The sequence below is a fragment of the Erinaceus europaeus genome, chromosome 2 (assembly GCF_950295315.1).
Source record: "Erinaceus europaeus chromosome 2, mEriEur2.1, whole genome shotgun sequence".
In the NCBI taxonomy this organism is placed as follows: Eukaryota; Metazoa; Chordata; class Mammalia; order Eulipotyphla; family Erinaceidae; genus Erinaceus; species Erinaceus europaeus.
Window position 1 is genome coordinate 200744840 of NC_080163.1, and position 144179 is coordinate 200889018.

Here is a 144179-nt window from a genome sequence, read left to right on the forward strand (position 1 = left end):
TGCCCACTGTGAGGGACACAGACACACTCGTGTGGGACAAGGCTGCAGATCTACCCTGAGCACAGGTCCCAAACCACTGCTCTTCCTGCTCCTCTGTGCCAGTCACAGTCTGTGTCTCTGCCCCCTGTTGGGGGTGGGCAAGGGGAGACAGAGTGCTCCAGTGGTCAGCCCTGAGTGTCTGGGAGTCTGACTCCTGAAAATAAAGGTGTGACCTGCTGCTCAGAATATGAATTCGTCGCCAGAGAAATGAATGTCTTTGCATTTCTATCAGAAGCCCCCGTTGGGCAGGGAGCAGGGGCACAGTTACAATGGAGAAGCGAGAGAGAGGGAGCTCGCAGGAATCCTGTGAAGTGAGATCAGCCAGACAGAGAAGGAGGAATATGGGGTGATCTCACTCATGGACAGAAGTTGAGAAGTAAGAACAGAAGGGGAGACACAAAGCAGAATGTGGACTGGGTTTGGTGTACTGCACCAAAGGAAAGGACTCTGCAGGGGTGGGGGGCTTTCAGGTCCTGGTGGAGGATCTAGGCTGGGGGTGAATGTTTTGCAGAAAACAGAGAAATTTTACACATGTGCCAACAACTGTATTTACTGAAAACCAACAATCCCCTCCCATCGATAAATATATATACACTGAATCACTTAATACTCCTAGGGGTTGGGTGGTGGCTCACCGGGTTGAGCGCACACATTACAGTGCGCAAGGACCCAGGTTCAAGCCCTGGTCCCCACCTGTAGGGAGAAGGCTTCATGAGTGGTGAAGTAGGGCTGCAGGTGTCTCTCTGTCTCTCCCTCTCCCCTCTCAATTTCTCTCTGTCTCTATCCAATAATAATAATAAAAAACACTACATTACTAAATACTCCTTCTGTCTGTCCCTTTTGCCCACGGCACAAAGTGGGTATTTGTTTTTGCAGGTGAGAATTGATGTTGTCCAATTAAAGACCTCACTATTTGGACAGCAGCAGCAGCAACAATCTTCAGATGAAAAGTCTTTTTCTTTATCTATTTTGATGACTAAAATGAGGGAAGAGAAGGCAGGCAATCAAATGGGTAGTGCATTAGCTACTGTGAATACTCACTTTCTGCTTTTTTTTTTTTTTTCTCTTTTTCTTCTTCTTCTTTCCATTTCGAGCTGCAGGTAAATTGCATTTTCTGCCTCTCACGCCTGAATACAGGACTCTTATCTTGGGGTTCCCAGCACCTCAGAAGAAACATTTCAGGAAAATAACTGTTTTGGCGGTGCTGTCTCCTACTCCCATTCTAGTGAAGGGGGGGAAGGGAGGAGAGTGGGGAAGAAAAGAAATGAAGAGAATTAAACAACAACAGCAATGACAATAATTACATTTCTAGCCTAGGACTATCATCCATGGGGGGGACGGACTACCCTCGCTTGTAGCTAATCATAGGATGAGTGGTATCCTATTTCCTCACAGTTTCCTCTCTCAGTGAGATGAAAGGGCCACTGACAGTCGAATCAAAGCCACACTGCAGACATCGCAGCTAATTTATACGGTTAAAAAGTCTTCTGAGCAACGGGACACAAAAGACTTAATTTAAAGGAAAGAAGGGAGAGTTCCTCTTTCCCCCTTATTCTGTCATGCAAGGATGCACGTGACTTCATGTCTGTCCAGTAGACAGCATCTGTAGACACTGGTAGAAGAGGGGCTGTGGACAGATGAACCCACCAATGTGTCCTGGAGCCCTGATTCCCCAGAGCCCCGTCCCACTAGGGGAAGAGAGAGGCAGGCTGGGAGTATGGATCCACCTGTCAACACCCATGTTCAGCAGGGAAGCAATTACAGAAGCCAGAACTCCCACTTTCTGCTCCCCATAATGACGACCCCGAGTCCATACTCCCAGAGGGATAAACAATAGGAAAGCTATCGGGGAGGGGAAGGGATATGGAGTTCTGGTGGTGGGAATTGTGTGGAGTTGTACCCCTCTTATCCTATGGTTTTGTCAGTGTTTCCATTTTATAAATCAAAACAGAAAGAAAGAAAGAAAGAAAGAAAGAAAGAAAGAAAGAAAGAAAGGAAGGAAGGAAGGAAGGAAGGAAGGAAAGAAGGAAGGAAGAAAGAAAGAGAGAGGAATGGCACCACTGGAGCATCTTCCCTCCCCACCCCTGCTGTTTCCTCTCACCTCTCTCTTGGCCAAACCGGAAGGAAGCAGACAGAAGGAGACTTAACCCAGTTCAGCCTCCAACAGGCTCTGTGTGCACAACAGCCACCAGTTGTACTGCACACATCAGGGAGGAGCCAGTATATTGTTTATGTAGTGGGGGGGGATACAGTGGCCTGGGAGGTGGCCCAGGGGATAAAGCAGAGTCTCCAGCAAGAGGTCCTGAGCTTGATACTGGGCACTGCGTGTGCAGGGTGATGCTCTGCTTCTTTCCTTCTCTTTAATGAATAAATGATTTTCCTGAGTAAAGCAGAAGGGCCTGGCGGTGGCACGACCGGCAGGGCGCACACATCACTCACTGTGTGTGAGAACCTGGGTCCAAGCCCCCAACCAACACCTGCAGGGGGAAGCTTCATGAATGGTGAAGCAGGGCTGCAGGTGGCTTTCTCTCCCCCTCTGTATCTCCCCCCTTTCCTCTCATTTTCCTCTTGGTCTCTTTAAAAAATATCTTGGTGGCAAAAAAGAAGAAGTAAAAGAGGACGAGGAGGAGGAGGAGGAAGAAGAGGAATGGAAAAAAAAAGAAGTAAAGCAGAGAAAGAGATCATTAACTGTAAGATTTAAGCAAATACCCTATAAGGCAAACACCCTCTCATGGAAGCTATTTATTTTAATATTTATTTATTTATTCTCTTTTGTTGCCCTTGTTTTATTGTTGTTGTTATTATTGTTGTTATTGTTGTTGTTATTAATATTGTCATTGTTGGATAGGACACAGAGAAATGAAAGAGAGGAGGGGAAGCCAGAGAGAGGGAGAGAAAGACAGACACCTGCACACCTGCTTCACCACTTGTGAAGCGACTCCCCTGCAGGCGTGGAGCCGGGCTCGAACCAGGATCCTTATGCCGGTCCTTGTGCTTTGCACTACGTGCACTTAACCCGCTGTGCTACCGCCCAACTCCCGAAGCTATTTTTACATTACTGTTATTTATTGGATAGAGACACAGAGAAATTGAGAGGAGAAATAGAGAGGGGGAGAGAGACAGAGAGACCCCTGCAGCCCTGCTTTACCACTTGTGAAGCTTCCTGCTTGTAAGTGGGGATGGAGGCTTCGAACCCAGGTTCTTGTGCACTGTAATACATGACGCAAGCTGAAGCAAGTCCTGCACCAATTAGACCTACTATGCAGCTAAACGTTAGTTGGCTAGGTGGCAAAAGCAGACATTTCTTGAGGCATCAGCCCGCACTAAGGCTAGTGTCAGGAGTTGGGGAGCACAGGGAGGGACGTCCGCTGAGCTGGTATTCACACCCCCTTTGCTTCCAGCTCCAGCTACCTCCTTCTTGCACCAGCTCCCCCCCAGGCTGGGCTCTCTGCTCCTGTCTCCTAGGCCCCAGAAATCACACTGGTAAAGTGACAGGGAGCTGCTACCTGAAGGAACTGGTGGCCCTTTGGTAAAGGCCCCTCTGTAGGATGAATGGCTGGGGGGGGGGGAGGTGGCGTAGAGGGGTTTGCCGTGTGAGGTGGCACCCCACTCTCTGTGGGTTGGGAGGGTGCCTGAGGAAGCAGGACCTTGTGCATTCATAGTCTTGGGGGTTCACTATTCCTGGGCTGCATTGACTCAGGTAGAGAGAAACACACAGAGGCAGAGACAGCAGGAGAGACCCCCTCGTGCAGTGGTGAACCCATGAGAGCAGATGCCCGGAGGCCTGCTGGCCTCTGCGTCTCCTCCCTCCTCCTGTCTCTGCAGAGCAGCCCCTCAGGTGATAGCAGAGCGCCGAGTCCTCCCTTGGGTCACCCTGCCTGTCCCAGCAACCATTCCTCAGCCCACAGGCGGCCGCAGAGCTGTGCGGCTCCGTTTCACAAAGTGAACGAGCAGTCGGGAACTGGGGGAACGGCACCCAGGCTTGTGGTGGAGCTGGGTCTGGAGCCTGTAAGGATGCCACCCTAGAGCAGGACATGGGGGACCGTGTCTGAGTGTCTCACTCTGGCCTCGAGCACACGTGACCACTGCCCATCAGTGGGCGGCTGTCACTCCACACAGGTTGGCGATGAAGTGGTCCTCTCTCCACAGACCCACACAAGGCCCTGACTAGGGCTTCTGGGGACACTCTCTGGCCTCGGACAGTCTGTCCTGGTGTTGGTTGTCACTTTAAAGTTTAAGGCACAAGGGTAATGCACCCAGTTAAGCACCCAGTTAAGCATACATGTTACCATGTATAAGGACCCAGGTTTGAGTCCCTGTTCCCCACCTGCAGGGGCAAATGTCATGAGTGGTGAAGCTGGTCTTCAGGCCCCCTCTTTCCCTTTTCAACTTCTCTCTGTCCTGTCAAAGAAAAAAAAATGGCTGCCAGGAACAGTGCTTCCTCGTGCTGGCAATGAGCCCCAGAGAGGCAATAAATAAATAAAGTTTAAAGCACTGCTGACACTGGAATAGAAACACACACACACACACACACACAACACACACACGCAGGGGCAGAACTCAGAGCTCAGGAACGCGCCCGTACATGAGTGGACAATTAATTTGTAGCCAAGGGTCCAGGGGATAGATTGGAGACAGAGGAGTCTTTTCAGTAAACGATGTGGGGACACACACTGGCTTGCTACATGCAGAAGAATGACACCATCATCACACCCAGCTCAGAAGGGACCAGAGCTTTGGATGTTGGAGAGAAACTACACGTATCTTTCTATAGAAGAAAATTCAAGTTTTCAAAGGCAGAATATTACATACTGTGGCTTCAGAGGCTTGAGACCATGGGTAAGGAAAAGAAAAGCGAACTCAAAGAGCTTCTAAGCTTCTGCACAGCAGAAAGAACCATCAACAAAAACAGTGACACCCCATGGGACGGAAGATGATAGTGTCACATCACACATCGGACAAAAGGCTAATAACCGAGAGCGCTCATCAAACTCGGCAGCAGCAGCAGCAGCAGCAAACTGAACAGCCCCCATCAACACACAGGGAGAGGATCTGAACACTTGTCACCAGAGGTTTCAGATAAACAACAGACATATGGAGAAAAAGAAAAAAAAAATAGTGCTCAGTGTCACCGATTTTCAGAGAAATGCAAATCGAGACAGCACCTCACACCTGGAGGGATGTTGTACATCAAAATGAAAGCGTGAGACGATAGAATAGGAGCCTGTTCACACTGCTGGTGCAATGTTGAATAGCAGTCTCTTTGGGCAGAGCAATACGGCACCTCCTGTCCCTGTCCCTCCCCTCTGAGTCAGGTCACTAGGGAATCCTGCTGCTGGAGCCAGTGCTGGCCCAGGGGTAGCACCTGGGGTCCAACCCACACCCAACACCCCAAATGCATTCCATGCCTGCACTGGCATTCCAGGCCTCCAAGGGTCAGTGACACTCCCTTTGCCAAATCTCTTCTGCCCATTTGGACTGGGCCCAAACCCCATCTGTCCCCAGCACTGTCAGCTCTCAAGAGGTGACTGAAACCAAACTTGGGAAGTGGAGAGCTTCCTGCTAAACAAAAGTGTTACTTTTTGCTATTCAGGATTTGGGCTTCAGAGCCCTTTGATCTAATCGTGTTAGCAGATAAAGAATGAATATTTATTGTTTTTATGAGCATTGTTTTATATGAAACAAATTTGGGGGGGTGGGAAGGAATAAATATTTGGGACAGCAAACATTTAAATGTCATCAGTGAATTTACTTTCCTACCTTGATTTACAATGGCAGCATTTGGGTGGAGAGCTGGAAAAGAAAGGAACACCCTTTTGTTTTTGTTTTATTTAGAATGTCCAAAGTCTAAAGGAATGCTTTTATTGCAAGCACATAAAGTAATGAGAAAAAAAAACTGCAAGGATTTAAATACCATTAGAGATGCTTGACCTCAGGGTGTTAACCAAGCGAAGGGGGTTCTAGCAGTTTTCTTTTGAATCCCCCCCCCTCAAATACCTTCCCAACTTGGAATCTGTTACAAGGAAGATGCGTGTGTGTGTGTGTGTGTGTGTGTGTGCGCGCGCGCGCTCGCGCGTGTGTGTAAGGGGTGTAGTGGTATTAAAAAATGGGAAAAAGTCTTCAAAAATCCTGGAGCTGCAAGTAAATAGACCCAGGACCCCCTACACGCACTCCCCACCCCAGTGAGAATTGCCTGGTGGCTGGGAGCTTGGGGGCAGAAGGGACTGCAGGAGGGTTTAGCCCAGTGAGTCAGATGGTCCAACCAACACAGCCCTGCCCTTTGCCTGTGGAGAGCCAGCCTGTATAAGACTTGAAGTCTTAGGAGCCTAAACCCTAAACCCTAAAATCATATTTACAGCTGATGGGCTGTTGAACAGGGCCAGCCAGCGTCAGCTCGGCTAGGAGACGAACTCTGACTCGTAACTCAAGCTGTGGCAGGCATGCCGTCGGCTGCCATCAGGGGTGATCTGCAGTAGAGAACAGTCTGGTCTCTGAGGCTTTGCTACCCTCTACAGTGTAGGTCTGCAATTTTAAAACAGTGCCCAGGTTCAGAGGGTGGGAAGCCCCTGCTCCCTGTACCTGTGCCTGTGTGTCTGGGTTCAGATCTTTCCTTACCTTTGTTTGTTTCGCTCACTTGCCATCCTTCCCCCAGCAGAAGGGGTAGACATGGCAATGAGTGCCAAACCGGGGTGTGTCTGCCCTGGGCGCTCTGGGTCCTTTGGGCCGAGGGGCACACACTCTGGAGCAAGGAGGAAGGTGACATCAAAGAGCCTCTGTTTACTTTTCTGTTTCCAATGACTTTGTTTGGAAAAGAGTAAACACAATTACCTTAACAACTGAGCTGGGAGGCTTTGAGGGTTTAACAGGACATTGTTTTCCTAGGGGGTGGGGTTGGGGGTGGGGGTGAGGGGTCCCAGAGCATCTGGCAGGGGTGGGGAGCCCAACCAGGTGCCTCCACTGGTTTTCAGGTTCTTCTCAGAAATGTGTTTGCCTTCGATCAGGTTTCTTAGAAAATAGGGTGGTTCGTTTTTTCCTGATTTATACCTGGGAATAATTTTTAAGTGTCAGACTAAGTGCAATTAGTATTCACTATAAATCGGGGCCTCCAAAGTGCTGCCCCACATCTTCCCCTCTATTTCTGTCCTGAGCCCCTGTTCCTGCACTGGTTCTCTAGCCGCTGATGAATATACAGCCCTCAGACGATGCATGATGCATGCTAGTTGGAGTTTCTTCTTGCTTTAGCTGCCTGTGCTTGGGAGTTCTTTCTAGGCCATTCCCTATAGAGCGGCTCCAGCCTTTTTACCTGCGGCATAGGATTCCACCCTGTGGATGGCTATCCTAAGCGATGACTGGCTCATGGACTTGAAACCAGCTCGCCTATTCTCCTACGAAAACAGCGTTTTAGTTGGAAACATGCCAGGTTTACATGTTGACATAAGGAAGAGCAGTATCTTAAGATGGCCTGTTGTTGTTGTTGCCGTTGTTGTTTCAAGTCTTCTTCTTACTGTTCACTCCCAGCAAGGAGAGCGTCTCCTCGTTCTAATGAAGCGCGAGCAAGAGGGTAGGCAGGCTCCCCTAAGTCATTCAGTGAAAGCGGGATGATGTGTATTTCTAGCATTTGAAAATTATCTGCCTTCTTTTGTAAGAAGACCAACACAGGCATTGAGTTTGCATGTGTGCGACCACACAGGCAGCTTAAAACATTTGCTAGCTTAGCCTGTGTGACTCTCTCCTTGAATGAGGCTGGCAAGGAGACTCTGGCCTTTACCAGCACCTTCTCTCTCCTTTTATACTTAAATGTTAAGTTTTTAAGCCAAAAGTTTCAGTTTGCAATAGTTCCAGATTTACCAAAAATTTTCCAAAGATAACACGACATTCCTGTGTTCTCTTGCACTTGATCTTAGATGTCTTTTTAAATAACTATGGCCCTTTTGCCCAAGGTGAGAGGTTAACATTGGCATGGTAAGGTCCTACTTTTTTCTGTCCATGTCACTCCTGCTTTAGGCTCTTGCCCTAAGTAGCATTGCTTTTCAATTAGCTCAGAGAGGGAGGCCGACTCTGGGGTTAACCAGTGGACTCCTGCACAGCTGGAGGAAAACCCTCCTGACCACAGTCAGATCTTCTGATCATAGGTGCCCGCTGCCCTCCACGTGTTTTGCTGTGCTCTTGCAGCTGACTAACTCCGCTCCAGCACGCACGCGGAGCACACACACGAGCCAGCCTGGCTCACGCTTTTGCCGTGCCCGCTCCAGAGAACTGTTCGTAGGTTGTCCAGTGTCTTGAGGAAACCGTCATTGGCTACATCAACAACTGGCTTCTTTTATACACTACCCACAATTGAGTAATTCAAAGATAAGCAGTGTGGTCTGGTCTGGTCCAGTGGTGAAAAGCACGAGGTCTTAAAAGTCTGTGCTCAAGCCCAGCTCAGATCCTTACTCACTATGAGCTGCTTGATGTCAGTGAGCTCTAGTTTCCTTGCAGGTACTCCCAGCGACAATGTATGCTGAGTCCTTAGCAAGGACAGCATTTCCAATAATGGGTAGCTGGTTTGGGGAGATGGCATAGTTGTTCCGCAAAAGACTCTCCTGCCCGAGGCTCTGAAGGCCTAGGTTCAATCCTCAGCACCACCATCAGCCAGAGCTGAGCAGTGCTCTGGTCTCTCTTCTCTCTTCTGTCTCTCATAATAAGGGTGGCTTTGACACGCTGCCATCTCCCAGTCTGCTCTCCAATGAACTTCACATGTGATCCACCCCTGAAGACCACAGCAGGAGTTGAGCAAGGCTGTTCGGTATGAGAGGACAGGTCCAGGAGGAAGTCACCTAGGTACGTGAAGGACACTCCTGCTCCAGCCTCTCATCTGTCTGTGCACAGCTACTGGATTCTGGGCTCCGTGTGCTTTTTTTTTTTTTTTGGGGGGGGGCTACCAGGGGGATGTTGCTGGCCCACAGATGCACTGAAAGGTGAAAGGTGGGGCAGAAAGAAACTCCCAGGTTCAATTCCCAGCACCACCATCAGTCAGAGCTGAGCCATGCTCGGTCTCTGTCTCTTTCTCTCTCTGTGTGTGTCTTTCTCACTACAACAAAATTAATTAAATATATATTTTTTAAATTATAAAAAGAAACTCTGGTCTAGTTAAGGTTCTGGATGGAAAATTCTTTATGAGGAAAGAGAACCATAAATTATAAAGCTGTTCTCTAACAATGAGTCCTTAATAATGTCTGAAAAATATCTCACAGGTAAGACATAGTTTCCCTGAAACCCAGTCCACAGCAAAATAATCACCCAACCCAGTGATAAACATTCCAGAGTCTGTGGACAGACATACAGCTTTGTTTTCAGGGTCAGTCGAGAAGTGGAGAAGAAAAAGGCTGACTTTTCCCTCTCCTTAGTGGTGTTCTATGTTACAGAGGGCACTGCTTTGAATTTCTCTCACTTTTCTTTACTTCCTCAAGATCATCATCATCACAGTGTTCTGGAAAAGAAACAAGTCTGCTACAGACATTTCTCCTGCTTTCTGTTTTTTCCCTTCCAGGAAAACCAGGAACAGAAAAGCAGGTTGGGGGAGGTGGGGATGGGAGGAGAGCTGTTCAGATGAAGCCAAGGGTCCATGCAGGTTTGGCGTGCTCCACACAAAGATAAGGTGAACGCCCCTGGGTTCTACCAGCAATTGGCTGGGTGGATATAAATGCATTACAGCCTCCAGAATTCTTACTGGTTGGCTTACTTGCTTTTCTGTTGTTAAGCAAAAGGGGGGGGGGATACAAATAATCAAAGGTAATTAAAAATATATATATGTCAGTGGTCTGGATTCCACCTGCACAGTAGGCCCCAAGCCCCAAATGACCCCATACTTCTGTTGTGTTTTTTTCCTCGGCTGGAGGTGATCTGGGGATGCCACATAAAGAACTCGGGCATCTTGATCGGCTTGGTTTCTGAAAGCAGGCATCCGTCCATGCTGCTTAGAGTTCTAGATTGCTTGGCTTAATGTATATTTCATAGATGCGTGGTGTTATCAGTTCACTCTCTCGGCAGCTTGCGCAGACCCTGAAGCTCACGGTATCGCCCTTATCTGCTGGGGGTGGAGAGGGAGGGGATGCGAACAGGCTCTTTGATATGTGCCTCTGGGGGACGTGGAGGTGGATGTGAAGGCGGAATACTAGTCGGGCCTGCTTTGTGGATGGCGGCCGGGCAGGTCCGGCTCCCTGAGTGGATTCCTGACTGGATTCCGAGATACTGGAGTGGGGAGGGCCTCTGTCATCAACACACCCTCCCCAGCTCGCACTTCTCTGACTCCCAGGGAAGCTCCCACTGTCTCCCTAAACCCACAGAGAGAGCAGGGAGGTGGTGGGGCTGCACCCTGAGAACAGACCCCTGAGGGTGCGAGCACAGCCCACTTCCGGCCTCCTCCCAGTCCACTTCCGGCCTCCTCCTAGCCTACTTCCGGCCTCCTCCCAGCCCACTTCCGGCCTCCTCCCACACTTAGAAACGGGGCTCTGGCTGGGTCGGGAGAACCAAGGACCGAGCCCCTCATCTCTCTGTGTTGTCAGGCGTCTGCCTTGGGGTCAGCCTGTGGGAAGAAGCTTCTAGGAGGAAGATGGTTTCTGCAGAGATAACGAGTGAGATAAACTGTTCTTATCTCCTAAGGAGTTTATGTGGAAGCATCCATCACACACAGCCAAGAAAAATAACACCGAGCTCAAAAGCTAAAAAATTCCGTGACTCCCCTCTCCCTGAGATTCTTTCTCCTTTACAAGGCCCTTCCTCCACTATGAGATATGAGGACATTCCCAATGGATGGGACCGGTGATAGTGGCCAGAGGGGTCCCATAGAAGTCTAGGCCCTTTCAGCCACCAGGTTCCAGATGCCAGCATGATGCCGACCAGACTTCCCTGGGCAGACAACCCCACCAATGTGTCCTGTAGCTCCACTTCCCCAGAGCCCTGCCCCACTAGGGAAAGAGAGAGACAGGCTGGGAGTATGGATCCACCTGTCAACTCCCATGTTCAGTGGAGAAGCAATTACAGAAGCCAGACCTTCCACCTTCTGCATCCCACAATGACCTTGGGTCCATGCTCCCAGAGGGATAAAGAATAGGAAAGCTACCAGGGGAGGGGATGGGACACGGAGTTCTGGTGGTGGGAATTGTGTGGAGTTGTACCCCTCCTATCTTAAAGTTTTGTCAGTGCTTCCTTTTTATATATATATATACACAAAAAGAGAGAGCTGAAGATGGAAGAAGAAGGAGGAGGAGGAGGAGGAGGAGGAGGGGGAGGAGGAGGAGGAGGAGGAGGAGGAGGAGAAGGAGAAGTAGTCATTGTCTAGGCCTGTAGTATCTATGGAGGAAATCCAAGGACTCCCTTATCTAGGGCCCCAGGGGATGTGGTGGCCTGGTATTGACCAAAAAGGGCATCACGAAGTGAGCCAGTCTCTTGCCAGCTTTTGTAGTCCCGCCTTCGTCTGATGAGCTCAGACGTTTATATGTTATCTTATGGTTTTGTAAATCAACATTAAGTCACTAATGAAAAACTTTTAGATATTAAAAAAAGACCCCCAGGTTCAAAGGAACCCTCCTGCACTGCTGGTGGGAATGTCAGTGGGTCCAGCCCCTGTGGAGAGCAGTCTGGAGAACTCTCTGAAGGCTAGAAATGGACCTACCCTTTGACCCTGCAATTCCTCTCCTGGGGATAGATCCTAAGGAACCCAACACACCCATCCAAAAAGATCTGTGTACACATATGTTCTTAGCAGCACGATTTGTAATAGCCAAAACCTGGAAGCAACCCAGGTGTCCAACAACAGATACACAATGGAATACTACTCAGCTATTAAAATGATGATTTCACTGTTTTTAGCCCATCTTGGATGGAGCTTGAAGAAATCATATTAAGTGAACTAAGTCAAAAACAGAAGGATGAATATGGATGATCTCACTCTCAGGCAGAAGTTGAAAAACAAGATCAGAAGAGAAAACACAAGTAGAACCTGAACTGGAGTTGGTGTATTACACCAAAGTAAAAGACTCTGGAGGGTGTGTGTGTGTGTGTGTGTGTGTGTGTGTGTGTCTGTAGTACAGGTCCTGGAAAAGGATGACAGAGGACCTCGTGGGAGTTGTATTGCTGCATTAAATACAAACTATTGTATTTAATGTCCACTGTAAAACATTAATTGCCCAATAAAGAAATAAAAAATAAAAGACCATCAGGGTCACTGTGTGGGGCCTCACAGGGACCCCGGGAAGAGAGTACTCCACGTGGAGGGGTGAAGGCATCCCAGCCCTGGGGGGCGGTGTCAACTGCTTAGTGCAGAGGGGAAGGAGACAGCAGGGCCCTCAGCACACACTGGGATAAGTAGTGCAGCCTTTGTTCTCAAGGGAGTCACCTGACGCAGGAAATGAGCATGATTCTCTCTGCATTTGCCACAGACTTTCCGGCTACCCTGTTTGGGCAGGAGGCAACCAGAGGCCACAAGATTATGCGAGACTGCTCAGGCTGGAGGGTCTGAGCAGAAACCGAGCTCCATGCAATAGAGAGGGAGACGGAACACAGACTGGTCGAGAAGAACCTGCAGGGCAAGAGGATGAGTCGGGGAGTAGTGAGGTGGGCTCAGGTGGGCTGCGTGTCTTTCTGCCCATTGTTCTCCAGTTTTTCTTTTCTTTTCTTACATGGAGGGGATTCATGGCTTCCAGTAAATATAGTTGTTGGTCCATGTGTAAAAAATTCTCAGTATTCTGCAAACCATTTTCCCCTTCTCCCAGACTAGGTCCTTCTCCACCATCAGGCACCAGGATCTGAAACTCCCCCCACACTGAATCCTTTACTTTAGTGCAAGACACTAAACCCAGTTCAAGTTCTACTTTGCGTTTCCCCTTCTGTTCTTATTTCTCTACTTCTGTCCGTGAGTGAGATCATCCCATCTTCATCCTTCTCTTCCCGGCTGACCTCACTGAACAGGATTCCTTCAAGCTCCATCCAAGATGAGGTGAATTCATTATTTTTAATAGCTGAGTAGTACTCCACTGTGTATCTAGACCACAACTTGCTCAGCCACTCATCTGTTGTTGGTCACCTGGGTTGCTTCCAGGTTTTGGCTATTACAAATTGTGCTGCTATGAACACATCTTTTTGGATGGGTGTGTTGGGTTCCTTAGGATATATCCCCAGGAGAGGAATTGCAGGGTCCTAGGGCAGGTCCGCTTCTAGCCTGCTGAAGAGTTCTCTAGACTGCTCTCCACAGGGGCTGGGCCAGTTTTTTATTGTTGATTTGTTAATGAGGAGGGGGGCCTCAGAGCACTAATTTGTCACAGGAAGCACCAGGGATCAAAGCCCAGAGCCTCGCACACAAGTGCTGCCCTCTGGGTTATGTACATGAAGACAGTGGTGCATGTCCATGCTCCATCAGCTGTCCCAGAGTGAGCTCATGTGTGTCATCCACCAGGCCACTGGCCTCCTCGAAGACTCCTGAGACTTCCAAGGATAAGGGGTGCCCGCAGGCTCAGGCCCGACCCTAGATGCATCCTCTCTGCCTTCCCCACCTCGTCTCACAGCAGCTCCCCAGTGCTCCCTGCTCACCCAAGCTGTCCTCACTGCCTCCTCTGCTGTCACCTGCCCAGAGCCACTGCCACCACCAGCCTGCACTCTGGCTCCTGCCTGGATGCCTGTGGCGTTCCTCCTCACCGCCACGGATGACCGCCAGGCCCTCCGCTCCTCTCTCCCCGTGTGGGTGTCCATGGCCCTGTGACTTTGTGTCAGCTTGCCCTGCCCGCTGACCCTGGGCCCAGCCGAGCGACCTGGTGGGAGCTTGAGCTGAGCCCGGGCATGGAGGCTTTGGCTTCTGCGCCATCGGGCCACACGCCAGGCTGCTCCCAGTGTACCTTGGTCCTGAGTTCCGCTGGGGAGGTGTGTCACCTCCAGGACCGCAGCTGTCAGAGCGGCCGCGGGAAGGAGCACAGGGCAGGCCATACCGAGAACGGGCACGCTCAGCTCAGCATCACCACATCCCTCGGCTTCAGGCTGCTTCTCTAGACCGCCCTTTAGGGCCCCTCTGCCTCAGCACCCCACCTTCCCCCCGGGCTCCTTACTGTCCCACTTCACACAGTGCCTCCCAGAAACTGGCATCATATCAGAGGACCTCGCCCTCTGCATGGTCCCCAACTGCTCAGCCTTGTCTTTCTGGCTGACCTTAGATCCCCTGCAGACAGAGGTCAGGCCAGAACAGCTATCTAAGTCACAAGAGCCAGAGTGGAAGCAGCTTAATGCCCATCCACAGCCCTTTCCTCTCCTGGCTTTTCGTCACAGCCTCGCTGACGTGAAACAGATCTCACTTGTCCATTGCACAGTGGAATTCCGAGGGCCTCAAAAAAAGGGGGGGTCTGGTTCTGTTATTATTGCTGTAGCCTGGGATTCAACATGCCAGGCTTTTTCAGATAGAGAGAGGCGGCAGGAGAGAGGGAAAGACACCACAGCACCAAAGCTGCCTCCAGTGCTGTGGGGGGCTGGGCCGGAACCTGGCTTGAGCACATGGCAAAGCAGCACACCACCCAGATGACCTATCTTGCCTCCCTACCCCTCCAAAAAAGTTTCAGTGATTGCTTTTTTTTCTGTTTTTTTAAAAATATTTATTTATTATTTATTCCCTTTTGTTGCCCTTGTTGTTTTATTGTTGTATTACGATCGATGTCATTGTCGTTGGATAGGACAGACAGAAATGGAGAGAGGAGGGGAAGACAGAGAGGGGGAGAGAAAGACAGACACCTGCAGACCTGCTTCACCGCCTGTGAAGCGACTCCCCTGCAGGTGGGGAGCCGGGGCTCGAACCAGGATCCTTACGCCGGTCCTTGTGCTTTGTGCTACCTGTGCTTAACCCACTGAGCTACCACCCGACTCCCCAGCTTTTTTTTTTTTAAAGAAAAATAATAATGTGGAAAACTGCGAAATATTACGCATGTACAAACTATTATATTTTACTCTTGACTGAAAACCATTAATTCCCCGATAAGGAAATTAAAAAAAACACAATGAAACTCTGATGATGAACCCAATCTCTTTTGTAAACCATGCACCTTCAAAAAAAAAAAAAAACCTCATTTATTTTCCTTTATTTTTAGGGGCAATTCTCTCCTCTAAAGTAAAGGTGCTTGATAGTGCTCTGTGGTTAGACTTAGACCCAATAACCCTGGCGGCTTAGTAGAACAGCCTAAAGAGGCACTATAAATTCTTCTTAAAAAAAAAAGAGAGACAGAAATTGAGAAGGTAGGAGGAAAGAGGGAGAGAGACAGAGAGACACCTGCAGCCCTGCTTCACCACTTGTGAAGTGACCCCCCCTGCAGGTGGGGAGCTGGGGGCTTGAACCAGGATCTTTACACTGGTCCTTGTGCTTTGTACCCCCTCTTCCATTTTTATGTAAGGACTCTCGACACAGACAGTTTTGACCCAGAGTAGTCAAATGCCAGTTGGTGACTTCATCTGGTGCTCACCCAGGGGAACAGCTTTCCTGCAGATGTCACCATGAGATGCTACCACGTTTTTAGCTGGCATGCTCAGCCTCATTACCCAGGGAGGTCTCTAGATGTGTGAGCCCACCTACTCACTCCAGTTTATTTGTACCCCACCACCATTTGTGGTGCTTCTGTGTGTGTTCAGAGGAGCAGAATGGTGACAAATTTGTTGCTCTACATACCCCCCCCCCACCCCCAAGTTTGGACAAGCTCACAGTCTGCTTTCTGCTCCCATCCTGAACGCCATGTTTGTTGTGCTTGACTGCTCTGTGCTGCTGGGGACTTGGCTGTTTGAAGCAGCCCCCAGCACAGGGCAGAGAGGCTGCCTTCTGGGGTGTGTCTGACAGGGAAAAGAGGTGTTAGTTCTGCTTAGTTCTGACCTGAGCTAAGTGCTACTGGCTGTGCGTGGCTAGCGAATCCATACTGATCCATACGCTTCCTGTAAAACTCAGCTCACAAGCTGCCCTCTGAAAGTTGCTTGGAATCCAGTATTTAACAGTCTAGCAGAAGAGACAGCTCAGTGGTGGAGTAAAGACTTGCATGCCTGAGGCCCTGTCTTTGAGCAGTCCTCCCCACCCCTATCTCTCTCATACAAAATAGATAAATAAATCTTTTAAAGAGTGATTAAGGTTGGGGGAGATAGCATAGTGTTATGCAAACCAACGCTCAAGCCTGAGGTTCCCGAGTCCCAGGTTCAGTCCCCCGTACCACCATTAATCAGAGCTGAGCAGTGCTCTGGGGGGGGGGGGAGAGGATTAATAATAAAGACCCATTGAGAAAATTTCATTACTTATCAGTTTGTATTGAGAGGCACTGGACAATGATCCCAGGGAGGGAAAGATATTTTCCCCTGACTGGTGTTGTCACAGCTTCCTCAGTCATTCCAGGAAACTTTTTCTCTCTCTCTTTTTTTCTTTCCCAATTTACACTGTTTCTGCCACTTTTTATTATTGACTTAAAGTTGCTTTACCGTGGCTTGGGCAGTGGTGCACCGTGCGCAAGGACTCAGGCTCGAGCCCCCACTCTCCATGTGCAAGAGAGAAGCTTCCGAAGTGGTGAAGCAGGTGTCTCTCGTTCTCTTTCCCTCTGTCTTCCCCCATCCCTCTCAATTTCTTTCTATCCTAGCTAATTAAGTAGAAAGGAAAAAAGGCCACAGGGAGAGGTGTATTCGTCATGTAGACACTGGGCCCTCGCGATAACCCTGGTGGGAAAAAAACAAAATCCACAAACCCATTTGATTCCAGAAGCATGGCTTCACACTGACGTTCCTCTGGCCCTAAGAAGGGATTCCACAACCGGCAGAGTTTGAGAGTCTGCTTGTTTTGTGAACTTGCCTGCCTCAGTCTACATTCCACACAGAGGCCTGCGCCTCTTGTTTCACGTCGTGGCATTGCCTCCGGCATTACCATTCTGTCCCGGTGAAGCCATTCTCTTCTACTGAAGTGGGTGACGGTCACTCAGTACTTCTTTATCCGGCCCTCTGACCTGGGGCATTTATGCGGCTTCCCACATTCTGGCCATTGGGAGCATGGCAGCTAGGAACATAGCGGTGCAGACAGGCTTTCAACTTAGTGTTTTCCTGCCCTTGAGATAAACGCCTTGGAGTGTGATTGCAGCATAGTAAGTGACAGACTGCCGGGCTGGTGTAGTGGGCTCTGAGGCAGGCAGACAGGGCTTCAGAATAGTAAGTGGTTCCAGTTTTCTTTATTTTTTTTTATTCTGGGGGTTAATGGGTTACAGTAAATACAGTGGTTGGTCCATGTGTAAAATGTCTGATTTTTTTCTGCCAAACACTCTCACCCCTAGCCTAGGTCTTCCTCCACCATCAGCACCAGGACCTGAAAGCCCCCCCCACCCCCCACCAGAGCCATTTAGTTTGTGCAAGACACCAAACCCTGCCCAAGTTCTGCTTTGTGTTTCTCACTTCTGTTCTGATTTCTCCACTTCTGTCCGTGAGTGAGATCATCCCATCTTCATCCTTCTCTTTCTGGCTTCGCTTACTTCATATATGAGTCCTTCAAGCTCCATCTGAGATGAGGTGAAGAAGGTGACATCATCATTCTTCACAGCTGAGTAGTATTCCAAGTGCATGTAGACTTCGGCTCTCTCAGCCACTCGGCTGTTGTTGCCAATTGTTTTCAAAGGAATCTCCAGGTCGTTTCCACAGGGGTTACAGCAGTTTGCATTCCCATCCACAGAGCACATGGCTCATTTTCTCCAATCCTCACCCCTGCCCTTCCAAGCTTAGATGGAGGACATTCTCACCAGTGTGGATTTAACTGAATTTCTCTAACAATGGTGTGAAGGATTTTCTTTTTTGTTTATTGGTAGGTCATCTGTATGTCTTCCTTGGAAAGTTGTCTATTCAGAACGTTGGTCACTTTTCTTTCTTTTTTTGCTCTTGAGGTACATGATTCCTTTATATTTTTTTCTATATCAATTCCTTGTCAAATGTGCAATGTGAAAATATCTTTTCCCAGAAAGAAATGTATAAACATTTCTTCAATGTGTAGGGTTCCTTTTTCTCTTCTTCCTTCCTCTCTTTTTTAATTTGATATAGTCCCATCTGTTTATTCTTGCTTTAGTATCCCCTGCTCATAGGGCTGGGCTCCCAAACCCATCTTTGCCTGGGTCCTCAAGTGCTTCACTTATGTTCTACTCTGTGCACTTTATAGTTTGGGGATTAAATTCATTTTGAGTTAGTCTTGATGCACAGTGCTAGGTGGTGATCTAGTTTCATTTTTCTATGGTTGTCCAGTTTTCTCAATACCATTTTCCCCTTCATTTTTAAATTTGTCAGTAATAGTACGTTACAAGCTTGTAAGCTGACAGTGTACAGCTCCCCACCACACCTGCCACCAACGCTGTGTTCCCACCCTCCCACCTGCCAAAGGTCACCACCAGAACTCTCACAAGTCTTACAGCTCACTTGCTTCTGTTTCTTTTCTTTTCTTTCTTTCTTTTTTTTTGCAAGTCCATGTGTGTTTGCTAGATGCCACATATAAGTGAGACTCTCTGGTAGCTGTCTCTCATCTCTTCACTTATTTCACTAAGCATAATCACCTCCAGTTTTTGTCCAGAAGGACACAATATCATTTTTGTTTGCAGAGTAGTATTCAATGAGATATATATATCTATATATATTCTCGTAACTCCTTTACCCAAACATACATCTGTTGATGGGCATTGAGGCTGCTTCTGTTCTTTGGCGGTGCATGTGTCCACTGGGTAGATGACAGAGAGTGGTATAGCTGGGTCATGAGGCAATTCCACTTTTATTTGTTCAAGAACTCCCCACACAGTCTTCCAGACGGGCTGCACCAGCTTACCCGCCAGCATGCCAACGTGATTTCTGAAGAGGTTCTCTTTTTCCCCATTGTGTGGTTTTGGCCCCTTTGTCATGTATTAAGTGCCCATCTGTTCAGGGCTCTCTATTCTAATACACTGGTCTCTGTTTTTTTTGTTGTTGTTGTTGTTCTCGTGCTGTACTGTTTTAACTACTATTACTTTGTAGTATAGTCTGCAGTTAGGGCAAGTGGTACCTATGTTTCTTTGCCCCCTCTCCTCTCCTGTCAGAATTGCTTTGGCTATTCCGTGTGTGTGTGTGTGTGTGTGTGTGTGTGTCCGTGTGAGTGCTTCCCCACAAATTTTAGAATTGTTGGTTCAGTTCCCTTGAAAAATGTCATTGGGATTTTGCTATAAATTGCTCTAGGCAACAAATCATTTTAACAACATTTAGTCTTCCAGTTAGTGAACACAGGACACTTGGGAAGATTCATTTTAGTGACCAAAGAAGTCCCAAGTTCTACCATGTTCCCAGCGCTGCACTACACTGCACTGTCTCCTCACAGAACCTCTGTACACAGGCTGACCGTTGCTTCACAAAGATCCCCAGCACAGCAGGGACCTGGGTCCCAGCCACGTCTGTTTAAGCTCTGGGCCAGATCTTTCTGAGAGAGCAGTCGGCCTGACTGTTCATGTGAGCTGCCCTTCCTATGTGAAAAACATTGTCAGGAGGACAAGAATCCAGGCCACTCACCTGGGCTGAATCTGTCACATCCGTGCCTTCTTGACTCCTCAGAAGATGAGCAAGTGGAGAGAGTGTGAGACATAGTCACAAGTTCAAATCTGACCTATGGTTTGATCACTGTAAATAAGAAAGAGATGTTCACAGGGTTAGGGAGAAAGGCACAGATCAGAACCCCCCCCCCTTTTAAACAGTATATTAATTAATAGCAGATACAAAGACATGATTTTGTAACGATTCTACTTCACAAACTGGGAAGACACACCGAGTTTCACCGGCAACAGTAAGCTAGCAGTCGCCATGTCAAACAAATAAAGCGGCTCTTTCCGCCTGAGCTTTCAGGGTGGCGGTAATGACATGGATTCTGGCCACTCCTGTCCTCTCCCCTGCTCTGAGCTGATGAACCTGTTTAATGAGTCTCTGAGAGTGACCCAGGCTGACCTTGCTTCAAAGAGACCCATTGTCACTGTGCACTGACCTGGACTCTCACTGTGTTTTCACCACTGTGACGGCTCCACAGGTGCGTGAGGGAAGAGAGAGGGTCTACAGGCCTTAGGAGCACTCCTAAGATAGACGTCCCAGATTCCTTCCACCCTAAGTTCCCTGCTTTCATATGCTCTATTCCTGATTTATATTTCTTGTCTATTAAACACTTTGTCCTGCATTATATCTCACTGCATTTTAGCCACCAAGTTGCAGGTGCTACTATGATCCCATCCTGATTTCCTGTGTCCAGGAACCCCCCACCTCTCCAGAGCCCTGCCCCACTAGGAAAGACAGAAACAGGCTGGGGGTGTGGATCCACCTGCCAACACCCATGTGTTGTTAAAATTTGTAGGCTCTTGCCGGCCTGGCTTGCTTCACGGCGGGTAACAGAGACGCGGAGACAACGGCTGGGCAGGGAAGCTGTATTTCTTTATTGAGGAACAACGATTCATAAACTAAGACAAACTAATCACCAAACAGAACTCTGCTGTCTCTTTGCGGCGGCGCAAGCACTCTTTCCTTTTCTGTAACTCGGGAACTCTCTAAAACTCTGGCACACTGGAACTCTCTCTTACTCTGGAACTCAAGAACCCAGGAACTCTGTCTCTCTGGCCCTCTCTCTTACTCTGTAACCCTGAAACTCTCGAACTCAGGAACTCAAGAACTCTCAAACTCAGGAACTCCGGAACTCTGGCACTCTCCAACTCAGGAACCCTCTCCCGGGGTTCCTTTTGGCAGGGCCAAGCAGGACCGCGAAATTAATTGGACTGATCCAATTCTCTTGGCGGGGGGAGGGCTAGAACAAACCAATGTAAAGCATATGACACCCATGTCCAGTGGAGAAGCAAGTACAGAAGCCAGAACTCCCACCTTCTGTGCACACGCGCGCGCGCGCGCACACACACACACACACACACCAGAAACAGGGCCCAAAGCATTTGTCACCAGGAATCTTGCTTTTATTTATTTATTTATAATTTTTATTATCTTTATTTGTTGGATAGACAGCCAGAAATCAAGAGGGAAAGGGGAGAAAGAGAGGGAGAGAGAGACAGAGAGACACCCACAGCCCTGCTTCACCACTTGTGAACTTAGGAAGTAAAAGCAGGGCCACTGGAAAATAGGCAAAAAAAAAAAAAAAATCCCCCCAACATATATACAATCAGTCCATATCTATGAACTTGGGAGAGCTATTGCAGTTTCCAACGGAGGGAATGGGGACACAGAACTCTGTGGTGGGAACGGTGTGGAATTATATCCCTATTATCTTATAATTCTGTAAGTCAATATTAAATCACTAATAAAAATAAAGAAAACATAAGATTAAAAAATATATATAGAGAGAGGGTCTTTAAGGGTCGTGGGTCTCTCTCCCAGATGAGTCGGGTGACTCTGACCCTGGCGCTGATTCATGATTTCACAGTGACCTCTGGCAGAGCTGGCAGTGGCCATCGGTCGCCTGTACTGGGAAGCAGTGAACAGGGAGTGTCCAGTGCCCTGGCGGGCTCCAGCCTCACCTCCGGCCTCCACAGGGCTCTCGGAGGCAGACGTGGATCAAGCTACAAGTGCCGGCCGGCACAGAAAGGAAGCTAGTTCTTCAGTGGTGACATCAATGTCCCCTCCAAAATCAAATGCTCAGTAGAGTTTGCTGCAACGTTCTTTGCAATTGCCCTTGAAGTGGTTTTGGTAAGCGGGACAGAGGATGTTCTAACCACTCCAGTGCATGTGGACAACCATATTCTGAACTTGTTCTTTCACTGTGGCTTGCGCTCTCTCTTCACATGGAAGGTCATATATACTTATGTTTATACTGCTTTATCCTTAAGAAAACTTCTCTATTTTTTATATTATTTTATTGCTACCGGGGTTATCTTTGAGGCTTGATGCTGTACTCCCAGGAGCCATTTCCCCTTTCTTTTCCTTTCTTTTCTTTCTCCTCCTCCTCCTCCTCTCCCTCCTCCTCCTCCTTCTCTTTCATTTGATAAGACAAAGAGAAATTGAGATGGGAGGGGGAGACAGGGTAAGAAAGAATGAGAGGCATCTGCAGACCTGTTTCACTGCTAGTGAAGCATCCCCCCTGCAGGTGGGGAGCGGGTTCTTGAACCCAGATCTCTCAGCATGGCATTGTGTGTGCTCGACCCTGTGCATCACAACCAGGTCCCTAAAAATCTTTTTTGCAATGAGCATGTTTTTCTTTGGCAGGTGGTGGTGGTGGTGGCCTGCATATAAATAAGGGGAAATGGAGAAATGACGGCTGTTTCTCTTCATTTATTTATTTCTTATTAGTAATTTAATGTTGACTTATAAAATGATAAGACAACAGGGTTCTAATTCCACACAGTTCCCACCACCGGAGTTCTGTGTCCCCATTCCTTTTTTTGCAAACTGCAGTAGGTCTCCCAAGGCCACAGATCTGGGTTGACTATTATCTCTACAGCTATCTATCTATACTTACATATGTTTTTCTTCACATTTTTTCCCTATGGTCTTGCCTTCTCTGCTTTTTTACATTACAACCACACCAGATCCTCCGGATCCCCATAGAGATGGAGGTCGGAGCCCTCTGGTCATTCTTCCTGAACATTTCTCCTCGTCCAGGAGTACGGACCAGAATTCTTTTGGGGGCGTCTGCTGCTCCTCTCCCTGTGTGCACAAAAGGCTCCAGTGGCTGCCGTTACTCCAGGGTGTTGCGTCTGTGACAAGGGGCTCTGCTGTCATGAGGGACCCCACTCCAGGCTGGGGGGGGGGTGGCATTGTATGAGGTCCCAAGGAGACAAGGTGTGTGCACTGAGAGGTGCCTGCCTGGTCCTGCAGGAATGTCCTTGTTACAACTGCCTGTCAGCTCTGGGGCCTGGCTTCTTCCGACACCACCTGGGGGCATTCATCGGACTTCTCCAGGCCTCAATTTCCTTCTTTGTGAAATGAAAGCTGAGTCATAAATCTGTTCCCAAGTTTATCTCTCCCAAGTTTGGCCCAGTAAATAAGTTTTCTGTGATTGTGTGGTCATCGTGTGAGCATATTTGACTAAGAAGATGATCAAATAATGTCTGAAAATCCCTTTTCCTTTCTTTCTTCCCTTCCCTATCATTTCCCTCCCTCCTTTCCTTCATTCTTCTCTTTTTCTTTCTCCCTTTTTCTTCCTTCCTCCCTCCCTTCCTTCTTCCTTTCTTTTCTCTCCTCCCCCTCTCTGTCTCTCTTTCTCCCTCTCTCTCATTCTGCCACAAGCACTGAAGAAAGAACTCGCAGCCTCCTGGCTATCGATGGCTTATAGTCACTCAAAGTTGGTGGACTCCAGCTGGTCTCAACATGACGTTGGGTACCCCCCCCCCCCCGCCCCAAGTTGTGCCCGGCTTTCTGAAAAGAAGCAGCCATGCTTGCATATGCCGTCTGGTTTCACAGCCAGAAAACAGGCAGGAAAGGACTGTCAGGGAGGGCAGGGACCATGTGGGTGGGTTTCTGCACACTGGGTGGGGGGTGACCCCGTCTGCGGATAAAAAAGCGTCTGGTTGTTCTGCGGAAGGCAGCTCCCCCTCTGTCAGCTGGGACTGCCCTGCATCCGCCAAGTGAGCAGGAGGCTGTGGAATGTGCCTCCCCCAGCCCGCCTGGCTGCCCCTAATCCCACGTCTAAGTGGACAGTGTTCAGTTTCATCACTGGTTGTGTGTGTCGGGGCAGGCCGACACATGGGGCTGTGAGGTGGGCAGTGTGTGTGTGGGGGGGGGGGTGAGGGCGGTTCTGAGGCCAGAGGGCCAGGAAACAGAGGCCCCCTGCGTTTGCCTCTAAGGACGATTTTTTGGTTGTCAGAAATCTCTCTCAGGATTGGGAGGCAGCTCGGTGGGTACAGTGCACGCATTAGGTCTGTGGGGCCTCTGTGTGTCAGGGCCTGGGTCCCGTTCCCAGCACCACATGGCAGAGCGCTGCTGTGATGTCTCTGCTCTGTCTTCTTCCCTCTTTCTTCTCACTCGAATTCTCTCTCCCAGAGGGTAAAATGTTGGGCTGGGAGGATCATAGGCACATGTGAGGAGGCCCTTTGTTCTTTCCCTGAAACTGCCCTAAAGTGAATCTCTTGGTTCTTGCTTTGGGCATTTTTCCAGCGGGTCTGATCTCTGTCTGCATCTTGGTTCCCATCCAATGGGAGGTGGGTGGCAGTCCAGGGCCCACTCTGGCATCTGGGCCTTGGTCCCCATGTAGGGAGGAGGCCCTACTCCAGCCCAGCAGCCTGGCCATGAAGGGGTGGGGAGCTGGCTACATCCTCTTAGTGTGTGAACACAGATCACGGGCCTGGCCAGACACCAGCTCCAGAATCTGGCTCCATTTCTCAAGCTGCAGTTCTTTACTTTAAAATAACATTTTAAAAATATATATTTATTTATTTATTGGAGAAAGACAGCCAGAAATCAAGAGGGAAGGGGGAAATAGAGAAGGAGAGAGACAGAGAGACACCTGTAGCCCTGCTTCAACACTGGCAAAACTTCCCCTCTGCAGGTGGGGGCTGGGGGCTCAAATCCGGGTCCCTGTGCATTGTAACATGTGCGCTCAACCAAGTGAGCTACCACCCAGCACCTATTTATTTATTTATTTATTTATTTTTGCCTCCAGGGTTATCCCTCAGGCTTGGTATCTGCACTACGGATCCACTGCTCCTGCTGGCCATTTTTTTTTCTTTTCATTTTTGTTGTCATTGTTGTTATTGCTGTTGTTGGATAGGACAGAGAGAAGTGGAGAGAGGAGGGGAAGACAGAGAGGGGGAGAGAAAGACAGACACCTGCAGGCCTGCTTCACCACTTGTGAAGTGACTCCCCGGCAGGTGGGGAGTTGGGGGCCAGGGAAGAGAATCTGAAGAACTGATGCTGTTTGAGAGCGAGGTCTGAGTTCCACAAATAACTTTCTAGTCCTTCATTTCTCTTAAAAAAAAAAAGTGCCTAAGCTCAGCTCACAACCCACCATCCAGAGCTCGATGACGCCCCTGGGTTGCTGTACCCTTCTCATGCCAGAAAAGCCAAAATGCCTGGGGGCCCAGTAGGACAGGCATTGCTGAAACCAGACCGCTGCTGGGTACTGAGAAGAAGCCTCCTTCCACTGGAGCTGGTCTGTAATTAAGTTCATTTCTCTATGACCCGGCGCGTATTCTGTTGGGAAATACCGCATTCCCAAGCAGAATGATCAGTTTAAAATGGATGTGGTTTATTAACAATTAAAAGTGATAACACCAGCTGGAGAAGATTGAAGGTGAAATGTTGGGTTTCCTTTGATAGGTAGAATAATTACAAAGTGTGCTTTTGAAGTTCAAGGAGACAGCCTTAGGACACAACATTTTAAAAGTAAAAATTGGCTTGCACTCTCTTCGAGTGATTTATTTTGCACTAAGAAATGGGTGTGAGACATGATGTGATTTAAAATTTCATCCCTTGATGGAACTGCTGGAGGGTGACATAATATATATATATTTTTTTCTTCTCTTTTTTCTTCTCTCAACCTGCTCAGCCTATGAAGTTTCCTATCTAAAAGTTAATCTTTTGAAATTCCTTTGGAATTTAAGGAAACCTAATCTCCTGGTGTGTAAACAAAAGGGACTAAGTACATGATTTCTCTCTGATGCTCAGGAGCCTGGACAGGACAGCCGGCAGGGTCTGAGCCTTGCATGGCAAAGCAGACCCCACCATCCTTTGTTACCCGTTAAGCAGAGACCATCCCCTTTGCCTTAAACACGCTTTCTCTCACTCGCTAGAAGAAGGGTTGAAAGGAATGGAAATGAAGTGAGGAGGGGACGCAGAATGAAGAGGAAAGTTAAAAAGGAGCTGAGATCGAGGTAAAACAGGGGCTGTGTTATGAAGGGTGCAGCTTCTTGAGGGAGAGGTGAGTGGTTTAAATGATGGGTAGACAGCACAGACGCCCCACGCGTCTCTGCGAGAGCGTCCTTATCTCCACCAGGGACAGAACTGAATTTAGCTTTCTCAAAAGCTTTCCATAGTCTACTTACGTAGAGGGAAAAAAAAATGCTTGAAAACTTGTGTGTGTTATGGCAAACTAGTAAACGTTTAAACACTGCAGATGGGGGAGTCCAGTGGTAGCACAGAGGGTTAAGTGCAGGTGGCACAAAATGCAAAGACAGACCGGAGTAAGGATCCCGGTTCGAGCCCCCGGCTCCCCACCTGCGGTCCCTTCACAGGCGGTAAAGCAGGTCTGCAGGTGTCTGTCTTTCTCTCCCCCTCTCTGTCTTCCCCTCCCCTCTCCATTTCTCTCTGTCCTATCCAACAACGACAACATCAATACAACAACAACAATGACTACAGCAATAAAACAAGGGCAACAAAAGGGAATAAATAAACAAATATTAAAAAAAAAAACTAACTGCAGAAGGGGAGGACCAGGAGGTGCGTGCCTAGTTGAGCACACACATCACCACGTGTGAAGACCCAGGTTGGAGCCCCTGCTTCTCACCCACGGGGGGAACCGCTTCACTAGCTCTCTCTCCCTATCTCCCCCTCCACTCTAAATTTATCTCTGTTCTAGGAAATAAAATAGAAAGAAAAAGGGACAAAAAAGTCTTCTGGGAGTGGTGGTTTTATAGTGCCAGCACCGAGCCCCTGTAACAACCCTGGTGGCAAAACAGACAGACACTGGACAAGGGCAGCTGGGGAGGTGGTAGAATGGAGAGAATGAGCAGTTTGTAAGTATGAGGTCCCAAGTTTGATTCCCCAGAGGGCAAATGCCAGAGTTACAGCTATGGTTCTTGTTCAGAGTCCCCCCGCCCCACCCCCCTCTCATTAATACAAACAAATAGACTTAAAACTCCTGGGAAAGGAATCTGTCAATTTCCTTGGAGTAAATTCTGTGATGCTGGGAAGAGGGGAGCAGTGAGAGACCACGTGTGCAGATAACTCCCCAACAGCATAGACAACAGCCAAACAGGAGCAAAAAAAATAAACCCGCCAACCAACCAACCAGTTAAACAAAAGGAGGTGACAGACTCCTCGGAGCCCTTACTATCTTTCAATCTGATGTGACTGAAGATGTGTGTAGATTAACTTCTGTCTGTCTGTCTGTCTGTCTGTCTGTAAGCTAGGGCCTCAGCTTCTCACATGCTTGCCTTCACAGAGACTGAGGGGAGGCAGACAGGCAGAGCCACCACAGCACGTTAGGGCTCCCTGGCGTCACAGCACTTTTAGGCGGTGCCCGGAAATTCACGGCAAGGCACGCCCTCCACCTGGTAAGCCATCTTTTTTATTAATAAAGATGAGCGACTTTTAATAATAACCTTATTTATCCACTGTTTCCCACTTCCCTGAAAATTTATGTTGGGTCTCAAGATTGTTCTGAGCCGGATCCTGCTCAGAGCAGCTGACAGAGACACGGTGTGACACTTGAGGGAAGGGTTGGCAAGGTCCCTACCCATCCCAGTCATGGCTTGGAGAACACTTCTTGTAGGGCAGCTGTTTGAGGTGCTAACGCTCTACCCACTGAGCCACTTCCCAGGCCACCTGTAGGGTGGTTGTGGTGGGCAGGGACTTCCATTGTGTTTCACATGTGTGGACTCTGCTTTACTGCTGGCACCAGAGGAGTGACTGGCAGGCTGGCTTTCTTGGAATTGGTGTAGTTTGTAGAGATACCCAGGTCCCTGTGCATGGTAACATGTGCACTTAGCCAAGTGTGCCGCCAGCACAAACCCATCTCTTAGCTGGGCACCTGTGGGGTATCATGAAAGAAGGCACCGTTGTGCCTGGTTTCGGTCACTGAGAATAGGATGGAGATAGTTTCTCCTGGGCTGTCCCCCGCACTGCATGCAGCGTTCTGGCCCTGGCCCTGGAGCTAGTCTGCCAAGAAGCCCATGTGGAAGGTTCCACTGAACCCTATAGGCTGCTGAAGCCCCGTAATGTCGGGCACCAGGTTGGCTCCTGGGGCCATGGGGCCATGTAAGAGCAGCACAGGCCTCCTCGCAGAGCTGACTAGACCCGTGGCCCTTGGGGAAGTGACCCCCAGCCCTCAGCTGTTCCATGCGAAGCCCCATGCCTGGTGCAGGAGTCTCCTGGGGGCTCTGGATTACAGCAGCGAGGCCACAAGCTCAACAGTCACTCCAGGCCTGGGCAGAGGGAGGGAAGCATCAGGACACAGCGCACACTTCTTGCCAGAGAAGTGGATTGAAACCAGAAGAAAGAGAATCCTTTCACAGGGGGGTGGGCACTTTGGCAGAGAGCAGTTCCTCTGAGGCTGGTGGAAAGATGAGGCGGCTAATCTCCCTTTCCTGCCGCCAGCAGATCCCCCTGACGGCCAGAGAGATGTCCTTGACAGACAGCCTTGAGTGTGGGAAGACACAGAAAACCAAAGTCTCCACTCGCTCCCTGACTGTACGAGTCCACAGAGCAGGCCCGGGGTAGGGGGTGGTCCAACGGGTAGAAGGCTTGAACTGTGAGCATGAGGTCTTGAGTTTGACTCCCAGCATCGCATGTGCCTGAGTCTGAGTGATGCTCTGGTTCTTTCTCCCACACTCTCTCCTATTAATTAATAGATACATAAAATAAACATTTTTAAAGGTTCTATGGAGCCTCTCACTCTTCAGGATGAGCCAGTGAGCCAGAGAAGCCCCTCGAGGTTCCTGGGCAGTGCCATTTTGTAGAAGGGTAACTCTGGGCCAACTCACCTGGGCACTTGGTTGTGAGTAGGAAGGTGTCCTTCCCCTGGGACGGGTTAACTGGCAACGTGTCAGAGTGAGCCTCCAGGATCCTCGGGCAACAGGAAGAAAGAATGGGACGGGCTTCCTTTCTTCTCCCTCACACTTGACAACGATCCACAAGCCTGCCTCAGTCATGTCTCCTGCTCAGTGCATAGAAGAAGGGGAAACTGAGGCAGGCCAGCTCTCTGAACAGCAAAAAATCAAAGTCAAGTTGGGAAATCAAAAGCAGATATTTTTGTCTGAGTTGGACCTGGACACAGAAGTGAGAAGTGTTCCTTATGTTTCTTCTCATGTCTGGCCTGTGCCTCTCAGCCCCTTGCCCACGATGCCCCTGTTCTGCGGGCTCAGCCGTGCCCACTTCTCCAAAGGGCTCTGATCAGGCAGTGAGCAGGTGCGGTGCCTTTGGTGTTCGAGGCAGCAGGGCGTGACCGAGGCTTGTTGCCAAAGACGGTTTGGGGATGAGTGCTGACCTGCCCGACGGGCTGGAGTTTCTCCCCTGATCTCTACCCCTTCCCACCTGGATGCTGAAGTCTTGGCTGCTCTTTCATCAGAACAGCTTTAGAGTAGGGAGAGCACACTGGTGATTGGTATGAGCCAGGCCCATAACCGCCACTTTCTTCAAACCAAATCACACTCAACTGGAGAAACGCTGGTCCAAGGAATGGTCAGAGGTGGCCCAGACGGTGCAGGTTCAAATCCTGGATCTGACACTTACTAGCTGGATAATCTCTCACAGCCACTTGCTCTCACGGGACCCCAGTCTTCTCATCTACACGCTAGGCGTGCAAACTCCTAGAGCCTCCGTGAAGCGTGAGTCAACACTAGAGCCCTCAGAACAGCACATGGCATGTGCTAAGTGGCCACTGAAGCCGGCGGTTAGTGTCGCTGTGGCTCTTTCCCTGGCAGAGGTAAGGGGAGCGTGTTGGGAAGAGGAGACTGTCAGCACTGCCCGCCAGTCCCTCCACGGGTCCATCACCTGGGCAGGGGCTGAGGGGACAGAAGCAGACACCTCTCAGCCTCTTCACCACGAGCACTGCCTTACTGGGTCCTCCCCACCTTTGAACACCAGGCTTTGAACTGTTACCTCTGACTCCTAACACCTTTTCTTTAAGGAGACTTCTTAAGTTGACTCTTACCCTCAGGGAAATCTACTTGCCAAAAATTCCAACAGTCACTATGAGCGGAGATCCTGGGGTAAATTAGTATTGGATTTCTGGGCAAATTGCCCTAAATGCTAAATGTATACAAACGCACCTGGAAGGGACATTTTTTCTCATGCATCACAGATTCACAACCTACTTTTTTTTTTTTTTTACCAATATGAAGAAATATGCTAGTTTTTTTTCTCCCCCAAATGAAGTTCATGAAACAGAGCCAGCTCTGACAATGACATGAAGGCTGCTGGCAGAACAGCTGGCATTAAGCCTGTCCCCTCCCAGAGACGGGTCTTGTGCCCAGGACACTCAGCCCCTCAGGGCCCTGCAGAGAACAAGCAGGGAGGCAGAGTCCTGGGTTCAAGTTCTGGTCCTCTCACTTCTTAAAGGAGAGCTGGGGGGTCTGCAGTACATGTGTAACTTCTCAGGGAACCTCTGGAGGAAACACCACAAGTGACATTGTGGTGTCTCTCTCCCCACTGCTGAGTGTCACGCAGTGAACGCTGCAACTCCCTCCTGACTCCATGGATTCTTCTGCACTCTTGAGACACTTATTATGTAGCATGTCACTTTATAAACATTCTCCCAAACTACTGCCATTAGAAAATTATTTTTTTTTCTTTAAAAAACGAACTTTGGTGGTGGATGTGGTATGGAACTATACACTAATATCTTGCAGTCTTGTAACCTATTATTAACTACAAATTTAAAAAATTAAAACATTATTCTGCATAATCTACTATTTTTGTCTTGTCAGTCAATCATTTTTTTTATCTTTTGCTACTCAGCTTAGAAATTCAAAAGAAACGGATGCCACTGGTAAATGTTAAGGCCTTGAGACAGATGTTAATATTTTCTCTTTGAGTAACTTTTCACTTCATGTTATTAGAAAAGTCTCAAGTTGGGGGTCAGGCGGTGGCACAGCGGGTTAAGCGCAAGTGGTGCAAGGCGCAGGGACCGGCGTAAGGATCCCGGTTCGAGCCCCTGGCTCCCCACCTGCAGGGGAGTCGCTTCACAGGCGGTGAAGCAGGTCTGCAGGTGTCTATCTTTCTCTCCCCTTCTCTGTCTTCCCCTCCTCTCTCCATTTCTCTCTGTCCTATCCAACAACGGACAACATCAACAATGGTAATAATAATAACCACAAGGAGGCTACAACAACAAGGGCAACAAAAGGGGGAAAAAATGGCCTCCAGGAGCTGTGGATTCCTGGTGCAGGCACCGAGCCCAGCGATAACCCTGGGGGAAAAAAAAAAAGTAAAGTCTCAAGTCAAGCTTCTAGGCAGCAATAATAATTAAAAAGTACACAAATTTGCAAGGAAGCATCAGATAGGCTTGAACTTTTCACAGGCAAGCAGCTTTGTGCTAAGAGACGAGACTGCGATGCAAAAGGAGCATGGCCACAGAATCACACCCAGAACTCCAGTGAGCAGATGGGTACCAGAGAGAACCAACTCCCTCCACACCCCACAGAGCGCAGCTCAGGGACCCGCTCCAACCAAAGGGAAATGACAGAGAATAAGAAATCAAGGAAGAAGGCTGAGGTTTACAAGACAGACAGACAGATGGGTGAAAATAAAATCTGTAGTATCTAACCGATGCCAAAGATAATGGATTTTTTTTTTTTTTGCCTCCAGTGTTATTGCTGGGCTCCGTGCCTGCACTATGAATCCACTGTTCCTGGAGGCCATTTTTCCCATTTTATTACCCTTGTTGCACTTGTTGTAGTTATTACTGTTATTGTTGTCATAGCTGTTGTTGGACAGGACAGACAGAAATCAGGAGAGGAGGGGAAGACAGAGGGGGAGAGAAAGATAAACACCTGCAGACCTGTTTCACTGCTTGTGAAGCGACCTCCCTGCAGGTGGGGAGCCGGGGGCTCGAACCGGGATCCTTATGCTGGCCCTTATGCTTAACCCACTGTGCTACCGCCCAGCTCCCCCAAAGATAGGAATTTTAGTGCAAAATTTTAAGATTCTGCTTCCAGAAGAGACAGATGACAACCGTGGAAAGATGTGTAACAAATATGCCCATTTACTTTTTTTTTTTTTTAATTGACACCAGAGTTATTGCTGGGGCGTAGTGCTTGCATGGTGAATCCACTGCTCCTGACAGCCAATTCTTCTATTTATTTATTTATCTATTTATTTATTTCTGTACTTATTTATTATTAGGTAAGACAGAGAGAAATGGAGAGAATAGAGGTAGACAGACGGGGAGAGAGACAGGCAGACACCTGCCTGCAAAGCATCCCCCTGCAGGTGAGCAGGGACTCCAGCCTGGGTCTTTGTGCGCCGTAATGTGTCCACTGGACCGAGCGTGCCACCGCCCAGCCCTTGTCCATTTACTTCTAGGAAGCTTAAGTGTGGGCAGGAAAATCAAGATTCTGTTGCAGACGACAGCATGACTTTGACTTTGATGGTCAAAGCTAAGTGGAAGCTTAGTCCCACTAACCAGGCGAAAACCAGCAGAGAAGAAAGGAGGCCAAAAGCAAGCGGCCCAGAGGCAGTGCAGCTGAAGCCAGCAGGGAGAGGGTGTCGGTGGGCAGCAGGGCTCGAAGGTGTGCCTCTCTCCTCCCATAGCACTCAGCACACTGACAGACAGATGCTGCCAGCTGGATGAGGAAGCAGGGCCACTTTTTGCTGCCGGGCTAGCTTTGCCAGAGAGAGAGACGAGGGACTCGTGGCCGCGTGGTGATACAATTTTTTACTGATGCGGGCAACCCAGAGTCCGGTGTGAGTGCAGTCGATTAAGCCACGTGGACCGCAACGGCTGTCTCCCGCTCTGCACACCTGCCCTTCTCCAGGTCGGGTCGTGGGACAGAGAAGAGGGAGGAAGAGAGAGAAACTAGAAACAGAAGTGGGCTTTATAGGGTAAAACCAGAAGTGGCAAGTCCAGAACGGAGACGGCTAGGAAAAGGGGTGGAGAGAGGCAAAAAGGCATGCTGGGAAGGTGGAAGCGTCCTTAGCAACTGTTGTGCTGGTTTTAACTGGTTGGATTAATTAACAGCACCCTGAGGGGATAACGTGGTGGGGAGACCTTTAGTCGTTTTTAAGACAAAGCAGAAGATTGGTATGTGAATAAATAATACTCACATGGAAATATGGTGGTTTGTGGGTCCTGTCTAAGTCAACCACATCTGCACAATTTCCCAATAATTTGCTGTTCATAAGACACACATTGAAAGTCTACACTAAAGCATCATCTTAAAGAAGAGCCACGGAAAGATAAGTCAGATCAATGCATGCAAAAGGAATACGGCCAGATGAAACTTACAAGAATTCTTTCAAACTTAATTAGAAAGGTGTCAATACTCTATGAAGAACAACAAGAAACTTATAGTGGGAGGAAATTCTTACAGAAAGGTCCGTGACCTCTTCATAGTCAGTGAAATACAGATGGAGGCCACAGTGATACACTTTTCACATGGCCAACTGGCAGTGATTCAAAAATCGGCTACAATATCTAATAGCCATGATAAGGCGACAATAAAACTCAAGTAACTCTAGGTGGAGTGGATTGATAAAATATTTATTGGGGGTACAATTTGTTAGTATTTATTAAAATTTTTTTAAGTGGGACTCTTTCTAGCAATTTATCTTCTGAAAAACTCACACACATGCATTTATAAAAGACACTTAGTAGAGTGTTATTTACAGTAAAGAAGAAAGAAAAGCAGTGTATGCTCACTAGCAGAATTTAAACCTAAGCGTTTTCCTACAACAGAATACTGTGCAACTACTGGGACATGCCACGGTTTGGAATGATTTCCTTGACTCATTAGTGGAAAAGATAAGCAAGTTTCAGGGGCTAGGAGAGAGCTCACCTGGAAGGGTGCACACCTTTTCCACGCACAGGTTCCTGGGCTTGAGTTTGGGTATTACAGAGGAGCCCTCTGGACAACAATGGAGGAGTCCCAGGGATGGCAGAGCTTTGATTATGAAGCTTCCCCTCACAGGTGGGGAGCAGGGGCTTGAACCCAGGTCCTTGCACATGGTGACATGTGTGCTCAAGCAAGTGTGCCACCTCCCAGCCCACTGCAGTTTCTTTCTTAAAAGGCAGGAACTCTGAGGGGGGAAAGACTACGGTGACACTTCTTTTAGGTACTTCACAGTGACAATCAGCAGGCCAATCTTGCTGAACAACAGAAGGGGGACTTGGGCAGCTTCAGGGTGTAGCTCCCAGGGTCTGAGGACTGCAGAATGTTCACATTTCTGGGAACATTTTTGAACATGTGGCCAGGGCTTTTTTTTTTCTTTTTAGAGTTTAGAAGGGCCACCTGATTTTAAAGAGTAAAGGGGTTTGAGTATTTGACTAGAACAACAGAAAGCTCAGCAAAAGCAAAGTCATTGTCATTATGGTAGAGAAGAAGGCTTCAGAGTGAAGCTCTTATGCAACCTGCTCATTCCTTATTATCTGCTGGGTGTTTGTGGCTCCGTGTTCAGTTTCCGTGCGCTCTCATGCCCTCAGACTGTCTCAGCGCTGGCTTGCTTTGAGAGCCATGGTCAAGGCAGAGAGTGTATGCAAGTACAACCCAGAGTATCCTCTCCCGGTGGAGTATCAAGCAGAACCTCCATGCTAAAGTCTGTTCATCATATTCCCTGTTGGTGCTTGATTGTGTAGTGTAACACTCACACACACACACTCACTCACACACTCAAACACACACACACACACACACTCATACACACTCACACATACTCACACACACACACACACTCACACACACATACACACACTCACTCACACACTCATACACATACACACACTCACTCACACACTCACTTACACACTCACACACACTCTCACACTCACCCACACACTCACACACACTCTCACCCATTCACACACACACATAAACACACACTCACACACTCTCACCCACACTCACACACACATACACACACTCATTCACACACACGCATACACACACACACTCACTCACCAAGTGAGGAGAGATGAAGCAGCATGGTGGAATCTTGTTGCGTTTCAAAGACCAAAGCCTGCAGGGTATTGGTAAACACACAGCTAAACAGCCTCACAGTCCACAGCAATGTTTTCTGGTTTTGTCAGAATCAAAAGACACATCTTTACACTGGAACAAATCATTGTGGGAAATCTCTCTAGTGCTCCTGTGGTAACTAGAATTCCTCTCGGTGTGTGCGGGGTGTTGTGTCAGTCAGCAGTGGGGGGCAAGGGGCGAGGTGGACTCCCTCCAGTCCTAATTAGAGCTCCGAGGAGTGGTGAGGGAGCCGCCAAGGAAAGCTGTGCCACCACTCCAGTTTGCAGGGTTCCGGCTCTTAACTAGGCAGACACTTAGGGAAGTGTAAGAGGAAGAGATTCCTCCACAGTCAGTTCTTAATTACTCAAAAGCAAACTTAATGCAGTCTGTCTGCGCTCAGTCACCTCCGTGCTGTTGCAGTGGGAATGCAATGTGACCTCCAGCTCCGGCATTTTCTAGTGTTTCTAGCTCTTTCTTGCCTGGCTCTGAGACAGCCTCGTGGCTACAGCGAGCTCCTTCCCCTTACAGAGACACCCAAGAGAAGAGCGTTCTGGTTAATCACCTCCCCGAGACAAGCACCCTTCACACTCTGCAAACCATAACATTCCTGCCACTCTGCTTCAAAAACAACTCAGCCATAGCAATTGTTTATTTGCTTAGAGTGGCACAAAGACTCTCATTGTGCAGATAATCACAGCTGTCACCTAGCAAGGCAGGAGGCAAGGCCAGCCACAGGATCTTCCTTGGTTGTCTGAGGCCTGGGGAGCCCCACAGAGAGGACACACCTCAGTTTTCTGAAGGCTCAGTTGATCCTTATACTGTGAGTGAATGCCATTACACTAATTACAATGTGTTTGCCTTGTGAAGCTGGCAAGCAAGGGGTTAACTGATGGCACTAGGGCAGATATGTCAAGGCAGAAGTAATGATACCTCCTGTGAGAGGCTGCGGTACATGACTGTCAGCAGAATCCCTGTGAAAGTGAGTCACAGCACAGAACCAGCGACACGCAGAAGCCTACCAGAAACTCACGAGAGTTCAGTGTTGACACTCAACTCTATTCTCATCGTTAAAAGGGTGTGTGTGTGTGTTCCTATCCCCGACTGCCAGGGCCGGCTATTATAGATGTATTTTCTTTTTAAAAAATTTTTATATATATTTATTTATTTTCCATTTTTGTTGCTCTTGTTGTTTTATTGTTGTGTTATTATTGATGTCGTCGTTGTTGGACAGGACAAAGAGAAATGGAGAGAGGAGGGGAAGACAGAGAGGGGGAGAGAAAGGCAGACACCTGCAGACCTGGTTTATCACTTATGAAGCGACTCCCCTGCAGGTGGGGAGCCGGGGTTCGAACCGGGATCCTTATGCCGGTCCTTGTGCTTTGCGACACCTGCGCTTAACCCGCTGCGCTACTGCCCGACTCCCTATAGATGTATTTTCATGCCAGCTATCTTTGGAGTCAACTTTTATTCCTTATGTTTCCCGTCTTCACATAACGGGAGAGTTACACTGACTCATTGTTATTCCTGGGGACTGCTTTGATAAGTCAAGAGTATGGACTGCATGAACCATGATACCTGACAGAGACACAGCAGATACAAAATGGAGAAGTGGCACACTATACATCCTGACAGGTGCATGAAACAGCCCCGGTGGTTATCACACTCTAAAAAATATGAGTATTGGCGGTAGCGCAGTGAGTTAAGCGCATGTGGCGCAAAGCGTAAGGACAGGCCTAAGGATCCCATTTTGAGCCCCAGGCTCCCCACCTGCAGGGGAGTCGCTTCCCAGGCAGTGAAGCAGGTCTGCAGGTGTCTGTCTTTCCCTCCCCCTCTCTGTCTTCCCCTCCTCTCTCCATTTCTCTCTGTCCTAGCCAACAACAACATCAACAACAACAACCACAACAATAAATAAATAAATATTTTAAAAAATTTTTTTAAATATGAGTATTGGAGAGAAGAGGAAGAAGAGTCCACATGACTTGTAAGTTGCAATCCTGAAGTTTCTTCCTCTTTCATAAAAACAATAAAGATCTCCCCCCCCTTTTAAATGAACAATACACAACTGTGAGAATTGGGGGGGGGTATTTAATTCTTGTGAGAACTTTACCATAAAGGCCTGTTCTTTTTAAACCTTGGTTTCAAGTGAATTCTCTAGTATCCAGTGTTTTCCTTGGTGATCTGAGCTAAAGTACGGCTATCACAGCCCATGGCTGGGAGCCAGGTGGCTGAGGTATAAGTCAGGAGTGGGTGGCCAGGAAGTGGAGATCAGTGAGTACAGGCTTCTCCTGAGAAGTTGGCAGTGGAGACAGAAGAGAAGTGGTGAGGGCTGGAGGGGCAAGCGTATCAGGAGAAAGCTCGTTTAGGGCGGGGAGAGAGAGTTTAGCTCGCCTGTGGGCAAAGGTGGAAGGAAGGTCGAGTGGAGAGGGAGAAAGGGAAGAACCAAGAGAAGTTCCGACTGCTGCTGAGGCTCACGGAGGAGGACACAGGTAACACACAAGCACCGCGGTTATCTCTGTCTCTGGGGAGCAGGAATCCATCCTCTGCTGGGAAGGGAAGGGGAGAGAAGGGATGCCAGTTTCAAGATACCTTGAAGAAAAATGGGAGAAATTGCAAAAGCTATCCTCCCAGACCTCACTGGGCAAGGTGGGAGAGGAGTGGGGGGGGGCGATCTGAAAAAAAAAAGGGGGGGATTATTTTTTGTGTTTTCTCTTTGTTGAGCAGGCTGATGGCCACACAAGTCTCATGAGTGGGGAAACAATCGTCACGTTGTGTGCCTTTAGAATGAAGGGTACTGTATGGGAGTTGTCACTTCATGAATACACCACACACGGGACATATAGCGGAGGATCTTAAGCAGTGTGGGCACTCGCCGGGATGCCCTGGGGCTGGCCGCCTGAGCAGAAGGCCACACGGACAGCCATGCTGTTGAAGGTGGAGGGAGACCCGTTATGAAAATCCACCTTTTGTCCATTGTTGAGGTGAAATACAGTCTGACTGGGGGCAACCAGACGTGCTAACCAAACCAAGGTAGAGACAAAGGGGAGAACTAAAGGGTATTATTTTATCACGATAATTGGGCCACTGAGGGCAGGAAACGTAGTTAAAATTGGATTGTAAATCCAACCACAGTCTTAACTTTCTTTTTTTCTTTTTTCTTTTTTTTAACAGAGGCAGAGGAAAAATAAGAATGAAGGGGAGTATATAGAGGGATATGATAGATAGATAGGTAGATAGATAGACAGACAGACAGACAGACAGACAGGCAGGCAGGCAGGCAGGCAGGCAGGCGGGCCTGTGGTCTACTTCACTGCTTGTGAAACTTTCCCCCTACAAGTGAGGGACAATGGTCTGAAGGCAGGGTCTTTGTGAAAGGTGATGTCTGCGCTCTCCTGGCTGTGTCACCACTGGTCCCAAAGCCCACCACAGTCTCTGAGAGAGATTAAAAAGGTCCTGCTTATGAAGACTCAGCTTGCCAGCAGACCTACAGAAGTCGTGTATCTGAAATGTATGATGGAGCATACGCTTTGGAGACTTGAAGATGTCACTGACTTTAGGGAGTAGGTGATGTCCTCTCTCTCTCTCTCTCTCTCTCTCTGTGTGTGTGTGTGTGTGTGTGTGTGTGTGTGTACAGGCTTCACTGCTCTGGGTTAACTTTTTCAGCGAAAGAGAGAGAGGGAGAGGGAGAATGAGAGGGAGAGGGAGAGGAGAGAGAGAGGGAGAGGGACCACAGCACATGAGAGCACATGAGTTTCTCTCAGTGAGGTGGGTGGGGCTTGGGTTTGAAAGTGAGCCCTGATCATGGCTATGCGGGCACTCTCCCAGGTGAGCCTTATCTTGATGACCTGACTTAGATTCTATTTCAGTACTTTTGTCACTGAACTTGACTTTGCAATGTACCAAAACAGAGAGTGGCAAAATGACCCCATTCATTCTTTTTATTTATGTATCTTAATTTTTTTTTATTGCTACCAGGGTTATCACTGGGGCTCAGTGCTGGCACTATGAATCCATAGCTCCTGGTGGCCATTTTTTCCTTTATATAAGTTTTTTTATTTGTTCTATTTTATTTGACAGGACAGAGAGAAATTGAGAGGTGAGGGGAGATAAGGAACAGGAGAAAGATAAGACGCCTGCAGACCTCCTTCACCGTTGTGAGGCAGACGCCCTGCAAGTGTGAGCAGGGGCTCAAACCTAGACCCTCGCGCTCTGTACAATGTGTAATGTGTACTTAACTGGGTTTGCTACCTTCTGGCCCACTTTTTTTTTTTCTATTTTATTTGACAGGACAGAGAGAAATTGAGAAGGGAGGGGAGATAGAGAGGGAGACACCTGCAGACCTGCTTCACCACTAGTGAGGTGTTCCCCCTGCACGTGGGAAGTGGGGCTTGAACCCAGGTCCTTGTGCGTGGTGTGATGTGCACGTAACAGAGTGTGCCATTGCCTTCCCCCACTCATTCTTTATGCGTGGCCGACTACAATGCTAAGGGTGTACTAGACAACATGTCACTGCCCAAGTTGGCGTCTGCTGAAGGAGGGACTTGTCACTTCTTGAGCTGAGGGAAGGTTGAGGATGAAGCCTGTGTAGGGTAGAGGGAGGCATGAGGCAGCCGGCCGGGCACTGGGGACTTCTATCAACAGCTGCTCCCTGAGCACGGAGCTAGTCTGCTTTGCCGTGGATTTATTGCCATGGTGGTGTGAGTCTGGCTTTTTGTTGCTTGCTAGGGCCTCACCCAAGGGAATCAAGGTGACTGCCTCTCACACTGCATGCCTTCCTCGGCAGCTAGCCAAACACTCAACTCAAATTCTCAACTCTCAACTCTCACCCTGCCCTCCTGGGTGGATAGCTCAATTCTGGCTGTGGACAGTAGAGGTGTGGGAGATGAAAGCAGTGGACAGAAAGACTGTGGATGGCGGTGCTGGCAGGGTCTAGACGTCTCGTTCGACAACCTAAATTCTAGTTCCCGCTGGCAGTCGCCCAAGTGTCCCATGTCAGCAGGGCCATGGCTGCTAGTGGGCGGAGATGGCCTCGCTGCGCATGCATGAAGGCCTGACTCGGGGCCACCTCAGCAGATAGACATCATTTCCATTTCCAGCATTTTGTTAGCTGGCCTTCTAATATGCCATTACGGATTGTAGCCGGCAGGAGCTTTTTTGAGAATTAGAATTACTACTATTTATCAAGCGGTCTGTTTGACTCATGACGTGCTACTTGTAAACTTCAATTATTATGTTGTAGTGGACCCTTCTGTACGTGAAGCACATTCATCTGAGTTCAAGGAAAATCTATGTTGTTCACTGGGAATGATACGAGGTGGGGAAGACATGGCCCTATCCTTAGGGAATTTAAAGTTTAATGAGAAAGACAGACGTGCAGACTGAGAGAGGCCAGCCTGGACACGCCTGAGACTCACCTAGTATGGTGTACTTTGCCTACTGTCTGAGCACTGGCATGGATGCAGACACAGAATGAGGAGGAGACAGGCCAGGGGAGGCTGGTTCTCTCTCCTGGCAGCTTCTTCCTGCCTCGTCGGAGGTGAGTGGGAGGTGAGTGGGAGGTGAGCTCCCACGACCAGGACTAACGTCCCTGCTACCCTGCACCCAGACCTTTGCATGGAGCCTGACTTGAGAAGCACTTTGCGGAGCCACTCGGCACGGCGGGCACGTTCTCGGTTCACTCAGCTTCCTTCATCTACAGCATAGCCAAGTCTCTTGGCCACTGGCTGCCTTTCTGCAGTTTGGAGGAAGCAAGCAGGTTCCTATATCCTGCCTGAACATACACTGGGCATCGGGCCAAGCGGCGGCCAGGTGGACGGGCAGGCAGGAACCTGGAGAGCTTCTAACAAAGGTCAAGGCGAGGTGCGTGGCCTTGGGTCCAGCCAGGCGTGAGAAGCAAGGTGGAGAAGTCAAGGGTTTGGGCAGGCAGCCAAGGTGGCTGTGGGAATAGAGAATGCGTGCGGGAGTGAGGGGTGGAGAACGTAGGGGCGAGGACTAGGGAATTCAAGGCTCTAGTCCAGTCAAGTGCTTACTCCTGTGAGACTCAGACCCAGTTAAAAGGCCATGGGACATCAAGGGGACTCTTGGTGACCCTGGCTGAGAGTGGGATCCCTTTTCATTCTGACAGCGGGGCCTCGCTCGTGTGAACAGACGTTGTTCTCCATAAACAGGATTCTACTCAGTGAGTCCACAAGCAGTTATTTCCTGTTTCTGTGCACTAAACTGTTTTCTCACGTATTTTATTTTAAGCCTAACTCCATTCACCTGGTTGGATACACACTGTACACCTGCTGGTTTCCAGGAGCCCCTCTTCCACATGCATGCACAGCCCCAGAGAGAAAACATCTCCAAACCGTGGGCTGGAATCAGAAAACGGGGCTCAAGACGCTGACCCTCTGAGTTTTCCTTCATTTCTGGGGCTGAAAAGAGGCTCCCCCACAGGAACACTGAGTTCACGTAGCGCACGTGTGGGCTGGGCTGAGACTCATAGGAACCAGCCTTCCCTGATTTGAGTTCAGACCTTCCAACCTGCCCTCAGGTCCCCTGAGTGGGTTTCCCACTGTGCCTTGCTGGAGTAACATAGTCTGGCAGTACCCTTCTGCCTTAAGCAATGAAAACCATGGAAAACACTAGCGCTGCCTGTGAAATACCAGCACAAGGCACTGGGACCTGAGTGGAGGGAGAGAGCGAGCTGAGGGGGTGTGACAGCTTGTGGTGGGGGGACCCCAAGGCGGCTGGAAGCCACAGTGCAGCAGATCACAGAGGACAGGGCTGTACACAGAGAACACGCCCTGGAGAGAGGCAGACGGCGCCACTCAGCGATGTGTGGGAGGGAGATTCTGAGGCCAGGGAAAAGAGCCGGTGGGAAGCAGGACGTGCAATAACCCGGGAGCTCGCACAGCGCCAGACCACCTTCATCTTCTCGCCATATAAAGCGGAAAGACCTCTGGACATAGTCCTTTCAGCCAGTGCGCAGGAAGGCATTTCCGCAGTTGTCTGCTTGCGTCCTGCACTGAACCTGACTGTGGAGTAACCCAACAGAGATTGAAGTCTTGAAGGCATCAGTCAACCTGTTTCCAAGTAACTTAACTTTCCCAGAACCACGTTCAAGGATGATTAAGGAAACACAACAGAACTCATCACGTCGCATCACATCCCGAGATTCAGTGTCTGACGTCTGATGAACAGTGACTTAGGCAGACATTAGAGAAATGCAAACTCAAACTACCCTGAGATTCCTACTCACACTCATGAGAACAGCTTCCACCCACAAAGCAGGAAATGACAAAGGGGTTGGACAGGTTGCAAAATGCTGCAGCTCCTTTTGGAAGTCTGTCTGGAGAGTTCTTAAACAAATAGAAATGGAATTACCTTATGCTCCAGTAATACCACTTTGGGCATTCATCTAACAGACATTCAAACACTAATTTGAAGGAACATATTCACAACTGTATTATTCACAATAGCCAAAGAGTGGAAGCAGCCTAAACGCCCATCCACAGATGACTCGCTAAACAAGTTAAGGGAGGGGCCATGTGGTGGCACACCTGGGTAAGCGCACACATTACAGTGCACAAGGACCCAGGTTCAAGTCTCTGGTCCCCATCTGCAGGGGGAAGGCTTCACGAGTGGTGAAGCAGTGCTGCAGGTGTCTCTCTGTCTCTCCCCCTCTCTATCATATCCCTTCCTAATTTCTATCTCTAGCCAATAATAAATTAAAAAAAATTTTTTAAAAGTTCTGGGATATATATTCTCCCAATTTCTATCTCTAGCCAATAATAAATTAAAAAAAATATTTTAAAAAAGTTCTGGGATATATATTCCAAGGAATACTACTCTGCAAGGAAAAAATGCAATATTGTGTCCTTTTGGACAAAATGGATGGAACTGGAGGTGATTATGTTTATTAAAACAAATAAAGAGATGAAAGACAACTACTGGATGGCTTCACTCTTATGTGGAATCTAGAGATCTGATCCACATGAACTTAAAAAAAAAAGTCAAGCAAACTATTTCTAAGACTTGTGAGCACTCTGGTGGTTCTCTTCGGGAGATGGGAAGATAGGGATACAGAATTCCGGTGGTCGGTGTGATGTGGAATATACACTATAGTCTGACAATCTTACCACATACTACTAATAACAAATAAAAAATTAAAAAGTAAAGCTACACTGAGATTCCATCTCACACCTGGGAGAACAGCCTACATCCACAGAACAGGAAATGACAGGTGTTGCTGAAGTTGTGGGGAGAAAGGGACTCATACATGCTTCTGGTGGGAATGCTAACAGGTCCAGCCCCTTTGGAAGACGTTGTGGAGAGTGCTTAAACAAATACACACGGACTCACCTCAGGATCTAGCGATGTCACTCTGAGGCATCTGTTCAACAGACACTCAAACACTAGTCCTAAGGGACAGACGCGCACCTAGGATCGCAGCTGCATCATTCACAGTAGCCAGAGTGACCTGAATGCTCACCGACCGATGACCGGCTAAAGAAATGATGGGATATTTGCTCTATGCAGTACCTCTCTGCCACCGAAAAAGATGGATGTGTGTCCTTTTGGACAAAATGGATAGAACTGGAGGTGATTATACGTAGTGAGATGAGTAAAGGGCTGGGAGACAACTACTGGATGGTTTCATTCACATGTGAGATCTAGACATCTGATTTACATGAACTATCAGAACGGACAAACAACAGAAGTAAGTCATCTGTAAGACTGTAAAAACTCTGGCAGTTATGTTTGGGAGGTAGAAGGGTAGAGACACAGAACCTTGGTGGCAGGTGTGGTGTGGAACTATGCACTGTAATTTTACAACCGTGAAACCCAACATTAATTTAAAAAAAAATGGGCAAAAAAAAAAAGGACTAGGAAGGGCTGGGGAGAGAGTTCAGCCCATTAAAGCACCAATTTGCAAGCCTAAGGCCACAGAGACCTCAGGTTCAACCCCTTGTACTACCTTCTACCAAAGCTGAGCAGAGCTTTGATCTTTCTCCTTCCTGTCTCGTAGTAAATAATAATAATAAATTACTAAATAAACACATATTTTAAAAATGATTAGGCATGCAGCAAAATGAAACAGTATGTACTATAATGAGGGAAAAAAATCAATCAGTGTAAACAGGCTTAGAAATGACGTGGGCTGTAAGTTGGTAGATAAGGACATTAAAAGAGCTATTATAAATAGACACCCTACGTTCAAGAAACTGACGAAAAGTACGTAAGAAGAGGAGGCACAGAGGAGATTTAATGGACAGCCCCACATCAAATCATGAAAAGAGATGAAAAGTCAACATGTGGAATAAGAAATACACCGGGCGGCCCTAGAACTAGATCACTACTGAGAACAAGAACTCCACTGACAGAGCTCATGACTGGCATGCCCAATGCTCCCTGTTCAAGTACCAGCAGCCTGGATAGTGGGGCTACAAAAGACTATAAAAATGAATTCTAAAAAAGGAAAAAAGAGAAAAGGCCCCAGACAGAGAATCATTAAAAACCTGAAATCACTTTTCAATGTGATCCTACACTGCTGGAGATGTTAAACTCATAGCTAGAATGTTTCCAGAAAGAAAACTTTAGGCCCAACTTTGTACTTGAATATTCCTGAACACTTAAGGAAATCATCGTGCCAAGTTTGTATGCGCAGAGTGGTGATTACTTAAACACTGACACAGGAATCTCCCTACCATGTGACCTAACTGTGTCACTCCTAGGTAACTACCCAGGAAAAAGAAAAGCATTTTTCCACACAAGCACTTGTACACAAGTGTTCACAGCAACTGTGTTTATACAACAGGAAAACACTTCGTGGGTGGATATTAAAATTGCATCCTGGGGGCCGGGTGGTAGAGCAGTGAGTTAAGTGCACAAGGAGGGAAGCGCAAGGACTGACATAAGGATCCAGGTTCGAGCCCCACCTCCCCCCGCTGCAGGGGGGGGGTCGCTTCACAAGCAGTGAAGCATGTCTGCAGGTGTCTATCTTTCTCTCTCCTGCTCTCTGTCTTCCCCTTCTCTCTCCATTTCTTTTTGTCCTACCCAACAACAATAGCAATGACAATGATAATAATAATGACAACAACAAGGGCAACAAAATGGGATAAAAGAATTCCAGGAGCAGTGGATTCCTAGTGCAGGCACAGACAATGCTAACCAAACTATCTCTTGTACTTTGTGAGAAGTATGGTGGTTACGGGGTGGCTGGGGAGGGTCACAGAACTTGGGTGGACAGTGTGAACACACATACACACACCATGTGTGGCTGTGATATTATATCCTTGTAAAACAAGAGGAAAGAAATAAACTGTTTTCAGATATTTTCAGATCATAGAAGGCAATTCTCAGATAGAAACAGTACTGCTATACAGCCCAGCAGAAAGAGTCTTAAAGTCATTATCCTGAAAGAATACAATGTCAAGATCCCATTAACATAAAATTCTAGAAAATACAAGTCTACAGAGAAAGCAGAGCCATGGTTGGCAGGCTGAGGGTGGGGAAGGAGGAAGGATGGGTTTTCAAAGTTCGCAAGAAAACTTTTGAGGGTGACGGAGTTGCCTGTTAACTTACTGTGGGGATAGTTTCATATGCCAAAGTTCATCAAACTAACATCATCGGGGGTCGGGCGGTGGCGCAGTGGGTTAAGCGCATGTGGCGCAAAGCGCAGGGACCGGCGTAAGGATCCCGGTTCGAGCCCCCGGCTCCCCACCTGCAGGGGAGCCGCTTCCCAGGCGGTGAAGCAGGTCTGCAGGTGTCTATATTTCTCTCCCCTTCTCTGTCTTCCCCTCCTCTCTCCATTTCTCTCTGTCCTATCCAACAACGAATTGTGTCAACAAGGGCAATAATAATAACCACAACGAAGCTACAACAAGGGCAACAAAAGGGGGAAAAATGGCCTCCAGGAGCGGTGGATTCATGGTGCAGGCACCGAGCCCAGCAATAACCCTGGAGAAGGAAAAAAACAAACAAACAAAAAACTAACATCATCATCATCATCATCATCATCATCATCATTACCAGAGCACTGCTCAGCTCTGACCTATGGTGGTGCAGGGAACTGAACCTGGGACTTTGGAGTCTCTCTATCCAATAAATAAATTAAAAAAATACTTTTAAAACGTGTTCTTAACACAAATACTAAAGAAGCTATAGGAGACGCTGGCATTCAAAATCTTGAGTCCAGGCCTCATCTAGGCCTGAAAACAACGGCCTCAACTGCTGCAAACTCCTTGGGGGGCAATGTTGACACGGGCACCAATTCTTTACTTTAGATTTGATTCTGTTTAGGAGGAGAAAAAGTTCTCATTCTGTTCATGATGAACTACAGAGAAGAGCGGAGAGACGGTCTGCTGTACAACTTTCGATGGCCCTTGGAGAAAGCTTACGATGCTTGAAATGTACAATGCTTGAAATTTCGACAATGTTGGCCTTAGTCAGAATGACCAGAAACAGCTAGAAGGGAGGTGGCTGGTTAAGTTCACGTTATTAAGTTCATTTTATTTCCACCTGACAGGTTCTTGCACCTCAGAATGAAACAGTGTTTATTTATCGGTGTGCATGTGTCTATATGTGTGTGTACGCATGCACCAGGGCCTTGTACACGTATGATTCTTTTTTATTTCAGACAGACAGACAGATGGAGAGACACCACAGCACTGTTGCACAGCTATGCACAGCGATATGTGCACTGTACTTATCTTCCAACTGATACATATATTTTACTATTATTTTAAAATTTTTGTATTATCTTTATTTATTTATTGGATAGAGACAGCCAGAAACTGAGAGGGAAAGAGAAAGAGACAGCTGCAGCCCTGCTTCACCGCTCATGAAGCTTTCCCCCTGCAGGGGCTCGAACCTGGATCCTTGTGCATTGTAACGTGCGCTTAAGCAGGTACGCCACAACCCATCCCCTCACTCACCTATGTTTCAGGCAGAAAAAGGCAGAGACAAAGAGACAGGGGGAGGGTGAGGGGGAAGATGCCACAGCACCAAGGCTTTCTCTGGCGCAGTGGGGGCCAGACTTGAACCTGACTCGTGGACATGGCAAAGCAGGTGCCCTATCCAGATGAGCCACCTGGCTGGCCCTGAAACAGTGTTTGTAGCAGAAGAGATAAGCAGACAAGTCGAAACAGATGCACGGGACAGGCATCAGAACAGAAATCAGAGCAAAGGGGTCCCCAGGGGACTCTCAGCTGAGGAGCGCTTGTCTGGTCTTCTCCGAAGTTCTCCTCACTGGAAAGCTAACCTTCCCTTCCCTTCTCCGAGTCTCTCCATGTTGAGGTTTTGTGTCTTCCCCACCCCACCTTCTTTTTTTTATTATTTTATTTAATTTAATTTATTTTTTAAATTATCTTTATTTATTGGATAGAGACAGTCAGAAATTGAGAGGGTAGAGGAGACAGGGAGAGAGAGAGCAGCCCTGCTTCACCACTTGTAAAGCTTTCCTTCTGCAGGTGGGGACTGGGGGCTCGAACCCCACCCCACCTTCTTAACTGATGACCATCTCTCTCCAAGAGACCGTGGCTCCAAGGGGTCAGTTCATAAGAACCAGGACACCAGGAAGCACCAGGAGTGCTTCCCCAGAAAACTGTCTGACCCGCTGCAAGGACTGTCTCTGCCCAGCTACTTTTGGGAGCCCGCAAGATCTTCCTGTCAGAATAAATCTGTCCCCACTAAGGAGCCCTCCTTACTTGTCCTTCCTTTTGCTTGACTTCCACAGCACAGCAAGTGACCCAAGAGTCTTCTGTGTCTTTTCCAGAGTGAATGTGAGTACGCTGTCATTGGCTACGTGACTATGTATTCTTCCAAGTGGAAGTTTTGTGGAACTATAATTCCTAGAATAGTGTTTTATAAATAAAGTTGGGGGGGATATTTAAAAATAGAAAACATTTAAGAGTGTGAAACAAACATCCAGCTTTTGATGCCTCTCCCCATGCCAGGGAATAGAAAATAACATTTGAGCAAGAGCTTGGAGTTTAAGAAATGTAAATCAAGGGCAGAGGTAGACAGTATAATGGTTCAGCAAAGAGACTTTCATGCCTGAGGCTCCAGAGTCCCAGAATTAACCCCCCCCCCCACCAGCATAAAGCAGAGATGAGCAGTGCTCTGATAAAAATGAAAAAAAGAGGAGGCCAGGCAGCAGCACAGCAGGTTAAGTGCAAATGGCACGAAGCACAAGGACCGGCATAAGGATCTCAGTTCGAGGCCCCGGCTTCCCACCTGCAGAGGTTCACTTCATGGGCGAAGAAGCAGGTCTGCAGGTGTCTGTCTTTCTCTCTCCCTTCTGTCTTCCCCTTCATCTCTCCATTGCTTTCTGTCCTATCCAACAACAATGACAGCAATAACAACAACAATAATAACAACAACAATAGATAACAAGGGCAATAAAAGGGAAAAAATAGCCTCCAGGAACAGTGGATTCATAGTGCTGGCACTGAGCCCCAGTGATAACCCTGGAGGCAAAAAAAAAAGTCTTTATTTAAGCCATTTTTCTATAATATCTGCATTTACATTTAGTGTGTTAGTTAACCCTGGTACTGAGGCTAAAAAATACACTGGAATACTTCTATGTTGCAGGGTTTTTCATTCGAGTTAAGTGAGCAAAGTTTTCATGGTTCAGTGCAGGTGCACCTTCCTGCGTCCTGCGTCCTGCTATGTGGGGCCAGCCTTCTGCAGGCCCCACTCGACTCTCAGTTCCTCCAGACTTTCAGTGTTGGCGACTGCTCGTCTCCCACATAGTCCCCAGCGTCCCAGCATTCCACTGCCTCTCCTTGGGAGATCTCGTGATTTCTTCTTTTTTAAAAAATATCTGTTTTATTTTTGTAAGAGAGAGGCCAAAGAAGCTCAGGTCTGGCTTATGTGCTACCAGGGATTGAACCTGTACCACTGGCATGTAAGTCCTGTGTTCCACTGCTGAGCTGTCTCTCCAGCAGGGCTGTCATGAGATCTCATCATCTCTTTCTTCTGTTTTTAAGATTTCTTTATGAGAGAGAGAGAGAGAGAGAGAGAGAGAGAGGGGGGATATTAGAGAATCACCTCTGGCACATACAATGCCAGGGAATGGATGCAGGACCTCATGCTTGAGAGTCTCAGTGACAGGGTTAGCTAACACACTAGATGTAAATGCAGGTATTACAGAAAGATGGCTTAAACAGGACAGTCATTGACATTTCTTAAATTCCAAGCTCTCGCTCAAATGGTACGTTCCTTTACCCACTGGGCCACCTCCCAGGTCAACAGATCTCCTGATTTCTTAGTCTGTAATTCCAGCTCTGATCATCATGCGCTAAGATCTCATTCCATTTTGCCTCTTACTGTGTCTTACATGGTATCAGCAGCATCTCAGTCCCCACAGCATGAAGTGTGCCTTCACACCAACTGTGTTCTTCTACTACAACTCCCTACCTCACTATCACTGTCAGCTGCCCTCCTAATAAGAGGCACTCCTGCTGCCCCCACTTCCCAGTTATGTATCAGTCTACAGGCGGGAGTTTCTCAAGTGCGGTGTCCCTTCTGTTCCATACCCCTGGGCACCTGCATAATTCAAGTTCTAACTTTCTCTTTGCAGGGTGAATGACAAGATTCCCTGTCTCCATTATTTCCCAGCACAAGTCTCCCTGCTAGAAAACTCCTTCACAATGATTCTCAAATCTGCTTCCTAAGTTTTACTTTGCTTTTCTTAAAAACATTTTACTGGGAGTCGGGCGGTAGCACAGCGGGTTAAGCGCAGGCGGCAGGAAGCACAAGGGCCAGCTCAAGGATCCGGGTTCGAGCCCCTGGCTGCTCACCTGCAGGGGAGTCGTTTCACAGGTGGTGAAGCAGGTCTGCAGGTGTCTGTCTTTCTCTTCCCCACTCTGTCTTCCCCTCCTCTCTCCATTTCTCTCTGTCCTAACAATGACGACATCAATAACAACAATAATTTAAGTACAACAAGGGCAACAAAAAGGTAAAATAAAAAATTATTTATTAGCTGGGGGGGGGAGAATTAGAGTGCTACTCCGGCACAGGCAGCACTAGGGGGTCACTCAGGTCCAGTCCTCTACCTCTGAGCCATCTCCCTGGCTGCTGACCTCGGTTCTTGTCTCTTATCCCCCTCAGTCCTGAGACTGAGGCTAATACACTGGCCCAGGCCCACATCAGAGCCCTCCTTCCACCCATTTCCACTTCCCAGCTAATCTGTGGGCCAGGACTTGGGATAAGAAGCTCATTCAGCCAGAATAGTTTTCTCCAAGTTCCCTTCTGAAAAGCCTTGTGAAAACTCCGTGGATGCTAGCAGAACAGCAACCTTCTAGGATTTGCGCTCCATGAATCACTGTGCTTTCTGTGAAGGGTATTCCATTTTTCCAGGTTCCTGTCCCTTGGTGGCGAGGGATAGATACAACTGAACCAGTACACACAGCCAAGTAGACAAAGGGCTGTCTAAACCACAGTCTTTCCTTTTTTTTTTTTTTTTCTGAGTGTAAGCTACTTGTCTTGGTAGCTTTGGGCTAACAGTATGCAGAAAAGCTTTTTCTCCCTTGGTTTTGTTCAGACTCAGATCCTGGATTTCTGGACTAGTGAAGCCCTTAATTAAAGTGTTTAGGAGAATTAGCATGGCTTGACATTATGTATATCATCAGGTGAAGAAACCTCTCAACTCTCATTGGTATATTTAACCATAGCCAAGGAGAACATGGTTTGAAATGAAGGCCAGAAGCCATGTGGCTGATAATGAGAGCTGAGTGAGTTGCAGGCTGAGGGAATGGCAAAGCCCAGAGACAGAGCTTCCCTTAGCCCGTGCCCGCAGGCAGGGGCGCTCAGTCCCAGGCATCTGCGTTTCCCCCAAGCCCAGCCTGCTCTCTTCTGCTGTGCCCTCACCCTGTCTGGCTCCTTGTGGCCAGGTGAATACACTAGCAGGAATGTGTCTCTCGCCTCACAGTTCCGGAAGATGCTGTGGCAGTGGGTCTAATGGTCGGGGGCGGGCCACATGTCCATCCCCAAGTCAGCTGCGTGGACCAGAGGACCGGATGTTCTGGCAGGCCAGCTGAGGAGCGTTTGTGGATGGACCTGGGGTCAGTTCTGTGAGTCCTGCTGGGATGTGAGGAGAGAGGGACTGGTAAAGGCAGGAAAAAAAGGGAAATGGATGGCCCTGGACAGAAAAAAAAAAAAACAAGAAAGAAGGGTGCCTTAACTTCTACCGCCTCCCATAATCCAAAACATGGTGATGCAGTGATCTTTTTTTTTTTTCCTTAGATAGAAGGTGAAAGGCAGAACGGCGGACAGCAAGATAAAGAGGAGGAGGCACCACGTCACTGCTTCACTGGTCAAGAAGTCCTCCCTCTAGATGGTGCTCCCGTGTGATGACCAGAGGCGCTCTGCTGCGTGGCCCATCTTCTAGCTCCCTTAGTGCTGCTACCCAGGTTCTAGCCCCTGGGCCATAACTTAGCTTTTTTGTTTTTCTTTCCAGTTTATTTATTTATTAATTTATTAGTGATTTAGTAGTCATTTCCAGGACCCCAACAGGGGTATAGCTCCACACCACACCCACCACTAACGTTCTGTGCTCCCCCAACCTCTAGAGATAATCATATAGTTCTCCCAAAGGTCTTAAGAGACTGGCTGGCAACTCCTTTTTTCTTTTTTTTCCTTTTTTCTTTTTGCAAGGTCATATATTTCAATTCAAATCTAAATCCTCATAAAAAGATGATAATCCGTAAGTCAGTATATAAAATGAGTGTTGTTATCATTGATTTTTATATGTTTTACTCTTATAGATTGACATTTTGATTGCTCTTCTAGAAATCACATGTCATTGTGTCACTGGTTTGGATCAGAGATCACATGCTAGTTAAGTATATATCTGAGAATATGCACGCACACTGGGGTATAGTGTAGTGCCAACAATAAAAGGGTCTCAAGTATGGACAAATGAAGAAATCCTCTTCCTTTAAAGTTCAAGAGATGGGGAGAAGCGTGGATCTCTCTTGTTTTCTTGACAGACACATGTATCCTGTTTGACATCCTCCCAGTTCTACAGTATCTCCAGGCTAATAGTCCAGAGTATGTAGACTTTGCCTTTGGATGGGAGAACATGGAGCACAGCTGTCATGAAATAGCTGTATGGAGCTGATGGAAAAGGAAGGGAAGAGAGGTTTTTGTGGTGCTGAAATACTATTACCTGCTTGTTTTTTTTTTTTGCCTCCAGGGTTATTGCCGGAGCTCAGTGCCTGCACCATGAATGCACTGCTCCTGGAGGCCATTTTCCCTCCTTTTGTTAGTTGCCCTTGTTGTAGCCTTATTGTGGTCATTATTGTTGTTGTTGATGCCGTTTGTAGGACAGAGAGAAATGGAGAGAGGAGGGGAAGACTGAGGGGGAGAGAAAGACAGACACCTGCAGACCTGCTTCACTGCCTGTGAAGCGACTCCCCTGCAGGTGAGGAGCCGGGAGCTTGAACTGGGATCCTTACATCAGTCCTTCAGCTTTGTGCCACGTGCGCTTATCCCGCTGGCTAACGCCCGGCCCCCTACCTGCTTGTTTTAACCACATGTACTTATTTTGAGATATTTTTCCTTGATGGATATTTAATTTTCCCTGGTAAATTTTTCCTTCCTCTTCCTTTTCATTTGTCTTGCCTGTGAAGTTTTGATTAATATGTTAAAATGGATGTTGATTTTATGTTGCATACTGTGTCTGATATATGCTTGCTTTTGTGAACTTTGGTTGTTATTATTACTGCCAACACATTATTTAATAACAGGCTTTTTTTTTTTTTTTTTTGCTCTGAAAACTTACTGTTTTGGAATGGATCTGCTTATGAATAACTTAGCACTTTTAATTGACTCATGTTAGCTTTGCTTATGGCTGAGTTATCTGAGAAATTTGACCAAAGGGTGTATTTCTCTAGCTGTTTATATTTGAGGAGCTCAAGATGACGATATAAAGAGAAAGACTGGGGCCAGGTGGTGGCACACCCGGTTGAGCCCACATGTTGCAAGGTACAAGGACCTGGGTTCAAGCCCCCTGGTCCCCACCTGCAGGGGGAAAGCTTTACAAGTGGTGAAGCAGGGTTTCAGGTGTCTCTCTGTCTCTCTCACTTTCTATCTCCCCTTACTCTCTTGATTTCTGGCTGTTTCTATATAAATAAAGATAAAAGAAAAAAGAAAAGACGTAAGAGAGAAAGACTTTCATATCCCCTTTCACTACGATCCAACTATGATCAACAGGGAACTGTGACCTCCCAGGTAACCTTTTTTTTTTTTTTTTTTAAATCAATCTCTAGCCTGTGGTGGGCCCTTTCAGTGTGAACCAGTTACACAGAGACAAGGGCAGCCTTTCTTGTTTCAATTATATTGAATATTCACATTATTTATCCAATGAAGATTATGCAACACTTAAATTAAGGCTCCAGTCCATAAAAATACCTGCCGCGGATGCAAACCACGTAGGTGGGTAGGCATAAAGCATGCATTGAGAGGCTATGGGTCCACTACCCCCCGAGGAATGTTCTCACCCCACATGGAGTCTCTGGGTGGCGGGCAGGCCACAGCATCTGGAGCTGTGGAAGCTGGTGTGGCCTGAGCTCTCCACTGGCCGCACATCTGAGCGGCTTCAAGAGTACAAGCTCCCCCATAAAAGGTTCGGAATGAATTACACTAAGAAATTGGCTCCAGGCAGAGTTGTTTTGGAGAAGACAAGGTGAAGTTCTCAGGAGGTGAGCTAAATGAATCCCTTCTGTGGGCATCTGAAGGGGGGGCTAGAAACTGTTGGGGCATCCCCCCCCACCCCCACCCCCACCCCACACACTTGGGCAGAAATGCCACAGCTGTCAACTGGACAAGGGTTTGAAGACTCAGTTTCTTCACAAACAGCTTTATAACAGAAGGTGAACACTGATCTTATGAAGCAGTTGTAATCTCTTTCCTGGTACTTTGTTTTCAAAAGAATGTATTTCGCCCCGGCTCCTTGGGCTCTGGGGTCAGCTTGTACCCACTTATCAGAGCAGACTGGTAAAGTTTAAGGAATTCTGTGAAGTGGCTGCCAAACGTGGTCTGTATGAAGAATTAACTTCCTCCTGTGTAAGTCATATCAAAAGCAGCAATAACAAGTGGCCCAGCCTCCCCACTGTGACAGAGGCCACCACCACCCACATCTGCAGCACCTGAGGCGTGCGTGCTGTGCCGATGTGTCCAGCGTGCCTCTCTTCTCTTCACACCCTACGCCCCTGATGTCACACCGGAAATCAGCACAACAGGAAATCGGCTACAAGTCGGGGCCCGAGTGATTCTGCTGGTTCCCTCGACTCAGGAAAGTGACAGGAAAAGTGTTAATGGTGCATACTGACTCTAAGTGTGTTATGTCTTCAATTATGGCTGACTCCCCCCGCCAGATTGAAGCCATTCTTCAGTGTTCAAAATCTTCCATCAACAACAACAACAAAGGCTGCTCGCACTATTGGTGAACAAGTGCTCTTCTGACCTCTGCCTTTGTTGTATATTACTTCTTGACATCAATGGAAATATTAGCCAGCGTTCAGCTGGGATTATACTTGTTTAATATTTGCAGCCGTAGGTTGACTAGACACAAGCATCAGATAAAAGTCAAGGCCAGTGGATGAAACACAGTTTATATATACAGAGACCTGTGGATTCTACACATGACTCCTAGCTACACACTCTTCTCTCAGTAGAATAAATGTACCGGAAGTGTGTGCGAGTTTTGCACATACCTGAGTTTCCCTGGAGAGCTGACTGTTGAGATGGTGGCAGCTCCTCGATGCCCATGGTTAATGCCGGGTGGCTTCTTCCTGCTTGGGGTTTGTCATGTGTTTTCATGGAGCTGAACTCTCCTTGCTGCTAGGTGCTGCAGGAGAAACATGAGGAGGAACGACACTTGAACTTCCGGAGATGGCTCTCGACACACCGCAGACCCTGCCCTCCCAGACAGGCTACATTTTCACCAGAGGAGGAAAGGAAATGGGCAGTCTCTCTAGTCATCCATCCTCAGGCCCTAAATGTGAACCTGACCCATCAGAAATCTACATGTGAAAAAGCAAAACCCCAGGGCCACCCTGGACGGTCTCCTGAAACCGTGGGCCCCTACCTTGCTCCTCCTGACTGGTTTCCAGTCCTTTTGGTTTGATGACCCATAATACTTTCTTTCCTTCCATTGGTGAGTGATGTGTGTGTGGGGAGGGGGTCTCCTGATGCCACCAGCTCTAGACACAGCATGTGGCCTGGGCCACCCTGCCTCTCCCAACTCCGGCTCCAGAGGGAGGGGAGCTGCGGGTCTAACAGTGGGCAGTGGTGTGCGTGGCCTCCGTTGAGTCAGCAGCTGTGCAGAGGACTTTACACCCAGGCATAAAGGGAGGGAAAGGAGGGAAGTGGTGGTGGCTCCCTGGGAGTCGAGAGGCTGACTAGAAAGCACGTGGTGACTGCCAAGTATCAGAGTGGAATATGGGGAGTGGAGTGAAACTGCTTCGGCACTTCATACTTCCGGGGTACGTTCCGACACGCACAGACTTCACACACTGTGTCATTCTGAGGGCTGTATCATTCTAGTAACTCTGGTTCAAAGGAGGAAAATGTCCAGTCAGTGGGGGAAGATTTGGAGTCAGGAGACCTGATACAGATGGCCTTGAGCAGGTTATTTTACTTCTCTGGGGTCTGGTTGTTCTAGCAAATGATCTACAGTTTCCAGGAGTAAAGGTCCCTGCTGACTCCATCCTTCTCTGACTCTGCCTTTGTTTTACAATTGGAGTCAATGAAGCGCACGACTTTGGTCAAAAAGTCAAGGGCAGAGCTGAGCAGATTGGTCATATCAATTCTTTGAATCCCAGGCCCCAAATCCTTTATGGCAGTAGGCATAAATCATAAATAATTCCAGGCTACTACTCCCAGATTTCTTAGCAGGATCAGAGCACTGACATTCTTTGGCAGATGAAAAAAGAAATTCAGTTATCTGGAATGCAGAGAGAGAGAGAGAGAGAGAGAGAGAGAGGAGAGAATATTCTCTCTTGTAGAAAATCTTTCTGAAGGGCAGTAGCAATTTTCCTTGCTTTGGTAGGAACAGAGAACATAACAGCAATTCTCCCATTATCAACGGCTCTGTTCTGCTTCAGGATTAGGATTCTGAGCACCAACGGCCATTATGCATTAGGCCTGGCACACTCTGCCTGCAGGAAGTGGGAGAGACTGGCCTGGATGTAGTATCCCAGGTGCATACGGAGACATTTCTATCGGCTATAGCTGCGTTCTCTGTGAGTGACTGAAGGTTTAGATCTTTTTCAGCAAAACAGGGAGGCGAAATGCTTTAAGTATTTTTTGAGAGGTCATGTCCCATCCATTTCCCTGTCTGGGTTAATTAACACTCTGAGAGGTTTAAGAAATTAAGATGTGGTCCGGGAGGTGGCGCAGTGATAAGGCTTTGGACTCTCAGGCATGAGGTCCCGAGTTCGATTCCCAGCAGCACATGGGTCAGAGTGATGTCTGGTTCTTTCTCTCTCTTTTCTCATAAATAAAATAAAAATCTTAAAAAAAAAAAAAGAAATTAAGATACAGAAAACATTTGAACTACGTTCTGCGTATCAACAACTACAGTTGCTATTTAATAAGACAGCTGCTCATCACCAAACGTTTCCAGATTCTGAGAGTCAAGAAACATTATGCGACACACTGGCACTGTGTAGGGCCTCCCCTCTGACACAGCTACTTCCTCACTTGGGATCCTGGGGAGGCCCAGCTTTCTTCTCTTGTTGAAAGGCTTCTCTCTCTCCTCACTGTACAGTCTCATATGTAAGTGAGCCTGGGTGCTAAGGTTCTGGTGTGAGACACCAATCAAGACAGACAACAGATTGTGAAAGGGAGAGGAACACAGGAGTACACGTGGTCACAAAAAGCTTGTACTTAAGGTTTTAAAGAAAAATTTAAAAAAATTTTTTTACTATGTGCACTTAACCTGGTGTGCTACTGCCCAACTCCCTTTTTACTTTTTTATTAGTGATTTGATGTTGATTTACAAAATTATGAGATGCGGGTGTATAATTCCATGCCTTCCCCACCACCAGAGTTCTGTGCCCTCATTCCCTCCACTGGAAACTACAGTAGTTCTCCCAAGGTCACAGATATGGGCTAACTATTATTTCTATAACTATCTGTCTATATTTATATATATTTGCGCTTTTTTTTTTTAATATGGTTCTGCCTTCTCTTCCTTTCTAAGCCACACCTACACATACTGCTGCTTCTGAATGTCCTGCCTTTACTCCCTCTTCCCCCTCTAGGTCTTGAAGGAAGTGAAGACCAGAGCCCGCTGGTCATCTTCCCTTAGCATTTCTCCCCTTCTGGGTGTACAGATGAAAATTCTTCATGGGGTGTAGAAGGTGGGAGTTCTGTTTATTTTTATGAGCAAGAGAGAAAGGATGAGAGGGAGAGAACAAAGCACCAGAGTGATGGCATATGGCAGCCCCAGGGACTGAAGCTGGGAACCTCTGGGGTCCTGTACTCTCACATCTCACATGAATATATCTCCCCAGTTTTTCTTTTTCTTTCTTTCTTTCTTTCTTTCTTTCTTTTTTTTTTTTTTGTCATCACTCTATGGGTGGGAGGGTGTTGGTGGTTTATAATGCAGTTGTTGACAGATGGATCCACGTTCTCGGCTACCCGTGATAAGTGGCAGAAGGAAGGTGGGCCGGAGCATGGAGCCGCCGCTCTCCTGGGAGAGGGCAGTCACAGGGGGTCTTCCTCTGCTGGAGTCCAGGCTGTGTGGAGCACTCCGTCAGCTGTGCTGCTTTGACTCATGATCTTCCTGTTCATTGTCTCAGGGAACCAAAACACCTCTTCCGATCACAACACTGTCTCAACCAGGCGAAGTTTAGTGTCGGCAAATAGAATCACTTTCTTTCTCACTACGTGGGTACTGTGGCAGGAGAGCGTGATTTTATGTAGTGCCCAGAGTCAAATTCAGAGTCTTTTGTGTGCACGGCTGGTGCCTTACTGCTGAGTCACCTCTTGGGTCTGAAAATAAGTTTAAAACTTGAACTAGAGGCTGAAATAATTTTCTCGATGACCCTTGCTATTGACTTTATGTGTTCTCTTAGATACAAAATGGAGCTTACAATTTACATTTCCAGATAACCTGCCAACTAGCCAGCTAACAAGTCAACTGACTAGCCAATCAGTCAAACAACCAACCAACCAACTAACCCAAAGAAATCAGCCTCTCTCCCTTGCCTCCACTGTATTTGTCAAATGCAAAACACTGTATTTGTGCTGTTGCTATCTTGATATTTTATTTATTTTGTGCATTATTGGGTAGAGACAGAGAGAAATTCAGAGGGGGAGGGGGTGATAGAGAGGGAAAAAGAGAGAGAGACACCTGCAGCCCTGCTTCACCACTTGTGAAGCTTTCTCCCTGCAGGTGGGGACCAGGGGCTTGAACCTGAGCTCTTGTGCACTGTGCTGTGTGCGCTTAGCCAGGTGCGCCACTGCCTGGCCCTTGGATAGTTTCTGTGTGACTTGATCACTTCACCAATTATGCAGACAGGTTAGCACTCCTGCCTCTCCTTTAGCATTTGTATCAAGGATGCCTCTAACTCTGTCCTGTGGCTACACGTTACCAGTTCTTGCACTCTTTTTCAGTGGAGACGAGGCCAAACTTTATGGCTAAAAATGAAGATTTCCCCTCCCCCATCTTTCTTGCTTTTCCATTGCTTATATCCAGATCTGACAGTGTTTCTACAGGTGTTTGAGAGACCACTTTTATTGCTGCTTTTTTTTAAAGAGCAGTTCTGTCAAAGGACTGAGCCCTACATTTTTGCAAGATGGTAGTGGGTGTGTGTTTGTTGGCTCTGTGCTAGGTAAACAAGTCAACAGTCGTTGGTTAAGCCTTCCACCTTTCTTTTATTTCTACTGTGAAAAAGTCTAGGCCGAAATCTATCTGGCTATCGATATCATGAGTATTCTTGTGCAAAGGGTAATGGAATACAGAATGCCATACATGGGTTACCCCCGCTATGCATTAGTCTCTTTTATCTGTCTCTGACCAAAACAGATGTTGGCAGCCTTTCTCTTCCAGCTTTCTAAGACAGACTAAGACTATCAGTTCCGCTTTGGAAAGCTGTGGGCAGATGATTTAACTCTTTCAATAGACCCTTACCAGTTTTTCCCTTGGTTCCTTTTTTTTTTTTTTTTTTTTTTAAGACTACAAACAAAATTAGTGTGCAGCTCTACCCAACAATAAAGGAAAAATGGCAATATTAAAAATACATCAATACGACTCTGGAGGGGAGTGGATATCTCTTCAGGGACTTTAAAGGATTCTGACAATGAAAAGATGTCTTTGCTGGAGGAGGCAGCTGAATGCATTTCCGACTTGCAGCCAAAGTTCATTTACATGGGATTCCGAGAGAGCCACTTAAAAAAAAAAAAAATCAGGGGAAGGAAAGAGCATCTATCAGGGTGCAGCAGGATGCATTCTGCCAGGAGCCTGCTCTTTTCTGTAGAGGCTGACCGTCTAAGAAGCCATTGCCTCCACAAAGCTCTTGTAGCAGAGGTCTGGTGCAAAATGCAAATGAAAGGAATGTGAGGGACAGAGAACCTACAAGGGGGGAGGAGGATCAAAGGGTGAGAAAGAGGGGAATTATTAGGAAAAAAATGTTGCATGAACACAACATTCCAAGAATTTATCATGGAAGGAAACAGTCTCTCCTTAGATTCTGGGTTAAAAAAAAAAAAAAGACGTGTGAACTCTAAGTAAAGACACTAGACATTGTCCAAACCATGCAAAGGAAAGAGGGAAAGGAAATCAGTTCCCACTCTAGTTGCACTGAATTCGTCTCACCTAGTGCTTCACCCTGCCCTCAGAGGTGGTTCTTCTCTTCCTGCTTTCTCAAGAAGGTGCTGATGAGTCTTCTGCTGACTGCCCGGCCCTCTCTCTCCTTGCCGGAAGAACTGGGAGTACAGGAAGTCAGGAAGTAAAGAGCCTTTGGCTATTGCCCAAGCCCTGTCAACAAAGTCACCAAACAATAAGAATAATTAAAAGCACATTTAATCTCCATTTATCAGCAAATGGCATCTGGAAACTCACACTCTCTGTTTGGCAACAGCAGAAACCAAACTGGCCTGGAACTGGGTTGACCCCTCGCCACATACTACCCAAATTCATCGTGGGGTGGCCCAAAAGGTAGGCGCTGGGCTTGCTTGCCATTCTCATCCTCCAAACGTGAGACTAAGTGTTTATTAGCTACCCGAAAGGCTGTGCTCAGAACCTGGCAAAAGCTGCTCTCTTTCATTCTTAAAGGCCTCACCCCCAGGCCCAGCTGGGAGTGTTGTTCTGCATCTGGTCACGGTGAATGACCACACGGGGTGACCCTCTGTCCCACTCTCTGACACCCTCGCCCCAGAAACATGCGGGGCTGTTTTCCACCAAGACACCTGTCACCAGCAGGCACATGTGGAACCCAGGACACATCACAGAGAGGTATTTATTGACGTGTGAGGCATCTCCTGCTTGTGACAGGTGATGACCACATTTCAAATGATTGAAAACAAAAGGCCTCAGACAGGGACAAGAAATGTGAGAGGGAACTGTGGAAGGCAGTAGCTGTCTGACCTGCGCGGGTGGGCTATGAGGGATTATGGGCTCAAAGCTCCTGTGCCTCTTCCATAGCACATGGAAGTATGTTTCCTACTGGCAGGAGCTGTCTCCTTTGTACTTTTAAAATGTGGCTAGAAGGCAGGACACTAGAGACTTTTTCAGATGGGGGAGGCGGGATGGAGAGAGAGAGCAGGGCATCTTCTGGATTCTCAGGAATCCATGAAATATTTCTATGAGTGTGGAGGAGGCTGGATGAATCTGTAAGATGTGAGGCCACGACAACCTTTGAAAGTTAATGTCCTGTGGTGCTTCTGATTCTACACTGATGAACAGTCACTGCTTGCTCAGTACATGGAAACATGACGCATTTTATCCGGGACACTAATATGACCCAGGTCATTAGACTGACTGGAATGAGTGGTCTTAGGGATACTTGCGATATCTAAATGCTATCTTGGTTGGGAGACCAAGGGGTTGGCGGTGTGGGAGAAGTATCTGATGGGACAGTTGGAAAGAACAGAGGCAAATATATGTATCCAATGGAGGGTGTAATTAGTTGCAGGGATTGGATTTGGGCCCAAGTAGGATCAAGAGTTCTCCCTTGTCAACACAAAAACATCTGAGGAGCCATTGAGACCGGACCTGAGATTGAATGAGTAGGCACAGTGGCCAGGAGACGACTTGGAAGGAGAAAGCCCAGGGAGAAAGTCAGAGCACGTCCTGAGGGGAGAAGAAGAGCCTGGCAGGCCCCTGGAACAGAAGGGGGTGAAGAGCCCATGGGAGGAGGAGGATGGCACTCAGGACACTGCTCATGTGCGCCGCAGCAGGTCCCAAAGGACGAGTTTGGATTTTGTTCTAGGTATCTCGAGAATACACTGAAGACATTGAATACAGGGACCACATGCAATGATGAGCATTTTAAGAGTCCTGGAGAGACAACACAGGGGTTGATGCAGTAGGCGTTCATCCCCGAGGCTTGAAGTTCTCTGGATCAATCCCTGGTGTCACATCAGCCAGAGCTAAGAAGTGAACTGGTCGGAAAGAGTAATAAGAAAAAGGAAGTGAAGGGAAGGGAAGGGGGAAAGGAAAGGAAGGGAAGGGGAGAAGGGGAGAAGGGGAGAAGGGGAGAAGAGAAGGGAAGGGAAGGGGAGGGGAGGGGAGGGAAAGGAAGGGAAAGAAAGGGAAAGGAAGGGAAAGGAAGGGAAAGGAAGGGAAAGGAAGGGAAGGGAAGGGAAAGGAAGAGAAGGAGAAAAGAAAAGACACACCATAGTTGCTTCTGTGTGCTAGGGAATGGGAACAGAGAGACAAGATGAAAGTCACTCAGTGAGAAGATAGGGCTCAGAACAGGGCTGGTAAGAATGAGACTGGAACCAAGAGGCCTCCTGGAGGCCTTGAACACACAGGTGTGGAGGGCCATTTTCAAGGAGTTGAGGGTGAACCTCCCAGATGCATTCAGGCCAGGGTTGTTCTGAGATAACTACTGGACACACAAGAACAGAGGCTTGTTCTTGTAACTGGAGGCTGCTGGGTATGTTTGGAGCTTAGAGTAATGGCAAAAATATTTTAAAATATAGATGAGGACTTCCAAGGCAGAGTTTTGGTGACCTAGTCACAGAAAGTTGGCTCTCCCCAACCCTGTTGAAAAAATATTACAACAAAATAGTAAGTTCCATTAGAGGACAGCTGAGATTTCTGGTGAGGAAACATTACGACCTGCAGGCTGGTGATTGTGAGTGGAAAGACTCGAGCAGAGAGCCACACTGCACTGCTAGTGGGTGTCATATTCACAATCCTTTCAAGTCCACATGGTGGATTTGACGTACTCGCATGGAACCACTCAGCTTTTCAAAAAAAATAAAAGGAGCGCAGGACCGCAGTGTCGAGCTGAAGCAGCCACAGGCTCCTGAAGAAACCCCAGGGGCTAGTTTGGGGGAACCTGTGACATCAGGGAGGCCTATCAAACTCTAGGTGTTCCAACTACCATATCTCTGTGATATAATAGTGATTGGGGTCCAACTGCCCTGCAGGCAAGAAAAGTGATGTGGCTTCATAGCAGAGTTCCTACTTTCAGGAATCAGTCTGGGAGGAGAAGGAGGTCTGGGATCGCACCCTCTTCACCTGCAGACTAGAGCTCTAGGGGACATTGGGGGCCTTCAAACAATGCCATTTCTTTGCAGGTTCCCCCTCCCTCCACAACTGACATACGAAGCGGAGCCCAGCACCCCCTGTAGCTGACAAAAGAGACCGAAACAGATGGGTGAAACTAGGAAAGTTCTGGTTCTGCAAAGCCAAGATGAGGGCCAGAAATGTAATGATTCAAAACTAGAAGAGCAACCGGAGAAAAAAGTTAGAGAATAAATTGTCAGGCAATTTGGAGAAATACAAGGTTCTCAATTTAATATGGAGAAACAGACAGATAAATCTATGACTTCAAAGTTTCATGTGATAAGAAAATGGAAAACTTGAAAATAGAGTTACAGGGTATGTAAGACACTTTGAATGCATTTTAGTCTCAAATAGCAAATTAAAGAAGTCAACACACCCAGGCAGAACAGGGACAAGAAATGTTATCATCAAGAAATGAACATCAGAAACAGAAGACAAAATGGCCATACTCTTTGACTTCAAAATAGGAGAAAAAAAGGTTTAGAAAAAATGAGGCGGCCCCTCAAGATATTGAGGACTCCATTAGAAAAGCAAATAGCAGAGTTATAGGGGTCTCAGAAGGAGAGGAAGTAAAGAAGGGAACAGTGTGGTCTGGGAGGTGGCGCAGAGGATAAAGCGTTGGACTCTCAAGCATGAGGCTCTGAGTTCAATCCCTGGCAGCACATGTACCAGAGTGATATCTGGTTCTTTCTCTCTCCTCCTATCTTTCTCCTGAATAAATAAAATATATATATTTTTTTTAAAAGAAGGGAACAGAGACCATATTTAAAGAAGTAACAGCAGAAAATTTCCAAATCTGGGATGTAGTCAGGATATAGCTGCTAAGGAAGCAGAGAGAACATCAAATTCTTAAGCCTAAATAGACCTACACCAAGACATATCATTGTGAAGCTGTCAAGTCAAAGACAAAAAAAATAATAATAATTACAAGATGCCAGGGAAAAGAAGAAAGTGACTTGTAACAGTACCATAGAAAGACTTGTACCAGATTATTCTGCAGGAACCATGGAGGCCAGAGAGACTGGAGTGGTATACTCAACCTGCCTTGCAAAAGTTAGCCAAAAAAAAAAAAAAATGTCATAAAGAAAGAAACAAAGAACATTTAACTCTTAACACGTTGATACGCAGTAAAACAAACCCAGGAACACATGCCATGGAAACACAAGACAACTTTAAAGTACGAAAGAGGAGGAAGAAATGGATATAACATGTTCAAGCAAAGAATGGGGAGATAAGAACAGTTTTTTAGAAAAACTCTGTATTTACATATAAATTGTACATAGGATATTTTCATGTATAACAAACACATTTACACCCATACAATCCACTATGTCTTTTTAAGTGATGCCATTTTCTCTCTAGCACATTTTAATCTTAACATCTTTTTTGGTTCTCACTGTTATCATATAAAATACAATGAGGTTCTTTAATTTGGTATTTTTGCTCAAGGAATTTGTTGCCATAGCTTATATCTGTTAACAAATGACCTGCATTTCTCTGAAAGCCAACTTTTTGCTCATATGTAAAATGTGAAGGACTGAAAGACATGAGCTTGTTAAAGAAAATAATGTAGGCAAACTGTTGTTAAGACTTTGTAAAAACCATGTTGGTTATCGTGGGTGAGAGCCAGAGTGGGTAGAGGAGAGGGCTCAGAACTGTGGTGATGGATGTCCTGTGCAACCTGTATCTTTACAAACTTATGGTCTTATAAAGTATTATTAAATCACAAATTAAAAGTGGGGGTGAGGGGTGGGCCAGGCTCAAACCCAGGTTCTGCACATAGTAAAGTGGCAAGCTGTCTGAGTGAGTTTTTTTTTTTTGTCAGCCCAAGAAAACAGATTATGAACACACATGAAATTATTTTGGTTACTGTTTGACAGTTCTTTCCGTACCTCAGAAGAAAGATCGAACTTTCAAAACAGCTCATACAAAAATTTCCTTAAATGGAGGATGAAATCAGATCTCATTCCATAGACGTAGCCTCCAAAGAGATTGTATCAAATAAAGTCCCACTACGTTGATATTCTAATTCAGAATAGCAGGATTGCCAAGGTATCATTTTAAATAGGAAGACGACTTTTCTCATTTGCCATTTAGGCTGAGAACACATGTGTTGTCTCATCACTTCCACAAGCATCCTAGGCAAGAGCTTTAGACTCTTTCCTCACTCTGTCACTCTGCGTCCATTGCTCCCATTGAGATGGGAGTTCATCCTTCCCTGACTTTGTGTCTCCTCAGGCTAGTGAATTTTGATGATAATTTCACTGTATTCTGGTCCAGTAAGATCCTACTTTTCTTTTCTTTATTTATTTTTAATTTATATTTATTTATTTATTCCCTTTTGTTGTCCTTGTTTTATTGTTGTAGTTACTATTGATGTCATCATTGTTGGACAGGACACAGAGAAATGAGAGAGGAGGGGAAGACAGAAAGGGGGAGAGAATGATAGACACCTGCAGACCTGCTTCACCACCTGTGAAGCGACTCTCCTGCAGGTGGGGAGCCGGGGGGCTCAAAACAGGATCCTTATGCTGGTCCTTGCGCTTTGCGCCACCTGCACTTAACCCACTGTGCTACCGCCCGACTCCCAAGATCCTACTTTTCATACACACACACACACACACACACACACACACACACACACACAAATCTAGAGGGATCATAGAGAAAAAAAATACAGGAAGCTGGTATTTTTAGAAGAGGGTCACAAAATTGTCACTGCAGTTGTTTGCACAGGCACAGACTTATGCACGTGGCAGTTAATGACCTGCATTAAATAAGCACACACTGCACAAAGCCAGCCAGGCCTAATGTCTGGGGTCAAGAAACAACCTAATACACATGCATATCCAATCTCTCTCTCTCTCTCTCTCCCATATCCAATCTCAATCTCTCTCTCTCTCCTTCTCCTCTACCATTTCCTTCTCCTTCTCCTTTTTAAATTTAATTATTTATTTATTGGACAGAGACAGACATCAAGAGGGGAAGAGGAGATAGAAAAGGTGAAAGACAGAGAGACGCCTCCAACAGTTTTGCCACTCATGAAGCCTCCCCACCTGCAGGTGGGGGCCAGGGACTTGAACCCTGATCCTAGCACATTGTAATGTGTGCATTCAACTAAGTGTGCCAACACTGGGACTGCCTCTTTCTTTTTTTCTTTCATCTCTTTCTTTCTTTCTTTCTTTCTTTTTCTCCTTATTTATTTATTCTGCTGAGCCCTGGGCTTGCACATGTACAGTTTTCTGCTTGGGGGGCCTACTTTTTTCATTCAAATATATTTAGAGAGGGGAGAAAAGAGAGAGAGAGACAGGGAGAGAGAGAGAGAGAGAGAGGAGAGAGAGAATGACTGCACTGGAGCTTTCCCTGGAGCCATGACACCTCCCATGTGGCACTGGGACTCCCACCTGGGATGTTGCTTGGTAAGCCATGGCCACCCAGTGAGCTGTCCCTTGGCCCCAGACACTGCTGTCTTGTACTAAGGAGAGACCCTCCAGCGAGGGATTCATGTCAGCCCCTCAGATGCGGAAGGAGCAAGGGAGTAACCGCTTCTGTGTCTCATCCTCCAGGCATTAGAATCGTGCCTGGGACCTAGAGGGCTGGCCTAGGGGTGAGAGTGTGAGTGTGTGTGTGTGGGGGGGTGACCCTTACAGAACATCACAGTGTGTGGGAGTGGGAAGAAGGTTTGTCCTTGTGCGGGGCTAAGAAATGACAGGTGCAGGCAGTCCAGCCGAGTTGTTCTGTTTTTGGAACGAGCCAGTGGCAGACTCTCAGGGCTTCAGATGAGCACAGAAAAACACAGATCACTTGAGCCACTCGACTTGCGGGGACACGAAACACACTCTCCTCTAAGGCTCTGCCTGTCGACGATGTTCCCCACACCCTCCCGGCGCCTATCAGACAGAAGGAGCAGAAAACTCCACGTAAGTGGATTACTGCAGCATAACCAGAACCCCTTCCTTTTATGTAGAAAGAAATCCCAAATGATAATTAGAGCTGATTTCTAAGGTGAAAACCTCAGTCTGTTCACCTTCTAACCTTGAGCGAGTTTGCAAGTTAGGAGGCTGGTGGCTAGTTTTTAAAGAAACTGTTGTTTGAAAAAAAAATTTTTTTTTTAAAATAGAGACAGAGAAATCAAGAGGGGGAGGAGGAGATAAAAAGGGAGAGAGACAGAGAGACACCTGCAGACCTGTTCTGGCTGATGCGGTGCTGGGGACTGAACCAGCAGCCTCGGGATTGGTGAAGCAGGTATTGTTTCCTGAACAGCCGCCCAGGCCCCTCTCCAGGTGATTTTTCAATCTCTCTGTGGGTGCTGGCTTGCTCTTTCTACTTTTCCCTCCCTTCCTGCCAATGTCTTCCTCTTCACTTTAATGACTCAACACTGATGTTGAAGCTGAAGCCCCAAATGGAACTTCCTGCCCTTCCAATCACTGCCACCTCCGCCCCCACTCCACCCCCTGCTTGTGCACTCAGGCTGCCCCAGAATTCCCTGGCTCTCCTGGGAGTTGCATGGGACAACAGAACCACAGCCAACAAGCAGAGAGGTTTGCATGTCGGAAGGCACCCGGCTCAGACTCAATAATCTCTTGCCTGGTGTCAGTGCTTGGTAGGCCTGAAGCACTGTGGCTTCTCCACAGCAGTGAGGAGTCAGTTTCTCTTCCCCTCCCCTGGTGAACAGAAGGTGAAAGCTGACTTCCCCCTGCTGCCGGTGTTATCCATGCCTCCTGCCCACGACTGTGTGAAGACACTGAAAACATCAACGGCTTTCCTGGCGCGAGTGACGTGACCGTCCCGATCTCTTGAGCATCTCCTTCCCAGAGGGGGGAGGTGGAGCCAGGCCTGTCTCTGAGGAGGCTGCCACACGGGCTGGCACCCCTGACCTGGCACTCCTGAGCTGTGAGTCGAGCTCGCCACTCTCGCCTGCTTGGGTGTGACACTCCCCGTTCCAGAACTTTGCAAGTTAAAACGCTGGTTTCATCAGCCGGCTTGGTTGATGGCCTGGGGGGGAGGGGATGGCACTGTGGTCATCAGGGACCCACTTGACCCCTGGCTGCTGTGACAGGTCACAGGCCTCGGTGCTTAGAGCTACACACACGTGTGGTTTAAGTCCCTACTCAATTAAAGACAGGCCTTGTTAGCAGCCCTCACACGCATGCTCTGACCACTCTCAAGAGCCCCACAAAGCTCCCAGGGCAGGGTTTCAACAAGTCTCTCTGCGAGTGGCCCATGTCTAGATTCCTAACTGTCCTACACCTGTTCGTGCCTGTAAACCTTCCCAGAAGTGAAGCAGGCTGAACTGCCCACCATGTCCACTCTATTGCTATTTTAAGCAAATAAATAAATTCACAAGAAGCAATTCCCCAGGAAATAACATGGCCAGGGCCGAGAAAGCTAAAAGTGGGCGTGAGGTTGGGGTGAACATGTGCTCTAGAGTTTTCCCAGGACAGACCCAGTTTACCCTTCCTGACCCTAGTGTGATTGCTCAAAGCACCTCCTCTCGGCTAGGGCTAGGGAGCCGGTCCCGCTGGTAGGGCAGAGCACAGGTCTTGCACGGCTTACTGTGGGCAGGGGTGCCCTGGCCTCTCTCTGTCTTGTGTGAGAGCTGCCATTTCATGTGAAGGAAACCAAGGAACTCTTTTTAAATGAACTGCAAGTGGCCTCTTTGCTCTTGAAAGTCGTCCAAATGTGTGGACAGCCGTGGGATGGCCCAGGCCCCCTCAGCCACTGTGTGGTCTCCCTGACAGAGCCCGGCAGAGGGGGTGCCTCCCAGAGTGCTGCTGGGAAGAGCTGAATCTGCAAATGCCAGGCATCTCCAGGAGCTAAACACCCCCAGAGCCACATCTGCGGACCACTGCACAGCCCCCTGCAGAGGGGTCCTGGAGGCTTCCAGCCGGCAGGCTCCCACTTGGTGCAGAAAGCTTCGGCCGAGTCTGAGGTTGTCTCCTATCACCAAGAGGTGCTGACAGCAGAGCTCAGCCTGGCGGTTCCGGTTTCTGCCCCCAGGCTGGCTTGTTACCCCAGGGTGCCCCTTAGAGCAGTGAATATGTAACTTATTATGTGCCTGTCCGGAGAGGGAGAGACGTAAGGATCTAATTTTATTGACTGACAAGGACCCCAGAGCCTCTGGAAAGTTTGGCCTCTTCTTCCCCCTCCCCCTCCAGAGAGACTCTGCTGTCACACATGTTTCTGGACCGGGTGAATGAGACGGCCTGCCGGCCGTGTGTGCACACATGACAAACAGCCGGGGCCTGGACGGGCGCTCGGGCACCATTGCTGTGTGTAGAGCTGCTGAGGCCCAGTCAGCCTGCTTCGAGGAATGCCCTGCACGGCCAAGTTCTCTCCCCCGCCCCCTCGAGGAGGGAGAATGGTCACAGAAACCCAGAGACACTGTTTATCCCCCCATCCCTGCAAACAGGCCGGCCCCAAGGATAAAATTCCCAGTCTCCCTCAGCAACAAACTACGTTCTCCTCAACATTTGGCCTCAGCTGTGTGCACTGTCATTTAGCCGATCCCTGGATCTCTTCATTTTGATGAAGACAGAGCAAGGGTTTACAGTTACTGCAATACTAACAAAATGGCACCAGCAAACACACATATCTGAGCCTCACAAAAACTTACGTCTTTGCAGATGAGGTGACTGAGGCTGGCAGTCAACGCGTCTACACCGTTTGCTGCCCCACCTTCTTCCTCGACTGGGGATGTTCTCGGAGTGACCAGAGAACGGCCGTTTAGGAGACCTCTCGAGACAAGTCGAGTGATGCTCCACCTGTCTGCACCTGGCCCTCTGCTTGCCAGTAGCCATTCTTGTGCCAAGAACACTCACAGCTCTGAAGGCACAATCGATCTCAACTCCTTGACTTCTAAGAACCATTTCTCAAACGCTCAGTCATTCAGGTTGCTCTCCTTAGTCCTTTACAATGGGCTTGGCCCTGGTTCCTCCGACAACACCGCTCTAGCTTGACGGGCTGCAGGGAGAGGGGCTTGTTATGACTTGAGGATAAAGGAAGGAGAGAAACGGTCTCTGCCCAGAGTGACAGCCCACTTTCCCAGAGTGTAACGCAACAGAGTCCTTGATTCTGTTCTGAGCCAAAGACCAAGTAAGTCACTGAGCTGACGCAGCTGAGAGGCCCACAGTGACACTACAGTCCTAGCTAAGATTTTCCCGGTGTCCCTCAGAAAACCCTGCTGGAGGGCATCGAGAATACATGCACCGCAAGCAAACAAAGAGAAAAGAGAAGCCACGTCAAGCCTGTAGCCTGCTGCCACACTGTTTTGAAACCTTGCCTGCCTTTGGTAAATGTTGTAAGATAATTGATGGTTGTATTTTTTCTCCTTGTTTCTTGTGGTATTGTGGTCTTCCTCCTTAGAGGATAGTTCTCCTTTTAAGTGGGATCCAACAACCTTCCTCAAAGGTTGGAAGTCAAAACTGAGCCCAAAGTACTTTGAAATGATAGTTAATATCAGGTTGTCAGTGTTTGGGAATCTGAAGGTAGTGTTTGCAGTGGGAGGTTGCCAGCTAGGTTAGTTACACTATTTGATTCTGTGTCCACTCCTGCTCACTCACAAGGCATTGCAACAACCAGCACACAGAACTCATCGGTGGCTGCCCCAAAGTGTTTCCGCTGGGCAACATTCACTTTTGCTTCCTCGTGGTTTGTGAAGCACCATCTGGAACCCTCCACGTCACACCTTGTGTTTGGTCTGGGCATCGTGTGTGATGTAAACGTGGAAAAGCGACATCTTCCAGGGTCCGCAGCTGGAAGGGCCCCTCAAGCTGAGCTCAGCCATGTGTCCTGTAAATTGGGCTGCCGGTGATACCATGAGCTTCTAGCAGCTTCTTACCTATTTACACACCTGAGAAGAACTCTTGCTCACATAGGTAATCTGCTATCTCACGAATATTATTCAGGAAGACGAGCTTGAAGAAAGGAGGAATAAATGTAAAGGAAAAGCTTAGAGTAAGTACGTCTGCAGGCCAAGAGGAGAGAATTCCAAGGGGGAGTCCTGAATGGGTAACGTCTGAATGGGTAACGTCTGAATGGGAAGCAGCCATAAGGTATGTCTTGAGATGCAGGGGCTATGTTTCTCTTGGGACCATTGATGGTTCTAGATAGGTACCAGGGTCTTACTGCTCCTGCTCTGACTGCCTCTAAGCCTCAAAGTGTCTTGTTCACTTCTGACTCCTGACTCTGCCTTTTCTATCCCCACAATCCTCTGGTTCCTTCCCTTGCTCAGGGCCTGTCTCAGGCCACGTCTTCTGAGAACAGTGTCCCCCTATCACGCATTCCCAAGGGCATCTGGGCCATCTATCAGCTGCCTCACAGTCCCTCCACCTCCCTGGTCCCTGGCATGGTCTGGCCCAACACTGACTAGTCTGTGTAATAAGCTGGGTGTTGAACGGCCTTTGTGTCTACAGAATCATCAGTCTGGGGGAGGGCAAAGGCAAAACCAACTCAAGCAGGTCACAGATCAAAGCAAGTCTCCAATTTGCTGTGAGCTCTGCTCATAAATATCCTTCTAGGTTGACCTGATGACCAGCCTGGCCCGTCCGAAAAAGCCCACATTCTCTCATATTATAAATGACTGTCTAAATCACATAGGAACAACTGTGTGTGTTTTACATGACTTTCTTCTTCATTAGTCAAAGTTCTGACTACATTCATTTCTCTCAGCTGTGAATGCTGATAAAGTTGCAACATAATGAGGTTATATGCATTCCAAAACATGAGGTTTTGCCAAACTGTCCTCTGGAGATGCTGTATAATTGTCTTCCCATCATAAACCAGCAGACACGACTGCTTTAACTTTAGACATGTAAGCTGAATTTAAAAAGATACTACCTTTTGTTTTCATGTGCATTAAAAATCATGTTTATATTTCTAAAGAATGAGTAACATATAAAATTAGGAAGTGGTTCATGTGTGTCCTTTATTTTCCTTTCTGCCTTTCTTTCATCTTCTTTCCTCTCCTCTGCTGATGTATCAAGAGATCTTTTTACACGAAACAGTGCATACTGCAAAGTTTTATTCAAGTGTGTCTTCTGACTTTCCTTGTGGTGTTTCTCCCCATAGAAGTATTAAATTCTGAGACAGATTCAGCAGATTAATCCTTTCTTTTATAGTTTCTGGATTTTGTGCTTTCCTTAAAAATACCTTCTTCCCCAGGGAATTTCTTAAATCCACTTATTTTGAAATTCAGATGTCAAGTGCTAGAGAAAGATATTCTATATTTGCTCCTTCTCTGATTGGATGAGCAGAGCAAGCAGCTCGAGTAAACTTCAGTGAGCAGTGAAGGCCCTGTGTGGGCTCCCTGACGGGTGTTTCGCCTCCTTCACTCGCTCCTTTCCTGATCTGGTGGCTTGGTTGCTGTTCCACATCCCTGACCAAGCCCTCATGTGTCTGGGTGGCCTCTTGGTACCTATAAACTGGATGTATGGACCTCAGTCTGGTGAGATACTGTCTGTCAAGTGACTCATGAAGGGGTCTTCATGAGCTAGAGCAGCGCCTGGGACCGAGTCTGGGCCATGTGACCGCTCATTAGGACTACTTCCTCACAAAGGGAGGTTTCACCTGAGTGATTCCCATTCTGTGTCACTACTGCCTGAATGTCTGGAGGATTAAGTAGCCAGAGGGTCTGCAAACGTCTCCTGTCTTTCTGGGTTTCCACATACAGAATGAGCTCCCAGGAGCTGACTTAGCAAAAGTGCAAATTATCAAGAAGATGTCGTTTTAGCAGAGAAAAGGTTAACAAGATTTTTTTTTTAAAAAAAAGTTTATTGCCACCAGGCTTATCGCTGGAGTTCAGTGCTGGCACTGCGAATCCACTGCTCTTGGCATCCATTTTCTCTCTCCCCCCTTTTTTCTTCTTTCTATTTTACTTGATAGGACAGAAAGAAATTGAGAGCAGGGGGTGGTAGCGCAGCAGGTTAAGTGCAGGTGGCGCCAAGCGCAAGGACCAAGGATCCCGGTTCCAGCCCCCAGCTCCCCACCTGCAGGGGAGTCGCTTCACGGGTGGCGGAGCGGGTCTGCAGGTGTCTGTCTTTCTCTCCCCCTCTCTGTCTTCCCCTCCTCTCTCCATTTCTCTCTGTTCCATCTAACAACAACAATAACTACAACAACAATAAAAAGACAACAAAAGCAGCAAAAGGGAAAATAAATAAATAAAGAAAAGAAAAAAAGAGAAATTGAGAGCAGAGGAGAATTTAGAGAGGGAGAGAAAAAGAGAGACACCTACAGACCTGCTTCAACACTCATGAAACATCCCCCCTGTAGGTAGGGAGCGGGGGCTCAAACCTGGGTCCTTGTGCATGGTAATAGGTGTGCTCAACCAGGTGTGCCACTGCCCGCCCCGTCTAGACAGCTTTTGCAGGCCTGTCTATCTTATAAGATCCCTCTAGTAAGGACAGTTATTGTTTTTGTCTGCCCTGAGACTCTCTCCTTTTCTGAGAATGGCAAACGGATCTTCTCTTGGTGACTGTCGGTGCTCCAGGGAGCTGTCAGAGTTTGAGCCTGGCGCGGTCTGCACTCAGAATATGAAGAAGCCGGCTCTTGAATGCAGCTAGAGTTAGGGCTCTCACCCTCTGTCAATCAGTTCACAGCCATTAGAAATCTCAGACCGGGGCAGGTGTGTCTAGGCTGGTATAGCTCGCGACATTAGAATCCCTACCTCAGGGCTGGGTGGTGGCACATCTGCTTAAGTGCGCACACTACAGTGTACAAGGACTCAGCTTTGAACCCTTGCTCCCCACCTGCAGGGGGAAAGCGCCACAAGTGGTGGATCAGGGCTGCAGGTGTCTCTCTGTCTCTCTCCCTATCACCCCCTTCTCTCTCAACTTCTGGCTGTCTCTATTCAATAAGTAAGTAAATACAGATACTAAAATAAATTTTTTAAAGCATCTCTACCTCTCAGTGGTCCTAAATGATGTCCAAGGGCAACCCTTGTAGGAGCACACTCTCAGCTGCCTTCCTGCCCTCCAGGAACTCCCAGCTAAGACCATGCCTCTTCAGTCTTCTCTGGCCAAACACACATGCCTCAGCATCCCGCCTGACTCTTATTTTGTTCGCTGTGCTCTTTTGGATGCACACCAGTTTGACAACATCTTTAAAACGTGGCAACCTCATAGACCTGGCGTCGTCACAGGATTAAGCGGCGCTTAGAGGGAGGTTACAATCTTTTGTAACAAGACTGACTGCTCGAGGCATGTTCAGTGCAATGGGCTCGGCTTCCATTGCTGCTTCTACTTTGAGGTCCGCTTCTGTTATTTCACTCCTTTGGGGTCGATCTGTTCCCCCCTCAGGGTTCTCTCGTACACTGTTCCCTCCCGTCTCTGCTGCTCCCGCCAAGCTTCTCCTTACTCCAACAAATAGCCAGGCAAGAATGTAACTCACATTCAGTTGAAATCCACAATAAATGCTCAGTTCAATGTGCTACCTCTTCTTAAGAGTACATATCAGTAGTTTTTATTTCCATAGACCAAGTCTTGTTTAAGTTGAGTCAAAAAAGCTCCAGTTGTGGTGTTTTGGCTGTTGCTGAGCCTGGTTGGGAGGGGGCTTGGCTGGAATTGTATCATGTTCAGGCCCTTTCTCTGCTCGCAAGCTCTTTGCCAACCTGCAACCTGACTCAGTCATCCCCTCAGTGCTTGGTCTCGTACGAGCAGTCTCGGGGGTCGAGGGGCACAGTCCGCTGTAGGTTAACCTCTTAGTCTCAAAGAGACTAAAGTACCTCTTGTTCTCAGAGGAGGAAAGATTAGACAAAAAAAAACACCACCCCTGTCCCTCAAGCCCTGCCCCCCAAATTTGGAAGTTGAGTCCATCACCCCTGTGAAATACGTCTAGGGGATAGTGTGGTGCTGATGGTATGAGAGGAGGGCATGTGTCTTACATATCGCCAATCTCCCAAGAGCATGGGTTTTCACCATCTTAACCAGCAAGTCCAATTCCATGTATTTGGTCAATAATACCACCTGATAGTATCATTTGCATGATTAAAAGTAGCAGATCAGTGTCTTGTTTTCATTTCACATACACAGATTCCACTGGATTTTAACATTAGTTTCATGATGCTATCACTGTATGTGTGTGTATCGATGGTTGAGGTTATATTCCAAGGACCAACGCAATTTCCGACTCTCAAGAATTTTTACTTTTGCAGATGTTAATAAAAACAATATCACAAAGTTATTGAAAATGACTTCTCAAAATTTCAGTTCCTTAGCCTGTTTTGTGGAGTTTCTCTGTAAGGCCTGTTTATAGAGGAGAGTTTATGATAATGTGGGTCCATTTTGTACTCAGTCTTGGCATAATCATTTCTCAGACGCAGCAGAAAGACTTCTTTATAGCACGGCTTTTCCCTACGTCAGTGTGCCCTGGAAATGGACCACCGGGCCAGTGTTATAGTGCCGTCCTTGTGTACACTCACACTGGTTTCCTCAGGTAATGGTCGATTTTCACCAGGCTGCTTTGCCCAAAATTGAAAGCTGTTTTTTGTTTCTCTCCATTCGTTTTTGCGTTAAGAACCCTTTCCAAGTCACTGCCTCATCTCGCTCCAAGTCACCACCACTGGCTGTTGGAAGTCAAGGGTACTCTGTGGAGTAGGATACAATGGCAGGTCCCTCCGTCTCCTCTGTCCTTTAATCAACAGGTCCTTTCTCAGGGCACTGTTGGTGGTTTGATTCTTGGCAGTCACTCTCCTCAAAAACGTGTCTTAGGAGAGTAGGCAGTTCTCCCTGGTAGAATGAGCACCTTTCAGAGCCCTTTCTGTTTGTTTAGTTTCTTGATTATATGAAGTACATTAAAACCAGTCCAGGGCCCATTAACATAATTTTCATGCATGTTAGTTCTGGCCAAACACACTAGGCAGGAACTGGATGATGAATGAGATAAATAATTTTGATGGGGCAGAGAAATAAAATAAACATTTGCTATTTAAGAAAACAAACCCTGGCCAGAGGTGTGTCTGGGGCATCCATTTGTGTTGGGTGGCATTCTGAGGGTGGCCTCTTATCCGTAGAATATTCTAGAAAGAGCTACAGTGTAAAACCCCAAAAGGTCTAGGTACAGCTCTGAAATCCCATGTCCCGAGACCCTTAGTCCCTTACCCCTCGGTAAAGGTCTATCATCTGGGCCACGGACACCTGAGAGCCCTTCTCACCTCCTCTCTGGGGCTGCCTGCTCTCGTGCTGCCTCAAGAAGGAACAAGGGCAGGCAGATGGGAGTGGGATTTGAGTAGGTTCACACTGAGATTTGCTAACACCTCGGGGAAGGAATTGTTGGCAGTGAAGTGGATGTGGCAGGGCAGGGAGAAGGGTTTAATTTTGCTTAGTTAGCAGATTACAGACGGTTGGACAAGCAAGTTCTGCTCTAAGTGTCTATCAGAGTGAGTCGTGGAATCAGCTTCATGGGCTCTGGGCCAAAAGGAGAACCTTCCTTATAGCTGGGCCTGAAAAACACTCTTCAATATGCTTGTACGACCTGTGAGTAACCCCTAAATCATCAAGGCCAGAGAGGTCCCAATGAGACGAGGAGAGTTTCTTCAAAAATTAAACAAAGGAGAGTCGGGCGGTAGCACAGTGGGTTAAGCGCACATGGCGCAAAGTGCAAGGACCGGCATAAGGATCCCGGTTCGAGCCCCCGGCTCCCCACCTGCAGGGGAGTCGCTTCACAGGCGGTAAAGCAGGTCTGCAGGTGTCTGTCTTTCTCTCCCCCTCTCTGCCTTCCCCTCCTCTCTCCATTTCTCTCTGTCCTATCCAACAACGACAACATCAATAACAACAACAGTAATAACTACAACAACAATAAAAACAAGGGCAACAAAAAAGGAAATATGTCAATAATTTAAAATAAATTAAAAAAAAAACAAAAAAATTGAACAAAGATGAGTCCCTGGAAGTAAGATGGGCCTGGAGGCATGCCAGTCCAGTGCTCTAACAGGCTGGGTGTTATTAGCATTGAGAACTCTCCAGAGCAGAAATGCTTCCCAGGTGGGAAGAGGGCAATCCAACACACCTGGCCATGGCGAGATTACACTTACGATGTATATTTCAGACTTGCTTTTTACTCCCTCCCAGGACTGATCCACTAGGAACAGCCATGCAGTAGCTGAAGAAGGTAAGACTCACGAAGTCATTAGATGACTGGTGGATCTCGGATGTCCTTTCCTATCTCGCCATGGCAGTGTCCATGTGGTGCGAGCAGGCCAGACACCACAAGCGTGCCGACCGAGCGTCTGCTTTCCAGTACCTGATACAGCAGAAGGCAGGTGTCCACCACCCTCCCTGACTTCATCTGGGAATTCTCTGGTTTTTAAAATATTTTTTTATAATTTAAATTATAATACTGTGTGTGTTTATGTATTTTATAAAGGGGGAGGGTGAGAGGAAGAGAGAGAGAGAAGGAGAAGGCTTGGGGGAGTGCACTCCTCAGCTCTGGAAACAGAGATTTCTGGGGCTCCAGGCATGCAAGTCCTATGCTCTAACAGGCTGAGATATCTTCCCCCTCCCCTGGCGAGTTTTAGATGTAGAGACAAATGGAGAAGCTGGTGCAGAGACCACACACACTCCACAGCCCGTCTCCCCACACGCTAGCAACAGCAGCTGACCAGTGTCAGGATGGTACGTCCACACTCCTTTACCTCCAGTGCAGCTCCTGTCACAGAACAACTGCAGGACATCACACTCTGTCCAGCTGCCATGTTTCTTGGGCTCTTCTTGACTGTGACAGTTTCTCAGACTCTCCTCATGACGACGACGACAGTCTGGAGAAGGACTGGCCAGGAACTTAAGAGCAGTCACAGCCATTTCTGAACACACTACAAAACAACAGTGCAGAGAGTTCCGTGAAGTTTGAAAAACTGTACGAACCACAACTCTTCCTGAACGTTTAAAAACAAGCAAACCTAATATCGTATTCATTAAATGGCAACAGAAAATTATTGAGGTAAAATGCAATACAAAGTTATTATAAGACAAAAAGGGGATTGAGAGCAGAGGAAGTTCGGTAGGCAATAAAACATCCTAGAAGAATAGATAGACAGAAAAATACAAAGACTGTAACCTGCTATTTCCAAACAAGGTAATTGTGTTAAGAAAGTCACTCAAAACATTAGAGAACAACAAAATCACAATTTGAAAAACTTAAAAGTCAGGTAGCGGTGTCAAGGAGAGTTAAAATGAAAGAAAAAGTGAAGGCTAAATGATTTGGAATGCAAGAGGAGATAAATACAACAAAAGATAATCCTCTAGGGAGAACAGAAGGTAAAAAAGGGCCAAAAAAAGTTCAAGAAAGAAGTCAAAATGATTCATACTATGTGACAAAAATTAAATGCAGGCAGAGAAAATAGAACATACACAAGCACCTAAAGGAAATTTTTCCAGAATGAAACAAATACTAAAATTACAGAAAATGCCACTAAAATGGAAAAAGAAATTAAAGCAACATTTTTAAAAAGCACACTATAAGCCACAGAATACAGATCCAGAATGACCAGCACCAGGAACATTCTTGTAAAATGACTGAACTTTAAAGGCAGTAAATTCTAATTTTTTTGTTGTCTATTATAGACAAAGAAAACAAAGTTTGCCAGCAGACTTTAGCAACAGTGATAAAGTGGTAAAGATACTTAAAACGCTCAAGGAAAGAAAAGACATGTCAAGATTTTGTATATGTAGCAAAACTGATTTTCACGTGAAGGTCATGAAACACCTCGAATCAGCATGGAAGAACGTCACGAAAATAGGTGCAGGAGACCTGTGAAAATCTTACTGTTCCATAGAGATTTGTATGGTCTCTAGGCTGCGTTTGTGTCTCCTTCACAGTCCTTGCTTGGTAGACCTGTAAGAGCAACTGTCCTATCTTTAATGTTTTCTTTTTTGTTTTTATTTACTTTGTTTATTCATTCTGCCTATGGGGTTTTGTAGCAGGGTCATTCCACTGCTTCTATCAGACTGGGGTGTGTGTGTGTGTGTGTGTGTGTGTGTGTGTGTGTGTGTGTGTGTTTTGCCAGACCCTTCAATCTGTGAAAGAGAGAGAAGAGAGACCAGACACCAAAGCACTGCCCTACCACGTGTGACATGATGCTCCCTGACATGATGCTCCCATATGACGGCCAGGGGCTAGAACTGTTGACTTCATACCTGGCTAAGTGCATGACACACCAAGGCAGCCAGTGCCCCAGCCCCTAATGTTTTCTTCCCTAAATCAGATTTAAAATGCAGGGTCCTGCTGCAAGGTAGTGACAAACAACCTAAGTTGGGGGTGAGAATGTTTTGCAGAAATTGCAACTTGTGCCAACAACCTTAACTCCCCAATAAAGTGATGAAAAGGAATGTGTGATTCCCTACCCCAATGATAATGTGTGTGGATTTAAAGCCTCCCCGCTATGCTTTCACTTAGAACAGTTTCACAAAGCCGGGAGCCTGTGAAATGGGTCTGTCGCACCCGTGCCCACATGATCCTTCGTGACTCTCTTGTGGTGGTGACACCATCAGAACACCTGCCCCGGAGTCCCCCAGAAGAGCCGCTCACGGAGCTGCGGAGAGCTGAGGTTTCGCAGTTTAACGAGCTCTGCAGGTGCGAGCAACACTCAGGACAGAGCGGGAGAACTACTGCACTATAGCAAAGCTTTCTTTTCTGGTCGGTGCCCACACTGTTCCAGGAAACTAGAAAGGTGCACGGGCTTCAGAGAAAGAAGGCTTCCTTGCTCTGATAACTTCCAACTGTGGTCAGGGAGCCAGCAGACCTAACCTCAGTATCTCCACATCCGTCAAGCAGGTGAAAACTGACTTCTTCATATGTCTCTTAGGAATGGAAGGAGGCCCTGCGTGACCAAGTCTGGACTTAGGGAGTGAATCAACTCTGGTCTCTTCCCCAGGTCTCCCATGATCTGTGTTTTAACTTAGGCACAGGACAGCCCCCATGAGGAAAGTCATTCATCTCTCTCTCTCTCTCTCTCTCTCTCTCTACCTCTCTCTTTTTCTCTCCCCCCCTTTCTCCCCCTCTCCCTCCCTCCCTTCCCTGGGTCTCACCACTCTAGGCTGTCTTTCTTAGATACATACAGAGGGGCAGGGGAAGACACCCAGTACCAAAGCTTCCCCAAGTGTGCTGGCGGCCGGGTTTGAACCTTGATCGGGCACATAGCAGACCAGATGGTCTTTCCAGGTGGGATATACTATACTGCTGGTCCAAAGTTTCATATTTTTGATCTACTAAACAGTAGTGATATTTTTAATGGAGCATGCTCAATTTCAATGCTCCCTGAGCGCCTTTTACTTCATTCAGAGACAACGAGAGACAGAGAGTGGGGAGAAATACCACACTGGATGTTCCCCTGGTGCCGTGACACTCCCATGTGATGCTGGGGTTGAAACTGGCCCTCAAATATGGCCAGGCACACAGACTTCCTTGAGAGGGATCTCTGTGGGGACCGGGGGGTGGTGCACCAGGTTGAGCGCACATATCACCACGTGCAAGGCCTGGGCTGGAGCCTCCGCTTTCCCACCTGCAGTGGGGACGCTGCCTGAACTGTGAAGCATGTCTGCAGGTGTCTCTCTTTCACTATCCCTCTCTAGCTTCCACTCCCTTCTCAATTTCTCTCTGTCCTGTCAAGTAAAATAGAAGGGGGGGGGGAGAAAAATGGCTGCTGGGAGTGGTAGATTTCGTAGTGCTAGCACTGAGTCCTTGGTGGAAAAAATAGATAGATAGATAGATAGATAGATAGATAGATAGATAGACAGACAGACAGATAGGTAGATAGACAGATAGGCAGATAGATAGATAGATAGATAGATAGATAGATAGATAGATAGATAGATTAGATAGGTAGACAGATAGATAGACAGACAGACAGACAGACAGACAGATAGACAGACAGATAGATAGGCAGATACATAGATAGATAGGTATCTGCCCATGGAAACCTTATTTTTCAGATATTATGTGCTTTATGGCAGAGGCTGAGAATGGGAAAACATGATGCTGGAGATGGAACACAGAGTCTCACAGGCATGCTCTGTGCGCGACATTCTGAGCCACTTCCCCAGCAGCTATAGTCATGATCTTGGCATTGCATTTCCTCCTAATATTCTAGGACATTAGGACCAACAAGCCTCCTTGGGGAGTTTACAGATGATGGATGGGAACCGCCCTATTTGCTGGGAGCACGCTGAAAATGGAATTCACACCCATTTTGTCTCTGTGCAGTGTCACAAACTCAGGCAGCGACTTCTGTGGCTCGGCCTGACTGTGACGGAACGCTTCACGAACTTCAGGTCAGAAAGAGCCATTCCCCCTACTCTCTGATGAGTTACCACCACACACCACTTACCCTGTTAGCACCTGAACACACCAGGTCGTGTGTAACACTGAGTGCTCTGGGCATTTCAGAGCAGCAAACACTCCAGTGGGGGAGGTAACTCAATAGTGGAGCCCTTGCCTTGTGTGTGGGAAGCCCTGAGTTCAATCCCTGGTACCACAGGAAGCATCAAAGACAACATGAATCAGTGATCTACATACACCAGGCTGGCAGAGCAGTGCCTTGCCGTCTCTTTCCGTCTCTCTCTACTTTACTCTTTCATAAAAACCAATCAACCAACCACCACCACCATCACCACAAAACAAAACAAAACAAACAAACAAAAAAACCTCACTCTAAATAGTCAGCTCATCAAGGCAACTCTAAATTGTCTTCAGTCACCCAGAATAAATGCCTGTTTATGCTTCGGGGATGGTGAGATCACCAAGAACAAAGGGTTAAAGTGTGAGAGTGACCACATGTGACTCAAAGTTCACTTCCTGTCATGCAAATGCCAACCTCACCTCATTGTGAGTGTAGTTGGTTCTGAGCTGTTTCTAGAGGCAAAGGTTAGTCATTTCTGGGGAAAAGGAATTGGTGGACACCTACTAGGAGCCTAACTTCACTCCCTGATCATCATCTCAGAGCTGTCTGCTTTCCGTAAGGATGGAAATAATTTAGTTCCGGAGCCAAGTATAACATTCTTTTTTATTATTCCTTTGAAGTGAAATTTAATTCCTTGTGTATTTTTTTTTAAATACAGGACCTCAAAGAGGAAATCTCACATTAAGTGAAACATGAGCCAGTCAACCATTGACCATAATATGTCCAGATGATGGCTTGTGAATCTGGGCTGGAGGGAGACCCTGCCAGAAATCTGTGACATCACTGCTGACGCCCATGGCAGACAGACCTTTGTTGATAAGATGCAGAGAAGCACAAGAGAACTCTTGCTAGAAAGGGTTTGAGACATACTTCATTTGATTTGTTTATTGTCTTTACAAATTAAATTACAGTGCATACCAATGCTCAGTGTTGACACTGTTCCCCTCCCCCTCTCCCTATTCCTCCCCTCTCCCTCTCCCTTCCCCTCCCCTCCTCCTCTCCCTCCATCTCTATCTCCATCTCTATCTATCTCTATCTCATCACTGGGATATTTTGCACCAGAGTAATTCAACTGATCCTGGTGGACTCTCCTTTGTCCCTTTCAGTATCATATAGAGAGATACAGAGAGGAAGAGAGAGGCAGAGAGAGAAGGAGAGATGTTATAGCTCTTAAAGCATCCCCTGTGCATGATGCTCCAGGGTGGTACCAAGAACTTGAGCATGGGTCATTGCATGTGGCCAAAGTGTTTGTGCGACCAAGTGGACTTTCTCTTCCCACCCCTCCCACCTCTGTTTTGACCGGACTGCTGCTCAGCACAGCTGCTGGTGGTGCCAGGGCTGGAAGTAGGCCTTGGTGCATGCAAGCTCTGTGTGCCACTGAAGCGCTATCTCCCCGGTCCTAGATCAGCTTCTTATTCTACTACTCATAGCAAAGTTTTCTTTTCACAAGACCCGCATGTTATTACACCGGATTTCCTTGTTTTTTTTTTGGGGGGGAGGGACTTGGATCTATCAGAGGCACGATTTCTTCACTTGGACTACTTTTCCATTCAGACAGAGACAAAGAAAGAGGGAGACACACCTCAGCACCATAGTACCATAGGCTCTCCATGTGGTGCTGGGGCTTGAACCTGAGCCACATGCATCACAAGGCAGGTGTCCAGACCAGTGAGCTACGTCTGTGGCTTGTACATTCTTGAACGAGTCCAAGTGGTTTCACATGCATTTTACAGATGAAAACCAAATGCTGATAAAGTGACGACAACGCAGTGAATTTAGAGCTTGGGGAACAGGAGTGCATAAGCAGAATTCGCTATCACTCTCCCAAATGGAAGCTCTAAACCTCATCACTTCTTAGTGAAGTAAGGAAGAAATGAGGATAAATCCGGTGGCACCACTGAGCCTAAAACAGCCCACGAAATGTCCCGTCAGTGGTCAGGTGAGTTCCGACAGGACTGACTCCATAGCTGACTGGGATGTCAATCTGTGATTGATCTGGGAACCTCTGTGGGAGAGCTGTGGGAGAGCCAGCAGGCTAAGGACACCCCATTTCAGCAGGCATACAGGAGCCAGGTTGTCAAGGCATATACTCTGCTTCTTCCCACAGCCAACCAAACTTCCTTCCTCCATTCCTCCCTCCCTTCCTTCCTTTCTTCTTCCTTGCCACCAGGGTTGTCACTGGGGCTCAATGCCAGCACTACGAATCTGCTGTGCTTGGCGACCGTGTTTTCCTAATTTGTATTAGGCAGTACAGAGACAAATAGAGAGGATGAGGAGAGAGAGACATGAGAACCTCAGTCATGAAAGCCTTTTGCATAACCATTATGCTGTCTTCCCAGACTTATACAATTATACTCCTTTTTCTCTTTTGCCTCCAAGGTTATCTTTGGGGCTCAGTGCCTGCACTATTAATCTACTGCTCCTGGTGGCCATCTTTTTTTCATTGTTGTTGTTGTGCTGCTGTTGTTATTGTTATTGGGTAGGACAGAGAAATTGAGAGAGGAGGGGAAGACAGAGGGGGGAGAGAAAAATAGACACCTGCAGAGCTTGGGGCTTGAACCAGGATCCTTGTGCCAGTCCTTGCGCTTCGTACTATGTGCGTTTAACCTGCTGCGCTACTGCCAGGCCCCCTATACAGTTACTCTAACTAATTTCTCTTTGATCTCTGGGATCCAAAAGAGCACAACAGCCTTACTTTCTCATGACTAAAATAATGTGCTAAAAAGCAACGGCTGTGAGTATCATCCCCACAGGGCTCTGCCATCCCTCCTTCTCCACAGCGCATGACAAAATGAACTCCTAGCAGAGGACCTAGGCGGGCAGAGGGTCTCTTTCCTAGGCCAGCTGTTGGTCCCCAGGGTAAGTACTCTTGGTTTTCACACCCTCCATACACTTAGCAGAGGGACAGTGCTGACGACCTTAGACACGAAGCAGTTGGTTATCATTGATTTGTGCTCAAATATCTTCCAAATTTAAGTGTTTGGTAACATTTGTTGTTTGTTTTTTGCAGAGCCAGGTTTTTGTGCAAGCACAATTTCACCCCTCCTGGGAGCTTTCCTTCCTTCAGACAGAGACAGACACCCCAGAGCAGTGGGGTTCCCCCAGAGTCATGGTACTTCCCTAAGGGTGCTGGGATTGGAACCTGGGCCACACTCGAGCCAAGAGACACACCATACCCAGTCAACTCTTGGTTCTGGCTTTGATGGGATGGACCAAACTAAAGAAAAAGGCACAGGGGAGAAAAGACGTGGAAATACTTCTGGTTGCTGTTTGGAGGAAGCTTTACTGAGACCTACTTCTTTTAAAAGAGATGATGTGGGGGGTCCGGCGGTGGCGCAATGGGTTAAGCATGTGGCGCAAAGTGCAGGGACCGGCGTAAGGATCCCAGTTCGAGCCCCCGGCTCCCCACCTGCAGGGGAGTCGCTTCACAGGCGGTGAAGCAGGTCTGCAGGTGTCTATCTTTCTCTCCCCCTCTCTGTCTTCCCCTCCTCTCTCTATTTCTCTCTGTCCTATCCAACAACAAACAACATCAACAATGGCAATAATAATAACCACAACGAGGCTACAACAACAAGGGCAACAAAAGGGAGAAAAAATGGCCTCCAGGAGCGGTGGATTCATGGTGCAGGCACCAAAAAAAAAAAAAAAAAAAAAAAAAAAAAAAAAAAACCAGCAATAACCCTGGAGGGAAAAAAAAAAAAAGAGATGATCTGGAGGGGAAAAAAAAAATCCCTAATAAACAAGGATATGGAAAATCAGTTTTCTAAGGAAACACTGATGGAGCTGGAACTGTTTTAACTGTAAATGTAAGGATGGAAGGTCATTCAATTTTCATTTTCAGAGGTATGGTGGGCTATTACAAAGCCCTCTCAAGACGTCCAGTTATTCTGCCTTCACAAGGAAAATCTTTACGAGTGTAGACTAGACATACAACCTATCCCAAGTACTTTCAGGTGCTATCATTTCATTTCTCTTAAAAAGTTATAAAGTGGGGAGTTGGGTGGTAGTGCATCGGGTTAAGCACACATGGCGCGTAGTGCAAGGAACAGCCTAAGGATCCCGGTTCGAGCCCCCGGCTCCCCACCTGCAGGGGAGTCGCTTCACAGGCGGTGAAGCAGGTCTGCAGGTGTCTGTCTTTCTCTCCCCCCTCTGTCTTCCCCTCCTCTCTCCATTTCTCTCTGTCCTATCCAACAACAAGGACATCAATAACAACAACTATAACAATAAAACAAGAGCAACAAAAGGGAATAAATATTTTTTAAAAAGAATGAACGTTTATAAAAAAGTTATAAAGTGTAAATTTTAGGTATGATAATGGGATCATTTCATGATGGAACACACTGTGTGAAAGAAATCTGTATCCATTTATAGAACTGCTGGATTATTTCTATGAGCTAATAGTGATGCGTACTAATCCTCGCAAGTTAAATTTAGCTCCGCCACATTGAGAATGTAAACTGCTCACACTAATCTGCAGTTCATAATTTGTTCTCTCTTCTTTTGAAGTTCTTTATTGGCTGTGGCTCTGCCATAGGATCCCCACGGAACCCCATGCTAATGGGCATAAATTAGAGTGGTGCCAGCTTGTCTTACCTTTGTTAAATACATGCCAAGTGTTGCTCAATGCACCTTGACTTTCCATTTTATGACCGGCTGTAAAAACTGCTTAGACTCAGTGAATGGACGTGGCTTATTATGTCCAGAATCTTGAAAGTTCTGACAAAAGCCATATTTTTAACCTTCTAGTGTGATGGTTCAAGACATTTTCACATCTCTTGCTGTCCATCCTTTAATCTCTTTATTCCTCTTGTCTTTTCCCATTTTTCTTTCCAAAGAAAATGGGAAGAGAAATAAAATAATAATAATAATAAGCCAACTTTGCTCTTTCTATCCCTTCTGCATTCTAGTTAGGGGGGACTGATATGCTTAGGGATATGCATTACTCTCTGGCTTGATTTAACATGTCATGCTCCTCCTAGTCATTTTTCGTAGGGTGCATTGAGACTTGATTGTTCTTTAACCAGACATCACTGTGGTCTAAACTCAGAATCAATCCAGTGAAGACTTAATCATTTGGGGAGGGGTAGAGTGGTGGTGCACCTTGTTGAATGTATGTATTACCATGCACAAGGACCCATGTTCAAGCCCCTGGTGCCTATCTGAATGGGGAAAGCTTTGCAAGTGGTGAAGAAGTGCTGCAAGTCTCCCTCTCTCTCTCTCTCTCTCTCCTTTTCCTCTTGATTTCTGGCTGTCTCTATCCAATAAATAAAGATAATAAAAATTTTCTAACAGACTCAATCATTTGTATAGTTAGTTATCTTGCAGGAAACACTGCTGTAATTCCTAGTTTTTAATTTTACAGAGGTTATGTGGCTTTATTCCATGATGAAGTTTATAGTTAAGTAGCGCCCATGACATTTATGCACTTACACATGGGTGGAAAGAAAAGTGAAATAAGAGCTTAGAACACTGTATCTGAGGTACCCAAACAGATTTATAAAGAAAACAGATTTAGAAAAAGAGATACAAGCAGTACACTAAATTAGTCAAGGGAGAAGCAAATACCGTGAACTCATTTAGATTGAATAAAGGAAAATGTGAGAAAAGAGGAAGGAGAAAGAGACATGGGGGAGGGAGTCGGGTGGTAGTGCAGTGGGTTAAGCGCATGTGGTACAAAGCGAAAAGAGCCCAGTTCGAGCCCCCAGCTCCCCACCTGCAGGGGAGTCGCTTCACAGGCGGTGAAGCAGGTCTGCAAGTGTCTGTCTTTCTCTCCCCCTCTCTGCCTTCCAATCCTCTCTTCCAGTTCTCTCTGTCCTATCCAACAATGAAGACAGACAACAATAATAACTATGACAATAAAACAAGGGCAACAAAAAAGGAATAAATAAATAAATTTTAAAAAAGAGAGAAAGGTGGGGGAAAGGAAAATGATTTCTGCTGTTTTCAGCAAATACAACCTCTATAGGCTCTCAAAAGAGCTCAATGGAAAGTCTCCTAGGAAGTGCTTCATACTGACTCTTACTGAATGAGACTGACTAGGGGAAACCTTTAGAGTTTGGGGTGGTCGTGGGGGGTCCTTTGCCATTTCTGAAAACCAGGGACAGGTTTCTTGTGCCACACATTCAAAATTTCGGCTCTGGATGACCATGTGAGTCAGACTGATCTGGTTCAAACCTCCCTCCAGTGTGAGCCTAGTGCATCCTAACTAGGGACTCACTGTGTCCTCCCTTGTACGAGAGACATGAGACATGCACACAAAGTCATCCAGGAGTGCCAGCTATACCCTTTTAATGGGAGAGCATATGGAGAGCCAGCCCAGCCAGTGGATTCTCAACAGCAGTGCCCGTTGGTCACGCCCTGTGTTCTCTTGCATGCATCCTAAGCCTGAAGTGGCAGTATCCTTTATGTGCACTGCAAGAGACTGGCAGTCATCAAGTGGAGGAGAAAGGTAGCGTCTTCACACCTGTGTGAGGCCGGCCAAGCAGCAAAGAGGAAAGTGTATGTTTTCTCATTAAGGATAACAAGTCCAGCTGCTTCATGCTTCAGACAAAGCCAGGGGTCTTGAAGTCAGTGGAAGATGCTTTGTGTTGGGCACTAGGGCGTTAGCTTACAAGCACTCTATGCTGAAGAGTCTGGCAGCAGAAGACCACTGACTCTGTTCACTCTCAACTTGACCAACCCATTCTCAATGGCTCTATGAAAAGGAAAGGGAAGGAGGGAGGGGAGAGAGAAGACTAGCAATGTTATTTCCCTCAAGAGAGGACAAGGTGAAGGTGATTTTTGTAATTCAAGGAATGATAAAAAATAGTCTTACATAAACCAGAGGAAAAGCAAAAGTTACACCCTGACATTGTTGGACACCTGGGTTTCTTCCAGGTTTTGGCTATTAAAAATTGTGCTGCTATGAACACAGGTGTACACAGATATTTTTGGATAGGTATGCTTGGTTCCTTAGGATATATCCCCAGGAGAGGAATCGCTAAATCATAGGGCCGAGAAAAATGCCACACACACACACACACACACACACACACACACACACACACGGGAATACTACTCAGCTATTCAGAATGACAAGTTCACCTTCTTCATCTCTCTTGGATGGAGCTTGAAGGAATCACGTGAAGTGAGATAAGACAGAAAGAGAAGGATGAATATGGGATGAGCTCATCCATAAAGAGAAGTTGAGAAATAAGAATAGAAAGGAAAATACAAAGCAGAACTTGAATTGGGTATGGGGTACTGCACCAAAATAAAACACTCTGGAGGTCAGGGGGTGTCTTCAGGTCCTGGTGCATGATGGTAGAGGAGGAGGAGGACCTAGGCTAGGGGTGAGAGTGTTTTGCAGAAAGCTACGAAATTTTACACACCAACAACTGTATTTACTATAAAACATTAATCCCCCCAACAAGTGTGTGTGTGTGTGTGAGAGAGAGAGAGGTGGAGATGGAGATGGAGAGAGAGAAGGGGAGGGGAAGGGGAGAGGGAGAGGACCCTTACACTGGTACTTCCTTCTTGTGCATAGCACTCTTTGTTTCTGAAAATATAACGTGGAGATGTGGTTAGGGTTAGGGTTAGTCACTACAAATGAGACTGTAACTTTCTATGGTCAGGTGGTATGACAGATGATGGACAGGTCATGACCTCTTCACTCTAGGATTCTAAGAGCTCAGGTCAGTGTTGCCATGTAGTCACTGCTCAGTAAATGTTTGCTGACCGGACATGAATCGACAACAAAAACAACAGAAAGTTAAGTCATAGTAGTTAAGCCAAATAATGGAACTAAGGGGTGAATTTGAGTTAAGACTTTTTGGTTTTTTGATTTTCTCCTCTATATTTTTAATTAAAGCCTTAAACACCTCATCTATGTAATCTGATCATGCTTCTGAGCTAGTATCAAAGGCTCAGAGAAAACTTCAGAAATGTGATTGAAAAGGAAACAATAATAAATATACTTTTCTGATATTCAAGAGAAAATTGCATACAGATAATTCAGACATGCTCTCCCACTAATAAAATCTATGCTAACCTATTGATAGAAGAAATCACCCAGTGGGCAGAACATAGTTCTTTCATGGTCTAGTCCACTGGTACAATTCATTGCACCACATGTGCCAGAGCTGAGCCTTGGTTTTTCTCCCTCTCTCTCATAAAGAAAGTGTTTTAAAACATATTCATGTATACTTCCATATGCATAAAAATCCCCAGAAGAGCATATAATAAAACAACAGTTTCTGCTTGGAGGAAGAGGAAAGGAGACCAGGAAAAGGACTGAAGGAAGACTTTCCCTTCTGATTTATTTATTTTTAGAAATTAAATGATTATCATTTAAACGTTGGTGATAGCTCTTCTGGCCACCGTCTGTCATCTGGAGAAACCTTTCAGTGTGGGTTCTTTTCTATCCATTCTCACCCTTCACAGCACCCTGATCCGATCCCCATATCCAGATGGGGAGCCGTGACCAACTGGTTGGAGAGTGGTGAGAGCTTGTTAAAGTCAACTTGTGGAACACAGGGTGGTGTGTGTTCAGTGATTCTGGAATTGTTTTTATGCAGTACGCAATCACTAAATGCAAACAATTTGGAAGGCACAGAAAAGCTTATTTCTCTCTGGAAATGGAGACTACCTCAGGAGCCATGGTGTCACATTTATGGAGCGCTTTATAGTTTATAAAATCCTTTCACATGGACAGGGCCACTTATACCTGACAACAGGTCTAAGAGGTAGCTATTATATCCCCATTTAATAGATCAGGAAACTGAGGCTCAAAGAGTCACAGGAACTTGTCCAAGGTCACAAAGCTATTAAACAGAAGGGCCAAGACTTGCACCCAAGCACTTTGACTCAAGGCCTGTGGGTTTCCTCCACCCCCTGACTTTTGATAATCATAATAAAAAGAGAAAACTTATGTGATTAAAAAAAGAAAAGAAAAAGCCATAATCCCACGACTCCAACAACAACAAAAAAAAAACACTCTTAGATGTGCATATTGATTTCCAGCATTAGTCCGTATGTTTACAACTTTTATCAAGATGCAACCATAATAGATGTGTAAGCATGTATTCTGTTTTCCCCCACTTTGCACTTCTATCCTGCAGCATTTTCTGAGTTGCAACATAATTTTCACAATTAGCAAATTAATAGGATCATATTTCATCCAGAGCCTTCCTGCTGCTGTGGAAACATGGATTCATTCATTCATTCATTCATTCATTCATTCATTCACCCACTTGATAATGACTAAGCCCCTACCTTCTAGAAAGTCCCTTGCTCAACGCAGGAAACAGTGAAGGCACACACTGGAGGGACTCAGGAGCTTGATGTTGAGAAGATCACGGAGTTAGGGAAAGCTTCCTTGAAGAGGAAGATGCTGAGATATTTACACTGTCTGCATCCTTTAGCTACAAACAGACTAAAGAGCAGGAACCTCTCTCAGGCCTGGCTTCATGGTTCCTGGCCTGAATTTTTTGCGTTCCGAAACACAACACACACACACACACACACACACACACACACACACACACACACACACACGGCCTGGAAGGTGCCAGGATTCCCACATGACACCAGGGCTTTAAACTGGGCTGTGTATATGGCAAGGCAGGCACCTAACTAGATGAGCTATCTCTCCAGCCTAACATACCCTATCACTAATTCTGATAGAAAAACTAATTTTGTTAAAGGTACAGATGGAAAATGATGTTCCATTGCTGCTTTAATCTCCATTTCTTTGACTAGCAGTGATGCTAAAGTTTTTACCCTGGGCTTATTTATTAGTCATATTTCTTTTTGCTTGAATTGTCTTGCCTTGTTATCTGTTCATTGTGTTGAAGCTCATTTTATAATTTATTTTATTTTTCATACTGATGTCACTCAAAAATTGATTTGAGAAGACTTCTCATACTATCAAGACAAATAACCATTTTTTCATTTAAAACTAGAATGGGTTTTCTTAGCTCTGTTTTATTTTAATGACTGTAGTTTAGGTTTTTGTTCCCTAATGGAAAGTTGCCTTTGTGTAGGGAGACTGTGTCTCTTTTTATCTCAAATGTATGAAGCTATTACTTCACTTGAAATTTAATGATTTTTAGATTTGTTTTGCTTCCTTTTGTTTGCCTGTTTTAACTTTTAACAGCATTTGGAACTCATTTGGGTTTTGTGTCAAGTATAAACTTAAGTATTTCTCTCCTAATTCCAAATGATATAGTACAATACCATCTATCAAAATCTTTCAGATTTCAATAGCATATGCTATATTATTTTTTAGAGAAAATGTATGAGTGATTTAGTATTGATTTACAAAATTATGAGATAACAGCAGTGTAATTCCACACCATGCCCAACACCAGAGTTCTGTGTCCCCACTCCCTCCACTGGAAACTGCAGCGGGTCTCCCAAGGTCACAGATAGGGGTTGACTATTGTTTCTATAATTTTCAGTATATACTTGCCCATTTTCCTGTGGTCTTGCCTTCTCCTCCTTTCTAAGTCCCACCTACACCTGTTACTACTTCCAAATGTCTTTGCTGTTTTCCTCTTCTCTCACTCCCTCTTTTTCTAACAGTTGGAAAGCATATTAATAATGCTAAGACAAAATAAAGACAACAGTGAGATACCACTTCACTCCTGTCAGAATGTCAGACATCAGAAAAGGTAGCAGCAGCAAATGCTGGAGAGGGTGTGGGGTCAAAGGAACCCTCCTGCACTGCTGGTGGGAATGTCAACTGGTCCAACCCCTGTGGAGAGTAGTCTGGAGAACTCTCAGAAGATTAGAAGTGGACCTGCCCTATGATCCTGCAATTCCTCTCCTGGGGATAGATCCTAAGGAACCCAACACACCCATCCAAAAAGATCTGTGTACACCTGTGTTCTTAGTAGCACAATTTATAATAGCCAAAACCTGGAAGCAACCCAGGTGTCCAACAACAGATGAGTGGCTGAGCAAGTTGTGGTATATATATATATATATATATATATATATATATATATATATATATATATATATACACACAATGGAAGACTACTCAGCTATTAAAAAAACAAAACAAAACTGTGACTTCACTATTTTCAGCCGATCTTGGATGGACCTTGAAAAATTCATGTTAAGTGAAATAAGTCAGAAACAGAAGGATGAATATGGGATGATGTCACTCTCAGGGAGAAGTTGAAAAACAAGATCAGAAAACACAAGTAGAACCTGAACTGGAATTGGCATATTGCACCAAAGTAAAAGACTCTAGGGTGGGTGGGTTGGGGGAATACAGATCCAAGAAGGATGACAGAGGACCTAGTGGGGGTTGTATTGTTATATGGAAAACTGGGAAATGTTATGCATGAACAAACTACTGTATTTACTGTTGAATGTAGAACATTAATTCCCCAATAAAGAAATAAAAAAATAATAATGCTAAGACAAACTGATAGGACTGAACGTATTGGGGACCAGTCTTCTGTTAGAATAAGCAAACAGATTTGGACATTAATAGAAAGAAAGGATAAACAGGAATGTTTTCACTAGCAAACAGGACCTGAAGAGAGTCAAAGGCTTAAACAGAGCTGGAAAATGTCCCCTTCTTACTAGGTGCAATTGAACACGTCAATGAATTGTGAATGCTTTTCATTTAAAGTCATCCTGGGACGTTTACAAAGTCAATAGTTCTTTCTGTTGTCGTTTCTGCATTGATGTCTTTATGGAATCATCCCCCAAGGCCAGTTAGTTCAGATGAGATTTATTTTAACTGCAGAATATTAGAGAGCATCATGTTGGAATTCTGACTGGGACTGCATTCAAGACACATATATGTATCATACACACACACACACACACACACACACACACACATACACACACACACACACACATATATATATATATAAAGACATCTTTATATATCTAACTTTTCCATTTGGAAGCAGAAAGAGCCACTTCCAAACCAATAAAATTATCTCTCAGCACATGAATAATGTGTTTTTTTCTAAAGCTTTGGTAACTCAGAAGAAATTAATTAAACCTTGTAATTTGTTATATTGGTATACAGAAGTATTGTTCATTTTGAATATTTATCATGTGTAAGGAGAGACAGAAGATTGCTAATATAAGTAGCTTTTTAGTGAATGTCTTTGATTTTTCTAAGTATACGGTCACATACCCTTTGCAAATAACTATTGCAATCTCTTTTGGCTAGTAGTATCTGATTAAATACAATCTCACATTCAGGCTGCAGGGAAGTCTGCTGACAAATTCTATTCCTATTCAGGGATGGTTCAGGATAGGGGTTCAGAACCTGGCCCTCCCAGCTATGTTCTGCCCATTAGAAACACTGAGTCGATCATGTACTCCTGAGAGCTTCACTGAATTTGACTGCTTGGTTTCTAGGCACTGGACCAACCCTGTAATACTCTGAAACAGAATTACATTGAAAAAGTCATCTGGGAGGCATCACTTCAGGGAAGAGTTTCCAGATAAGGGAAACCCAGTGGGAATGGCTGAGGAGGAAGCAAGAACGTTCCTCTGAGCAATGGCTGTCGCTGAGCATAGAGACTATGCTCAGCAGATGGAGACCTGTCTCAAGTGGCCTCCCCCAGGGCTCTGTTCTGGCTCCTACGCTATTCAATATTTACATCAATGACCTCCCAGAAACCTCTTCAAGGAAGTCCATCTACGCCCATGACATCTGCTGTGCAACTCAGGCATCCAAGTTCGACATCCTCGAGGAAACACTCACGAAAGACATGTCTCTGATATCTGATGACTGTAAAAAATGGCGACTAATCCCTAGCACTGCAAAAACGGTATCATCTGTTTTCCATCTACACCATGCCTCGGCCTCGCGTGAGCTTAATGTGCAACTTAACGATATGAGAATCCGGCATGAAGCCCAGCCAGTCTATCTTGGCGTTACTCTCGATCGCACTCTGTCATTTCACGAACAGCTCATAAAAACTGCAGCAAAGGTGGGCGCGAGGAATCACATCATGGCAAGACCGGCCAGCTCCTCATGGGGCGCGAGCGCTCCCACACTGCGATCATCCTCTCTGGCATTATGCTATTCCACTGCAGAATACTGTGCCCCAGGATGGTTCCGTAGCCCCCAGGTCCACTTGGTCGATTCCAAATTATATTCCTCCATGAGGATCATTTCTGGAACCATCCGTTCTACCCCGGTTCCATGGCTGCCAGTTCTTAGCAACATCGCCCCGCCAGATATTCGTCGGGATGCGGCATCATCTAAGTTCATTTCCCACATCTACGCTCGACCGGACCTGCCAATATACGCGGATGTCTTCACCCACCCTGTCCAACGCTTGACGTCTCGTCACCCAATCTGGTCCCCTACGCCCACACTGAACTTCTCTGTTCCAGACTCTGGGAAACAGAGCTGGCAGTCTGGAAGAAGGGCAAACACTAGAAGAAAATAAGAAGAGACTTGGTGTAAACACACTCCGTGTTCCTTTTGCTATCCATGTGCCAGGACAGAGACCTAATTCTTCTGTTGGCACGGTTTGACAGAAGCCTGCTCACTGAATATGCTTGTTTAGACTGAAAAGGTCATAGTCACTGGGGTTGTACTGTTAATTTGTTTTTAATTTCAACATTCACTGACTTACTGGTGGAATTCTTATTTAATTTCTATTAGTTTGATGTCAAGAAATAACCATGATAAAAAGAAAAGACAGGGAGTCAGGTAGCAGTGCAGTGGGTTAAGCGCAGGTGACGCAAAGTGCAAGGAAGGATCGGCATAAGGATCCCGGTTCAAGCCCCCGGCTCCCCACCTGCAGGGGAGTCACTTCACAGGCGGTGAAGCAGGTCTGCAGGTGTCTCTCTTTCTCTCCCCCTCTCTGTCTTCCCCTCCTCTCTCCATTTCTCTCTGTCCTATCCAAAAACAATGACATCAATAACATTAATAACTACAACAATAAAACAACAAGGGCAACAAAAGGGAATAAATAAATATTTTTTAAAATATTAAAAAAATATTTTAAAAAGAAAAGAAAAGAGGGAGAGGGGACCTGATGATGGTACAGCTGGGTGAGTGCACACATCACAGTGCACAATGACCCTGGTTTGAGCAGCCGCTCCCCACCTGCAGGGGGGGAAGCTTCACAAGAAGTGAAGCAGGGCTGCAGGTGTCTCTATGCCTCTCCCATTCCCTATTTCCCACTCCTCTCTCATTTTTTCTCTGTCCTAGCCAATAAAATGAAACACATATTAAAAAGAAAGAAAGGGAGAAGGAAAGGAAGGAAGGAAGGAAGGAAGGAAGGAAGGAAGGAAGGAGAGAAAGGAGGGAGGGAGGGAGGAAGGAAGGAAGGAAGGAAAAAAGGAAGGAAGGAGAGAAAGGAGGGAGGGAAGGAGAGAAAGCAGGGAGGGAGGGAGGGAGGGAGGAAGGAAGGATGGATGGAAGGAAGGGAAGAGGGATCAACAGAAGAAGCTAGTGGGAGGAGAGGAAGAGATTTAAAGAACAGTGACTTATCACTATAAGTACCTTATCAACTATTGCAGTAATGTATCAAATTGTATAGACTAAAGATAGTATGTTTGCCAGTTAAAGTGTTAGTGTGTAAACTAGTTGTGCTTTGTGTGCTGCAGCTTAATTGCCTAAACTCTTTTTTTTTTTCCCGGACTTCCCATTAAATCAGGTACTCAAACTCCAGCCCTCTGTTTCACCCTTCATAAAATTGGGGCTGTCTGTGTGTGATAATATGACTTGCTTGAATAATTGCTGGGTAAAACTCATATATTAAAAATGTGAATGGTGAATTCACCTTCTTCCCCACGTCTCGGATGCAGCTGGAAGGAATCCTGTTCAGTGAGGTCAGCCAGGAAGAGAAGGATGAAGACGGGATGATCTCACTCATGGAGAGAAGTAGAGAAATAAGAACAGAAGGGGAACACTAAGCAGCACCTGGACTGGGTTTGGTGTATTGCACCAAAGTAAAGGACTCTGGGGTCAAGTGGGGAGGGTTCAGGTCCTGGACCATGATGGCAGAGGACCTAGTGGGGCAATGTTGTACTGTAATGTGGAAAACTGGGAAATGTTACACATGTACAAACTATTGTATTTACTGTTGACTGGATCCAAGAAAAAAAAATTTTTTTTTAATGTGAAGAACTTAGAAACTGTCTTTAGCACAGAGGAAACTGCCAAATCTTACTCCCATAATTTTTCCTAGCAAACAATAAACTTGAGATTAGCTCCCTTTTCAGAAATGTTCTGATGATCATCCCGCCCCAGCCTTCTCAAATTATACCTTCCTGAGCTGGCTATTGGGATGCCTTGTTAATCTAAAATTTAGGTTAAGCATTTCAGTGTTAGAATTCAAAGAACTGCATGCCTTGGGTTCTTTTTATATTTATGAGGCTTAATTCCAGTGTATGTTCCAGCTTGCACATTACATTCTTTGCTTGATTTATTGCTACGTGTAATAATACTATTTATAACACTTTTCATCCTGAGCTCTCTAAAGTTTTACATACCTCAGTTCATTCCCACTCACAGGCAAGGGGGTGGTAAATAGCAAAATCTTCCCCCCCCCTTTCTTTTTTCAAGCAGAAAACACTGAAGGCATGATGATGAGATGACGCCCAGCAAACTGGCGGTAGGTTGGCACTGTGGTGATGACGCTGACTCACTACTTAGGCTCTGCACTCCCAGCAAAGGGCTGGTGAGTAGGAAAGAACCCCTGAGGACAGGCAGACTTGAATTCAAATCTGACTTTACTGCAGAGTCTGCTCTCAGTTTTCACATTTTTTCTCTTAGAATTGAGAGTAGTGATTCTTTTTTTCACAAATAGTAGTCATTCTTTTTTTGTGACTTCCAATTAAATGTTTACTGATTTATACGTTGAAAATACTACATAAATTTTGAGAGTGCAGCTTAACACTTCTTGGCATATATAAGCCAAAGGGGGGACCGTCACCAAAGTCCTAAAGCCGGGGGATGATAGGTCTCTTTGTTTACTTTAGTCTTTGTTTTTATTTTTTCATTTTCATTTATTTTCCTTCTTTCTTTAGTATATTGGGGTTGGGGAATCAGCTACGATATATGCTCTTGGAATTTACCTTTTTCAGATCTTCACTCAAGCAAATACATTTTGAATTGATAGGTTTTGTTTTTGAGATAACCTTAGTTTATAAAACTGTGTTTCAGAGTACAATTTTCAGAAGCCAGAATGCCCACCTTCTGCACCCTAAGAGTTTTGGTCCAGACTCCCTGAGGGGGAGAAACGTAAGGGGAAGATGTCCAGAGGGCTCTAAACTCCAATTCTATCAGGACCCAGAGAGAGAAGAGGAACAAAGGAAGGACATTCGGAAGTAGTAGTAGTAGTAGTAGTAGGAGGAGGAGGAGGAGGAGGAGGAGGAGGAGGAGGAGGAGGAGGAGGAGGAGGAGGAGGAGGAGGAGGAGGTGTGGGTATGACTTAGAAAGGAAGAGAGGGCAAGACCACTGGGAAAATAAAAGGACAAATATTTATAAATATAGTTATAGAAATAACAGTCAGCCCGTATCTGTGACCTTGGGAGAACTACTGCGGTGCAACTGGAGTTTCCAGTGGAGGGAATGAGGACACAGAACTCTAGTGGTGGGAATGGTGTGAAATTGTACCACTATTTTGTGAATCATAAAAAAAAAAAAGATTGGGGGGGGGGGACTGGCCTGGCACAAAACTAGAAAGGCAGGGTTGCAATGGTAGGCCGTACCTGGTGGCCAGTGGGTGACAGACGCAGCATGATATGTGGCCCTGGGGTGTTGTGATCAGCGGTGCTGGGTTAGGCTACTTACATGATGCCAAGGCGGCTGCAGGTATGGCATAGAGCAGGAGGGAGTTGGGCTGGGTGGTGAGGAACAGACAGTGCTTCTGTTGCCTTTGATGTGTGAGAGTCTCTGTTTTCTCCCCACCTGGGTACTGGGACACTGTCCTGTATTACGGCTTGCAGACACCAGGCAGGTCTCGGTGCTGTGCTTTCTGTGAGTACTGTAGTGTTTTGGTGTTTTGAAGATGGACAAAAACAGAGTCTGCTATCTTGGCTCTGCCTCTGCAGATACACTTTTAGACATTTAAAAAAAAACTTTTTTTATTACTAATTTTTTACTTGATAGGGTGAAGAGAAATTGAAAGGGCGATGGGAGGATAGAGAGGGAGATAGAGGGAGAGATACCTGCAGCACTGCTTCATCATCCATGAAGCTTCCCCCCTTGCAGGTGAGGAGTGGGGTGGGGCTTGAACTTGGGTCCTTGAACTTGGTAATAAGTGCACTTAATTAGCTTTGCCACTGTCTAGCCCCTTGTACACTTAAAAAAAAAAAGGGAGTCGGGCTGTAGCGCAGCGGGTTAAGTGCAGGTGGTGCAAAGCACAAGGACTGGCATAAGGATCCCGGTTCGAACCCCGGCTCCCCACCTGCAGGGGAGTCACTTCACAGGCGGTGAAGCAGGTCTGCAGGTATCTATCTTTCTCTCCTCCTCTCTGTCTTCCCCTCCTCTCTCCATTTCTCTCTGTCCTATCCAACAACAACAACAACAACAATAATAACTACAACAATAAAACAACAAGGGCAACAAAAGGGAATAAATAAATAATAAAAAAATTTTTTTAAAAGGCCCTTTCTTAAATATTTGAGTCTAGACCTTTTTTGCAAAGTCCTAGTTGTTAGTTTACAACTTGAGCAAGGTGGCTTCAGTTGGAGTTATTTTCTTTAACCACCAATGCACTTTGGAGTGAGCAGGACTGCATGACTCAGTCTCATGTAGGAGGAGGAAGAGGAGGAGACGTGGAGATATTCACAGCATAGAATACTGTGGTTGGAGTTTCACAAGCTTCGGTCCACCGGAATCTGCTGGAGTGCTTGCTACAACACAGATGCCGAGGCCATCAATCCAGAGTTTCAATTTGAGTAAGTTTGACGTGGTGCCTGTGAGTTTGAACTATTGACAGTGCCCAAGTGGTGCTAAAGCTGTGGGACCTCTGATCAGGGCACAGTGTGACAGGTGACCACAAAATCTCTGGGCCTGAAAACAGCAGAGGGTAAGTTCTCACACCGCTTAGCCGCAATGAGTCAAATTGTGCTGTGTGAACAGTTACGTTCCCTTATAGCCAGTTTCCCCCAAGAAGATGCCAGTCTCTTGCAGGCCCCAGATACCTCTTCCATTTCTTATCTTTCCAGCATCAGTTAGGACTGGGCCTTTGCTCAAGGCCCAGAGAAGACGTGTTGAGCTGTACAGAGGAAGGTTTGCAACGGGAGTGCCTTGCTTCTCACTTCCTGCTGCTCTGAAATCTCTCTAGTCAGGTGGAAACCTGGGTCATGTGAACTCTCAGGTAGGGGTTTCAAAAATGGGACTGGGTCCATTCTTATTATAAATGGAAGACCTAAACATTCATGCATACAGCATATGTATCTGTATAGAGATACCCTCATCTGTTTCAGTTTCAAAGCAAAACCAAACACATCAAAGAGATTTCAGCCTCTAAGTGGAGGTTAAGAGCAAACTGTCTAGTCATGAGAACAGGGGGCTGCTGTCAGATAGTGACTTGGACTCCAAGCTGCCCAGTAGAAATAAAAGAAAGATGAGGGTGATTCTCTTCTCACCACTAGCCACCCCACTTCATCTGTTATGCTGCCGACTCCTTCCTCCCCCCTTCACTGGCCCCTAACTTCTAGTATTAGTCTTGCTCAAATTTCATTTTCTGGCTTTAAGAAGTTAACACTTTCTTTTCGCTCTTCTTTCAAAAGTAATTTTTTTGAAAGATTTCTTCATTTGAGAGAGAGAGAGAGGAGAAGAAGAAGGAGGAGGAGAGAAACTGGGGCACTACTTCTTCTTCTAGCGTTTGCCCTTCTTCCGTAGCCAGTCAACAGCGTCAGGTTGAGCCTGATGTCAAGTTTCGAGACCTCCTCTGAATCTGGAGAGGTGGCAGTCGTTGACTATGTGGGTCATAGTCTGTCTGGAGCCGCAGGGGCAGTTCGGGTCGTCTCTGGCTCCCCAGCGATGGAACATAGCGGCGCACCGGCCATGGCCTGTTCGATAGCGATGGAGGAGGGCCCGATCATAACGTGCTAGGTCAAAGCCGGGTTGACGCTTGCAGGGGTCTGTGATGAGGTGTTTGTTCTTTACCTCTGCTGACTGCCAACTCTGTTTCCAAGAGACTGGAACAGAGAAGTTCAGTGTAGGCGTAGGGGACCAGACTGGATGACGAGACGTCAAGCGTTGGACAGGGTGGGCGAAGATATCAGCGTATATTGGCAGGTCCGGTCGAGCGTAGACGTGGGAAATGAACTTAGATGATGCCGCATCCTGACGAATATCTGGCGGGGCGATGTTGCTAAGAACTGGCAACCATGGGACCGGGGTGGAACGGATGGTTCCAGAAATGATCCTCATGGAGGAATATAATTTGGAATCGACCAAGTGGACATGGGGGCTACGGAGCCATACTGGGGCACAGTATTCTGCAGTGGAATAGCATAATGCCAGAGATGATGATCATAGTGTGGAAGCGCTCGCGCCCCATGAGGAGCTGGCCAGTCTTGCAATGATGTTGTTCCTCGCGCCCACCTTTGCTGCAGTTTTTATGAGCTGTTCGTGAAATGACAGAGTGCGATCGAGAGTAACGCCAAGATAGACTGGCTGGGCTTCATGCCGGATTCTCATATCGTTAAGTTGCACATTAAGCTCACGCGAGGCCGAGGCATGGTGTAGATGGAAAACAGATGATACCGTTTTTGCAGTGCTAGGGATTAGTCGCCATTTTTTACAGTCATCAGATATCAGAGACATGTCTTTCGTGAGTGTTTTCTCAAGGATGTCGAACTTGGATGCCTGAGTTGCACAGCAGATGTCATCGGCGTAGATGAATTTCCTTGAAGAGGTTTCTGGGAGGTCATTGATGTAAATATTAAATAGCATAGGAGCCAGAACAGAGCACTGCTTAGCTCTTGTATAAGTGGTGCTGGGGACAGAGCCTGTGACCTCTGAGCTAGCTGTCAGACGTGCAAGCTGATACATACACACATACATGGCTCAACTACCTCCTTGGCTCAAAAAGTTTCTTTTCTGCATTTGTTTTAAGCCTTTTAATTTTTTTTTTCTGATCTGGAGTCTTGCACATGCATGATTTCACAATGCTAAGTCTTTTCTATGAGAGAGGGAGAGAGAGAGAGAGAGAGAGAGGAATCACAGTCTCAAAGTTCCCCTGTTCTGCAGCACCTCCTATGTGGTGCCAGGGCTCAAACCTAGGCTGAAGACAAGACATACTACCTGGTGAGCTCTCTCTCCCACCTTCTACAATATTTTTACTCTCCTTGGACTCCAGTCTGCCTCTAACTTTCCTTGGATTCTTTGTGATATACCTGTTTTCCACTGGCTTTGATCCTAAGCTTCCTCTCACAAAGCTGTGACCCCTGGCTTTCTCTCTAAAGAAGAATGAAAGTCTGAGTCTCCCGTGAAGATGGACCTCATATGTGACAGTATCTGATGGTCATGTGACAGGAAGTGCTGTCTATTCCTTCACGAGGGAAAAACTGGAATGAAGCAAGTGAGAAATCCTACAGGAATAAAGCTGGCGGCTAGCAGGTTTCTGCTCATGTGGAATAGTTTCTGATGCTGCTGGACTCTGCAGACAAGAGTGCTGGGGTAGAGAGTGGTATCTAGGGGCCGGGTGGTGGCGCACCTGGTTAAGCACACTCATCACCAAGCGCAAGGACGCAGGTTCTAGGCTCCTGCTCCCCACCTGCAGTGGGAAGGACCCATGAGTGGTGAAGCAGGTCTGCAAGTGTATATTTATTATCTCTTTATTACCCTTTCTTTCCCCTCTCAATTGCTCTCTGTCCTTTCAAAAGCAAAATTCTTAGAAAGAAAAGAGAAAAAAATGGCCACTGGGAGCAGTGTATTTGTAGTGCTGTACTGAGCCCCAGCGATAACCCTGGTGGGAGAGAGAGAGAGAGAGAAAGAGGGGAGGGGAGGGGAGGGCAGTGGGGAGAGGAATAGGGAGAGACTGAGGTGTCTACTGAGGTGGAGGTTGGGAAGACTGTTCATACCTGAACCACGTGTTGTCTATTCCTACATGTTACAGTACATCAACTATCAAGATTGTATCCTGGGCCCTTTAAGGGAATGACAGTCTAAGAAATGAGTTGTATGTGAGAATTTAGCCTCAAAAATAAGGAAGAAAGCCCAGCTTCTGGAATCGGGTAAGAAAGCATCTAGACATAGATTGACTAACTAGAATATTGAGCCTAATTCCCCCTGGGCCTGGGCTGGGGTTGAGGCTATAGTTTGAGTCTCCTGACTCAAGCTCTGTGAAGGAAAAAGATGCACTTGTGTGGAGCAGGTCATGTTCTCACTGACTTGACGTCTGCCAACTGGTGTCGCAGGTATTACAGATGCAAAGAAATCCCTCTAGGGTTCGCTCCAGCACTGACATGACCAGTGACTTTTCCTACTTCCCTGATCATTAGGAGAGATATAAACATCTGTTAATCCAACCAGCTCAGACTTGGATTTTATTTATTTATTTATTTAGTGATTGATTTACCAGTTGAGAGAAACTAAGTTCCAGTTCTGGTCCTGCTAGTCACTCATTGGTCTTGGACAAACCACTCATCTATTCATGGCCATGATTTTTCATCTTTAAAATAAAAGGCTTGGCTTGATCTCTACAGCCCCTTCATGCCCATAAAGTTTAATGAGCTTTGATTTCGCCTCTGAGTTCTGCCCAGTAAATTTCGTTCATTTGAATAATGTTCCTGACTAGACACTGGTCTGAGCACTAGGTCTACAAGACTGACCGCATGCACCCACCACCCTTTCCCAGGGAGCCCACAGTTTATTGAGAGAGAAATGTGTAACCACCCTGAGAGGAACATGGCACAGCAGCTAAAAGCAAAGGTCTAGAACCTCACAACTTTGCATTCCAACTCACTTTCTGTATTCACAACACAGGATACGTTTCTGAATCAATGATCCTAAATCAGAAGAAGTCAGTTCTCGGGCGAGGTATCTTTGCCTAGACTATGCTTTGACGCAATCATTGTTGAACCAGGTGCTACTTTTATGCAGCACTAGGGAGTGGACCCAGGGTCTCACGCGTGGGCTGTCGCCACTGCGGAGCAGTTCCACTGAACCAAGTTCTTTCCCTTTTTAAATCTGAGATAGAGAAGAGGAGAGAGGGGGGCTGGTGCCGGGGCACCTGGTTGAGCAAACATGTTACCATGTGCAAGACCCAGGTTCAAGCCCCTGGCCCCCACCTGCAGGGGGAAAGCTTTGAGAGTGGTGAAGCAGTGCTGTGGGCGTCTGTCTCTCTTCCTCTCTACCTCCTCCCATCCTCTCAATTCCTGGCTGTCTCTATTCCATAAATAAATAAAGATACTTTTTAAAAAAAAAGAGGAGAGAAGGAGAAGGACAGAGGAGAGACATGCAGGCTGCTTCCATGTTGTGCTGGGGCTAGAACCCAGGGCCTCATGTACAGCAAGGAGCACGCTCTACTGATTATCTGCAGCCCTGTTGAGCAAGTTGCAATTAGTCTTTTTCTTCTCCTTTCTCAAAGTTAGGTTCTACTTTTTCCCAAACAAAAGTATCCCACCAGGCTGCCCATTTTGCTTGACCATTCTCTTCCTGGAGGCCCTGGCCTTGTCTAAGGCCATTCCCTATGCCCCGGCTCCCATTTCCCGCCAGCTCCTTCCTGAGCCCTTCCCAATGGGTGATGTTTCCCACCACCAGACTGTAGTTACTTAGGTTCCTCAGTACTCCAGGTAGATTACGAACCTGGAGGCCGAGAACCTTGGCATTCCAATCCCAGAAACATCTGATTGTAGTTTAGTGCCTAGCTCAGTGTCACACATGGAGAGAGCAAACAAACAAAAATATTTCCATGGAAGAGTGGATTGTCCCACTATTCACTGTTGAATCCCTTCCCTCAAAGGTTTGGGTTCCCCAAAGATTTAAGGGAGATCACCTCTGCGTGGTCACTGCTATCTAAGTCCCTTCACAAACCATCCGACCTTTACGCCTTTGCCTTCTGAGAATGCCTAAAGGCCACTCACACATGGGTTGCAGCAGCCCCCCCCCCCCCAATCCTGGGTTTGCCTTCACATGCCCATGGCTTTATTACTCGGGCCCTACCTCTGCCTACTAGGCCCCTTTTCCTTATCTGACCAGCAAAGTCATTCTTCAAAGCCCAGATCACATATCCCTGGATGTCTGAGGCTTCTGTTCTACCAAGACAGAAGTAACTGCCCCCACATTTGGTGGCAGGTGTCTAGTAACTGCTCAGCAGCTAATTGTTGAACTTGAACTACTGCCTCTCAGCTCAGAGGGAAATCCACTTGTCGGCAGCTCAGATTTTCAGAGAGACTCCCTGAAGCAAAGGCCCTTCACTAAGGAAGCAGGGAGGGAGCAAATGCCTCGAAGCCTGGCTTCTCTGTGTGCAGTGCTCAGTGTACAAATGACTGAAAGAGGCAGGAAGGAAAGAAGGAGTGGAGGAAGGGAAGGAAGGAAAAGGGACAGAGGGAAGGAGAGAAAGAGAAAGTCGGAGGATGGAGAATTTGTAAGAGTAAGAAGAGCCAACTTATTCACAACTGTAATCTGAGCACAGTTCAAGTCATAGGCCCTTACTGTTCAAGTTTAGCATCAGAATGTCATAGACCAAGCTCATAATTCAGTTTATGGCTGATCTTCATAGTAATAAAAAAAATCTAGAAAGAAGCTTCCTGGCACCATTCACTGAAGACTTTTTCTTTTTTTATGCTGTCAAATGATTCATAGTTATCAAGGGTGAGTGTGCAGTGCCAGCTCTGTAGTGGTGGTGCTAACACTCACTGAGCACTTTCTGCATCCAAGAGTCCTGCTTTATATAAACAAGGCCTCTGAGGGAGATACAGATGGGTAATAAAGATGAAAGGAAGTGAGGTATACTAACGTGAGGACACCTTAATGACGGCCTTCCCGTCCTCTAGCAGGAGAATCAGTTGCCATGAAATAGTGGCAAGTTGCAAGGCAGAGGGGGCGTGGAGGTCAGGATGAAGCAGTAGATAGGACGAAGAAAGACATCCGAGTACTGAGAGCCTGTGCTGTGGAGATTTTGTGGAAAGGGCTGGTGTGTTGGTGAAGAAGCAGGGTGATAGGATACTGGGCATAGGTGTCCATGTGTCCATCTATAAGCAAGAGGAAACTATATATCTCAAAGTCAAAGTGCTGAATAGCTCTCCATGATTAGACCTAGCCCTAATAAGCCTGGGATTATTCGAAGGGCCTCGAGAAGGGCGTCAAAATCCTCTCGCTAGACTCAGACCTAATAAGCTTGGCAATCTAGTAGAAAGGTCTAAAGACCGCAGATCCCTTGGGAGTCGGGCGGTAGCGCAGCGGGTTAAGCGCACGTGGCACAAAGCGCAAGGACCCGCGGAAGGATCCCGGTTCAAGCCCCCGGCTCCCCACCTGCAGGGGAGTCGTTTCACAAGTGGTGAAGCAGGTCTGCAGGTATCTTTCTCTCCCCCCTCTGTCTCCCCCACCCTCAATTTCTCTCTCTCCTATCCAACAATGACGACATCAATAACAAGAACAATAGTAACTACAACAAGGGCAACAAAAGGGAATAAATAAATATTAAAAAAAAAGAAGGCAGATGACATAAACCTAGTACCAATTTGGGTACAACACATGCTGACATTCAATGCTTTAACAACTGGGAGAAAGTCTAAGCTCATCAGATAAAGGATTACAAAAGCTGGATAAGGGCAAGAGACTGGCTCACTTAATGATGGCCTTTTTGTTCACTACCAGACTATCCCACCATCTGGGGCTCTAGTTAGGGAATCCTGAAATTCCCACACGGATATGATGGGCCTAGACCTCTAACATATCCCTCTCTCCACAATTCCATCAAAAATGTCATCATGAGCCACTCCAGGAACTTGTCCTCCCTATAAGGCAGCAATGGTAGAGACTTCCCCATTCTCCTGCCACTCTGACATGAGCTTCCCAGAGAGTATTTTTAGTCCACTTCCACGTGTTTTGTTTTTTTCCTTCTTATGATGGTATGGGGGGGTTGAACCTGGGACTTTGGAGTCTCTGGCATGGAAGTCATTTCACAGAACCACTATGCTATCTCCCCCTCCCAGACCTTTTCTTCTTAATGCTTGTGCCCGGAGGTCTTCCTGGAGAAAGGCGCTCTCTGCTTTGATGACACACCTGTGTGCTATATTCACTACTGGGCCTCTTGGCTTGGTAGCTCTTCGATCTTCCTCTCTCAGCTAAACTTCTCTTTCTTTATGGCGTGTTTAAAGAATCTGTAGACCACAAATTTGCTTTGTCGTATTTTCAGTGTGCTTTGCTGTGTTGCTCAGAGCTCAGAGAGGTCCTCCCGTAAAGGCTGACTTGTCTCAGAACTGCCCCCACGTGACCAGCGCGCCAGCCAAGGACTCAGGGATGCTCCACCCAGGGCCTCAGGCTTTGGCTAATGCTTGGAAGTTCTTCATTATTTAACAAGAGACCCCACATTTTTATTCCTCACTGAGTCCTAGATGGTCCTGTCTCCACTGAAAAGACTAGATAAAAATACTTGGTAAAGTCAACTCCTGTCACCGCTCCATTAAAATTCTTCTTCTCCTCCTTTTTTTTTTTTTTTTTAAACTAACTTTATTTATTGGATAGAGACACCCAGAAATCGAGAGGGAAGGGGTGGGAGAACAAAGACATTTGCAGCCCTGCTTCAAAGCTTTTCCCCCTGCAGGTGGGGATTGAGGGCTTGAACCCAGGTCCTTGCACATTGTAACATGTGCATTCAATGGGTGCACCACCACCCGGCCTCTAAAACTCTCCCTGACCATTCTTAAAGTCGATGTGACTCCCCACGAGAGTGTCAAGAGCCTGTCTTGAGGGGCCTCTGCCACCAATGGAGCCAGGTGGAGCAGCTCTCCACCTCGGACACGCACTCCGACCTCCCTGCCCCAGGGCCTTTGCAATGGCTCTCTGCTCTCCTCGTTCCCTGACCCTAAGCTGGTCCTACTGCTTGTCCTTGAGTTGTCGGCCCAGTCCTGAGCTCCTCAGGCAAGCTTCCCTGAGTCAGCAGGCTGGAGCAAGCCACTGGAACATTCTCACAGTGCTCCATCAGCATTCACGGTGGCTGGCAAGTCGACCTTGGCCTCGTCATCGGAGGGATGGCTCCATTTCCATGTGAATCCACACTTGGCAGGGACCTTGTTTCCTTTGCTCACATGCAGAGGCTGAAGCCTGGCAGAGTGCTGGGATACTTAGCAGACATTCAAATAATTTCAATTTGCCTGTGGAAAAGCCTGGCTATGGGGATACTGGAAGTGGGGCAGAGAAGGGTGGACTGGAAGGAGATGGAGCAAAGCCCAGTGCCTTGCTCTGTTCTCCCAGACACAGCCCCACTGCCCCCGATCTCAAGCCAGTGCAGCTCCAAACGAGCCTGTAGAAAAGGGAGATGGTTGTCCTGGAGCTCTGCTTCCCCAGAGCCCTGCCCCACTAGGGAAAGAGAGAGGCAGGCTGGGAGTGTGGATCCACCTGTCAACGCCCAGGTTCAGCAGGGAAGCAATTACAGAAGCCAGACCTTCCACCTTCTGCACCCCACAATGACCCTGGGTCCATGCTCCCAGAGGGATAAAGAATAGGAAAGCTATCAGGGGAGGGGATGGGATACGGAGTCCTGGTGGTGGGAATTGTGCAAAGCTGTACCCCTCTTATCCTATGGTTCTGTCAATGTTTCCTTTTTATAAATAAAATATTTTTTAAAAAAAATAGAAAAGGGAGATGGTGAGTGAGCCAAGGTAACGCTTTGCATTTGATCCTCTGACAGCCAGCCTTGGGCTCTTAGTCATCAGAGGGAAAAGTGCTGTGAATTAGGCTGCTAATGAGCCCTGGCGCGTTCGGTTCTCAGTGCTGGCTGCTAAGTATTTTACTGCTTTGGGGATCCCCTTGTCTTTTCCCTTTTATTTAGTGGCACACTTTCCTCTGGTGTTTTTATTCCCTTTGAGAGAACCATGAAAGCACTGGGTTTTTTTTTTTTCCTCTCTGCTGAAGTTCGTTTTGTCACCCTTGCTTCCTTTATCTTTCCTTCTGCAGGCTGCCAAAAGCCAGGTGCTCTCCTTCAGTTTCTGCCCATGACTAGGTTCCCAGTCTTTTCCTATGAAGATCTTACTTGTGTCCTGGGCTCCCAAGAACATACCTAACATAAACATCCACCCTCGAGTCTTTCCACCCTCGGGTCTCTATTTTCATTGGCTCTACTCCTACTCTTTGGTCCCAGTTTACATTTTGTTCTGCTTTATATCTTACTGCCTTTCAGTCACCAATTCCAGATGCTACTGTGACGCCATCCTGACTTCCCCTGGGGAGACAACCTCAAATATGTGTCCTGGAGCCTCCCCTCCCCAGAGCCCTGCCCCACTAGGGAAAGACAGAGAGACAGGCTGGGGGTGTGGATCCATCTGCCAACACCCATGTCCAGCGGAGAAGCAATGACAGAAGCCAGAACTCCCACCTTCTGCTCCCCATAAAGAATGTTGGTCCATCCTCCCAGAGGGAAGAAATGTCAGGGGGAAAATGACCAGAGAGCTGTGAGCTCTAGTTCCACTGGGACCTAGCATTTTTGGGACCAGGGACCTTTGTTTTTATACCATTACTAAGAGGGAAGAGAATCTGGAGAATGCCTCAGGAAGTCAGGAGCTGTTTTCCTTTTCTGAGAGGGACACCTGAAGTCACAACAGGTGTAGGTATGGCTTAGAAAGGAATAAACAAGTAGATGAATGGTGCCAGAGGGTAACTGTACATCCATCTCCACAGCAGCACCATTTGTAGTCTCCAAGTTGTAGAACAACCCAACGCCTACTGATGGGTCATGAAGAGTATATGTCCGGTGGAATACTACTATGCTGGTAAGGAAGAAAATTCTGACGTATACTTTAATGGAAGAATCTTGAAGACATGGTGCTAACTGAGTAAGCCATCACAAGAAGATAAAGGTGGTATGATCCCACTTGTGTGAAGTCCTTAGAGTGGTCAGAGGCAAAGAGTGGTGGTTTCCAGGGGATGGGGGAAGGAAGAAATAGGAATTATTATTTAACTGGATACTGAGTTTACTTTAGGAACTGAAAATTGTTCTGGAGAGGAATAGTGATGGTGGTTGCACAGCAATGTGAATGCTCATAGTAGCACAATTTGCAATAGCCAAAACTTGGAAACAACACAGATGTCCAACAACAGATGACTGGTTAGGAAAATTGTAGTAAATATACACTGTGGAATACTACTAGGCAGTTAAAAATAATGAGGTCATCTCCTTTTTCTAGCCTTGGATGGAACTTGAAGACATCATGTTAAGTGAAATAAGCTACAAAGAGATGGACAAACACTGAATGATCTCACTTATAGGCAGGACTTAATAAATAGGGACATGACTACACTGTACACCACGAACCCCAAATAATAATGATTAAAGAAGAAAAAACAAGCAAATAAAAGACAACATTACAGGAACTAAGAAAGAAAAAATAAAATAAAATGAAAATGGGATCAATTCCTTTGGAAATGATTACTAAATCTGTGTTAATATTCAAGCATTTTTCAACTGATTCTACCAGGTAACCACAAAAAACATGTAGTTTAGGAAACCGAGATTGGTTAAAGCTAACCTCTCTTTACTTTACCATTTTTATTTTTAATAAACCCTTATATTTATTTACTTATTGGATAGAGACAGACATACATCTAGAGGGAAAGGAGAAACAGAGAGGGAGAGAGACAGAGACACCTGCAGCTCTCTTCACCACTTGCAAAGCTTTCCCTCCTTGGGAAGGACTGAGCGCCCAAACCCTGGCCCTTGGGCACCGTAACATGTGCGCTCAGTCAGGTGTGCCGCCACCCAACCTCCTCCTCCTCCAAGATATGTCATACAAGAGGAGTTGATGAGCAAATTCCCTACGAACTCAGGATTTTCAAAGACCTGAATAAATTGTTTCCTTTCCTTCCCTTCCCTTCCCTTCTTTTCCTTTCCTTCCTTCCTTCCTTCCTTCCTTCCTTCCTTCCTTCCTTCCTTCCTTCCTTCCTGTTGTACAGACATAGCCCTGGCAGTAAATAAATTTAAAAAAAGAAATAAAGAGATAATTATTTTAGGAATATGACTTAGTGGGTAAATGCTTGAGGTTCCTGACACTACACATGCTGGGTTGATAGACTGGCTGGGTCTCTCTCTCTCTAGAAAAGTAATTTCTAAACAAGTAAGAGCACCTCATGTTACACGAGAATCTGTGTGGTAAGCACAGTAAGCAGAGCTGAGCTATACAAAACAGTCTCTACTCAACTGTTTAGACCTGTAAAAATGTCAAGCTCAACCTGACTCATTTAAGTTTCTGTGGCATGGTGAATGAGAAAAATGCATTTAGGGAGCTGGGCTGTAGCTCAGTGGGTTAAGCGCACGTGGCGCAAAGCGCAAGGACCAGCATGAGGATCCCGGTTGGAGCCCCTGGCTCCCCACCTGCAGGGGAGTCGCTTCACAGGCGGTGAAGCAGGTCTGCAGGTGTCTGTCTTTCTCTCCCCCTCTCTGCCTTCCCCTCCTCTCTCCATTTCTCTCTGTCCTATCCAACAATGACGACATCAATAATAACTACAACAATAAAACAACAATGGCAACAAAAGGGAATAAATAAATATATAAAAAAGAAAAATGCATTTAAAATATAGTATTAATCTTGCAGATTTATTCCATCATTCAAAATGTAAATATTACAGAGGAGAGTTGTTTCTGTTTAGAAGCCTATACTTTATTTACTCTTTTAAAATTTTTATTGGGGGATAATTTTTTTTTACAGTCAACAGTAAAAAAAGTTGTTGGTACCTGTTTCTCAGTATAAGGTCTCCGTTTTCTGCCAAACACCCCCCCCCCCACCAGCCTAGGTCCTTCTTCACCATGAGACACTGTGACCTGAAAGGCCCCCAGCCCAGGGTCCTTTACTTTGGTGCAAGACACCAAACCCAGTCCAATTTCTGCTTTGTGTTTCCCCTTCTGCTCTTATTTCTCAACTCCTGTCCATGAGTGAGATTCTCCCATCTTCTTCTTTCTCTTTGATAAGCCTTGTATTTTAGAGTCTCCTTGAATAATCCCCAGACTTCATCTCAGTGTGGTGTGAAGCTTGATCACTTGCTTAAAGTGTTTTTGAGTCAATTCTCGTCAACCTTAATTTCTGAGAGTGTTTTCTGTCCTTGTCTACAGAATCTGTGAAGAATGTAGCATAAAATCTTAAGGTTTGTGGTCAGGGAGGTGGCACAGTGGATGGAGCGCTTGACTCTCAAGCGTGAGGTCCTGAGTTCCAAGCCCTGGCAGCACATGTATCAGAGTGATGTCTGGTTCTTTCTCTCTCTCCTCCTGTCTTTCTCATCAATAAATAAAAAATAAAATCTAAAAAATAAATACTTAAGGTTTGTTTATCTAGATATCTCACACATGCCTACTATTAGCGTGTGTCCAGCAAGCATTTGCTTTTAGCTGATGGGTGATGAACGGTGGATCCACTAGTGATTTCCATAACATGGGCTATCAGAAAGGCTGAGGCTGTTTGAAGAAAACTATAAAAATTAGGGTGCCTGTGAAAACTGCCTGGTGAACGGAAAGCATGTTAGATCTCTCTGCCTCTCTGCTTTTATCCAGAGCATCCCATTCTATTCTCTTATAGTTGCTTTAGTCTCGACTCACTCAGAAGGAAGGATTATACAAAAACACTTTAATCTCTCTCTTTATAGCCATCATCTTTAGCTGCTGAATATTTTTGTGACTTTGATAGAATTTTTTTTTTTGGTCTACTTCCTATGAACTTTGTCAAAATATCCTTCCTTGCCAATAGAAGCCCCTGGAGCAGTTCGCCAGACATTGCTTTGGGCTCAGGAGAACAGCTGACCTTGGTTAGAAACTGATTTACTACTTCCTATTTCTTTGACATCTCCCACTTCCCTCCCCACCTCCTTGCTCTAACAGTGACACGTAAAGCTAATGAGCACTGGTAATTAAGAGGGGCACTTCACGATGTGTGACTTGGGTACTGAGTGTCCTTGACCTCAACTTTACTAGGGAAGGGGATAACTGAGTAATTAGAAAATTTCCAATCGGAAGGTGAGGGTATCATTTCTGCCAGTACTTTGTGTGACTTTGGTGGGATCTCTTTACATCTCTAGATGTGACTTTGTCCACCAGCTCGAAAGGACTTACAGTAGTGTCTCATTAAGAGTTTCTCAGGCACCAAAGGAAAAGACTCTGGGGGTTGGGTGAGGGTTCAGGTCCTGGAACGTGATGGCAGAGGAGTGATTAGTGGGGGTTGTATTGTTACGTGGAAATGTTACGCATGTACAAACTATTGTATTTTACTGTCGACTGTAAACCATTAATCCCCCCAATAAAGAAATTAAAAGTTTCTCAGTATTCAGATAAAAGCAGCATTATGAAAACAACCAATTTTTAATTTTCGAACTACACAAACTAGAGGTTTTTTTTTTTTTACTGATTATAAAATCCAATGTGTTTTCTTTGGCTTGATATTATACTTTTACCGCCTTAAACCAATGAAGCTCGTGTAAATTAAATGAATTAAAATAGTAAGGAAAACTTAAACTACTTTACTTCTAATGTCTTATGCAGTACTCCATTTTATCTTCCGAAAAATTTACAGTTAAAAGTAGCCCTCTCTGCCCACTGGAGTGGATTCGTAGTGCCACCACCCAGTGAGCCCCAGCAATGACCTTGGTGGCAAAGACGAAGAGGAGAAGGAGGAGGACGAGGAGGTAGCAAGGGGAGTAACACCTCACTTATCACCAGCATCATCCCTCCTCCACCCTCCATCACTGGGTATGTCTGAAGGTATGCAGCTGTACTGTAAGTGCTTTTAAAAATGGGAGATGATGTGCCCTGGTCTACTTTCCCTTGAACTATATTACCACTTCATAACTCTGCCCATGTTCTTCCTCATCTATACCGAGTTCTCAAATGTATAATAAACATGGGGGAATAAAAATAAATAAGTAAATGAATAAAGCCTTCTCCTTTATAAGCAGTCAAGTAAATGCCACAAAATGTGGACAAACAAGAGGGAAAACAGATCCGATTTCTGTCATCACCAACAGGCCTTAGTCAGGTCCTGGCAGACATCCTTCCAGAAGGAATTGTTCAGACATATCCTTTCACAGCCTGATTTCTCTTTCCACTTATTAATCTATTGTTAACATCTTTCTGGTTCATCCAAAGTAACTATAGCAGATGCCTCGATGTATCGCCCAGATCCCCTCAGGACCGGAAGGTGGATTTACCCAGCTGTTGACTCTGGCAGCTGGCCTGGGCCTTCAGCAATCTGCAGAAGAGCTGGTGAGGGCTTCCCCTGGCCCGATGCCCCTTTCTGCCAGCAGCTGCCTGCCGACGACTGGAGATACGGGCTGTGCCTGCTCTCTAGACAGCTCTGGAGCTCCTGTGGGGCAGGCTGAAGCCTTCAACGGAGACCGCATCACACCCACCTCTTTCCAATCTCACCCAGTGCATTACGTCTCCTCAGAGACATGATCCAAAGGCTCACCTCCCATGTGCTTGTCTTTAGCTTAGAGTTTTCTTTAGCTTTCTTTAGGTTTTTTTTTTTTTTTTTTTTTTTTTTTTTTTATAGCTCAGAGTGGTAGCTGGTCTCTAGTCATCAGGACTGGCAAAGGTCTAAGAAAGCCCATATCAAGATAGAAATTTGAAGCTGGATTACTTGTGCCTTAGCAGGCAGTAAGCATTCAATCAGAGGTGGGGCGGAGCATAGCTGATCCCTGGCCCAAGGAAGCAGAGTGTTTTGAAAGTTCTCACTGACCCCCTGGCCCAAGGAAGCAGAGTGTTTTGAAAGTTCTCACTGACCGGTGAGCAGGAATAGGTTTCTGATGGAAGGAAATGCATCAGCTAGTGGATATATCAGGTGCTACTAACTATGAGAAAAATAATAGTCACCTAGAGGACTCAGTGGCTATTGCTACACTTAACTAAAACTTTGAAAAAAATAATAAAAGACCGAAGGTGATTATTTGACTGTTAAAAGCTAAGAGTGGTGAGCAGAGGGTTTCCACAGTAGCTTAGAAAGGGCTCCAGTCTTTTAAGTTTTGACTCTCTCTCTCTATATATATATGTATATGTACATGTATCATCAAATCATTGTTCTCTTCCACTAGAATAGAGACACTTTCTTATTTTCAGCTGCGTCACCAGTGTCTATGACAACACTGATCATGCTGAAGGTGTTCAAGAAATATTTATCAAGTGAATGGATGACTCCACAATGTGATTTTTCTGTAGGTGGGTATCATTCAATTGTAAGAACCCACTATCACTTATTTAGCTAATCACTTATTGCCAGGAAGTTCATTTTCCTCCCGCCTTTCATCAACAAAACATAAGCAGCAAAGTTTCCTGTGATATATTATTAGGGTGTTGGAAAAACCACGATGCTTTTTTACAGTGAAAAATACATCATGCTAAGCACAGGTGGCACAAAGCGCAAGGACCGGCATAAGGATCCCGGTTTGAGCCCCTGGCTCTCCACATGCAGGGGAGTCATGTCACAGGTGGTGAAGCAGGTCTGCAGGTGTCTGTCTTTCTCTCCCCCTCTCTGTCTGCCCCTACTCTCTCCATTTCTCTTTGTCCTATCCAACAGCAATGACATCAATAACAATAATAGCTATAACAATAATAAAACAAGGGCAACAAAATAAATAAATATTTAAAAAAGAAAGAAAAATACATCATGATTTTTCTGAAAACCTATTATTTTCATAAGATGAGAGTTCCAGTAGTACGATTGCTGGTACATAAGTCTGGCTTTTTAACTTTCTAAGATTTTGATATATGATACGGCATTGATTTGTCTTAAAAGTCTTACTATATATGAGGCTCAGATTTACTATGTCTCTTCAAGGAGACTGCCCTTACTCCATGTAAAACCAACATCCTGCCCTAGAACCCTTCCACATCTTACAGTATTCCAGCCACACTCAGAATGTTCAAAATACAGTTGGCATTGCCTTTGCTGGAGGTGGTGTATGGGTCCCTTGCTCTCATCCTAACTCAACCCCACAGCAGCATATCACAAAGCCAACTAAACATTTCAATTCTCCACCCCATCTCTCCACAGCTGCTCTCCTGACTATGAGCTTTTTTATTCCCTGCCTTCTCTCCGTAGAGATGCATTCTTGCCAACTCCTTCCTCCCTCTTTCTTTATGTCTCTTCTCCTCCAAAACTTAAGTTCTTTGCCTTACTTTATCCTGTGGAGAACTGCCCACTTTCTTATGAGAGTGGGGCCCTGTTTTAGAGACATGTACGTAAGTTTTTCTTCCACCAGTGTTATCACTGGGGCTCAGTGCCAGCATTATAAATCCACAGCTCCTAGCAGTCATTTCTTTTCTTTTCTTTTCTTTTCTTTTCTTTTCTTTTCTTTTTTCAGAGTTTTTACTTTAGAGGATAGAGAGAAACTGAGAGGGGAGGGGAGATGAAGAGAGAGAGGAAGGGGCTGGGCAGTGGCGCAGCGGGTTAAGTGCACATGGCACGAAGCGCAAGGATGGGCATAATCATCCCAGTTCGAGCTCCCGGCTCCCCACCTGCAGGGGGTTGCTTCACAGGTGGTGAAACAGGTCTGCAGGTGTCTGTCTTTCTCTCCTCTTCTCTTCCCCTCCTCTCTCCATTTCTCTCTGTCCTATCCAACAACGATGACAGCAATAACAACAACAATTATAATAACCACAACAATGTTAAACAACAAGGGCAACAAAAAAGGAAAAAGCAGCCTCCAGGAGCAGTGGATTCATAGTGCAGGCACCGAGCCCCAGGGATATCCTTGGAGGCAAAAATGAATGAATGAATGAATGAATGAACAAATGAGAGGGAGGGAGAAAGACATCTGCAGACCTTCATGGCTCATGAAGCTTTTCCACTGCAGGTGGGGAGCAAGGGCTTGAACTGGTCCTTGTGCATAGTAACGTGATTAACCGAGTCCTCCCCCCCCGCCTGGCCCCCGCTACCCCAATAACTTTGATTTTAATTCGCACTGCTTTCTGGAAGTCTCTACAAGTTTGTGTCCTTTTCCACAAATGAAGTTTTGGACTCTAGCGCAAAAAAAGAAGAAAGGAGGAGGAGGACGAAAAGGAGGAGACATTCCTTCGTGATTTTTTATCTTTCCTTAAGTTACATCTTCAGAGCACGGAAGCAAAATTCGAACTTTCTCTCCACTTTCATCCTGCGATCCCACTTAGAGAATAACTCGGCTTACTGAAAGTGCCTGACACGCTGGGTTTCCCTTTAAGGGCCTCTTCCTCTCTCACCATTGATCTGTCTTCATCCGTTTTAAAAAAAAAAATTAAAATCATCTTTATTTATTGGATAGAGACAGGCAGGAATTGAGTGGGGAAAGGGGTGATAGAGAGGGAGAGAGAGACTTGCAACACTGCTTCACCACTCGCAAAAATTTCCCCCTACAGGCGGGGGCCAGGGACTCGAACCTGGATTCTTGCGCAGTGTCCCATGTGCTCAGCCAGGTGTGCCACCACCTGGCCCAGACTCAGATTCTTCAGAGGCCAAAAACATGTGCTCCACCAGAGGCCCCATTATGAAGAGTAAGAAAAAGACGGGAAATGTCTGAAAAATGTGAGGTGCTAAGACTCTACTTCTCCACTGGGTATTCCTGCTACTGTTATGCCCTCGAGGGCATTCCTTATTTCCCTATATCCTTTGCATCCCTTAGTTTCCTTTCTGTCTTCATTCTTCACCTTTGCTTGGTAGGAACCTCAGACAAAATTAAATGTTCTGAAAGCTGCCCACCCTGTTTATTCCTCTTTTTTCTTACTTTGTGTTTTTTTTTTTTTTTTGTCCTCTCATTATATTTTCTTGCATGTCTTAAGCATCTGGAAATATTTTTCTTTGTTCTTCCCCTCTATCATAGTCTGAATTATAGCTTCTTCATTTTTTCTCCATTTATTAACTTCGTGCCACTTAATGCTTCCTTTTTCTCTTTTATTCTCTGATGACTCCTTCCATGTCTCTGCACTCTTTCTTTCCTCCTTGCTTGCCCTTCCGATCTGCCTCAATTCACTGGACTCTGTTCTCTTTAGCAAGACTGCATCTGAGTCTCCTTTAACATTGCAATGGTATCCACTCATCCAATCTCTGAGGATTACTGAGAGTCTGCTAACTTTAGAGAGCTGAGATAGATCTATGGAGGACGGAAATCTAAAACACAGTCTCTGCTCTATGACAGCTCATGTCTAGTGGGGAGAGAGATGAAGAAATGATCTCACAGGAACAGGGAACTGAGGTGGGAGTTATAAAGGGAAGCATACTAGAACTACTGACAACAGAGTTGGGTTTTACAGCATGAGTAGGAACAAGTCAAGAGTAGCGGAGTGTGAATATGTTAGAGGAAGTGCAGAATCTAGGCATGGGGCTATTTGCCTTTGCATTGCGTCAGATTCTTCCTGGCTGAATCACTTTACTTTGCACATACAGATGATTCCTTAAAGCATAGCAACAAGATGTCATTATTTTGACTTCATTCCTTATCAACTCTAGCTGGTGAATGAAAAGAAACTCTGGATCTGTGATCCACATATCCTTTTTCGATAAAGTCCAATTTCATACTTATGCCGCCTCTCCGCCGTGCCAAGTCTAGTTAATATTTAATCTACTATTTAATTCATGAAAACAATAAATGTGAAGTAATGACACAATTCTGGCATCTTTCATCCTGATGTTTTCCAAACTTTGCACAGAAGTCCCCACTTGTTGGAGGCTGTGAAACAGTTCACCTTGTAGATCCTATGCCTCTCCTGTGAATAACCCAGACACCAAACAAGGGTATCAAAGTACTGGGGGGAGGGGAGGAGGTAGACAGCACAGTGCTTATGCAAAGAGACTCTCTTGACTCAGGCTTCCAAGTTCCTGCTTCAATCCTCTGTACCACCATAAGCCAAAGCTAATCAGTGCCCCAAGGGGAAAAGAAAAGGGGGTGGTGGTGGTGGTGGTGCTGGGTGGTCGGACACATGATTAAGTGCACAAGTTACTATACATAAGGACCCAGGTTCAAGCCCCTGCTCCCCACCTGCAGAGAGGAAGTTTCAGGAGCAGTGAAGTGGCGCTGCATTGCGTCTCTCTCTCTACCTCCCACTCCCTCTCAGTTTCTCTCTGTTCTATCAAATAAAATAAATAAAGTTAAATAAAAGAATTTTTTAAAAGGTACTGGGGAAGCTTTGGTGTAGTGGTGTCTCTCCCTCTCTTTTTCTCTCTGTTTCTCTCCCTCTCATTCCATTTGAACAACAACAACAACAACAAAAAGTCAATGCGGGAGTAAGGTCCTGCCTGCTCCTTCCCTCTCTCCAAAAAGAAGTCCTCACTTCTTTATTATGCAAAGTTTTCATTAGTGCAAATAAATATGCCCCCCGGGGGTTATTCAAATGATTTGATAAGCAGGCTTCCATTTAATGGTCTCTGGGCTCAGTAATGAAACTGCCTTCAGTGGGATCCTACCTTCATTGAATCCAAATGTCATAATTATTGCTGCCCTGCTCGCTTCCTTCTTCTTCCTCTCTCTCTTCCTCCTCCTTCTTTCGCTCCCTCCTTATCATAGTTCAAAGTTGGCACGATAGGACCTTGGAGCTCAGTTAACAGTGAAGTGAATCTGAGCACATAGGGCTGGTATTTGGAAAAGAGAGACCCCTGCAATAAAGGGAAAGTACAGGTATTTGGTGCTCACAGGACACAGTGACAGGTAAACCATCTAGGGAAATTTAAATGGTGGTTTTTGTTGTCTCTACTTTGAAATTATATATTAATTGAGGGAGAATTGAAATACCCTTACTAAGTTAGCCATCATGAATCTACTGTGTATTTCCATCTGTTCAATCTTCTTTTATCTTTTAAGAGTATTTAAATATAGCTCCACAAAAATATCCGGAACATTCTTTCTGAGGCTTACTCTCAGAGATGGTACAGTTCCGCGGCTCTTGTGAATGATGCCTTGTTTTCTCGTTGGCCACTCTTGAGCTAGAACAAGACTGTTGACTTTGTATGAAGACAAGCATGGTGAACTTCCACTAGTTTGAAAACTATGTTGATGTCTTTGTTGATTTTCTGTGTAGATGATCATGCTATTGATAATGAATGACAACTTAATATCTTTTATCCCAATGTGTGTGCATCTGTTATCCACTAATGCAAAGAAATCACCTCAAACCTTAGCAGCTAAAAATGGCAGTCATTCATTATCACAGCTTCTGAGGTAAGGAACCCAGAAACCTAACACAGTATTCCTTTCCTTCAATTTATTTGATTGAACAATTCACTGTGTTCAGGTTAGCTTGTTGCTGTTTTGTTTTTTGAGGGAGAAGGCGGATTTAGGCTCCATGTTTTTAAGAGGTGTTTGGAGAACATATAGGTATGCTTAAACTACCGCACCTTACAAACTTTTTAAAGTCTTGCCTTCTACTTTTCATTTTTATTGGTGAGGCTAAGCAAGAATAGGTTAAGTTGTGGCAAGGATCATGAGAAATTCATTTTGTACAAGGAACTGATCATGATGACCTTAGCTTTTTGGTATAGAGACTACCAAGTTGAAAGAATTCTATTCTTGACTAGACATTACTATCTTCTTATAACTAAGTTTTAAACTTCACAAACTACCTTTTCATCCTGAACTTTCTTACCCCTTTTAAGACAGGCTTTCTGGTATTTAACTATTGCTGTAGTCCTGGGACAAGTCACATGGGCTTCTATTTTTAATATATTGTTAAATTTTCTTAGATAGCAATTTATATGGGATGCCCCTATCTGTTTTCATAGATTAAATTGGCCTGATTTTTGTTTTCGTGTGCTGTCCATCCTGATTTTAGTATCGTGTTTGTTTTTTTAATATTTATTTATTTTCCTTTTTGTTGCCCCTTTCTCATTTTTAAAAATTTTTATTTATAAAGGAGAAATATTGACAAGCCTATAGGATAAGAGGGGTACAATTCCACACAGTTCATACCACCAAAATTCCCTATCTTATCTCTTCCTTTGAAAGCTTTCCTATTCTTTATCCCTCTGGGAGCATGGACACAGGGTCATTGTGGGATGCAGAAGGTGGAAGGTCTGGCTTCTGTAATTGCTTCCTCACTGAACATGGGCCTTGACAGGTCCATCCATACTCCCAGCCTGTCTCTCTCTTTCCCTAGTGGGGTTGCTTTTTTTTTATATTGTTGCTGTAGTTATTATTGTTGTTGTTACTGATGTCGTTGTTAGATAGGATAGAGAGAAATGGAGAGAGGAGGGGAAGACAGAGAGGAGGAGAGAAAGACAGACACCTGCAGACCTGCTTCACAACTTGTGAAGCAACCCCTCCCCGTTGCAGGTGGGGAGCCAGGGGCTTGAACCTGGATTCTTACACCGGTCCTTGAGCTTTGTGCCATGTGCGCTTAACCCACTGTGCTACCGCCCGACTCCCTAGTCAGTGTTTTATTGGCCTCCTCAAATGAGGAAAGTTTCCTGTCTTTTCCATCTCACACACTCTATAGCATGCCCTCAGTGAAGAACACCTTCTTTCTTTCCCACACTCTACCTACTTATCCCTGTTGGGTTCAGTTGCGCTCCTAGCTCTGACTTCCTGCCTCATCTCCAGCTCCTTGTTTGTGCGTTTCTTTCTTCAGGTTGCTTGTACTCAGCACGTCTCGGATGAGCACTTCGTGGTGAACTACTCGTGACTCAGAGTCCCTCCTGAGCTCTGCACTGCTCAAGACAGAGGAAGTAAAAGCACTCTGAGGACATGGTGGTAATTAAAATTTACTAAGGAAAAAAATTCTTTTTTTGCTAAGTACTGAGATAGCATTTTCGTCTTTTAATACAATTTTGTTTGCTGTTTATTTTAACTGCCACCAGGGTGATCGCTGGGGCTCAGCACCTGCACGATGAATTCAGTGCTCCCAGTGGCCTTTTTTTTTTTCTTTTATTTGATGAGATAGAAACTGAGAGGGGAAGGCAAGACAGAGAGAGAAAGAGAAAGATGCGTGTGGGCCTGCTTCACCACTCACAAAACCTCCTGTCTGCATATGGAGAGCAGGAGCTTGAGCCCAGGTCCTTGTGCCACAGGGCAGCCCCCAGTACAGTTTCATCTGAAGGAACCATTCTCTCCTCTTTCTCTCAGGCTTCAAGATGGCGTCTTAGGGTCAGGGACTTGTACTTGTTGCAGTAGGGGAAGGGAGGCTGAATCATTTGCCTGCACGTCTATTTAACATAGCTGAAGAAGAGACTATTCACCTGAGCTTGAACCAGTCAGTTCTTCTAGTCATTACAAAAACATGCAACATACCCACATACCTTCTCTGACAAGTCGGCAAGGGAACTGTGAGACTTCTGAAAAAAGGCAAACAGCCCTGGAAGGAAACTGGTATAGAACTTGACTGAATATTTATCAAAAAGAAAATAAACAACACTGAGAGAGACTTTTAAAACTTAGAGATAAACTTGCTCTAAAGAGGAGGTCGAGGGGCTGGGTGGGGGGCGCACGTGGCTGAGCGCACATCACAATGCGCAAGGACCCGGGTTTGAGCCCCCAGTTCCCACCTGCAGGGGGAAAGCTTTATGAGTCGTGAAGCAGGGCTGCAGGTGTCTCTCTGTCTCTCTCCCTCTCTAGCTCCCCCTACCCTCTCAATGTCTGGCTGTCTCTATCCAATAAATAAATAAATAAAGCTAATGAGAAGGTTTAAGTATTTGTTCTCCTTCCTACCCAGTGATGTAGCTTGAAAACATGTCTCATAACACAAAGTCTGTTGCTGTAATAGCATAGAGTTCTGAACTTTCCCCCTTCATATAGAGGCAGAGAGAGAGAGAGAGAGAGGGAGAGGGAGAGAGAGAACCACAACACTGAGCTTCCTTCAATGCAGTGGGGACCAGTCTTGAATCTAAGCCACACCCATGGCAAAGCAGCACACTACCCAAGTGAGCTATTTCACCAGAGTGCTCAGCTTTTCTAAAGTTTACTTTATCGGGGTGGGGTGGGGGCTGTGGCTTATAGTACCGTCTCTAACACACAGGCACAACCCCTCACCTCCCCCCTTGACTGGTGTTCAGGAGACACAACAGGATCCCAACACCTCTTCATCCTGGCTGTCTCCCTCCTCCTCCTCCTCCTCCGGAGTCCTTTGCTTTGGTGCAAGACACCACACCCAGTCCAGAGCATCACCATACAGCTGTCCCTTACAGCTTTTCGGTCTTACGTCCCACATCAATGATTAATGAGTGAATCTGGCCCCACTCTGCATGAACCCACAGGCAGATCTTGGGTTCCTCATCCTGGAACTCCGTCCATTGTAAAAGGACTCAAGACATCATGCCTCCCCGAGGCTGTCCCCTCCTGGCTCTGCCCCCCCCCCCCCCAGCCATGTGTGTTGGAGAGAAAGCTGCAGTCTAGTGCTGCCAGGACCACTAGCCACCTGTGCAGCTGCCCTGCCTCTCAATGTTCTAGCCCCTAAAATGAGAAGGCTAAAACAAAGAACTTTAGAGTGTTTGCAGTTTGCATGCCTCCTCTCTCCCTCTCTCTCTCTCTCTCTCTCTCTCTCTCTGTGTCTATCCCTCTCTGCCCCTGTCCCAGCACCTCCCCCTTCTCTTCAGGGTGCATCTCTCACTTCACTTGTACCCACTCACTGATTTCTCTCCTGATCTGACTTTGGAACAGGCCATGCTGGCTCCTCAAAGTGACACCTGCTGAGAGGCGGTGACTGGATTTGGCCAGCACCTGCTCCAGGTGACATGTGGCTCCTTCTCTCCTTCCCTCTCCCTCTCCCTCTCTTTCTCTCCCAATCTCTCTCTCTCTCTCCTCTGTTTTGTCACCTCCTGCCTTTCCTATTATACAACACATAGCTTGTGTGACTCTCTCTAAACACAGGTTTTTAAAAAGTCAAAAGCGCCCAAGCAGAGCGTTTCTCTGAATCTGGAAGGCAGTGGTGTGCTCTCTTGATAGCACTGCCTCCCCAGCAAAACACAAATCTGAACAAATGAACCTACACAAACACTGGTGCTTTTTAGTCTTTCTTTCTTTCTTTTTTTAGTGCCTGGTAGGGTTATATCCTATCTTCCAAAGCCCAAGCCCTAATGAGCTCCAGGGGGACAGAAGTCTGTCAATCACAGGCTACTTCTCAAGTATAGTCATCTCTCCCTCATCAGAGAACCACAAGGCATGAAATAATTAGAAAGCCCAGAGTAACTGCTCTGTTTTACAAGAGCAAAATCCGTCTGTGGATCATTTACATAAACTTGTCGCTTCCCATTAGGATTCTAATGTGGGCTGGGGCTGCTGGGGGAGGGAGGTGCAAGCGGCTGCGCCTCCATATTGGCCGCCAAGGTGCGCATGCGCCACCTCCCGCGGCCCCGCCCCTGAATCCATGGCAAGTGTCTTTTCTTCTCCATGAAACAAGAACTATTCTTGCTGCTATGGCAGCACACCCTGTGCTTAAGAGAAGGGGGGGGGGGAGCGTTTCATCTAGCTATTGTTATGGGGAGAATTCACTTTGAGGAGCATTTCAAAGCTGATCTGACTGGGGAGAGAATCATGTTAAATATTTGCTATGAAATATTTATAAGAGCAGCAGCAAGAACGACTGACAAAGTTGCCTGGGGGAAAAAATAAGCATTTCTCCTTCTCTGAGAATATTTTGGGTTGGGGCTTGAAATGCCGTAGGGAGAGGTGACAGACATGCAAACACAGGTGGGGTGCAAGTGCCTGAGGAAGGTGCGTGCGCGTGCGCACACACACGCACGCATACACACACGCACGCACGCACACACATACACGCACATACACACGCACATACACGCACACACACGCACACACGCATGCACACACGCACGCACACGCGCGCACACACACGCACATACACACGCACATACACGCACGCACACACACACATACACACACGCACACACACACACCCGTGCACGGTCACACACATGGTTGAATGGCTTGATGGGATTTAGACCAATCTGCATCTCAATGCAGGGCTCCAAGTGCAGCCGCAGAGAGAGGTCACTCAAGACTGTCTAGTAATTGTGATGGAAGCAGCCCTGGCCGGCTATCAGCAGAGCAGCTCACCCCTGGCTTACACAAGAGGCCAGAGCTACAGCCCAGTCACCTTCAGGGTCTCAGAGCCACATCCTGACAGGGACACTTGGAGGGTCCCCCCAACGCTTCCCTTTATGCCATCAGCACGAGGCTAACTCTGACCCAGCCTGCCCATCAGAAAAGCCTCAACACGCTGTGTAGCCAGAACGTAATTTCTCAGAGAACAGTCTTTCTGTCCAAGTGGCTTGAGGGTTTTTTCACAGGACGTGGTACCTGAGCCCTGCCCCCCTGTAGATACACCCTTCTCTTTCACGAAGTCACAGAGTGATCATTTACTGACTCAGCTAGTTAAAAGAAGTTCTGTCAGCTGTGTATACTTTCAATATCTGTGGGGCTCTTCTCTCTGCTGGGAGGAAAGGAAAAATATTCTTAATGCAGTGCCTCTAGTAGGTCACACTTAACACTCGGCATTGCCACCAGAGCTTTGTGATAATTTTAGGTGGCGTCTGATGCGTCAGGTAGTGAACGTGGCTCACGTGAGGAGCTGAAGCCCTCCCTACATAATGTATTTGCTGCGACTGGGGTTGATTTCATCCTGGAAGTGCTACAGAAGAGTTGTACCGTAGGCCACTTTTCTTAATCAACAAACACATCGGAAGACTCTAGCGCAAAGAGCCAAAGTGTCTGAAGGCAGCACTACAGTGATTTGACTCCTTCCAGTATTTGACTTTGTTTGAGAGGACCATGCTTGCCTAGTGAAAGGGCAGGCAGAGGGAAGATGAACAGGCGTGGCAGGGGTCTGTTTCTTATCTAAGAGATCACCAAGTGGGAAGCATTGTGACTGGATTTCAATCAGCTTTCTTCTCCGTCCCCCCCTCCCCTTGCACACAACAAAAGTCTAAATCCCCTTTCAGGCCAGATTGCCCCATTTCCCTGCATGGGCCAGGCAGATTGGAAACATGTTTGTCATTCAGCTTTTCTGCAGGCTAATCAGGAGGCACTGGGGTGGTGGGATTTCTGCCTTTCATCTACGGAGCCTGCCTCTAAAAGCAGCCGCACAGAGGCCACTGGGCCAGCTCCAGAGTCGGGCTGCCTGTCATCTCTGCAGACAGATATAAAAATATTGTTAACCACCGGCCTAAGTAGAGGGTTTAACAGGGATTTGAATCAAAAATGTGATACTCCACACAGACCAACTTGATTTGGCCCAACAGAGCCGAACCCCTTATTCCGTTCTAACAAAGTGTGTCACATAATGGAGGGAGATTTTGATGGGATTTGTGACGTCTCTGTTTCGGGCCTGCTGGTGAATAGATCTCAACTGTGAATCAACGTCGTGCCTCCAGAGCCGTCATGAAGAGAGGCCTTGGCTGACCTGACTCTCTCTGCTCGAGGCCTTGCTGACAGGACAGCTCGCCAATGCACGGGATGCTGTCCCAAGCCTGGGAAGTCGCCAGGCCAGGTGTGCTATAGAAGCCTTAGTCAGAGCAGGGGTAGCTACTTGGTGACTTTCACTCCTCTTGTGTCAGGAACTTCAGTAATCTTTTATACATGGAAATTCTGGAACGTAACTACTCACAAAGATGATGGCCGGGGGGCCAGGCGGTGGTGCACCTGGTTAAGCGCACAGGTTGCAGTGCGCAAGGACCCGGGTTCAAACTCCTGGTCCCCATCTGCAGGGAGAGATCTTCACAAAGCAGTGAAGCAGGGCTGTAGGTGTCTCTCTGTCTCTCTCCCTCACTATCACTCCCCCTTCCCTCTCGATTTCTGGCTGTCTCTAACCAATAAATAAATAAAGATAATAAAAAAAAATTTAAAAGATGATGGCCACCAGTGAGGAGGCACTATAGAGTGGTGGTAAGAGGCCCAGAGGATCTGGCTGGACCCTTGGCTTCTCCAGTCACATGGACCCTTGGCCCCATGACTCTCTTTCCCTCAGTGCAGATAAAACCTTCTGTCCTGAGCCCAGGAGCTAATACATGTTAGGCTTGCAATCGCAACCACAGGGAATGCTTGACAGACGATGGTGTTGGTTACTGCTTGCGATTCACTTTCCCACCAACACTGGCCCACCCTCGCAGCCGTGACTGTCACAGAAGCAATGGCCGGTCTTCCCTGCTGCAAACATAAATGGCGCGATGACGTCTGACCATAGTCCCTCACCAAGAGACCACTTGGGAAAGCCCCATATTTCAGCCATAAATCTGTCTTAAAGATAATATAGCGAGTACCACAATGCTTTACAAAGTTTTATATTTTGCCACACCCAACATTTCTGTAATAAATAAAGCATTAGGAATTTGGTCACGTCCCTTGAGACTTCTCTTGGACCAATTCTCCTTCCTAACTTGGCTTTGAGGAAAAAAAAAAACAACAAAAACCGCAATCTTAGATTTGAGCTTTCATGATTCCAAAAATGTGTTTTTTTAATTTTTCAGTTATTATACATCTATAACAATAGCTAAAAGATCCATTAAAAATACTTAATTTTGCTTTGCTCATTTTGGTTTTTCTGTTAATGGTCTATATGGAACACATTAGTTTCCCACTGACTTTTTTCACTCACAGTATATTTTCATGTTTATGCAGCTTATAAACTTTGCTAAGTCAAAATGGGTTTATTTTTACTGCAATATAAACTTCCACTCCATGAATTTATTTTCGCATTCTCTTGTTGGTAGACATAGAGGCTATTATCAATTTCCCCTTCTCCAACAGCCGGGCAACAAACATACACGGGTGTGAGTGTCAGTGTGTGTACCAGCACTGTCCTGGGTGTGCCCCTACCAGCAGAATCCTAGGTCGCCACGATGAACGCCCACCCTTTCATTAGGTGTCAAATGGCTTTGAACACCGGCAGAATCTGAGGAGTCGGGCAAGCATTTAAAACGCCAGGAATATATTCAATGGGTTTACTAGCCCGGCTTTCTTTGAGCTTCCTGGAACTGATTTAAGAGGAGCACTGCTGCCTCCTTATCAGTGCTATGGAGTGTGAGTTGTTTTTTCTTCCCAGAGTTAATTAACCCCTCTGTACTGAGGGCCTGGTGGAGTCCATTGTTGATGATAGAATGTGCCTGGAGAAAACCAGACACGCAACTTGGGTCAAAGGCCAGAAAACAAACAGTCTCCCGTTGCTCTTACACACTCACTCTTCCTCCTGCGGAGCCTCACCAAAACAACTCCTAAAAACAAGACAGCCACAGCGAAAAGGCTTCAGTAAAGAGCTTCAGGTCTCGGGGGCCAGGCGGGGGCATGCCTGGTTGAAGGCACATGTTACAGTGTGCAAGGACTGAAGTTCCAGCCCCCGGTCTGCACCTGCAGGGGGAAAGCTTTGCAAGTGGTGAAGCAGGGCTGCAGGTGTCTCTCTGTCTCTCTCCCTCTCTATTTCCCCCCTTCCCCCTCGATATCTGGCTGTCTTTATCCAAAAAAATAAAAATAATAAAATTTAAAAAAAAAAGGATTTTAGGTCTCTAGATTGAAAGGGGGGATAGAGGAGGAAATGGCTAGAGACCGCTGGCTTCTACCCAGAACAATATTTTCTGTTCACAGTCACTGGAGGGCTTATTCTGGTGCTTTAGAGAACACAGCTAGCATTTTGCAGAATCCTGACTGGCTAGTTACGATTTCAAAGATGCTTGAATGACTTTGTTTTGTTTTATTTGTTTTATTTTTTTTTTTAAGACTTTTGTCTATTAATGAGAGAGATAGGAGGAGAGGAGAGAAAGAGCCAGACATCACTCTGGTACATGTGCTACCAAGGATTGAACTCAGGACCTCATGCCTGAGAGTCCAGTGCTTTCTCCACTGTGCCACTGGTTGAACTTCTTTGAGCAAAACACCAGTCCAGAAATGACTTTGTGTAACTACACTAACAAGGAAACAAGTCACCCTTGAGTTCTGTGTAAAGTGAATCGTGGAAAAGTTGATGAGAGAGAGGTGGATCAACCACCCTCAGTCCTGTGGAGAGGGAGCAAGTTCCTGTATCCGTGCTCAGCGCACACAGTATTTTATAGTGCTTGCTATTCTGGGTCTCGAGTGCTGTTATTTCCTTTTATTATTATGCCCAATTGTCAGTCTACTATTCTAGGAAATGAACTATCGTTAATTTGACAGTCAACTAGTGGACCCAACTGAAGCTGTACAGGGCAGACTGTTGGTATTAATTAGACTTCTGTTTGCCTTTTAGATTCTTATCTGTTTGACCCTGTGCCACCTGTAAAAAAGGATGGAGGCTTTCTGGGTCAGATGAGGGCTGCTGAGTCACTTGATTTAGAAGTCTGCTGTCACTTGCTTTCCCCGCTGAAAGGAAAATGCACAGGATTCCTGGCTCTGCCCCCAGATCTTCTCAAACAGACTTGGCGTGAGAAGGAGTCTTCCTATTTCTTTTTCTCTCCATGACCACACATCTCCCAGTCCAAACGAGTTCTTAGAGAACATGGCCAGGATGTAGGCACTGTTCTGTCCTCTCACATTAACCTCCGATGCTTTGTGATGTTCTCTGTGCTGGAGACCGGGCTAGTAGCAGGTACTTCATCTTTTCCAATCTTTATACTTGTGACCTAATACTAGTGACTTTACCTCAGACTAGTTACTAATACTGTGTACATACTTCCCAATGCAATGACAAACAGCGTCGAGTCTATTCGACATGTCCAATAATTATATGCCTCTGCTCTACACAGTCATACAGGGACTGAGGACAGTTGACACTTCCCCGTGCCTGTTGAGTTCTTAGCAGCTTTAGCAGGAGAAAGGGAGCAAAGCATGGGGGAGTGCTTGCCAGTGTCCCTGTGTCCTGACCTACAAGTGACACACCTAGTTTTATTCCATGGGGGATGATTTACTGACAGCCGCGGTTAGTCACAATGGAGGCTGAGACTCACAGTCTAGCTGAGCAGCCATACGCAAAGCCCTCACTGCTGTTGAGAGTGGAGGGGGGCTGGGTTTCCGTGTGGCACTGCATTTTGTTTATCAGTGTGCAGCCTTCTTTGAAATCTTTAAAAATATATATTACAGACTTAATGGTGGTTTACAAGATTATAAGATCACAGAGTGTGGTTCCACACTCCACCCACCACCAAAGTTCTGAGCCCCCATCCCTCACCCACAGTGATAACCACCAGAGTTCTCACTGTCCTAGAGACAGATATGTGTTGTTGTTGTTGTTGTTTTTCTCAAGTTCATGTCTTTCAATTCTCTAAGGCTTCTTTGAAATCTTCACAAATCAGAAACCATCCGCTTCTGTGAGCTACTCATAACCTCTGCCAGCTCCCATCTGTATTTTACTAGTAAGGTATGTTAGGCTTCGCAAGTTTGAAAAACCGGGCCACTGTCACATACTTTCTAAGTAGAGATAATGGGACTGAGATCCAGGAAACTAGAGGCTAAAGGTTGACTGCTGAAATATCGCCTAGGCTGAATGATGGATTCACAGGCAAGTCACTTTTATTTCAATGCTATCTGTTGTGAGATTTTGCTTAACTCTGTGGTAAGAGTGAGTCAATCCCGAATTTTCCAGAATGGGAGCAGTGCAGTAACAATGTTCTCTTTGAGTGCAGGAGCCGAAAGCCTACAGAGTGATAATCCTGTCCTTGGAAGTGAGGTTTCTGTGGTACAGGTAAAGACCCCCGGATTTTCGTGGTTAGAGGATATCCACTGACAAAGACAGGCATTACTCTAAGTCACCTCTAATTAGGTGCTTTGCACTCACACACCTTATTTTTCAAGCAGGAGCTTAAAAAAAAATGCTGCCTCTTTAACTATAACTCACCATTAATGCTTAAATGGCAGATTATGGGGACACTGGCCATTGGCTGAACGACTTAACTCATAATTACACAAGCAAATAATTATTTTCCCTACCTTTCTATTCAGAGTCTTGAGCAGGGGAAAGGCAGGTTGAGTATGAAAGGGAAAAAATTACGTGAAAGGTCAGTGTTCATTTTATTTACGCTAATTTGTATGGCTCAATATACATGGGACCAAAACAGCAAGCCACACTCATTCATTCGAGCAGGGGCCGCTTTTGAAAATAGCGTAGTATCTGATGGCCTCAGTGTGAACTCGAGCAAATTACATAATCCTGCTAAACTTCACCCACACAGTGGGGAGGTCAGTGTTCGTCCTAGATTTGGCTGTGAGCTGATTCAGGTGACAGCCCTGACATACCAGATGCTGAGTACTGACTGACTGAGTATTAAGGATGACGGTGACTCTCTACGTGGTCCACTGCGGTTACTGGGGGTGCTTTTGCAGATGACTACTAAGTCTGAAGGTTTATGAAAGTTGCACTGTGGAAGGAGTCCTCACTTAAGGGCTTCATTCAGAGTATTCATGCAGAAGTTCGCTAGACCCAACTCTCGACATTGTGTGCTAACCTTCAGACTTCAGTAAAAGTATCTTCAACCTTCCCAGGCAAAAGTCTCCTCTCTGATCCCTGAGCTCCGGCTTCACACTTCCAGCCCAGCACCTAGACATGGCGGCTCACACAGTAGTTTGCTTGCAGACTTCTCTGGTAGTCAGGTGGTGTGTGAGTCAGGAATAGCCCAGCACAAGCAGGGTCTCCGTCAGTGTTTCTGACATGGTCTCCTTACTGGCGCTTTAGGAGTGTGGAACAAGACTGCTGCTTGCGTGTGTGCGTGCGTTATGTGCGTGCCTGTATGTTGGCTTTCCGGTAACTGGCACATTTACATGGCTTCTTCACTTGAGATATTATTCCTTCCAATGTGCCTCCTTTGCAGGGATGCTGTGATAATTAGTGGCACTCCTTGGGAAGGAGTGAAACGCTTTCTCCCTTTGAAGTTTGTTTTTACAAGAAGAGCTTTATAAACAAGCCTGTAATGATTCTGTTCTCCTTCCTGCCCTTTTCTCCTCCAAACCCAGAGGTCCAAGAGAGATGATCTTCCAGTCTGCGAGCATCACTACCTGCCAGCACACCAGGGCTGCTCAGTGCAGTCCAGCAACAGATGAGTGGCTGAGCAAGTTGTGGTCTATCTTCACAATGGAGTACTACTCAGCTATTTGAAATGACGAAATCACCTTCTTCACCTCCTCTTGGAAGATGCTTTAAAGAATCATATTTAAGGACTTCCAGAGGTGTGGCTATGACATAGGAACCATTTCCTGATAAACTAGGAAAACAACAACAATAAAAATCACCTGAAAACGAAACAAAATACAACCAGGATCTCTCCAGAAACTCACCAAGCCACAGACGAGTACAGACGCATGTGGTCAGTGGGAGGAAAAGGGACGAGGAAGAAACCCTGCTAACTCAGAAATGGAGAGGTAGCAGCAGAGAACATGACCATTACCTGGCATGGCAGAATAGCAAGGGTGTAGCACTCTGGCTAACCATCCAAGTGCGCCTCTCAGACCACTGTCCAGTGCGGTTACACAGGTGAATTTTACAAAACCTTCAAGGAAGAGTTAATGCAGATAGTTTTTAAGCTCTCCCAAAAGACTGAAGACAGAAGAATACTCCTGTCTGCCTTCTATGAAGCCAACATCACCCTGATACCAAAAGCAGACAGGGAAACAACAAGAAAGAAAACTATAGACCAGTATCTCTGATGAACATAGATGCTAAAATACTGAACAAAATTCTAGCCAAGAAGATACAGAAGTACATTAAAAAGATTGTACATCATTACCAAGTAGGATTTATCCCAGGCATGCAAGGCTGGCTATATATATATATATATATATATGTGTGTGTGTGTGTGTGTATATATAAAATATATTCCATATATTATATATTATATATATATTCCATATATATATTCCATATTCCACATATATATATATTCCACTATATCAATAAAAGAAAAACAGAAAACTATAAGATTATCTCAATAGATGCAATGAAAGCCTTTGCCAAAATCCAACATCCTTTCATGATCAAAATGCTTCAAAAAATGGGAATAGATGGAAAATTCCTTAACCTAGTGGAGTCTATATACAGCAAGCTTATAGCCAACATCATACTCAATGGTGAGAAACTGGAAGCATTCCCACTTAGATCAGGTACTAGACGGGGCTGCCCACTATCATAACTACTGTTCAACATAGTGTCGGAAGTTCTTGCCATAGCAATCAGGCAAGAACCAGGAATTAAAGGAATACAGATTGGAAGAGAAGAGGTCAAATAGCGAGTGTTTAAAGACTATATGGCAGTATACTTAGAAAAACCTAAAGAATACATCAGGAAGCTCCTGGAAATTATCAGGCAATATAGTAAGGTGTTAGCCTACAAAATTAATATGCTAAAGTCAGTGGCATTCCATTATGCAAACACTAAATCAGAAGAAGAAGAAATCCAGAAATCAGTCCCATTTATTAATACAGAAAAAAAACAATAAAATATATAGGAATAAACCTAACAAAAAAAAATAAAAAATAAAAAAAAAAACCTAACAAAAGAAGTGAAATAGAAAAAGATACAAAGAAGTGGAAAGATATTCCATGTTCTTGGATTGAAAGAATTAACATAATAAAAATGAATATCCTATCCAGAGCTATATAAAAATTTAATGCAAATCCCATCAAGGTTCAACCCAATTTTAAAAATTATTAATGATTTACATTGATTTACAAAATTACAATATAAAAATGACAATGGTACAACTCCATACCGTTCCCACATTGTAAGCTGTTCTGTGTCCCCAGTCCCTCCACTGTAAGCTGCTGCAGTTCTCCTAAGGTTACAGATATGAGTTAACTTATTATTTCTACAAATATCTGTCTATATTTGCCCCCCCCCATGGTCCCATCTTCTCTTCAAGTCACACCTATACCTATTACTAACATCCAAATGTCCCTCCTTTTTTCCTCTTCTTTCTCCGGGTCCTGATGGAATTGGTGTTCAGAGCCCTCTGGTCATCTTTCCCCCACTGGGAGCATGAATCAGAATTCTTTATGGGGTGCAGAAGATGGGAGTTCTGGTCTCTATAATTGCTTCTCTGCTGGACATGGGCATTGACAGGTTCATCCAAACCCTCAGACCACCTCTCTCCCTAGTGAGGTAGGGCTCTCAAAGGTGAGGCTCCAGGACACAGTGGTGAGGTCCTCTGCCCAGGGAAGCCACCACCCAATTTTTTAAAGAAAACAGACCAAAAGCCACAAAAAAATTATCTGGAACCAGATTATACATAGAATTGCTAAATCAATCTTGAGAAAAAAAGAACAAAACTGAAGGCATCACACTCCCAAACCTCAAACTATATTATAGGGCTACTGTAATCAAAACTTCCTGGTACTGGAACAAAAATAGACGCACTGACCAGTAGAATAGAATTAAGAGCCCAGAAGTAATCCTCCACACCTCTGGACAGCTAATTTTTGACAAGAAAGGCTCAAACTATTAAATGGAGAAATAAATGGTGTTGGAAGAATTACACAGCAAGGAGCAAAAGGATGAAACTGAACTACTGGGTTTCACCACACACAAAAGCAAACCTCAAGTGCATCAAGGACTTGGACATTCGACCAGAAACTATCAAGGACTTAGAGGAAAGCAGTGCCTGCACTTTCTCATCTAGGCTCTATAGGCATCTTCAGTGATACAAATCCATGTGTCAGGAAGACAAAAATAAAAATAAATCCATAGGACCACATCAGATTGGAAAGCTTCTGTACAGCAAAAGAAGCCACCACCCAAACACGAGATTCCTTACAGAATGGGAGAAGATCTATACATGTCATCCATCAGACTAAAATCTAACAACCAAAGTATAGAAAGTGTTCACCAAATTCAGCAACAAACAAACAACAACAAAGCCCCAGATGATACTAACCAAAAACGGGAAGAGGATATGAACAGAGTATTCACCACAAAGGGAACCCCAAAGGCCAACAGACATAAAAAAAATGCTCCAAGTCACTGACTGAGGTCTACACACTGGGCAGACCCCATCTCCACTGAGCTCCCTCCCACACTTGGTTTCCTCTCTGAAGTCATCAACTCAGAACCTTCCCTCACTCCCACTCAGTCACCTCCCGCTCAAATCATTTCAGTTTTATCAGAACTTTTGGTCTCTCGACCCTTGTTTCCTCCACCTCCTTTCTGGCCGTCCACTTCCCATTGTTCAGTAATTACTATATATCAATATTCATGAGCCTTGGTCCCGTATCTGTTCAAAGACCTTGCCCTTGAACCCCAGCCTGGGCTGGACCCCACTAGCAACCCACTCAAGGATGCCGGAGAAAACCACACAGCCATGAGGCGCCTACTGCACCAGGCTGAGGCCTGCAGCTCCCTTCCTACGGTGCTGTTACAGAGCTGGGTACTGCTGGACGTCTTTTTTCCTTCCCATCACTTCTTGCTGCCACCCAGTGAAGCCAAGGGCGCCTCTCGCTTTGGCAGGAAAGACAGTGGTGACCAGCGGAGAACAAAGGAGTGAGTACTGAGCTTCTCTGAAACAGGCTTTCAAAGCTCATTTCAGGGGAAACTGATGCCCGAGGTTTTCATTTGCAAAAGCCAGGCTTTGTTGAGAGAAGAGAGGATTTGGGTTGTGAGGAAGCAAGAGAGAGCAGCAGAGTCCATTGCAGAGACAGAGGCTGGGAGGCAGGGAGGACCACTGACAGACTTGACGGACGGTGATTTCCTGCCACAGCAGAGGGCAACAGGACCAAGAAAGCAAAGCAGACAGCGGCCCGGGTGGGGGCCAGACACGGAGGAGGCAGAGGAAGCCAGGCACCGTGTGAGTGTGGATTGGGGGTGGTAAGTGGGCTTGGGTGGAGGCAGAGGAAGCCAGGCACCGTGTGAGTGTGGATTGGGGGTGGTAAGTGGGCTTGGGTGGAGGCAGAGGAAGCCAGGCACCGTGTGAGTGTGGATTGAGGGTGGTAAGTGGGCTTGGGTGGAGGCAGAGGAAGCCAGGCACCATGTGAGTGTGGATTGGGGGTGGTAAGTGGGCTTGGGGGAGGCAGAGGAAGCCAGGCACCGTGTGAGTGTGGATTGAGGGTGGTAAGTGGGCTTGGGGGAGGCAGAGGAAGCCAGGCACCGTGTGAGTGTGGATTGGGGGTGGTAAGTGGGCTTGGGTGGAGGCAGAGGAAGCCAGGCACCGTGTGAGTGTGGATTGGGGGTGGTAAGTGGGCTTGGGTGGAGGCAGAGGAAGCCAGGCACCATGTGAGTGTGGATTGGGGGTGGTAAGTGGGCTTGGGTGGAGGCAGAGGAAGCCAGGCACCGTGTGAGTGTGGATTGGGGGTGGTAAGGTAAATCCCGCCACAGCAAACCAGACTTGGCCCCAGTGAGTCTCATAATCTTGTGCTGGGAGTCAAATTAATTCCTTTGGATACAGTCTTCGAATATGATGTTTAAGAAAAGATGGCATTGAGTTGGGGAGACAGCATAATGGTTCTGCAAAGAGACTTTCCTGCCTGAGGCTCTGAGGTCTCAGGTTCAGGCTCCAGCACCAACATAAGCCAGAGCTGAGCAGGGCTTTGGTGTCTCTCTCACTCTATCGCTCGTAGAAATAAACAAACTATTTTTAAAAAGAGAAAAAGGAATTATGGAGATGAATGGTGGTGATGTGTACCCAAGACTGAACTGTACACTCACAGGGGGTTCAAGTGGTCAAAAGGAAATGGCCAGAGAGTGAAATGAGACAATCTTTTCCATTCAGGACACTTAAGATGAGAATTATCAACATTTGTATAATTTTAAAGAATTGGCTCTTTTTTTTTTTTTTTGGTAATGCCGTAAGAATAAGGCAAAAGAAAAATGAAAACAGAGAAAGAACTAGAAAAGTGTTCATAAGACCCTTCAAAGTGGCCTGAGGAGTCAGGCACCTCCAGGCCTCGGGCAGTCTGCCCCTACGCTGCACACACACTACTCCTGTTGCCATCATTCTGACTGTAAGTTCTTCTTCCCTGGGAAGAGGAGACCTTTTAGCTGTCAAGAGAGAGAAGCTAAAGAAACAAAACAAGCTGTGGTGCCTCATTTGCAGGGGCTTACAGGCCTCTGAAAGAACACGAGGACACGAGGGATGGCCAACTGTGTTGGTAGCCCTGTGCATTACAGGGAGCCTGTTTCTCGTGCTGAGGCCTCCCTCTCGGCAAATGCACACATAATTCTATTATTGTTGGCTCATCTGTGAGACAAGGAGAATTTCACATCAGTTAGAAAAATCACAGGGTGTGCATTATCCTCAGCTCATTCAAAAGCCTTATTTCCAGTGGCCAGATACAAATTCTTCATTTACCACAAACCCCAAAATGTGGGAAGAAGATGACTGAGTCAACAGGAAACAAGAGAGACGACGCTTATGCTCTGAGTGGAGAATTAAAATGCTGCTGTTCCCACATACAGCCCCAAACAAGCCCTTGTTTCAGTCCCAACTGGAGTCTGTCTAGCTTCTGGGCAGCCCGGGGGAGGGCAGAGACACCACGAGATCTAACACAAGAGGCTTAAGCTGGGTGAATAAAGACGATGAAACACTACCTTAGCACACCGGGTGCACCAACCTCTCTGACTTAAGAACAGATACAGGCTGTGGCGGTTGTTGTCATTAAGAACCACACTGATGTGTTAGGTTGGCATTTGCAGAAGTATGAATTCCAATCACAGGAATCATCTCACCTCCCGGTCAAACAAACCGCTTCATGTTGGAGTTGCATTGAAGACCTGGAGGCTCTTCAGTGACAATCCGCTTGTCATCATACAGTAACAGTCTTTGTATTCATAATCTTTGTAGATCTGGACACCAAACCATAGAGGTTAGATGACTGCTCCCAGATCAGCACAGAGAAAAGCGGAGCTGGTATCATTTTTCACAAGCTCCACGGCAGTGTTTATGTTGTTCCGGGAGCCGTGGCAATCAAAACAGAATGCAGCTCCCAATCGTGGGAGATAAGCTTCAGCACTGTTCTAATTAGACACTTGTCCAAATCCAATTCTTCTGCTGAGATCCATCTTGATTGCACCTCAAACAGTCTTACTAGGTGGCACAGGCTGCCCGATGTTCTCTACCACAACCTTGACCTCGCTGGATGGCTCTTGTATTTATCCTTCACTGTGTCTTTAGTGTAACTTTTAAGACCATCTCAGCCACTTACTAACCTGATACAAACAATATTATCTTATTCACACAGTGTTTGGCTGTGTCAAGCTGAAGCCCAGAGACTCCAGGCAGGAGTCTGGAGTGGGCCAAGGTGAACAAACGAGCACTAAACACAAGCGTGTTACCATCACATTCTTGGTTGTGAGGTGAGGACGGGGGGGGGGAACCCCAAGAGTTAAGTCACCAACAAGCACTCTAAAAAAAGTGTACATTACATTTAAGAAACCTGCATCCCTACTGTGCTTTACACAGAAATGCGAAGGGAGAGAATCAGCTAAGGGACCTGTTTCTTCAGACCCACATACAAAATAGTCCAAAAGTAAATACACTAGAATACCATCCAATGACACACGCTCCTGCAAAAGCCTAAAGACTCAAAAGCTAGCTTACGAAGCTACCTCTATGTCTAACATCCACCTACTTGTCTGACAACCACTTCACCTCTACAATGTGCAGTGTGGATTGACACTTTGTTTATTCTCCATAAAGAGTAACTGCTTTAAAAAAAATATTCTGATCTCACGAAAGGAGCTGAAGGACCTTTACAGTGAAAACTGCAGGACATTGTTAAGAGAGATTGAGAAGCTGACCCAGCGTTCTGGGCCTATTTCCAACCCTGGCACCATCTCCCCCAGATAATACCTCTGGCTTACTAGCATGTTAGCTATCGGATCAAGCAAAAAATCAGTAAAGTCACGGGCTCCTTGGAATACACCTAAAATAGACTTCCTAGCTTCTTCCAACATGGAGACCCCAAATCTCATCTGCCGTATTCTTGCCTTTAGGTTCCAGATTTTTTAAGAATTGTTCTTCTTCATATCTTAATGCTTTTTTAGACACCAAGTTGCAGATGCTACCATGACACCAATCTGACTTCCCCGGGCAGACGCCCTTACCCATGTGTCCTGGAGCCTCCCCTCCCCAGAGCCCTGCCCCACTAGGACAGACAGAGACAGGCTGGGGGTGTGGATCCACCTGCCAACACCCATGTCCAGTGGAGAAGCAATGACAGAAGCCAGACCTCCCACCTTCTGCATCCCACAATGACCTTGGGTCCATGCTCCCAGAGGGATAAAGAATAGGGAAGCTATCAGGGGAGGGGATGGGATGGAAAACTCTGGTGGTGGGAAATGTGTGGAGTTTTACCCTCTTATCCTATGGTTTTGTTGATATCTTCTATTTTATAAATAGATAAATTTTAAAAAATAAAATAGAGAAGGACACGTAAAAGTGGAAGAACATTCCTTATCCCTGGATTGGTAGCATGAACATTATTAAAATGGCTAAAAGCTATCTACAATTTCAGTGCAATCCCTATCAAGCCCCCCAGCGGTGTTTTTCAAGCAAGTCAAACAACATTTTCCATAATCTGCGTGGCACCACAAATAGCCACAGATTGTCAGAGCACTTCAACAAATCATTCTGAAAGAAATCAGTGCCATCTGTCCTTCCTCCGGGACGCTCTCCAGCACCAGAGTCCGGCGGGCCTTCTGCCAGGGCATCCTGTGGCCATCTTTAAAGGCCGCAGGAACCCCCTTCATGCACGTGTATCCCGAGGCCCGTCAGACACTCTGTGTCACCCAGGGTTGTGGATCCATGTTGCCCTCCACCAACCAGCCGTGTGCTGCAGCGCTATTCAGACGAGGCCTGGAGGCCGGACAGAGTGTGCCCACACACCTGCCGATGAGCCACGTGCAGGAGCCGGCACGCCTTTGTCTCCAGCATGACGCTGTGCCCTCCAGCAGGGCTGGGGGCGGGGAGGGCCTCAGAGCTCATGGGGGCTGTTGGCCCTGGACCGTGTGCACACAGGGTCACTGTGCCCGTGTCTATGCTGAGCTTTCTCTGTCTGCTTCCAGATCAGCCCCGCAGAGGCGTTGCAATCACCCCGGCTTCTGCTTGAGGCCAATGGCTTGGAATGGAGAGTCAAGTGTCCTCACGTGCCTCTGGGTCACCTTTAGGGAGTCTACTCTGCTGGATGGAGTCACCTCTCTTTGTTAGGGCTATGTCTGGAAGGGTGGGAAGAGAAAGTTCTCTCGTTGCCTGCCTTGTCCTCCCCCTGGGGCTGAAAAAGAGAGAAGAGCTGCTGCCCTGGCGAGAGGACTGAGTGTGGGGGTGCCTCCTCTGCCCCCACGGTTCCTGTGTGTGCAACCCCCTCTGCCCCCACGGTTCCTGTGTGTGCAACCCCTGGAGACGAGGGCAGGACAGAAGGGGCTCCTGGCACAGCTCCGTGGCTTCGGCCTCCGCCAAGTCCTGCTCCAGGGCTCCTCCGTGAGGCAGCCCAGCACGGGGAGGGGACGGACAGACGGGACCCACCATGCAAGGCCTCTGTCAGAGCTGCGGCTGTGGAAACGTCTAGTGGCCCAGCCTTTGCCCAGGCCCCAGCCTCCTCCCCCCCATGACTCCCCTCTTCCGACTCTCACTGCTCTGTCACCCCTTTGTTCACTTCCTATATTTTCACTCAGATGTGGTTGAGTGTTTTCCTTCCAAGGCATTTTTTGCATGGAAGAATGCTCTCAGTGAGCCGGGCCCTAATTGCCAAATAATGGTTGCCAAAACATGTTATTTTGGCTTCAAGCTGGTACAGAGCAGGAGGCGGTTTCCTCTCATGAAAAGAAAAGTCCTTCCTCAGCTGCCCAGGGGCCATTTGCAAACACCAGGGGCTGGGCCTACATAGCTCTGCCCCCTGCGCTCTGGGGTGGCCTTGGGGGCCCCAGTTCCTGCTCAGGGGATGCTCCAGGGAAGGCTTGGTCCTGACTGGCAGCCTCAGGGAGGGGCTTTAGCACCAGGGGTCCCTGCCCTCCTCACCAGATCACATGGCTGTGTGCACACAAGCCGCCCAGTGAGCATGGGAATTCCACATAGACACAAATCTGGGGCCCCAGGGGAAGCTGGGATGAAGCTGATCAGAATGAGATATACCACTGCTAATTAAGTCCTGATCCCCTGGCTCCACTTGAAACGAATCGGGGAGGGATCGAGTTTTGAGAGCAGGTGCTGACTGGTTGCAGGAGACAAGTCCATCACTTCAGGAAAAGGTTTTGCAAGCATCTGTGAGGACACAGCTTGGGGAGCTCAGGGTGTGGCTGGGAAAGTCCATGACTGGCCCTGGCCATGGACACCTCTCTGTGTTGGGGCACCAAGGAAGGGGTGTAACAGAGACCAGGTTCCCCTCCTGTTTCCCTGGGTGGCTGACTTTGTCCTGGGGTGAACAGTGGCATCACTTAGAGGCAAGCTGACAGGCTCCTGGAGATGCCGGCAGCAATTGCTTTCCAGCTCAGACAACACGGGATTTGTTGGGGGACAAATGACAGTCTAGAGTGGGCCACCCACAACCTCCCACCCTGCTTGCTCCTTGCCCAGGCTGTTTAAGAGAAGAACTTTCTGAGCACAAGCGTGAATATAAATCCAGCAGCAAATATTTACTTGGAGAAAGAAAGGCTGAGAGCTCTAGAAGGTGTGATATGTGTGATATATGAGGAGAGACTGTATTTGAATATTCGGGGCTGGGTGGACACCCAACTAGCATTTTTCTTCTTCAAGTGCTTTGTCTTGTATGGGGTTTAAATACCTTGCCCAAGTTGCTAGAAAAAAATTGAAAGGGTAGCTCACTTGGAACAGGCCTCCCGGTGTGCCAAAGCTCTGCCTGGAGTTTTGCATAAACACATAAACACACATACCATATCTCCCCATTGCAAGAACTCTGAACACACACACATGCCATCTCCCTGTTGAAAGAAATCTGAACACACACACACACACACACACACACACACACACACACACACACACACACACTATCTCCCCATTGCAAGAACTCTGAAATAGGTGTGGCTTAAAGTGACAGTATTCCATATCTAGAAAGAGAACGTGACTGTCTCAAGAAAGGTCTGAGACACAGCCTGTGTTTCTAAACGCAGTGCTATCTCACCTCCAAAGTTTGGCTCCTGCATAGAAAGGATAAAGAAAAAAAGAAAAGAAAGCAAAACACCGCACAGTGTAAGAACGCAATACTACACTCAGTGAATGAAACACAAGACCGAATGAGACTCAGGTGAAATAAAGACTAGCCCCAGGTCCACACACTAATACAGTAACCAGGGAAATTGCCTTAAAATCAACATGCGTTAAATCTAACAGTCTGGAGAGCTCCTATTTTGGGGACAATATTTGTACTGAATGAGAAAAAAAAATCATTCTGAGGGTCTTCTTTTGATCTTCAGGAAGAATGTTCTTAATCCTGACAGCATTGGACCTACATTTGGCACGTTTGGAAGAAGCTGCAGGCAAGTTGGCTGGAGTCGCTGGCAGGGACTCCGGGAATCATTATCAACATAATTTCCTTTTTCTTACGACATGTAATCCCTTTCCTAGCCTCACACCCCTATCTTCCAACTATTCTTGATAAGGGGGTGGGGGGGCTGCCTCTCTGGGCCGGCGGCTAATCTCTGGACATGAACTCTCTCTAGAACGCCGTCCTCTGTGTTTACAGATCTCAGTCCTTCTGTTGCAGCAGAGCTGAGCGTGTCACTGGTGATTTCCTTGGGATTATACACCTCATTCAGCCCCATAGCAAGGATACTAGGGACTCTGCTTAGACAGAGGTAATTCAGAACTGAATGTTGACAGAGCAGGGCAACTTATGAGGTGCACTGTCTTAGAGAAAATGTCTATGAAAAGAGAAAATTGGGGAGTCGGGCGGTAGCACTGCGGGTTAAGCGCAGGTGGCGCAAAGTACAAGGACCAGCGTAGGGATCCCGGTTCGAGCCCTCGGCTCCCCACCTGCAGGGGAGTCACTTCGCAAGCGGTGAAGCAGGTCTGCAGGTGTCTATCCTTCTCTCCCCTCTCTGTCTTCCCCTCCTCTCTCCATCTCCCTCTGTCCTATCCAACAACGACAACAACACTAATAACTACAATAATAAAACAACAAGGACAACAAAAGGGAATAAATAAATATTTAAAAATTTTTTAAAAAAGAAAAGAAAAGAGAAAATTGTTTGACATGGCAGTGCCTGGAGGCACTAGGAGATGGGAAGGGGCTGAGCTGAATAGTGAGACAGAACTAGAAATGCTCAGGACAGCAGGGGGACTCATCCTGGGGTTTAGTTCTGCAGGGGAGTGGCCAGAACCTGGTCTGGTTCCGTTTCCACTGCTCTGTTCTTTCATCCTGAGTGATGAATAGTCTGACTTCACTTCACTGTTGTTAAAGTGGAGAAAGAATACTATTTGAGTCCCTGGTTCCACTAAAAAAAAAAAAAAAAAAAAGCAAAAGAAAAGAAAGAAACAGAGAGAAAGAGAAGACCAAGAAAAGAGGAAGGGGGGAAGGAAGGGAGGGAGGGCATACTAGTGGTGGATGCATTTTTTTTTTCTAGAAGATTTTCATTTAAAAAGTATAACAGAGGGGGCGGGCGGTGGCACACCGGGTTAAACTCACAGAGTATAAAGTATGAGGACCTGTGCAAGGATCCCGGTTCGAGCCCCCAGCTCCCATCTGCATGGGGATGGGGTCACCTCACAAGCAGTAAAGCAGGTCTGCAGGTCTCTCTCTCTGTCTGTCTGTCTGTCTCTCTCTCCTTCTCTATCTCCCCTACCCCTCTCAATTTCTCTCTGTCCTATCCAATAATGATGAAAAATGGCCGCCAGGAGCCGTGGATTCATAGTGCAGGCACTGAGCCCCAGGGATAACCCTGGAGGCAAAAAAAAAAAATGAATGAATGAAAGAAAGAAAGAAGAGAAAAGAAAAGAACGTAAAACAGAAAGGCCTGGTAGTGGTGCACCTGGTAGGCACACATATTACCATGTACAGCGACCCAGGTTCAAGCCTCCAGTCCCCACCTGCAGAAAGGAAGCTTCATGAGCGATGAAGCAGTGCTGCAGGTCCTCCCCTCCCTTCTTCTTCAATTTCTGTGTCTCTATTAGCAAAGCACAGTGGAGGTTGGCTGACTGAGACAGCCCAGGTCTCTGTATCCCCTCCCTGCCTCCAGCCATCCCTCTCCGGAGAGCAAGTTTGCCTGGACGCCTTACTAAGTGGGCAATGAACTGCTGTCTCTCTTTCCCCGTGTGGATTATTGTCCCTGCAAACAGATTCCCCCTACTTGTTAGAAGCGTGACCTTTAAATTCTGCCTGAGGAATGTAAGAGAGCGGCACATTTCACAAAACTGACGTAAGATTTGTTTAGAGCCTCAGAAAAATGCTGGAATGGGGGGATGGGCGTTACATTGCATTTTTATAAGAGGCCCATTCAACAGCACAGGATACGGCAAAAATAAAACAGGATTGGGTGGGATGCATATTTGGGTCCTCAGGGGATTGAAATCAAAGAGGTGAGCAAACTATTCTGCATAAATCTCTGCCATCCGCTTTGATAAATGAGATTGTGGACTTGAAAGGTCAATTATATATTCCTACGGAGAAACGCCAGGTTCTTGCTAACGTTTGTGCCTACCAGGATCTTAAAATAGACTTGAGTGAGCTAATGACATTGATGACCACGTACAGCAGTGGGTAAGAACTTAATGCAGGTTTATTACCTCCTGTGGGCAAATATTCGCCCTGTGAGACACACCTACTCCCTCCAGAACGGTCTATTATAAACAACTGGCTTCACTTTTACAAGAGCTGAGATCTTTATGATGTTTGGGAACGCTGAAACCAAGAGCTGAACAGCTTATTTGAATCTTGTCTTTCAGCCAGAAATGCTCACCGGTTTATTTCCTCCCTTTTCTTTCTCACTCTACCCAGGGCATGTTCTAGAGAACCAGCGCTGGCAAGAGTCCTGTTCAGCCTCCTCAGTTTTATTCCAGGGAACGACAAGTGGTGTATCTTTTAGAACGTTCCACTTAAAAGAGTTTAGCAAAGTCGCCTTCCTTCTTTTCTCATCTGCCTTCATGAACGTGCTTTCACAGCCTTAGATCTCTGGTGGCAAGAAGTGAGAGTCACAGTTTCACTCCTGTTATTTTCAGGTGACCACATTTCAGTTTAACTGCACGACCACGGGAAAGCACCATCTCCATCTCGACCCCAAAGAGCCTTACATGCAATTACGTAGCTAACACG

At 46.5% G+C, this 144179-nt stretch overlaps 3 long non-coding RNA genes across 4 annotated transcripts; 2 read left to right on the plus strand and 1 right to left on the minus strand.

Annotated features, from left to right (window-relative positions):
* Window positions 1–903: 903 nt before the first annotated feature.
* On the minus strand, window positions 904–77607 carry LOC132536864 (uncharacterized). The gene is made up of 4 exons (XR_009548411.1): window positions 77231–77607; window positions 54572–54705; window positions 19573–19680; window positions 904–1261 (listed from the first exon to the last, which is right to left on the minus strand). It is a non-coding gene; the product is annotated as an uncharacterized LOC132536864 (long non-coding RNA).
* Window positions 21567–22998, plus strand: LOC132537057 (uncharacterized). Its single transcript, XR_009548566.1, has 2 exons — window positions 21567–21732; window positions 22572–22998. It is a non-coding gene; the product is annotated as an uncharacterized LOC132537057 (long non-coding RNA).
* On the plus strand, window positions 70110–81921 carry LOC132536865 (uncharacterized). 2 transcript variants are annotated; one of them, XR_009548412.1, is made up of 4 exons: window positions 70110–70560; window positions 78991–79368; window positions 80684–80864; window positions 81651–81921. It is a non-coding gene; the product is annotated as an uncharacterized LOC132536865 (long non-coding RNA). The 2 variants fall into 2 exon arrangements; XR_009548413.1 differs by having other exon boundaries at window positions 78996–79368.
* Window positions 81922–144179: the final 62258 nt, after the last annotated feature.